General features: G+C 38.7%; 2 protein-coding genes across 11 annotated transcripts in view; both read left to right on the plus strand.

The window, feature by feature from the left end:
• st18 (ST18 C2H2C-type zinc finger transcription factor) overlaps positions 1-30,172 on the plus strand; it is a 248,617-nt gene extending 218,445 nt beyond the window's left edge. For 5 of the 7 annotated variants that reach the window (XM_062980374.1, XM_062980376.1, XM_062980373.1 and 2 more), the window contains 10 exons: positions 3,933-4,001; positions 8,650-8,712; positions 11,480-11,548; positions 11,992-12,054; positions 12,152-12,232; positions 14,050-14,271; positions 15,504-15,592; positions 16,679-16,782; positions 22,361-22,504; positions 26,354-30,172. In XM_062980374.1, the coding sequence (XP_062836444.1) occupies positions 3,933-4,001; positions 8,650-8,712; positions 11,480-11,548; positions 11,992-12,054; positions 12,152-12,232; positions 14,050-14,271; positions 15,504-15,592; positions 16,679-16,782; positions 22,361-22,504; positions 26,354-26,494 (1,045 nt within the window). In that variant the 3' untranslated portion in view covers positions 26,495-30,172. The remainder of the gene's footprint in view (positions 1-3,932; positions 4,002-8,649; positions 8,713-11,479; positions 11,549-11,991; positions 12,055-12,151; positions 12,233-14,049; positions 14,272-15,503; positions 15,593-16,678; positions 16,783-22,360; positions 22,505-26,353) is intronic. The other 2 variants (XM_062980375.1, XM_008116197.3) reach the window with 2 other exon arrangements.
• Positions 30,173-68,517: 38,345 nt separating this feature from the next.
• On the plus strand, positions 68,518-116,132 carry pcmtd1 (protein-L-isoaspartate (D-aspartate) O-methyltransferase domain containing 1). Of its 4 annotated transcripts, XM_008114858.2 has the most exons (9): positions 68,518-68,880; positions 73,606-73,722; positions 75,853-75,902; positions 87,698-87,780; positions 88,599-89,017; positions 91,022-91,124; positions 103,415-103,586; positions 111,125-111,248; positions 113,580-116,132. In XM_008114858.2, exons 5-9 carry the CDS (start codon positions 88,711-88,713, stop codon positions 113,948-113,950), a joined length of 1,077 nt encoding a protein of 358 aa, XP_008113065.1. In that variant the 5' UTR covers positions 68,518-68,880; positions 73,606-73,722; positions 75,853-75,902; positions 87,698-87,780; positions 88,599-88,710; the 3' UTR covers positions 113,951-116,132. The 4 variants fall into 4 exon arrangements, with proteins under 4 accessions (XP_008113065.1, XP_062836448.1, XP_008113064.1 ...); XM_062980378.1 differs by lacking the exon at positions 75,853-75,902; XM_008114857.2 differs by lacking the exons at positions 73,606-73,722; positions 75,853-75,902.
• The last annotated feature ends 28,047 nt before the right edge of the window (positions 116,133-144,179 follow it).

A 144,179-nucleotide genomic window follows, 5' to 3' on the forward strand; every position in this document is an offset into this window, starting at 1 on the left:
ACAGTATAAAGGGTCATAGAAGATTGCCCAGTTGCATGAAAAGTCATGGAATTGGGAGGCTTAAAGACTTATAGAGAGGCATGTATAGTTCATAAGCTGCATGGTCTCAGTTCCTGTAACAGATCTTGCTGTCAGTCCTTAGTCTGATTATTGTTTTATTGCTGCTTTTGAGAAGGTGTAGTGGATCTAGGGCTTGGGCAGTCAAAGTGTTAGTACTTTTTAATTAGCAGTGACAGTTGTATCATTTGGCATTTGCATTAGGTGACAGATAGTACCTGGGAAGCGGAGGGGGGTATTTCTTGAATGACCATAGTCCACCAGCTATATAAGAAACCTGGAAGTGGTAAAGATGAAAACGACTAAAACTCCTTTCTTGCCTCATGGAACATAGAATGGAAAATAGCTATACTTCAACTTCTATATGTTACAGCTTGGAGGACCAAATTTAATGCTGCATACCTCAACTTTATTTCAAAGGCTGCTCACTATATTGTACCCTCATTTGCCGTTTTAAGACCAACAAAACTTAATAAAATGAATGGAATGAAAAGTCCCTCATTTATTAAAACAGCTGTTTTCCAAGGATTTTAAAAAGATCTCTTACAACATTATTTTTGTTCCCATCATCCACACAATTTTATCATTTTAATAGCTGGAGTAAATGGTTCACCTCAATAGTAGGATCGAAAATATGGAGCTTTTAGGTCATTTGGGGGCTGCAGCTCCCCATTTGTTGCCATGGGCTATGCTGGCTAGGAGTGGTGGAAATTACTGTTCAGCAATGTAAGAAGGAAGTGTTCAACTGCTCTAGAGTTTTAATAACTGCAAATTATGGACCCAGTCACACTATACTGTCACAACATTATATGATTACACTTTAACTGCCATGGCTGCATCCTGTGGAATCCATGGATGTGCAATTTAGGGAAGGGTATTAAGAATTCTCTGCCAGAGAAGTCTAGCATATCACATAATTGCAAATTAGAGATGGAAAGAATATTCAACATATAAAAATGGTTGAAAGGCATGTTTCTTGAATGTCAGGATATCCTGATTAGAAGAATCTTGGACTGAAAGGAATCTTCACAGTTCAGGATTTATTTTGAGAAAAATGCACACATGTCTGTTTCTGACAGAAAACCATGTTTTCTCCACAATAAACAGCATTTCCCTTTTTTTTAAAAGCTGTGGACAATCTTTTTTCACATAATAAATCCCTAACTTCAAACAGTCTGAAAAACTGGTCCATCTTTAAAGACTTACTTGCAACAGAAGAAAACTACTAAAATTACATGTTTCTTCTTTCAGTAAAGAATTAAGTATCTACTAGAAACCCTGGGATTGCATAGGATGCAACCATACAGTCAAAGTGAAATCATAAGATATAACTATATGGGGTGAAAGTGCTCTTAGTACAATATTGAATCATTGATAATTTTTGCTTTGAACACAGCATACTGATGCGCACTCTAAACACATTTTATCCACACACTTTAATTCCAAAACACTTAAGTATTGCTATATAAAGAGTCTAAAGGTAATGCTGAGGGCAGAGGAAATTTGCTAAATATTCACCGGCAGAAGAGGTAGTTAGTGAACAATACAGATGGCTCCATCATGAGGAAGTACCGATAATGACAAGAGCAATTGTAAAGAAAAATTCTACTCTGAGGCTCAATTACAATGAACTTTCCTCATTATAAATATAGATTGCATATTTTGAAATATTAATAGCCTCTCCAGTGATTATATTATGCCAGTGCAGCTGTATGACTCAGAATGAAATAAGTTGTCCAAATGACGTATTACTGCTTAAAAGAATATTGTGCATTCTATGTCTATTTTTAAAATATTGCTTGGAGACCCACACTGCGAGGTTTAAAGAGCAAATAATTTTGCTTCACAGAGCATAACTGAAAATAGTACCTTGGGTTAAAAATACCTAACAGAGACTAAACATTTTCGGATTTTAATAAGCAATAAAAATAAATAAATAAACAGGCTTAAAGAAGCAAGGGACTTTTATTCTCCCTGGATTTTAAAAAAATGAAAAGAAAAGGCAATTTATTAGTAAAAATAGAAAATTGAAATATTTTAATACCTTTCTCAGAAAACTGCTTTTTTCATGATATGAGATCTTGAAGCTGACTGAAGTTCAGTTTTTACCTCCGTTACTTCCTTGGTTGCAGTCATGGTATGCAAAGTTATGGATTTCTGAACCAAGTATCAGTCCATGTATTCTGCCCTTTCTCCAGCCCCCATTTCTCCCCTTGATGCCTGTGTTCAATGTACATTGTTTATCAAGACACATTTTCCAATTGTACCTGATGTAGAAGATCCAGGTTTTCATCTCTATTTTAAAATGCGGACAGGAAGATGGGATCACATTCTGCTTTCTGTTCCTCTTTTGTAAATATAGATTAAATCACATTTTCCTGGTTTGTATGTGATGGGAAACTGCTTTAATCATAGTCTGTCAGTACTCATTTCAAAAACATTTGAAAGACAGAAGAGGAGAGGAAGGACCATAGTGTCTCTTCATTCTGAAAACCATGTTTTATTAGACAGAGGTCATTACATTTGAACTGGGGCAGAAGATTTTGGTGGCCACTCAAAACAGGAGATCACACTGGCCTTTAAAATAAATACATATAAATATATTGCAAAATCTTACTCTCGATTCATATTCCAAAATCTGTTCTGTTCAGAGTACTAGCCATTACCTTTAAGGCTTTTAATGGGTTAGAACCAAGTTGTTTGAAGTTCCCACTACAATAAAGACAAACAATCTTTGTGGGTCCAGGACTCAATCTTTGGGCCTCAGAAATCCACAATAGCTTCACTTCAAAAAACATAAGCAGACAAAAGTTTGTGGGGGAAAAGGGGCAGACAAGGGGCAGGAAGCTTTCAGGTGTAGCAGAAGCGGAACAAAGAGAGGCCAGAAGCAACAAAACGGGTCCAGGGGCTTCAAAAACAGCATGTGGCTGCATATGGTTCATAGGCAACACAATTCTTATTCCTGGCTTGTACCATACAATCCTGCCCAACCAATATGTTTCAGTGACTTATTGACTAAGCTAAAATTGCAGATTTACCAATAAGTTTACTCAAAATTTGTGGTACTGGCGCTACCACTATGCCATTCCCACCTATGGTTTATTGCCTTTTGTATGCTCTTAAAGACCTGGATCGTAATCCCCCCAATCAAGTTGTAGTTCATGTTCACTTTAAAGCAGAAATAATTTAACAATTCCTGATTTTTTATTCAGTTACTAGTGTGAGATAGTATTTCTAAACTGTGGAATATTTTATTTAATGATGGTTTATGTGTAAATTATCTTTTGTAAAGGTGTAAACCATTTATATTATCCATAAAAGCAGTAGACAGATGCCTAACACAAAATAAGGATGTGAGCACAATATATAAGCATCTGAATAAAAAAAAAATCCCCAAAGACATTTAAAAGAAAATCCCTGTTACTAAACAGTAGTCTGTTTGACTTTAGTGCTGAATTCCTAAATGTTCTTAGAAAGAAAACAAAAAGGTAGATAATCCAAGTAGTTACTTCATTTACCCATGTATCTAAACCTGGGGCCCTTTATCTATACAGTTATAGTGCTGTTTCCCCTTAGATTGCCATCTTTGGTATGGATTTCTGAAATTTAGGATTCTCAGCCAAAAAATCTAGTGCATCCCCAAACTACAAGCCCCAGGATTCCATAAAATGAAATCGTGGCAGTTAAAGTGCAATCATGGAACTACAACTATGTAGTGTGAAAGGGGACCTTTTAAAAGTTTGGCTTATCAATAGCCTCCCCAAAATGTCATGATGGCATCTAAATATCACCCATCAAAGAGTCCTGTGGCACCTTAAAGGATGTCACAAGGCTGACTTACTCCTTTTTCTTTCTCTTTCTTTGTGCTGCAAAAGACAAACATGGCTACATCTCTGGAATGGCTACCCTTCTGGACTAGCAAATGTATCATGGCATGAACTTTTGTAAGCGAGACCTAACTACATGAGATGTTGTCTATTAAAGTGACTCATATGAAAAATATCTGACTTATGTACAGCCAGTTTTAAGGTGTATTGAAAACAGAGGGTTCTGTTCCATAAAAACAAGTGTTGCATGGCATCTAAAAGATTAACAATTCTTGTTATGACATAAGCTTTTGTGAAAATAATCATCTCATATATGAAGTGTTGATCAATCATCTATTATGCACATGCTTATATATATGCTGGGGCACGTTATGATCAGATGATTTAGAGGAATTTGGAATGCAAAAACTAAAAATAGGAATATTGAACTGATCCACTACCAAGCTAATAGATGGGTGATAACTAGTGTTCCAGATCTCATAGCCTGGCCTGTCTCCTCTAAACATCAAGGTAAAGAGAAAATTTGCAGGGCAAGACCAATGTCTTGAAAAGTCTGAATTTATATACATATATTCCCATATTTGTAAACTTTCTATATTGTGTAGCTGTGCTTACTTAATGTATAATGCTTAATGACACTAATAGGGCTGTCTTTGTAACATCCCTTCCAACATCCATGAAATTACAAAGGGTTGTTCCTAAGTCTCAGGTAGTGGTACTGAAATGTCGGGATCTAGGATACCCCTGAACTGAAAATCAGTAACAGTAGCAGTGACAATTATTCTTGTACCAATGTCACATGCACCTTTAAAAAAAAAAACAAAAAAAACAAGACCCAACACTTTCCCTCTTGTTTAGAGCATGAAAAGTCCACTTCTGTGTATTTACTTGAATCTTACCGCCATAGGTTTTAATAGATACAAGTTTTTTTCACATTAAATGTTTTATCACTGCAAGAGCATCTGTGCTATATTTCATCTATTGTTTTGTTGATAGACATTGTTAAGTAATTTTCATTCTTTGTACGTTTTGCATTTGTAGTCATCCCTATCTTCACTTAATACTGTCCCATATAATGATCTGCCGCCACAGGTAATACTTTAAGCATCTGATAGCAGTATCTACGAAAGCATACCCCATAATAACATTTTAAAATCTTTAACATGCTACAAAACAGTGCGTGGCTTTTGCTGCAGCAGACTGAAACAACTACTTTACCACATCACTGCCACCCCCAAAATTATTTCTATAAACCTTTTAAAAACAGTCTTGCTACCAAGCCCATACGGGTTCAACCAGATTAAAGGTATTTTATGTAGTTTCTAAAAATCTAATAATATGTATGGGTCATAGATCTTGATTTTTAGATATTCCAAAGTGAAAATATATCTATATGAGATCTGAGACCTATAGCCCTATTAGTTGCTGTTAGTGTTTCCTTTCATACACCTGACTCCAGAAGATGCTTAAACATCTATCAAAGCAACTGAGTTCATGGCAAAAAAAGAAAAAAAGCCAAATATTGAAGACCAAGAAGGTAGCTGGCTGAGAATCATTGCAGCAACGGGTACTTGATGAAGACCCCAGAAAATGAACACTTGGATTGCAGGTGAAAACTGAGGAAACTGGAAACTGAGGTGTTGTTTACCATTGGTTCATTTAATCCAAGCCTTGCCAAAGAGCAAAGACAAGAAGCTGTGTCATTGTTAGATTTTGGATATTTATGAACAAGACTGTTTCTGATGACCAAGTGAAAACTCAATTAGTTTAAAATTCAAAGACTTCATTGCCAAGATATGTATTTTCTATAAATAAGAAGAGACATCTAAGTTTTCAATCCAACTGGTTCAACAGATTTTCCTGGTTAGCCTACTTGTTTCATGTACAAGGTGCACACTGTAAGTAAATACTGTGTGGTATTTTGAGGAGAAATTGGGGCTAAAGGTGGTCATCAGAAGCTTGGTACATTGGTTGCTAAACCAAGATGCAATATAAGTCTTCAGTGGACATGAAAAAACAGAGTACCATCAGAACAACTTGTACTTGACTGAACATTTCTTTCTAATTCACGTTGGAAAACATCTTAACATAGCCAGTCATTATGATAAAAGATATAAGAAGAAGGCAGAAGAAAACAGAAATAAACTTCTGCCAACTGTGGAAACTATTGTCCTTTGTGGTTAACAATAACTTGCTTTAAGAGGGAGAAATTATTCAGTACCTATAACCTGTGAAGAACCATTGCACAATGATGGTAATTTTAAAACCTTGTTGGGATCTTATGCCAGATCAAGAGACACTGACCTTAAAGGTGATCTCAAAACTGCAGCTATGAATACCAAGTATACTAGTCCTCAAATACAGAATGAAGAGGTGTGTGAAATGGCAGAAATCCGTTCCATTTTTGTTTCCATTTTGGGAAGATTCTGGGAGATTAGGAAGAGGGATGTTCAGATTTGTAATTTGGAACCCTGAATTCTGTTTTCATTCTGGTAAGATTCAGTCCATTGGCACCAGTAGGAAAACTTCAGAGGTTCGTTTCTTCATCATATTTAGGGCTATCAGGATGAAACTTGCTACACTTATAGGATTGTAAGCTGAAGGGGTCCTTCCAGGTTCATTTCAAGCAGGTCAGTTGTCAAATCACTGAAATTATCTGAAATCTGAATCGACCAACGGAGTTTCACACAAACTTAGAATGAACTAATAGACATTTGTAGTGACAAGATAGTCAAAAAAAATTGTTGAAAGATGTGATGCATCAGTTTTTCTGTATTTTGGCAGATGAAACTTTGGATGTGAGTACCTCAGAACAGTTATCACTCTCAGCAATGTGCATCAATATTAAAGCTGCAGGAATAAAAGAAGACGTTTTTTCAAGTGTTTTCAAGATAATACCTGCATATCCTCCACTCGTCATATCACTTATCTTTACAAAGCTTATAATCTTGAAAACACTTGAAAAAATTGGGCTGAACTTCCAATACTTGTATGGACAGGGCTATGATGGAACTGCTAATATGAGTGGTCATATTAGTAATGCACAGACAATTATATCACAGAAGTATCCAATGGCTGTCTACATCCACTGAGGTGCTCTGGCCTTAGCAAAGACTTGCAGCATTCCACCTGTCTGAAACTGTGAAGCAACAATATAACCTCTATGCAATTTCATCAGAGCATCATCCATCAGATTGGGACTGTTGAAGAAAAATATAAAAGACTATTTCTCTGAATCAAGAGCAAAAAAAACTGTTGCTACTTTGTGAATCCTGTTGGATTGAGTGACATGATGCAGTTTATGTTTTGTGGTGAGAACACTTGAAGAACTAAAAGAAAGTCTTCTATACAACAGTGAGACTTCTTCCCAAGCTTCCCTAGCTATTCTGAATGCTGAATTTTTAGTAATCATATACATCCTTAGAAAGCTTCTGTCATCATCCCTTCAGTGTAGCAAAACATTACAAAGGTCATTTTTAACTCTTAAATGTTTGAAAACATACATAAGAAGCACAATGAGGAAAGAAGACTGACTGGACTTGAACTCTTGAGTGTTCACTAAATTTTATCGATGGACCCTAATTTCAGTCAAAGCGTATTGACACAGTTTTCAAGTGTTTCCAACAGGCTTTGTGGTATTCTTTTGTAACTACTAAACTACAAATTAAGAAAGGAGCAGTGGTGGCACAATGGGTTAAACTCTTGTGCCAACTGAACTGCTGACCTGGAAGTTGGTGGTTTGAATCCATGAGACAGGGTGAGCTCCCTCCTGTCAGCCCTAGCTTCCCATGTGGGGACATGAGACCCCCCCCCCGCAAGATGATAACACATCCAGATGTCCCCTGGGCAACATCTTTGAAGATAGCCGATTCTCTCACACCAGAAGCAACTTGCCTCAATTTGCTTCTGACATGATAAAAAAAACAATTGAGAGTCATTTTCAAATTTTTAAAAATTTGAAGCTTTGTAGCTAAAATAGAAATGTAATTTAATTAAATCTATATAAAATATAGAATGTGTCATAAAATTTAAATTATTTTGTATGATGGACCAACTATTCATGAGGGGAAGTCATAGGGAGGAGGGAGCAAGCTTGTTTTCTGCTGCCCTGTAGACTAGGACGCGAAACAATGGCTTCAAACTACAGGAAAGGAGATTCCACCTGAACATCAGGAAGAACTTCCTCACTGTGAGGGCTGTTCGGCAGTGGAACTCTCTCCCCCAGGCTGTGGTGGAGGCTCCTTCTTTGGAAGTTTTTAAGCAGAGGCTGGATGGCCATCTGTCGGGGATGCTTTGAATGCGATTTCCTGCTTCTTGGCAGGGGGTTGGACTGGATGGCCCATGAGGTCTCTTCCAACTCTACTATTCTATGATTCTATGATTCGGTAAAAAAATAAAAAAAGTTTCAATCCTGTCTTCCAATTGTTTTTCCTGGCTATGGACCTGCTTGCGATCATTCATATCCATTTTTATTGTCATGATGATATAATTTGTATGATCATTGAAAAATATACTATTGTGGGGAGATCCATTCCAGAAAACGATCACAAGGCCAATTCCTACCTGAACAAATAAACATTTCTTCACATAGGAGTGGACTTCAATAGACAACTACGGTAGAGAGACCACTAATATATAGTTATTGGTATATTTATTTTACAATGTGCTAGAAATTGTAATTAGTATATTGATTTTGTAATTAAATAAGAACCCTTTAATGGAAGTGACCATACAAATGTAATTTCTCTGCATTTTCTTTTGATAGGTGTCCAACACCAGGTTGTGATGGCAGTGGTCATGTGACAGGAAACTATGCATCACACCGCAGGTAAAAGGAAAATGTGGGAGTCATTAATAAGGAAATATAAAAAAGTCAATGTATTGTCGAATGCTTTCACAGCCGGAATCACTGGAGTGTTGTGTGGTTCCAGGCTGTATGGCCGTGTTCTAGCAGCATTTTCTCCTGATCTGTGGCTGGCAACTGAATCTGGTAAAGCAAGTGTATATACCTGTGGAATGTCTAAGGTGAGATAAAGAACTAATGTCTATTAACCAAGTGTGAAGGGTGCAATTAGCAAGCTTGATTTACAAGTGTTGAAGTGGGATCCATCCATTAGCATGTGAGTAACTGAGAAGATAGCATAGTTAATGGCGAGGGCATCTACCTAGAAGTAGAAACAAGTCCTGGAAACCACAACAAAAAGCCCACTGTATGGTTCCTTTATGTGGGTGATACGTTCACCATTTGGAGCCACGGAGAAGAAGAACTAAATAAGTTTTTGGACCATATCAACAACATCCACCCAAACATCCAATTTACTAAGGAAAAAAAATGAAGGAAAACAACAATTTCTAGATTTCTAGAATTCCAATCATCATCCAGGGCAAAAAAGAGCACAATTAAAGCTCAGGTGGACCGTGCAAACAGAATCTGTGAACCCCACCTCCTTCAAGACGAACTGGAGCACTTAAACTGGGCTCTACAGGTTAATTTTTACTCTTCTGTGGACATCAGAAGAGCTGCAAGACCAAAAGAAGCCACAGGAATAAAGATGAAGAGCCATCTAGGTGTTCTTACCATACATCAAGGGAACCAATGACTGCATAGGGAAGCTGATGAAGAAACATAACCTATAAACAATCTACAAACCCACTAAGAAAATTCAATAAATGCTATAGTTGGCAAAGAATAAGAGGGATCCTCCAACCACTGCATGTATCTACCATATATAATGCAGCTGTAGACAAGTCAATGTAGGGACAACCAAACACAGAACCCAGATATGAATCAAAGAACATGAAAGGCACTGCAGACTAATTTAATAAGAGAAATCCGCTACAGCAGAGCACTTGATGAACCAAGCTGGGTACAGAACATTATTTGAAAAGACAGAAATGCTGGACCACTCTCACAACCACTTTGTCAGACTATACAGAGAAGCCATTGAAATCCATATGATAATGGATGGATCCCACTCAAACACTTGCAAATCTCTTCACACTTGGTTAATAGGCATTGGTTCTTTCTCCCATCTTGGACATTCCACAGGAATATATACTCCACTTGCTTTACCACCATCAGATTCTCTGAAGATGCCAGCCACAGATGGAGGCAAAATGTCAGGAGAAATTGTTGCTAGAACATGGACATACAGTCACATAACACACCACTATAAAAAGTTATTTTTAAGTTTTGAACAGTAGGAGTTATAAGAGTTGGATTGAGACATGCGGAGACCCTCAGCTAGTAAAGGTTTAGAATGCCTATAGCATTATCAATAATGCATCATTATAAAAAATGTAATTTGAAATTTGGAGTATTGTTTTGTTATTTTGGTATTGTAATCCCACTTAATAGTGATCTAATGGGAGCAAGTCCTGTTTAGCTTAGATTCAAAAGGTACAGTGAAGTTATTGAGAGTACAAGTTCAAAGGTACACTAAGTTCAGAGAACAAATAGCTTTATAGATGCCAAATAGATAACAGAAAACCAAAGTAGTCTTAATATTTCTTAAACCCACACTCTGATACAGCCTCAGATTCAGATGAACCCTGGGCCTGCAATGCCAGGCATTATGTTACTTTCTTAGCACCAAGTTACCAACATTTCCCTTATCTAAGAATAAAGAAAATATCAGGTGAGGCTTAAGAGGATAATTCTTCCAAAAACTACAAGGCACTTAAGTTCAGAGGGGTTCTACTCTATCTCCCCTTATGAGAGAGGAGGATTTTTTTTTCTACTGTCAGAGAAAGACCTTTATCAGCCCTTTATCTCATACAAGCCAGGCTGTCTATTTGCAGTTGCATGTAAGGCCATAGCTCCGTTCTCCCCTCTCTCATATGTAAAAATCTCTAAAAATGAGTGTATCTTAGAATCATGGGTGATACACACACACACACACACACACACACACACACATATACATACATACACACGAACCTCTCCCACCCTTTTTATTGGTGGTACTCATATTACTGTGTGTTTTACAATGGTGTCTTAGGATAGGAGAAAATATTCTCCAAAGAGTTTTTAAGTCTTCCTGGGCATATTTTTAGTGTGGTGTAGTGGCTTACATGTTCGACTAAGAGCCAGGAAAACAATGATCTAAATGCCCACTCAGTTATAAAAACTTTTTGGATGGCCTTTGACAACTCATATTCTCTCAGCCTTAGAGAAAGGACATGGCAAACCTCCTCTGCAAAATTCTTGTCAAGAAAACCCCCTTTTAGGGTCATCTTAGAGTTGCTATAAGTCAGAAATGACTTGACGGTACAGGAGGAGGAGGAGGAGGAGGAGGAGGAGGAGGAGGAGGAGGAGGAGGAGGAGGAGGAGGAGGAGGAGGAGGAGGAGGAGGAGGAGGAGGGAGAGGATGAGAAGGAGAGAGGAGCGGAGAGGCAGATTTTGGTGGAAAATGTAGAGTCCAGAGAAAGAACATATTGGGTCCTAACCTGGTCATTAACACTACTACTAGTAGAGATGGTGATAGCAGCAGCAGCAGCAACAACAACAGTGTGATTGAGGTGGATGTAATGATAATGATAAAAAAATTAAATAGCATAATCAAGAAAAACTATTAAATATTTGTTTTTCTTAGTGTTTCTGGCTGCCCACTGGCTGACAAAACATTGAAATCCTTGATGGCTGCCAACTCTCAAGAGCTTAAGTGAGTAGAATTTTTAAAGAAGTAGAAGGACTGATTACTACTTTTATTCAATTAACAAGTCAACCCTCAGTCTTACTTGTTTAGGAACAAGTAAGATGTTTTGTATTCTACAGCACAGAGTTTTGTTCCAAAGGGGAGGTTCTTTTGTAATTGTGATGGTCTTTCCATGCATGTAGTGTTCAACACAGGAGGAGGGCAACAAAAGTTTAAAAAGGTGGAGTTGGGGCTTATGCAACTCCTCTTGTCATAATTACAGGGCTTTATGAATGTCTGAATAAGACTATATTTCTTACATAAATGTGTGTGCACACTCTTGTAGATGCACGTGTGCATGTGCCTCAACATTTTTGCATACTTCTGTCCAATTAGCTAAGTTGTTTAGGTCTCATTGGCTTGAAAGGGTCATTTTTTTCTCCACCTTTTCCACTTTTCCACTTGCATAGGTGTCCTACTCCTGGATGTGATGGCTCTGGTCATGTGACTGGAAACTATGCCTCACACAGAAGGTAAGTATTCTTTATTTTATTGGGAAGCAAAGGCCATTGGAAATTACATTACAAACCAAAGGGAATTAATTGATTCACTTTGTGTACTTGTTTTCAGCTTATCTGGTTGTCCTCGGGCCAGGAAAGGCAGTCTCAAACTGAGTCCTACCAAAGAGGAAAAAGAAGACCCTGAACTAAAGTAAGTGAAGTAGAAAAAACTTGACATTGCTCCTCACAATTTGATTGATATATCCCAAAGAACGTTCAACTTAGGGCCCTTCTACACAGGCCCAAAACTTGTGACCCATCATGGGTTAACCCGAGGTGTCCAAACAATGCCTCAGGTTAACCCAGATTAATCAAAAGTTAATTGCGATTTCCCAGTTTACTTCAAATTAATAAAACATCTCAACAGATCCAGATCTTACTGAAAGGTTCAGTTCTGTTGAGGTGCTGGGCCTGTGGGGATTGACTCCTGGGACTCCTTTCCATGATCCCAGGGATCAATCCCTATTGTCATCTGAGTTCTTTGGGCCCTAAGAGCCCAAAGAAGCGGGATGGGACCCCCACCCTTCCATCCTAGCCTCGTTTGCCCCCTAAAGTTATCAGAGGGACCTGGCTGCATACTCAGGCCCCTCCAATAAGTTTGGTGGGCAAACAGAAGGGGGGGCTGAGGGCTGGTTAAATGCCATCCCAATTCAGCCTTTGGTTGAGCCGAGAGGGCATGTAGCCTCCCCCCCCAAAGGCATGGGGTTTGGGTCAGCTGTGTGGCCTCGATCCCAAGAGGAAACAGAACATAAAATCCCAATTCCTCTCGGGATTTGGGCCTGTGTAGAAGGGCCCTTAGTGTCAGCTTCACTAACATATATTATCCCTTCTCCCCAACTGTAAATCTAAATAAAATGTGAAAAGTTAAGTTTTATGCCTTAAGGGACTGTGCTAGCCCAGAGGGTACTACATAATGGAGCTCCTCAGCCTTGGGAGCAAAGGAATAGATTTTTTTGAAAAGTTAGATTTTTGACTCAAACTTCTGGAATCCACTCAGCCAAGTGGCATCATCTTTAATGTAGCTTGTTTATAACAGCCATAATATGTATACATTTGACCTAAAGCCAAGTACCTTGATTCCTCATGCTGAAACCCTTGATCATCAAACTGGAATCTTTTTATGAAGTTAAATCTTTTTAATAGTCTGTGGAAATTAGAATTAGGCAGTTCTGATTCATCCATATCCAGTAGAGAACTTGTGTTACATAGCAGAGCAAACAAAATACCTGTTGCACAATGACTTCTTAATGTCTCTGCTACATAGCTAAGGATATATAAAGGTAGTAGCGTAGATAGTTATATAAGATTTTGACAAAACAAATTGGTGTGATAGAAATATTGTAGTGGGGTTCTTCTTGTCCCTCTCAAAACACCCATACACATAATGCCTAGTTTTATGTTTTGTTCTGTTGTGTTTCATTCTCCATTATTCTAATTGCAAGAAACATTATCAACATGAATGTCATTTGCATTCCATTTTTTCATTGTGGAGGTTTGAAAAATATTTAAAAATTTCTTGCAACATTCATTAACATAAAATAATCATATCATTGGAAGCATCCAAAAAGGTCATAAAGTAAGAATAATTAATAATACCCCCAAAAAATTCAAGACACTAGCATGAGAAAAATCAATGGTGTTAAATCTTTTTAACGAGGATAGTATTCATCATTCCATTGTAAATTGAAAGGTAAGTGGGCTTAGTAATTTTTTTGTGATAGAACCATGGAGCAACTCCCAAAAAAAGCCCTGTTTTTGGTGTCCATTGTATCTTCACTAACAGAGCCCATTAATGTAATGGTAAGACTGATGCCTTAATAACAGTATATTACAGTTTTCCTCAAAGTAGGTATTATTACATTTAGTTGAAATATAGTTTTATAAAGCAGTCTAGTTGTTACAAGGACATTTTCCCCCTGCAATTGTTGTCAAGTTGAAAATAACATGGGTCTTGCTGTGCTTCTGCAGATGTCCAGTGCTAGGCTGTGATGGCCAAGGTCACATATCAGGTAAATACACTTCCCATCGTACTGCTTCAGGTTGTCCTGTGGCTGCCAAGAGACAGAAAGAGAATCCGCTGAATGGGTCTTCACTGCCTTGGAAACTGAACAAGCAAGAGCTGCCGCACTGTCCTTTGCCAGGCTGCAATGGGCTGGGTCATGTTAATAACGTTTTTGTCACCCACCGAAGGTATCGTATTGTGTCATTTGTTATGCCTTTCAAAAAATGTGAATAGCTCATTGCAATGTAAAGCACTTGAGTGGAATTAACCATTGATGATATTAAAATACTGTTGCTTGTTATAATTTCATGACTCCTACATTAAACACACTCTTTTTTTGCAATTCTGCAAGTCCCTTAGTTCACCCAATCCTCTAACCTCCTCAAAAAAAGATTTTTTAAAAATTGGTCCTACAGGAAGTGAAAATGTTCACATCCAGGTTGCAAAAAAAGGAATTATGTAACTCTCTTGAGAGGAAACACAAGAATAAAGGTTTTCTCTATTTCATAGAAACAACTTCAATCTTGATGTTTTAAAATATGTTACTTTTACTGCAGTTGTAGAAATCCATATACAATATGATCCTGCCCCCAACCATGGATATCTAGTTTCACTTACCCACACTCAAAAGTGTTTGTGGGCCTCTCTAGGTTCCACCCAAATATAATTAAAATATAGTATTTGCTATTACTTACAGTCTCAACTGCCCATGGGGGGGGGGGGGGGGGTTGACATGTATCCTCAGCAGATATGGGGGTAATATTATATGTGCTGACCTGTGAATTCTTTAGAAGGGGCAGCATACCTATATTTCCAACTTTTTAATTTTCATGGACTTTCTAAAGTTGACTCTATGTTGTTCTGTTAATGGTTCAGGTTCAAATTCAAAGACTTTACTAGTTCTTTGACCAGGATCCAGTAGATTTGTTCCATTAATGGAGCTGGTTCTGTCAAAAGAACAGTAGCTGGCAACCCTCCTTTCCCATAATTCTCTTGCTTCAACCTCAAAGCCTTCTCTGGAGTGTTGGGACTTATCTCTCCAGAGATGGTATGGGCAATGAGGATAGTTGCTACAGTGACAGAAGGGAAATCAAATTTGTTGTCATACTAACAGTCAGTCACAAGTTTAATGTTAGAAATGAGTCATGATTTCTAGGGGGTTTGCATTACTACCTTAACCATAGCTAAAACTTGACTAGAAGCAATTTATCATCTTAAGAAGCCCTTGAGTTACTACCCTCAGCCAGTTATGTCACTGGCAATCTTGTGCACCTGATAACAATAATATAACTATATTATCATGGGATTACATTTTTCAGAAAACCCAATAAATTTGACACAATTTGAACAGATGATTTGGGGAGCAGGAATCAAATTGTGTTTCAACTTTCATATAGGTCCCCTTTCCTACTCTTTTCAGTTTGTCTGGATGTCCTCTGAATGCACAAGCCTTAAAAAAGGGCAAGATATCTGAAGAATTAATGACCATTAAGTTGAAAGCAAGTGGAGGTAAGAAGATGTGATTGCAGGAGTGACTGAATCAAAGTGAAGGTCACGAGCCTCTCTTTTCATAGTATCATCTATTCTGACTGGCAGCAGAGGCTGGAAAAGTTACTTTTTATTACAATTCACACTCTCCTTAAGTCAGCATGGCTTCTGATGATGGAAGCTGTAGTTTCAAAATGTAATATTTCCCAATTGAGCAGTACAGCTCTGATACAAATGGCAGCAGTAAAATTACTTCATCACTGCTTTTCTTTATCTTTATATAAATCTTTAATCTGCATTGTTTGCTAGCAAAAAACCTCAGGTCCTCATTTCTTTACAGCTACAATTTATGTGTTAAAAATAGGATTGTAAGAATAATTTAATCCATTACATTGGATGTGTGCCAATGGGTCTTAATAATAATATTCATATACATATTAATAACAATAGTTATTCTGGGACCCTAAGCTGAGTCTGAGAAAGGAGTACTTCCCCATGACAGCTTATGTGTTCCAATGGTGTTATAATAATATAATAATAATAATAATAATAATAATAATAATAATAATAATAATAAAACTTTATTTATACCCCGCCACCATCTCCCCGTGGGGACTCGGGGCGGCTCACAACGTTACAAAAGTAACAGCACAAATACATTAAACAATATACACAGTTTAAAACACAAGAAGATGATAATAATATTATTAATAACAATAGTACTCTGGGGAAGACCCAAATGTTTTAAAAGTTGGTGGGCTAAAAAGGGTCAAAATGCCTTCTGTGTGTGGCAATTTTTATCCCTGTAATCCAAAAACCAACAGGGGGAGGGGTGAGCCTCAGAAGCCCTCCCATTGCAGCCAATGGTCTGAAAATTTTCTGCTTTTTCGTAAGCCAGATGAAAATTCTGTTCATATAGGTGCCCCATTTTCGTTTGTGGGAACAAATATGAAAATGAGACAAAACGAATGAAACTACACAAAACAGCAATTCCACACAAAAGCACAACACTAGTGTATACATTGTACTATTAGATGAAGATTATTATTTGTTCATCTTTTCAGCCATGTGTTGTTTTAATCTTGATTTGGTTACACTTCCATGTAGGTTTAGAAAACGAGGAGGAAATGAGACATTTGGATGAAGAAATAAAAGAACTGAATGAATCTAACCTTAAAATTGAAGCTGATATGATGAAACTTCAGACACAGGTGAGAGAAAAAAAAATCCTTGAATGAGTAATAATTTTGACATGGATCGAGTCACAGAACTGGTGAACTCAACTTCTTGTTGCCCATCAGGAAATTGGCTCGGTATCCATGCCATAATTGTATGCATAAATCTGGCATTGGAAGCAAGTGGAAGTATGCAGACTGGATAGTGTTATAATAAAATTATAGCAAACCATGTAGATTATTGTCACAGTTAGTGAGGTTTAAACAAAATGAGTTGATCTCTCAAAGAGAGACACATATAATCAAAATTAAAATATAAACATATGAAGCCTCTATTCTCACCAATGAACTAAAAATTTATTCTGATAAGCACCCAGTCCTGCAACTTGAAGTCATTTTACCAAGAGACAGAAGGAAATGAATCTATGCTCAGCTCTCTGTACTTTACTTTTAAGGCCTCCAATGTACCCCCTGTGCATCTTTTCTTTCATTTGATATTGCTGTTGAATGGCCTTATTCACATGTAAATGTACACCCAACAAGTCTTAAAAACTTCAAACTTTCACAAATGCACAACATGCATTTAGTAAATAATGAAATACTAAGCAAAAGCAGAGAAATTAGCTCACTATCAATGTTTAAGAATGAACCATACAAATTATATTTCCTCACATGCATTTCCAGAAATCAACAATAGGACTGATTAGCATAATAAGTCCAAACACTTCACTGACAGATTGTTTCCATTAGTCATGATAAAGCATTAGAAGATGGATACAGGTTGTTATGGTCCATTAACTAACAAACCAAAGGGGGTATTGAGGAAATGGTGAGATAGCCGTTAGAGACCTAAGCACAAAATGAGTCCCCTAATGTATAATTGAAAAGTATCAGAGAAATAATAATAAAGTTGGAGCAAGTATCTTGCTACAGAGTAAGAGGAGCAGTATTAAGAGAATCCTACCCCCAACCAGTGTAGACACACAAAATCACTTGTCAAATGGCAAGTCAGCTCTGACATATATCCCATTGACTGAATAAGTATACTTTAATCAGGACTAGTTTGATAGTCCTGGTTGGATGTAGGTCAAGCTACTCTTCATCTGCCTTTGGACACAATTATGAGCAACCAACAAATGTTTCAGTCAATGGTTGAAACCTTGAAATCACATGTAAATGGAGAATGCAGTCAAAAAAAATAAAATGTTAAATAATGATCACTGAAACACATTCTCCTTGAATCTTGTCTCACATAAAGAAAACGGACAACAAACACACTTAGAAAGACACTTAGAAGACTAAGAAGAGAAGCCAGTTATGTTTTGAAGCTACTTGGTGCAAGTTGCCAAGGAAATAATGCATAAAATCTTGCCTGCAGCAAGGATAATAAACACTCAGACCACAGTTATTAGCCAGTAACTAATAACTGTCCCATTTAGGTATATAAATTCTGCTCACTAGCAATAATGAAGAATTTTACAATTTTTTCATCTCAATGTGAGAAAATAATTGAAAACTGTACACATTTCAAATATCATTAACAGTTCAGGACTAATTCTGCTCAAGAAAATCTTTTTTGCATTGTTCTCTATGCAGGAAAACTTGTTTTTCTTTGTGTATGTAACTTCTTTTATATGCAAAATATTTGTTTTGTGCAGGGAAATGTTTTCTGTGGAGAAATAATTTCCCCCAGAAAATGTTTTTTCTGAGTAGAAATTTTCTGCCCCAAAAAATCTATATACATTTTCATATAGAATACATCAAGAACTGATATCCTCCCTATCAATTACCTGAAACTTTCCTAACAGTTCTCTCTTTTTCTTTCTGTTACTATTTTTGCAATATTTTAAAATATTCTTCCCATTTCTAGTTTCTAGTTTAACTCTGAGATATGGTTCCTTGAAATTCCATAGACCCACAGAAGAAAGCAACCCCAATAATATAGTCGTTAATGCAAAAATAATTGGGACCTTGTGTATCTCTCTGAAATGGATATACCTTAAGAGCAGTAAGGGCTGATTCACAGGAAAAAGGCTCTGTGTTTGGGAACACAAGGTTGCATGGTCTTTTGCTCAATGTGAAATGCAAGGTGGCACAGTCAAAAGAGAAAACCTGTAACATTAGAAATTAAAGAACACAGGAGCTGCCTACTTCATATTTGCATTAAAAGCTGTACATAAGTCAGGCATAACTTGAATTACTGAACAAGTCCATCCATGCTGACTTCCATGAGCAAGAAATTGACTCATGCAATTATAAGCTTATCCCCTGACAATAACTCTGAACCTGCTCATAGTGAAGAGGAGACTTTCATACATTTCTAGCCACTTCCTTGAATTAGTACTAGGATAACAAAAACCATGTTTCAAGAGATAATTTCAAGAGATTTGCTTAATTAATTGTTATGTTTCCATTGATATTTACCAGAAGTTTTTATAAAATTTCCACTACTTTATTTTTTCCATGGAAAATGTACCACTTTTAGAAATGCATTGTTCCATAGAATTAATTGCTACACAATGAATAAAAACAATACAGGACAAAGTGGAGAACTGGAATTAATATAATACTATTTTAGTCTAAAATCTGAAGTAATATTTAACATCACTCAGTCTGAGGGGAGCATATGTAAATGTGCACAGCTCTCGAAGCATACCAACATTTATATGTTAAAAGATTTCAGTCTTCCTTTCCCTACCTAAAAAAAAGTAATATGATGTAATTACGTCTGATTGAGAGGGAATATATTGACAACAATTCTGATAAATGTTTCTATTTGTCTGAAATTAAGTTTAGATCACCTTCATTCACATTTCTGATTTCTCCTTTAATAAAATATTCTAGTTCAACTACTTTTTTGACTATTATTATTATTTTTTATTATTAAACTTTATTTGTACCCCGCTAGCATCTCCCGAAGGACTCGATGCGGCTTACAAAGGCCAAGGCCTCAACACACAATATAACAATACAAAACAAAAGGCAAATTAAAACAATTAAAACAGTATAAACTTCTCCCTAGGGTGTTGGTGACCCGCAAGTCTCCTCCCCCACACGACCTGAATGGTGCCCCCCTCCTCTGGTACCCCCTCCCCCCTACATGGTTGGGATCTGTGGCTAGTCAACTTTCAGAAGAAGTAAGGCTGGAGTATAGTCTCCCTTGGGCTTCAGGTAGGGATGCTTCCGATGTTAAACTGGAAGGAGAGCCATCGAGGGAACTAAGTGGACTAAACAGGGGAAGTGTTCTTGGGCGGGAAAGTGTGGCTGATTGTGTAGGGACAACTGGGACAGATGGAGTTTCAAATTGGTACAGACCAGGAGGGGGGGCCCTAACCGGGGAGCTATCTGTGGATTTATTACAGGGACCTGATGGAAAAAGGCGAGCAGGTACCACTGTGTCCATAAGGGGGCGAATATGAGGGTCCACAACTACCCTTCTGATGGTGATGCCCCATTTCTTTAGGCAAGATCGCATTGCCAGTAGCTCACCAAGCCATAAATTGTCTTCCGGTGTAATTAAAAGACACGTGGAGTGGTCAAGTGACTGGTAGTCCCTCCGCAGCCAAGTTATGGCTTTCAATCTTATTTCCCAAGGTCTTTTCGATAGGATTTGGGCCAGAGAGTCACAAACCGCCCTCCTAGAGGTCCATCTGCCTCTATTGATCCTTAGGTCAGCAATGTCCACCGCAAAATTGTCTGCCATTAGGAGATGTTGATCCTGAGTAGAAATTGCGGTTGGCTGAGCAATAGGATCTGATGTTAAATTAGCAGTTGTCCTCTGAATGTCCATAGGTGTCGTCCGCCAATCCAAGATGTTTTCGTTTCCATCCATACCCAACAACCCTCCCCTTCCCTCAGTCATCTCATCTCACTATTCCAAAAACCTTTTCATACATTGATGCAAAACAAACAAAAACATAACAAGACCAAATTTATGTTTTGTTTGCTAAATAGAAGTCAAAGAAATATTGCCTAAATCAGATTTCTATTTATTTTGAGTGGAATTTTAAAATCTGGGGTCTTTTCATCTTCATCCATCCCCCCCCCCAGGAAATGCAATTTATAGATATGTAGAATTGTCCCAACAAACTAACTTTTATATTCTTAATTTTTAATATAATTTGACCTTCTAGAATTGAAAGGTTTAATGTTGCAAGACCATCTCTAAGCTCTTCAAATACTATTTAACCCACATGAGTGAACAAACACATATGACTGTGGTTGCACCCAGCAATCCCATCACTTCAGTTTTCTCCCAGTGACAGCTGTGTTGTCAAAGTCCTTGTTAAAAATGGTGCAGGGCATCAGTAGAGGTAGCAACAAATATGGTAATCCATGAATAATTACATTTGCAAATTCTTAACCCACAAATGTAGCAGGCCAATTGTGTAGAGAACATGCCTCGCCTCGCACCCCATAGATCAGGGTTCCTTAACCTTTTTGCTCCATTGACCCCTTTACCAGTTAGGCAAAAACCACAGAGTTGTTCTCAGAATGTAGTAGCAGATAATTTTATGACACTCAACATTGACATGTCTTTAAATTAAATTTTAGAATTATTCAAAATTACATTTGCAGTACCAATTTGACATGGCGAAAATCTGTTCACATGATTTTTCAGGCTATGCAGCAGCTGTCATTTATGGAATGGATTCATACATGAAGGAAATGTTAGATTTCAGTTAGAAGTCAGAGAAAATAAAAATAATAAATTGATTATTTATTCAGTTCAAACTCATGGACCCCCTGAAATCTTTCTACTGACCCCAAGGAGTCTGTGGACCCCTGGTTAAAATCCCCTGCCATAGATGCCAAACATCTATCTTTCTAAGTCTGTCCCTTAGTTTTTCAACAAAGCAATCACCACATGGAATACATGAACTATATAGACATAACATTCCTTATTCCCATCCCTTGATTTCAACATATTTCAAACAACTGGGGAAAACCAATTTATATCAGATGTAGATTAAAGTGACTAGCTGCAACACAAATTCTTTTATTTTGTATGTTTTTCTTTTATTTATGTTTTCAACTCAATTCCACCCTGTTTCTAATTTCAGCCACTCTACAACAAAACTTTCCCCAGGAAACTAGCTCTAGAACTCATATCAGGGTTGCTGCTATTGTATTGAATCAGCAGGGATGCTGTAAGAAAAAGACAGCAATGTAAACAGCAATGCACTTGTTTTTCAATCTTTCTATGCCTAAAGGCAAAATTCTTCATTTTTAACCAGACACTGACCTCCTCCCACATTGTCAGCTTGAGGTTTTGTGGCCTTTCATGCATTTTATCAATTTGTGAACTCACTTCCCACAAATAATGCTCTTTTCACCCAGCAGGTCACTGTCTGAGCTTCATTTCAACATGATTCCCTTGTGGAGCAAAAACAGAAACCATTCATTGGTTTGGAAATAGCATAACTTGCCCCAATTAGGTGTGCCTTATGACAATAATGTGAAGATAACTGAAAATACTTTGTGATTTACTTTGCACAGACATCTTCTTAAGTGTGCTCTTTCCTCTGAGTGGCACGTTGCTGATAGATGTGTTTCAGGTCAAGAGTCATACCGTTCACATTTTGCTATGAATCATTTTGCTTCGTCATTCCAGATAACATCTATGGAAAGCAATCTGAAAACAATAGAAGAAGAGAACAAACTTATAGAGCAGAACAACGAGAGCCTGTTAAAGGAGTTGGCTGGCCTAAGCCAAGCCCTCATTTCCAGTCTTGCCGACATTCAGCTTCCACAAATGGTATGTCTGGGGCTGAGCATGTAGGCATTACTCTGAAAGACCAAAGGCAACATGGTAGCATATCGCAGGTCTGCCAAAGATGTACAGAGGTTGTGTACAGTCAATCTTGCCACAGTGAGCGCAAGTCAGCACCAAAGATTCTTTTGTGTGTTTGTGTGTGCCCCAGGTCTTTCTTAGGCAAGTAATACTTGGATGTGGTTTTTCCAGGTGCCTTCATCTGAAATACAGTCCACAGCACCAGACATTCACTGGCAGTCCCCTATTTGAATATAAACCATGGCTGAACCTACTTAGCTTCCAAGATCAGACAGGACCTGATGTCTTCAGCGTATAGCCCAAATAGCTATCATAGATTTAAGCATGGAAGAAAAATATTTCCAGAAAAAGGAAAACATATTTGAAAACTAGGAATCACTTCATATTAATCTGTAGGATTAGACATTGCTAGCTAATGCAGTATATTCCACAAACCACTTTGGAAAGTCTTTTTTCTTTCGAAGGTGGTTTGCGGTACATCATTTCATCTAACATTAAAAATAATTCAAGAAACACAAAGCCAACTGTGTGCATAATTCATTACATAATTTTTGAATCTCAGTCTCATTTTTTAAGGAAGGTTGCAAAAGAGCTTTGGTAAGGCTCCAGAAATTTATGATCCTTGTGGAAACATCATACTCTTGATTTAGATTCTTAAAAATCTGTGGAATTTTTTGCTCTAGGGGCTAAAGTGACTTTGAACTTTGATCTTCAAATGAGTAGCCCAAATTTTTATTTTGGAAAGAGAATCTTCATTTCAAAAGTACTTTGTGATAGGACATAGTAACAGATTATATTTTTCAAAGAAAGAACATTTCTTTAAACAAAAAACAAAAAAAAAATCCCAAAGCATCAACTGGGTATTGATAGGCAATTGCTGTACCTGAAAATAGCTTTTAGATTTCTAATAAATGTCTAGAGCTTGGTGTGTTTCCTGATTGCTCAAGGCCCTGTATATAAGATTGAATTTATGTTAATGTCATATATTCAGGTAACACTGAATATATTTCACCTCTGCCTTTTTGGAGCTCAAGCCTGTGGTTTCTTTAAATAATACAAAAACACTAGATACTTTATTATAATAAAACACTAGCTGTATCAAGAATAGTAAGGTTCCCCCCCCCCCCCCCCCATACACACACAGTTTGGCAGAGCTTTGACATTATTGCTTTGTTGTGGCCTTGTTTACTCAGTGAAGCTGGAGCAGGGGATTCTATGATCAGATAAAATTTGTCAATTCACAAAATATGCTCAAACAGCATTACATACCTGGGTGATGAATGAGTTTGACCGCAGTTTCTTGACACTTGTTTCTAATGAAGAAAGCACTTAAATGACTAGCTTATTAAATGGACATGGTGAACCAAATAGGCCATAGTGAAACAGAATTCTTAAGCACAAGTGGTCCATCTGAGTCCTTCATCTTAATTTTATGAAATCCTTGGTATAATTTTTAAAAATAACTTCAGAGCTATGATTAGAGCTTTGGGTAGACTGCAAATCTCAGAAAACTTAGCTACTGTAGCCTGTAGCCACATGGCCTGGGACATTCTAGAACAGTGGTTCTCAACCTATGGGTCCCCAGATGTTTTGGCCTTCAACTCCCAGAAATCCTAACAGCTAGCAAACTGCCTGGGATTTCTGGAAGTTGTAGGTCAAAACACCTGGGGACCCATAGGTTGAGAACCATTGTTTCAGAAGTTATAGTCTGAAGAGCTAACTTTGCAAAATTCTCCAAATTGAACAAATAATTTGAAATATCTTCCTGAAAGTTTTTAGATCTTTGCTGGAAGGCTTTCTCTTGGTTTTACCACAATCACTAGCACATTCAGTGAGGACACAAAAGAGAGTCTTCTTGGTGGCTGCTAACAGTAGAAGGTTTGGTTGAAAGCCTATCTACTTTACTTCCATTAACAGGCACATTTTTTTTATTTTAGACAGATCTTTGGCCTATAACATATGAGATAGAAAGGAGTTTAAATAATATTGTGTTTATAAGTGAATTGTCATTATTTTTTATGGGAATAACATTTTAACTGGATTTTGCTAATGTTTTAAGCAACATTATATAAATGAAACAATGTTTTCTTCCCTAACAGTATTCTAGGCAAAAAGAAAAATAAAGCAAAAGGGATGAGAAAAATAAAAGGGAATATGAGAAAGGCCTAAATGTGTCAAAATGATAGAATGGGGATGAACAGTAAAGGGGAAGGGGAGTGCTCACGCATTTTTGGTTTTATCTCCATTCATCAGAGATTTTAACTCCACACACTTCCTGGTATGCAACAAAAAGAGGTTCCCAATCCTTTGGTACAGCCAGTAACTTCCATGTCATGAGTGCTGTAGTTCATCTCTAGGTTTTATTCCAGACGAAACGAACTATTCAGAATATTGAATCTGTTTTGGGAATTGAATTTAGCACCTTGAATAGTTCCTTTAACATTATAAATAAGACCCAGAATGGAGCCACTGCACCACTGCCATGGAAACCTGTTCTCACTCTTACTTCCTTTATTAATTACTTACTTATATTTATATCCCGCTTTTTCTCACCCAAAAGAAGACTCAAAATGGCAAAACTCAATGCCGCATATATAAACAGATAAAAATACAATACATCATATATAAAACTCAATGGCAAAACTCTATGCCGCATATATAAACAGATAAAAATACAATACATCATATATAAAACCGGCTAAAACATATAAATACTATAAAACTGTTTAAAGCCATAAAACCAAGTCAGAGTCGTCGTTTGGGCTGCTACTATTATGCCGGTTCTCTATTCCACTTGTCCAAACTCCTGCTTTACAGATATAAGACATTATTACACAAAAGGGGCAAATCTGCCTTAAAGTGAAACCATCATTTTTGACATGCATATCATGTAGATCCTACTGCCAATCTGCCACCTCCCCTTGATAATTTTGATAGGAAAAGCTATCAATAGCCCCATGTTCCATTACTGATAGGAAACCCCATTAATATCTACAAAGGGTGCCATGTACCTGTTACTTACCTAGTCTAATGAACCTGTTTTGCTTCTGTGCTGACTTGCTAGTACTAAAGCAATGTTGGGGATGCAATTCTCCTCTTCTCCCACTTTTCCCGTTTATCCTTGCTATTCCACAAGCAATAAGGCAAAGATATAAAATTTAACCTTTTTTTTTTACTAAACTTAGCTGGAATTGCAAAATTGTTGTTTAAAAACATTATTAAAACATTTATAGAGTGCAAAGTTACCAAGCTATGTGAAAGTGTGGCTGCAGGACCATGGAGCAGTGAATTGGCACAATTGCAAGAATCTGGAGAGGTGTGATAGCAAGGGTGATCATTCCAGAATATTGCTGCTATGCTGGGATAACAGCTTCATGCAATAAAGTCAATACTCTCCTGTTAAATAATAATAATAAACTTTATTTTTATATCCCGCCCTATCTCCCCAAAGGAACTTGGGGCGGCTCACAACAGGGACAAGCCCGAATAACGACACAACATAGTTGACAAAACTTAAAACATTTCAACGATACACAAAATAATATAATGAACAATACATTAAAATCCAAGCAAATAAAATCAGAGTGATTAAAAGCGAACCAGCGGGGATAGGTTTCATAAAGTGCTATATCATGGAAATGAGTAACAGTGATAATAGTGTTGACAGTTTCATCTATAAGGTGAAAGCATGCTTCTTCCAACATACTTCCACCCGATCCATGCCAGCTGAAAACACAAACTGCTGCTTCTTTTTGTCTCCAGTGTTGTTGTTATCATACTGAAATTTGACTTCCACTTTTTGTCTTCATTTAGGGCCCAATCAGTGAGCAGAATTTTGAAGCATATGTAAATACGCTCACAGACATGTACAGCAATCTGGAACGGGACTATTCCCCAGACTGCAAAGCCCTGCTGGAAAGTATCAAACAGGCAGTGAAGGGTATCCATGTGTAGGATCCAGAAGCTGCTGTGAAATAGGAGTTACGTAGCAGCAACGGACTCCAAATGGATCTGTGAAGAGTCCCTGGACTGCTTAGGAGTATTGATTGCTGTGCTGCTTTTCTAGTTACAACATTGCACTATTTTTTTTTCCAGCTGACATAAAAAGGACAGAAAACATAAGACTATTGTATTAACAGCAATGACTCAGATCACAGAATTTGTTTATTTCTGTACAAATCCTTTTTGTTGTCATCACTGTTGTTTTGCACTCTTTTCATTTTGTATAGTGAATGTAAAAAAGTGTGTGTAACTATTTTTTTACATTTCTAAGTTTATTTTTGATCCGAGTTTTGTGTGTGCGTATGTGTGCTTTTAAAAAAATCTTTTAACTGCATTTCTTGCAGCCTGCCATATTTTTACAATATGTTTGTTAATTTATTTTCCAGTGGGATTTTAAATAGTTCAAAAGTTATAGTGTAAATTAAATAATTTGATGGGTTTGTACAGAAGGAAAAGGGGGAGAACTATGAAAGAAACAAAATAACAGAACTGTGATACAAGTTTTATTTTCGCCATATCCTGCTTTTTTATAACAGCTTCTTTTTTTTTTAATGAAATAAGAAATGGATTTGCAATAGCATGAGAAAGGTGCAAAGAACCAGGGATATAAAGGTGAATGGTGCCCTCTTCTGGAGGAACTTCATCTCATTGAGCACAGCATGTTGTAAGCGTTCAAGAATTTTTAAGCAATAAATGAAATATAGCAATCAGCAAAGCATAGGACTTGGCTTTGTGTGTCTTAGCCAGCACAAAATGATTCTTTGCAACTATTCAAGGGAAGGGCATATTTATTTAAGGAATTCCTCCCATTTCGCATCCATTGAGGTAGGAAAAAAATCATTTCTCTCCCTCTCAAAGTGGTAAGATTTGAAATGTCCTGTAGTTTTTGGGTAGAGAACTGTGTAAGCACATTGGTCAGCTGACCAATATTGAGATGATTTCATATTGGAAAAAACACATCCCAAGGTGATGATTTTATACCTATAATTAAGTCAATATCTTCTTCTCTGAATTGACAACAATTGTATTTAGCTTGGAAAAAGGAACAGAATTCTGTAATTCTGTTTTAAATGGAAGGGAACAGTTCTCACTGCAGTGAAACGAGGCTGCCTATGTGCAATGCATGATGATGGGACTGAAGAGCTATAGCAATGCAGTCACTGCTATAAAATGTTTAACTAAGGGTCCCACAATCCACTAGCCATGTGGGCTGGAAGTCTCCAAAATTATTTTTGCCCTGGATATGTTTTTGAATACATTATACATCAATGTTTCACAGTAAGTTGTATTAAGATAGATAGGACTAAACATCCAAAAAAACAGTCTCACACTAGTAAATCTATTTGAGATATGAGGTGGCCTGATACTAAGCCAGATGGTATATCAGTCCACCTAGATCTGTATTGTCTATAGTGACCAGCAGTGGTGTCTCAGAAGTCTTTCCAAGCCCTACTAAAAGAAACTAGGGGTTGGAGCTCTGACTTTCTTCATATGAAAAACATATCTCACCAATGAGTTCAAATTCACTGTTTTTAGAAGCTTTCACCAAACAGTCCACCCTCCAGATATGTGGATTACCACTCCAATCATCATGCCAGTTGTTATCCAGCCCATTAGGAGGGTAGCAAAGTGAGAAAGTCTTGTGTATATAGAACTGCATATGTTTTAGTACTGAGGACAACCCCTCTCCTCATCAGTGTATACCTAGTAGGTGCACAAAGCTTTCTCATATGCTGAAGTCAAAAGTGAAGCTTTGAAAGGCAGAAGGAAACTTGTGTTCCTATCAGAGACTTTTGCAGCAATGGATCCGATTGCAATTTCATTCTTATATGCAGTTGAAGATGGTCTTGGTTTTTACAGATTATCATTTGTTCAGACAACAACAAGGAAGGCATGGCCTTCCAGATGTTGCTTGACATCAACTGCTGTTGGCCAACATGGCCAATAGTGATAGAATATATGAACATTGAAAATTGCCCAATATAGGGATGTCTGATTGGAAGAAGATCTTTCTCAGCCCTATTAAGAGAATACTGGCATTCCCTGGACTATATGTGTCAATTCTGGCAGTTTGATCCTACTTCAACTACTATGCCACATCCTATGGAATCCTGACATTTCTAGCTTGGTGAAGTACTTTAACATTTCTGCTCAAAATATGCTCTACTGAACTATAACATTACAGTTCTTTCTAGTGAAGAATTTCCAGTACCTCAACCACAAATCTCAAGATTCCATTGGAGAGAGCCATGATAATTTAAGTGGGATCCAAATGCTATAACACTGTACCATGATCTCCCATCCAAGTACAAAACAGGCATTACTCTATTTAGCTTCTGAAATCCAGATCAAGTCTTTTCAAGGTGTTATGATGAGAACTTCTTTCTGTCAGACACATTCTGGAGTGGCATGCATGTCCCAACTCTGTCTTGAGGGGAGATCTTCTATGTGCTGCATTCCTTAGACAACCACTCAGAAATACAGAGACACATGTCCCAAGTAGACCATTTTCAACAGTATTTAGTCTCAGTTCGGTAGCAGTTATAAAAAGATGTCCAATATCTATTTCAGGGAGTATAAGTAATACAATCTTTCCCTACTCCACCAAATTTTTAGCATTGTTTTAAAAGAAGGTATAAACTGTCAGCTCAACTGCCTGGCTTTGATGGTGTTCTTTGATTTTTTTCCCCCTCCTCTTTTGATTGTTTTTGGTATGCACACATGTCTCTTGTGCATAGGTGCCTCAGTGTAAAATGTTACATGGATCTAGCGTGCATTTTAATTTTTCTGTGCTACAATTAAAGTGTTTATTTTTCTTTGCCTACTTGAGATCTCGGTTTGGATGTGACGGCATTCACAGTCATCACTCATACAATGATATTATAGGGTTCTTATCCAAGAGTGCTTCTCCAAGATCATTCAACTTTCATACACTGTGGTTGCTGTTCTGCATTAGGTGAGGCTTGCTGTTCATGTGGGGATTTGATTTGCCCCCCAGACTTTAGTTTAGACAGGAGAGGTGTATGTTCTTAGAAGCTGTGTTTATTTTTAAAAGAAAACAATTTGCAGAAACTGCAGTATATGCTAATATAAAATAGGAACACCAAATTGCTATTAAATTATTGTACTTGGTTTTTTAAAAAGACATTTGCTATACCTGTTGAATGCATACAAAATGAATTCACTTGTGACAGAGATTAAAGTTTTAGTTTACTAAATATTTTAAGAAATATGTTATATATTTAATTTAATTTAAATAGTCTCTTACAGACCTATTTATCACTATGATTTACCTATGGCTTAAGTTAATTTATATATGTTTGGATTGTTTTCTCAGGATGAACCTTCATATTTATTTGCCTTCTTTGTACTTGACGTTTTGTAATGTGCACTGTGATTTCTCCCCATTTCCTTTTTGTTCCTGTATTAATTTACATTGATGAGCTATCCTGTAAATTAGACCTTTTGTAAAGAGCAATGATGTATGCATTTTTCTTTCATTTTTTAATTTCGGAATAGTTTGTATACTGTTTCTTCATACAATTAATATTTCTTACATCAATGCAACAAAACTGTGTTCTGTGCTGTACATTTGGTGTATGGTAGGAAATAAAATTGATACTGAAGCAACTTTCACAGTTTCTTTAGTGTCGTCACTTGTCATGTTGCTAATTGCTAACACTTATGAATTCTGGCTGAGCCATATATGTTTGCTTTGTATAGTTCATGTGTCACTTCCCTAAAGGTTAAACTCAAACTCAAACACAGCCTTCCAGATGTACTTTATAATAACTCGCATAATACCCAGCAAGGATAATCATGGTTGCTGTCTGACATATGCAAACAATATTGGGCTGGAGAAATCTCACCTAGCAAAATATCTAGCTTTGGCTTCTGATTGGATACTTATGGAAGTTAAGCATGAGCTAAACTGTACTTTAGTCTGATTTAGCACATGATTTTTATGAATGGAGATATATGCAATTTTCCTGCTTCTTGGCAGGGGGTTGGACTGGATAGTCCACAAGGTCTCTTCTAACTCTCTGATTCTATGATATATTGATCAGATTAACAGAGCCCTTTACCCCAAATGCTCTTTCCCAGGGATACTGTATTATTGCCATATTTAGAACAGTAAATTTACTCATCCATACATCTCATCTGTGTCATAGCCAGATGTTGGCTTGATTTTTTGTCACTGTTCTTTCTACAAAGAACTTTCAAGAAATAGTTTTAAATTCAAAACATGGTATGCTGAGCACATGTGAAATCTGCATATATCATTGGGGAACAAATAGACTCTTGTGGCTGCCCCTCCTCCCCTAGCCGCCTTTTTGGCATTTCGTGAAAGAAAGCTTCTAAATACTTTCAAAAGAAATTGTTCTAAGTTGGAGAGAAATACTGTGGTGAAGAACTATGTGAAAGCCTAAAACAAACCAAATGAATATAGCAAGTCCATAGAATTTAAAAAAAAGTTTAGATTTTTTGCTATATTTCACCAAAATATAGCAGAGTACCAGGAGTAAGTTCCATAACCAGCAGAAACTTATGTGTGGTGAGCAGGAATAGCCTTTTAACCTTTAGGATCAAGATGGATTCCTGACAGCTTTTGAAGAGTTCTCCATTTTAGGGAGTTCTCCAGATGATTTTGTCAAATCACTAACTGATCTCTGGAATAAGGAAATGGTTGGGACTTTGCTTTCAAATATCCCCTCAAATGGAATGGAACCAAACAAGCCCTCTCATTTACTAGGACATGGAGATTAGACTAGAGTTTCATTGGTAGAGTACTTTTGACTCAGTCTGACCAAACACAGGCTAATAAAGCTCATTGAAAGGCCTATGCCATTGCAATGGTGGTAATGAAAGAAACTGCATCTGCACAGTGTCATCTAGTGGAGCTTTCTGGAGTGTTCAGGTCCTTTTATACTATTACAAGAAGAAGAAAACAAAGTCCATTTGACAGCCTACTGTGAAGAATTGGCAAGACACTATGCAGACAAAATCACTTGGATCTTATCCAAGTTGGTGCTGTAATTAAGACAGGTGCAATGGACACAATCTTGGCACCAGCTTGTCCTGTAATATTGGATATGTTTCAATATGTGCAAGCTGAGTATCTGGCCAGGATTCTTGGAGAGACAAGATTCATCACAAGTGCACTGGATCCTTACTTGTCCTGGCTCTTTGCCCTTCATAGCAAGAGGGGAAATAGCTTAGGAGGTAAAGTGAATAATGAATGCTTCATTATAACAAGTGGAGTTTCCATCTTCTCTAAAAGAGGCTGTGGTGAAACCATTATGTTAAAAACAGACCCTGTACTCCTACTACACTTGGAATTATAGGTGATTTGCAAATGTTCCTTTCTTGAGCTCCTAGAACATATGATGGTTTTTACTTTCTGAGATTCCTAGATGAAATGGATTATCTAGATACATTTCAATTTGGCTTCAAACTGGTTTAAAGGATGGAGATAGCTTTGGCTTTCTTTGTAAATAATCTACAAAAGGAAATGGATGGCTTTCAGTGGTATCAATCATGATATCCCTCTAGAGGGACAAATTCATAAGATGGTCCTGGAGACTCTTGTTTGATGACTCGGCCATTGGACTGTAGGGTCATGCAGGACTCTGGTTTGTCTCCTGTACTGCTTAACATTTACAGGAAACCACTATGAGAAGTCAGCTAGAGTTTTGGGGTTCAGTCACTAATACGCTGATGATACAGACCCTACAGTTCCTGGACTTCAAGGAAATTGTTTTGGGACTAAATTAATGTCTGTTGTCAGTAATGAACTGGATAAGTTCAGTAATGAACTAATCAGGAAAAGACTTTTTTTAAAGGAGATGGAGAAAAATTTAATCTCAGTGAGGCCTGCCTGAATATCATATAATTTAGGACATGAGACATCATAAATAAGATTTTCTGAATTCTCTTCACTATCTACCTTAGCAAGTCAAACATTTCTCCTTTTTTGATAACTTGACTTTCTGAAGTTAGAAGCACCCTATAGATCATGTCTGATCATCTCACGTGACTTCTTCTTTCAATTATAACCTAAGAGAATGGAGGACCCTGCTATAGGGAAGGATGATACACATCACTTTGATATGCTTGCAAGTTGCTTTTCACATGATGAGAATAGCACAAATGATGTTCTTAAGTCATTTCAAACCCTAGGTCCATGTGTCCTTCACATTACACATTTACTGTGCAATACTTCCATTTTAACTGCTATGGTTCTATCATGATATTCTAGGATTTTCAGTTTAAGGAGGGGTATATAACATTATACTCTAGGGACTTATGAAGGGGCTACCCATGTACATATGGCTATTTCTGCAAACAAATTGCCCTTAGTTGGGTCAAAGTAATGAAAACTAAAGGCAGGTGAGCCATCTGTAGACTTGCCTAAATCATTCAGATGTAGTTAAGGAGAGAAATATTTCATCATCCCTATAACAGTTTCTGTTTCACTCATAACCAGCTGTGTGTAGTGGAGAACAGAGGCAAAAATTGTCTTCGTAATGATGATCACAGCATACGTTTATAGAGAAAGCAGAACTGCAGAGGCATGCAAGCAGCATATGTTTTCTCCTTGATTACTGCCAGAATCATTATGCATCAAATGGGGTCCTTGACATAATAGCCAAGCATTTTAATTATATCTGAGCAAAGAAAAACATTTATGTCCACATAAAAAGTAAAGTAACATAAAGAACTCCCAAGTTTACCAGCTTCATACATGCAATAAGATATTATGGGGCAAGAGAGTTATGAAGCAGAAAGTCAACTTTGATTAAAAAATCTATTCATAAATCTATCTCTGTGTTTTCTTTGGCCTTTCCCCATGCAGCCAACTGTTGATTTTGTAATATTCTGCAAATATGTTTCAGGAAAACAGTGGTCATGTGTCACAGACAAAATTGTTGTTGTTGTTATGGCTTTTATGCCTCTCCTCATGGGTCAAAATGGGGAATAAAACATATTAAAATACTGCTCAATCAATCAGTTAAACACATGTAACTCAATTAAAATATAAGTTAAAAATATAGACCCAATACATATTAAAATAAACAGTACACAATTTAAAAATAATAATTTCAAAATCATCTGGATCAATTTACCAGAAGAGAAAGGTCTTTATTGTAGCTTTAAATTCAGACGGTGTATTCTGCTGTCAAAGCTCTCCCAGTGGATCATTCCATAATCTAGGGGTGGATGAAGAAAAAGTCCCCAGGATACAGTTGATAACCTAGTCCTCTAGATCCAAACCATGTAGAGCTTTAAATGTAATAACCATCAGTTTGTACTTTGCCTGGTCCTTTCACATAGACAATTACAGCATTATGATTCCACTTTAATTGCCATGACTGTATCCTATAGAATCCAGGGATTTGCAGTCCACCAAAAATAGCTAGCTATAATTATAATAGAGTATTTTGAAAAGCAATCCTTTACAAAAAAACAAAAAACAAACAAACATATTTGAATAATTCTACAAGCCCTTAGCCTGTGGCCCAGAAAATATCTCATTATTGCCCTGCTCTTAACAATGGAGCACAAGTCAGCACTTGAATCCTGTTATTATTCATCCATCTTTTAGTAAGACCACACTTGCATAACAATAACAGTAAATTTATTATTTATATTTGTACCCCGCCCTTCTCAATCCCAAGGGGGATTCAGAGCAGCCTCACATATCGGCAACAATTCAATGCATTAAAAACATACAATTGATAAAACACCTACATTAAAAACAGAGAATTAAAACATATTAAACAATTACATCAATTATTATAATCACATAATCCAAAATCGTAATCCAGGGCCATTCCAAATTGTCATTGCACGGATTCTATGTTCATTTATTGCACTGCAGTTATTCACCAAAAGCTTGGTCCCATAGTCATGTTTTAACTTTCTTTCTGAAGGCTACAAGGGGAGGAGCTGATCACTCTTACTGCAAAAAGGGACCAAAGTATTCATCAAATGACAAATGACAATTGCAACAAAATTTAGTAATAGCTGAGATGTATTTCTATGCACTAGTGCCATCTCCTGGAATTCAAACAGCATAGTCCTATGAAATTGTTGACAATGCAGTCATGAGAATTAAGAAACTAGGTAGCCATGTTGTCCTTAAGAAAAATATCTTCATTTTTCATAATATTAATATGACTTAGTTTTCACTCATCAAGAAGCAGCATTTACTGCTGTTTTTTAAAGAAGAAGAAGAAGAAGAAGAAGAAGAAGAAGAAGAATCTAGCTGCTGAACTGAAATTTTCATTAGCACTGTGAATGTCGAACAACTATGGGAATTGCTGTTTGTCATCTAAAGGCCCTCACCATTCCCACTCCTGTCTGAGGCACTGATTTGAAGTACCATTTGCAAGTTCTGCATGTAGCATATAACAGATTTCTGTGCGCTACCTATCAAAGCTATTATCCACCATAAATGGCAAGATTTCTTGCTGTATTAGACTTTATTGCACAAGCTGCCATTTCATAGCAGTCATGTAAACACCAATAGTGAATACATATTGGCATAAGTACTATCATTATTGCAGTTTTATTCTTTGTGCAATCATGCCGATCTGGCTATCCACGGTCCCACAATAATATTTTTTGCATAATCCCATAACTGCACATCCTGCACCTCCACTGCTACTATTACTAGGCTTGTCCGATCGATGGAAAAAATGTTTCAATTCTCGTTTCTAAAGTAGGGGGTGCCGGCTCTTCGATATAGAAATTATTTCTTAATTTTTCACCCAAAATTTTCGGATATTTCCGAAAATGCATAATGTTTCTAAAATGTTTCTAAAATGGCGGACGCGCATGCACAATCTCCAAAAAAACAGGAAACGGGAGGGACTTTTCTGGGGGTCTCCCGCCCTCATTTCTTGAGCTATTCTCATCAAATTTGGTACAGTGGGAGAACACATTCCACACTCTTTGATCAACAAATTGCAGAATGTTTCCTGTCTCCTATGATTTTTGGTGAATTTTCATAACTTTTTATAATACACTATTTTTCAATATTTGAAGAAACCTGTTCCTGGTTTGAAAGTCTTATTTCCTGTTCAATTGGGTTTTTATCACTGTAAAAGTCCCTCTTCTACTTGTGTAGACTTTGGATTAGAAATGCAGCACACGCCAAGCAATGCCTTGACAGGATTGGCAACGTCCTTTGGAAACTATAAATTGCTGTGGACCCTCTATTGAATCAAATCAATGTCTGACTTTGTGATTGCAGAAATAAAACTCAGCCCAAGGCTTGGGAATAGAAATGGAGCGTGAGGGAAGCAATGCCTTGGCGGGTGCCCCACGTCCTTTGGAAACTATTTCTTCCAATGTACCCTTTAGGTTTGAAAACAATGTGTGTCTTTGTGATTGCTGCAATAACACTCAGCCCGGGGGCTTGGGATTACAAATGGAGCGGGAGGGAAGCAATGCACTTGCAGGAATGCAGACGTCCTTTGGAAACTATTTCTTCCAATGTACCCTTTAGGTTTGAAAACAATGTGTGTCTTTGGGATTGCTGCAATAACACTCAGCCCGGAGGCTTGGGATTACAAACGGAGCGGGAGGGAAGCAATGCACTTGCAGGAACGCAGACGTCCTTTGGAAACTATTATTTTCAAGTGTCCCCCCCCTTTCAGGATTGCAAAGAAGGGCTGATGTGGTGATTGCTAAATTCCAAAAAAGAAAACAGAAAGGCAAAAGGTCTCCCTCAGGAGTAGATGGAAAGCACCCCAAGCTCAGCACTAGCAGGGACGCAGACGTCCTTTGGGAAAAAAAAGTTCCCTAAAGCCAGCCACAGCAAGGACTCTGCCCCAAGCCCCCAGCCAATTTCCCCCCCAAAAAACACAATATCGAACCAGCAACAACAGAAACACTCTACCCCCAGTTAGCCCTCTCTCCCCCAAACAAGCAAGCAGCAGCTTCCCAGCATGCGCCAAACACCCTCTCTCCTCGGTATCCCAACCCAGAATGGCTTGGGTCGGCTGCGGTTGGGGATTTTTATAGAGATCCTCCACGTGGACACGGAGGACGATAGCCCCCACCTTTGGCAGCCATCGTGGAAGACTCTGATTGGCCAGGGAGCGGCCATGTTAGGCTGCGCTAGGCTCCCATTCATGTTAGGTTGCAGAAACAAAATAAAAAATAAAAAATAATTTTTAAAAAATATAAAAAAAATTTGGAAGGAAAAAAATTAACGAACATTTTAAGAAACAATTAGAGAATGGGCCAACGATGGTTCGAATTACATTGCCAGTTGCGCCCAGGGAAAACGTTTCAATACTTGTTTCAAAAAATTACGAAACGAGAAACATAACGAATATTTGGACAACCCTAACTATTACTACTACTTCTGCAGTTCTAGCAATGGTTCTTTTTTAAAATAAGTTCTGGAAGTAAGTGATGGGAATATGGCAAGACTGGCAGTTATTCATGGATTTACCCATCAGTAGTGGGTAGGGTACAGGTTAATCATGGCAAGGAGGCAGACTGGCAACAGGAAGCATATCACATTATGCAATAGGGGCTGAAACCTTCAATGCTAGTTTGCTTCCCTCATTTGATAAAGTCCATAGGCATTAAAATTAAAACAACTCTGAGATAGCCTCACCGAATGTGGTCTACCAGAGAATGGAAGGACTCCCTCTAGGTTTCCCAGAATGTCCCTGTGAATTGTGGGGAATCAAATTTGCTTGTTTATTCTTGGCCTTGGCATTGGGAGAGAGCCTGGACTGCATGAAAGATGGCCTGAGGGCGAAGACCAACCCTTTCAGTACTCAAATGCTGAGCACTCTGAAAAAGACATTCGGACCTGTATTCAGTTTCACTTCAGTCCTCTTAACTGTCTCAATTCACATATAGCCTTAATATGAATAATAGAGAAGGATGGTTTGTTCTACTATACTAACTCTTCAAAACTGAAATGAGGTGGAACTCAAACTTTAAAGCCTTCCCAGTTGCACTTTTCTGCTGCTTTGTGTACAATTAACATGACAATACCTTTTCTCAGGCATAGCAAAGACGATCAGGAAGCATGGACCATAAACTGTCTTGTGTGACATCTTTAATCATTCATGGATTCGTACTCTCTTCCATAGCTAATGAGCCTGTCTGCATTTGCCCTCGTTCCTGCTCCTTCTCTTGTTCCATCAGTTTGTTGAGGTTTTGTGTATCTAATCCATCTGTCACTCAATTACTGCTGTAGAACACCTGTTATGGATTTCTAGAGTTTCATTCAGGCTATTGGAAACTTATTCACAAATTCACAACTTTGTCAGTCTTTTATTATATTGAATACATTTTGCCAAATTCTTTTGGGAACACACAATAATGAACAGAAGACAAGACCACTTTCCAATTAAGCAGCTCAATTTCCTAGCCTTTTCTTAAACAACTATTAGGAGATTAGCAGGTCTTCTTGACGGCTGATAGGTTGTCAAACTTCTATTGCTCATCAAAGGTCTTTTTCATTTTGGAGAAAAGTGATTTCTCCAACTCTGATGCGAGTACCTTAGAGTTCTGTCCTGGCCCCAGCGGCATTTAACACCTTGGAATAGAAGTCAAACTTACCAAATTTGAAGATGACTCTGGATTAGGAGAGATAGTGAATACCCCAGAAAACAACATCAGAATTCAAGATGACCTTGAGAGATTAAACAGTTGAGCCAAAACAAAACAAAAGTTTTTAAATAGGAATAAAAAAGGTACTACATCTGGACAGGAAAAACTAAATGCACATATGTAGGACACACTTGCCGGGAAAGCAGTCAGTGTCAAAAAGATGTAGGGGTTATAATAACCACAAACTAAAATTGAGATAACATTGTGATCAGCAACCAAAAAAAAAAAAAGCAATGCAATTATCATCAATAGGGGCATAGTGTCCAGGTCAAGAGAAGTAGTGCCACTCTATTCTGCTTTGGTCATGTATTCCATGTAATATTGCAACCAACTAGGGCGCCATAGTTCAAAAATGATATTGACAAGTCAGAATGTGTCCATAGAAGGTTAAGCAAGATGATCAAAGGTGTGGAAAACAAACCATGAGAAACAAGTAGCAGAACAAGGTATGTTTAGAAAAATGAGAGGTGAAATAGTAGTCATCTTTAAATGAATGTCTCACAATGCAGTAATTGATGCACTGTAATAATGTCATGCTGTAATAGTATTGTTACAGTTTAATGAGCACGAATAAAGCAGTTTTGAACAAGACAGCCTAAACAACTGACTATTGTGGTAAGTACTTTTCTTTTTCACAAGAAAAAAAACATATAAATGGAGACAATCTGTTTCTCTTCCTCTGTTTCCTATACAAATAACAAATTTGGGTAAAGATGGGTTTACCATAATAACAGCATGCTATAACAACATCCTTTTAGCTATATAATAGGGCTGTGCAATCCATTAAAAATGGTTCAAAGGTCATTAAAAACTGGGTGGCACTGGTGCTTCATTTATAAGGTGTTTCTATAGTATACTTAGTGAAAATTTCATTACTATAATGAGTAGGCTTGCTCAAATAATTCGTTTTCCCCGTTAACCGTTATTAATTCGTTATTTTCGTTTGTTTTGAAGCAATATACGGCATTGGTTGTCCACACGTCTGGATATCGCGGTTTCGAATCGCGAGAGGCCGTTTTTCGTTATGTCGTCGTTTTTTTCGTTAGGAAAAAAAAGCTTTTGCAAATCACCCAAACTCCCACCATTCAGGCCCTTTCCTTTTGCCCCTCAGCAAAAGGGGCGTCACGGGCTCAGCCAATGGGAGGGGGCGAGGGGGAAGGAGGCCGAGGAGGAGGAGGAAGACGGAGGGGGGAAATGGCCGCCGCCGCCTCGCCTCAGCTCAGGCCTAATACTCAGAGGTTTTGACGTCTGTGCGAAGCTAGGCAAGTGGGGTTTATATATCTGTGGAAGGTCCAGGGTGGGAGAAAGAACTCTTGTCTGTGGGAGGCAAGTGTGAATGTTGCAATTGGTCACCTTGATTAGCATTGAATAGCCTTGCAGCTTCAAAGCCTGGCTGCTTCCTACCTGGGGGAATCCTTTGTTGGGAGGTATTAGCTGGCCCTCATTGTTTCCTGTCTGGAATTCCCATTTTCTGGGTGTTGTTCTTTTACTGTCCTGATTTTAGCTTTTCTGTAGCTAAAAATGCATATAAAATTGATTCTATAGGGAGGATAAATGATTGGATTTCAACTCCTACAGCTTAGCTTTCTCTGCCAATAATGGTACCATATCAAACTAAACCTCCCAAGATTCTGTAGCAGTGAGCCATCTTGGATATTGTAAGGGATTTATTATTATTATTATTATTATTATTATTATTATTATTATTATTATTAGACCTTGCTCCCAGGAAGGTGCCTTCGCTGTGGGTCCCAACTTATCTATCTACCTTTCCACATATTCTCCACATTGTGTGTATGTGTATGTATATTATATATACATGAGCCCCGATGGCGAAGTGTGTTAAAGCACTGAGCTGCTGAACTTGCAGACCGAAAGGTCCCAGGTTCAAATCCCGGGAGCAGAGTGAGTGCCCGCTGTTAGCTCCAGCTTCTGCCAACCTAGCAGCTTGAAAACATGCCAATGTGAGTAGATCAATAGGTACCGCTCTGGCGGGAAGGTAATGGCACTCCATGTAGTCATGCCGGCCACATGACCTTGGAGGTGTCTATGGACAACACTGGCTCTTGGGCTTAGAAATGGAGATGAGCACCAACCCCCAGAGTCAGACATGACTGAACTTAACGTCAAGGGATACCTTTACCTTTACCTATACACACACACACACACACACACACACACACACACACACATTATGCAGGGACTATATATATATATTATATACACAGTATATATCACACACACACCAATTTAACAAAGTTTCAGCCACAAAAACAAAGTTTCTGAAGTAGAACAATGACTTTCACAGTAAAGACAACCCAATTTAACAGGAAATAAGACTTTCAAACCAGGAACAGATTTCTGCAATTATTAAAAAATGGTTTATTATAAAAGCTATGAAAATTCGCCAAAAATCAGAGGATAAGGGAAACGTTCCAAATTTTGGTGAGCTATCAGTGTTAAATGTGTTCTACCACTGTACCAAGTTGGAAGAAGATCACTCAAAAAATGAGGGTGGGAGAGTCCTGTAAAGTCCTCTCCCTCTGTGCTGTTTTTGGGAATTGTGCATGCGCGTCCGCCATTAACGAATTAATTTAGAAAATAACGAATTTTTGTTAATTTCGAATTTTTTGAGGGGCCAAATTCGGAAATACCATCAGAAACGAAAAGCTGCCCCCTCTAGTTTTGAAACGAGTTTAGAATCAAAATTTTCGTGGATCGATCAAGCCTAATAATGAGACTAATGAAATGTCATGAAAATGCTTAGTAATATCCCCTTAATGTAGATGAGGTCTTTGTTTTATGGATACATTCAGGTACTTTGACTTTTATCCAGTTTATTTAATCTATTGGAACCACTACCCTGTTTCCCCTAAAATAAGACATCCCCAGAAAATAAGACCTAGTACAGGTTTTGCTGAATTGCTAAATATAAGGCCTCCCCTGAAAGTGAGACCTAGCAAAGTTTTTGTTTGGAAGCATGTCCACCGAACAGAACACCAGAGCATGCAGGATCGATAAATATACATACCATAGAGTGTTATACATGGAAATAATGGTAGTAACAAGAAATTCTTGATAGGATTCACAGTTTGTCTGGTTATGCTGGTTTGTGATGACAACTACTGTACAGTATACAATAAATGTTCATTTTTTTGTTCAACAATAAATGTGAATTCTTCTTCATGGAAAAATAAGACATCCCCTGAAAATAAGACTTAGAGCATCTTTGGGAACAAAAATTAATATAAGACACTGTCTTATTTTCGGGGAAACACGGTATATTAAATGTGGTTTTAGCTAATGTTTTTACTGTTTACTGTTTAACCAGTTTATTTTATTTTATTTTGTTTTCCTTTATTAACTTGTTATCTATTTTGTATATATTGTTTATTGTGTTTACTTATGTTGTGAGCCACCCTGAGTCCTTTTGGAGAGATGGGGCAGAATAGAAAGAAAGATGATCACGATGATGATGATGATGATGATTATTATTATTATTATTATTATTATTCATTACAGAAATTGTGCATGTGCATAATTAAATTATTATAATTGGGGAAACTTCAGGGGCTCCTATCTCCCTCATTTTTAAAGCTATTGGGGTGAAATTTGCTACAATGGTATAAGACATTTACCACTGTTAGCCCACAAATTTCTGAACATTTCACTCCTCCATAGATCTTTGGTGAAATTCCAAAAAAAAATATAAACATCAGTTTTTCATAATAAGGAAAATCTGTTCCTAGTTTCTAAGTTTTATTTCCTATTTAATTGTGTAGTCTTTACATTGAAAGTAGTTGTTTTACTCCATAAACTTTGCTTTTGTGGCAGAAACTTTGCTAAATTGTTGGAGACTCAACAGAGCAAAATGAGCTATATGTAGGACAATGTCCCTTGCCCAAAGACATTTTTGCAGTGTAATAAACGTTCACCATATTTTTATGACAGACCCAATTAGGAACTGCCATGTATAACCCAGGAACAAAAATCATATTATAGACACCATCAGGGGTCATCTAGACTGACCCCCTTCTTCTGGGCAGAAAGGCACTATCCAAACTCTTCCGACATCCAATTAATATGCTTCCCCGATTGAGTTGGAGGGGACCCCCAAGGTCCATCTATTTAGGTCATTACTTTTTCCATCCCAGCACAGAGATTGGCTTACTTATTAGAGAGAGATATATCAGTTAGTCCTCCTCTTTACAGATTCTGGCTGTTATTGGGAGAGGGGGGATAGGACAGAACTCTCTCTCATCTATCCTGATTGGTCCTTTCTGATACTGATGTAGTCTGGAAAATGTAGTTTAGGGCAGGGCCTTTTTAATTCTTTGGCATAGGGCTCCTTCCTTCCCAAACTACATTTCCCAGAGTTCCATGCTCTTCCCAAAATGCACTCCTCCCTCTTTTGCCCACTGCTAATGCTGAGACTGCATATTAATTTTATAGAGGAATGGCAAGGCACTAAGGCAGCCTTTGGCTTTGCTTCCTTGCCTTGCATTAAATATGAAACTGACTTTGGGAGCCTTCCAAGATTTACAAAACTAAAATGAAAAAGTATGGGGTAAGTTTTGATTCTAAAATATTTGGTGTTGGCAACACAAATGCTTTGAATAAGGCTTTTGACTTACAAAACTTCTGATGTTCTAATGATTTCCAAAATTTCCAACTTTTTGCAGAAGCCTACTATATAATACTTTGTAGCTATAAAATGTAAAAGTACAAGGTGAGACAAATGGGGTGGTGATGATGGCATTAATGCAGATGAAAAACTGAACAAACTACCTGTATGCTGTTACAGCAGAAACATGGCCAGAATGTAGCACACCGTATCAACAATCAACTATCTGTGCATGTACAGTTGAAGTCATTTTCTGATGCTATAAGCTGGCATGACATTGCAGTGTGATGAGAATCTTAGTTGGCAGAGGGAAATGAAAATTGTCTTTCTGATTGTTCATGAGGCAAGAAAAAAGGTATCTTTGTTGAAGGCAGATAGACAGAAATTCAAAGAAGAAATGGAGAAAAGGCTGAATCCTAGAGAAGAAGAAGAGCTTCCAAAGTCATATTAATATTTAACCAAAGTTAGAAATAAAAATAACACCTTTATCCAGCCTACCGTGTTTCCCCAAAAATAAGACAGTGTCTTATATTAATTTTTGCTCCCAAAGATGTGCTAGGTCTTATTTTCAGGGGATGTCTTATTTTTCCATGAAGAAGAATTCACATTTATTGTTGAACCAAAAAAAATGAACATTTATTATATACTGTATAGTAGTTGTCATCACAAACCAGCATAACCAGACATAACCATAACTGTGAATCCTATCAAGAATTTCCTGTTACTACCATTATTTCCATGTCCATCATATGGCCAAGGCAAGTGAGATCAGTGCTTCTTGGCCTTGACTGTCAGTCCAGCATTTCTGATGTTCTGAAAGATGATCTCAAGGTGGTTCAAATGTTCTTCACAGGAGTCTGAAAAGATTGTAATGTTGTGAAAATAGGCCTATAGGAATCAGGTTCAGGAACTTGAGCCTGAACTTAACAAGGATCATTAGTTGTCATGGAGCCTGCCAGTCTTCAGATAAGGTATCTCAGTATAATAGGCCCAAATTTATAAAGAAACAAACAGCTTTCTGGTGAGCTGAAGGGAGTACTAAGGGGAAAAAAAATATAATCACAGAAACTAAATAAGAGAAAGTATACAGTGTTCCCTCACTTATTGTGGGGGTTACATTCCAGGACCACCCGCAATAAGTGAAAATCCGTGAAGTAGGAACACTGTATTTATTTCAATATTTATACTTTATTTAACAGTTACAATATTCAGTACACCAGCAGAGAAGAAGAATGGAAGCTAAATAATCCTCTTTTATTTCCAACCCTCCACCTCTCCTTTTATTTCTCCCTTCCCCGCCCCCTTCCAAAACCGTTTCTTATAAGTCCGCACACCACAAAAACCCGCGAAACAGAGAAAACACTGCCAAAAATGTGTACATTAATATTCATTGAAAATTCGCAAAACAGCAAGGGAGCGAAAAGTGAACCGCAAAGTAGCGAGAGAACACTGTACAGCAAAAGTTTGGCTTTTCACATTTGGAAGAAAAAAGCTTGGCTCTGCTCTTAATATACAACATGGTGTCACCATTGCTATATACGCATATCAACGAGTGTAAATCAAAATACTCAAGCCCAACATTTTAGATGGTATTCGGTTTGCTAAACCTTACAAGATGTAGGCAGTTGAACACACATTTCACCAGATGCAATTACCAAGCAGTAATGAAGCTTAACACAGACCCGAAACAAACACAGTCTAGCCTCATTAAATTCTGTTAAAGGAAGTGAAGCTGAAATATTGAAGAAACCTGTAAGAATTCTAACAAGCCTAATGAGGATGTCACTTAACAAGCAGGGCAGTGGATAGATAGCTGGATGGATGAAGAGAAATACTCAGGAAAGTGTCCAAGCTTTACAAAGAAAGTCTGATGTTGTGTCTGACATTAGTGATTTAGTAGAAGGAAAAATCCTCTCCTGCCACAAATCCTACTTTTAAAATATCTATTTGCTGACATTCCCCCACCTCCAACCAGTATTACTTCTTTGATAGTCATTTTTTGTTTCATTTCTCTTTGAAATGAAACAGTAAGCATCACATACTGATACTATCACAAGAGCATGTACAGAAATAACTTTAGTTGAGATCATTAAAGCCCATAGAAAATACTTCCTATGGTGGTCAAACAGAATAATCTTTGATATGAGATGATGGTTGTATCATTAGTCTCTTTCCAAAGGAAATAAAGTATTTCAATACTGTTTGTTGATGTGGGATATTCATGCATATCACATTGCATTGCATTACAAGTTTTGAATGCATCTATATAGCCTGTTATGGCCTTCTGCTAAAAACAACATAATGATTCTATTCTTTTTAATGCCTTCCTATCAAATTTTCCTTAAGAAAATTTACCAAGAACATGATCCAAGGCAGAAAAAGTTCTCCCATCCTTTGACTATATCTCTTGAATATAATGCCCACTTTTAGGAAGTGAAATGTTGGCAGATCATTTCTCTAGGCTGTGTTCGTGATTTGACATTTCTCTCATCTCTTATCACGTATGCAATCTGGATGATGGGGGCCTTTTTATTTCTCCCTCCCACACTCCAATTGAAGAGCCTCTGAAGTCTGAACAAAATCCCACCTGTCAGATTTAGTGTGACTGGACAGAGCTTTCTGTCATACAAAAGTAGCTCCGATATAAAAATCAGTGCAAATTTCTGTGGCAAAATAGAGATGTAATTTTTTGACTTCATCAAATGCTTGATCTGAAAATGGAGCTTGGGGTAAAGGCTTGCACAGGTTGCAAGGCAACAGCTAAGATAAGTAATGCACAACGTGAACATTTCCTTAGACATGAAACGAGGGGAGAACATATACACCTGCTTATTTATTTTTCTTCCTGTTAAAATTACATAACATATTACTGCTATTTCAAAGAAGAGGTTTGAACTGCTTCTGAGTGAAATTAGACTTCCCGTTAGCCATGGAAACCACCAAAGATCCTGGTCTATTTCAAGACTTTTCATCCATCTATAATACATATTATCAATGATGGTTGTCTCTAGCATTAAGCAAAGTGTCTCAGATACCAGGTATTGGGTGCCTAGGAATCCTGGAGCTCTGACTCTAACAATACAATTGCTAGCATTTGCTAACAGACAGCATCCTCCTTTGTACTTTCTTGGACTGGCCATGGCCAGAAGTGTTAGTTTTCAAATTCCACATATATGTGGGTAGTATTCCTGTGGTACTTGTTTTTCTGTCTGTGCCCGTTTCCAGAAGATTTCACCTCACTTTCCTTTCATGTGATAATTGGATTTTGAAAAATGTGGCTTGTTGTGAAAACAAGGATTGGTGATAAAGCTTCAGTGAATACACCTTTTCCCAATAATAACTCTTTCAGGAATGAATTTCCTTTCTTTGGAGTACATTTCTCTCACTTCCTGTTGCCTCATCTCTGTTGTTTGCAAGTCAGGGATTTCCTCTGCTTCTTGCCCATTGGCCCAGCCAAAAAGAAACAAGAGTGCTCATGTTCTTCCTCCCCTTCCCTTGCTTCATCATCACTGGTTCCTAGGAAAGTGAGGTGAAATCTTCTGGAAATGGGCACAGACAGAAAAACAAGTACCACAGGAGTACTACCCACGTATATGTGGAATTTGAAAACTAACACTTCCGGCCATGGCCAGGATAGTTCCATCATTAGGAGCCAGTGATGATGGAATGATCCTGGCCTTCATCTTTATTGATGTGAAGGTTTCAGCAGCTTCCTCCTTGCAATCCAACCTGTGAAACAAGGAATAAATGATACAACCTCCCTTTGCCCAATATTGGATTCATCCTTCCTTCCTTGCTCTTGAAGAGGCTGCTGCTGCTGCTAGAGCCCTGTTTACAATCTTCTCCTGGCAACCCAGCCCCCTGCCAACTGGGCTTGTAAAGGAAGGAAGGATGCAACATCAGCCAAAGGGAGAGAATAAGAATAGCAGTGTTTACTTTGCCTGGGCTTGAAACTACTGCTGCCACAGACCAATTTTCAGACCCAGGCAGTGGAAAGCTGGGTTGCAAGGATGAGATTGCAAATGGGATTCTGGGGGCAGTCTTCCCAAGAGCAAGTAAGAAAGAAAGGGTCCAACACTGGGCAAGGGAGGGAGCAGGAATAGTGATCCTTCCTTCTTTACCTGCTTTTGAGGTGAGGAAAGATGTCCCGTTCACAGGCTGGATTGCAATGAAGAAGAGGCAGATAATCTGGATTTTATATGGCAATGTAGAAGGGGACTTAGATATTGAGGACAATGCCCAGAATTCCCAACCAGGCCTTCTGGGAAATGTCACCCAACAGCATTTGGGGACTCAGGGTTGGAAACATGTGCTGCACAGGAAGTAACAGATACTAATGTTACCAGTTATATCAGGAAAACAGATTTAGCCCCCTTCTACACTGCCCTATAATCCAGATTATCAAAGAAGTTAATCCACATTTTCTGCTTTGAACTGTATTATATCAGTCTACACTGCCATATAATCCAGTTCAAAGCATATAATCTGGATTTTATATGGCCTCAGGCCCCTTCTACACTGCCATATAATCCAGATTATCAAAGCAGATAATCTATATTATCTGCTTTGAACTGGATTATAGGAGTCTACACTGTCATATAATCTGGATTTTATATGGCTTCATTGAAGAGGCTTTGAATTCTAACCACTGTGAGTTTGTTTCTTTGCAAGTGAATGTTTCATAGGCACATTTTGCCTCCTGTGCTGACTTTAAAAATTATTAGAAGAGATTCTGATGATTAACACACCAATCTTCTTCAGCTGAATACCCAAGGGAACAAAGCCATCTTCTCATACAGAAAGTGAGAATGCTATATCTCTTCAGGATAATTTTCTTAGATTCTTCTTCATTCACACAGTCATCTCTGACTCTTTGTGACCTCATGGACCAGTCCACGCCAGAGCTCCCTGTCGCCCGTCGCTGCCCCCAGTTCCTTCAAGGTCAAGGCAGCCACTTCAAGGATACCATCCATCCATCTTGCCCTTGGTCGGCCTCTCTTCCTTTTTCCTTCCGTTTTCCCCAGCATCGTGATGTTTTCCAAGCTTTGCTGTCTTCTCATGATGTGGCCAAAATACTTCATCTTTGCCTCTAATATCCTTCCCTCCAGTGAGCAGCCGGGCATTATTTCCTGGAGGATGGACTGGTTGGATCTTCTTGCGGTCCAAGGCACTCTCAGGATTTTCCTCCAGCACCAAAGTTCAAAGGCATCTATCTTCTTTCACTCAGCCTTCCTTATGGTCTAGCTATCACATCCATAGCTTACTATGGGGAATACCATTGCTTTCACTATGCGGACCTTCGTTGCCAGTGTGATGTCTCTGCTTTTCACTATTTTATCGAGGTTGGCCATTGTTCTCCTCCCAAGAAGTAGACGTCTTCTGATTTCCTGGCTGCAAACTGCATCTGCAGTGATCTTTGCACCTAGAAATATAAAGTCTGCCACTGCCTCCACGTTTTCTCCCTCTGTTTGCCAGTTATCAATCAATCTGGTTGCCATAATCTTGGTTTTCTTGATGTTTAACTGCAGCCTGGCTTTTGCACTTTCTTCTTTCACCTTGGTGATAAGGCTCCTCAGTTCCTCCTCGCTTTCGGCCATCAGAGTTGTATCATCTGCATACCTAAGGTTGTTGATGTTTCTTCCAGCAATTTTAACTCCAGCCTTGGATTCGTCAACCCCCACACGTTGCATGATGTGTTCTGCATAAAAGTTGAATAGGGAGGGTGAAAGTATGCAGCCCTGCCGTACTTCTTTCCCAATCTTGAACCAGTCTGTTGTTCCATGGTCTGTTCTTACTGTGGCTACTTGGTCTTTATACAGATTTATCAGGAGACAGACAAGGTGACTTGGTATCCCCATACTACCAAGAACACTCCACAGTTTATTATGATTCACACAGTCAAAGGCTTTAGAATAGAATAAACTAAATGGATCGGTACAACCAGAGAAATTTTCTCAGATAATCTGGATTATATGGCAGTGTGGAAAGCTAACATGAACACTATGCTGTTGTCCAGGTCATAAATCACAATAGCAATTTGAAGTGCCCTGTTTTCTTTCTTATAGGTTTTGTTTAGCATTGAATTGCCCCTTGGACCTTACAGCTCTTCAAAAGAGGATTCCTTAAGACTGAGGAATGTCTCCTGATGTCCCTTCAAAATGAGACTAATGTCCTTTGAAAACAGGAAATGTGGCAACTAAAGCCATATGTTGTGCGGGAAGCCTATGGCTGAGATGCCTGATACATTTATTTCCTCATAAAAGCAGCTGTGCCTGTCACCTGAAGTGGACTAAAAGTGTAGATAAGGAGCGGATGTATTTTAGTTTCTGCAATGAGGACAAACAACAGCTGGTGGGATTTAGCTAAGGAAATAGCAACATTTACACCGTTCCCCATCCATGACGTGACTCTGATACAACACAGCACTCTCAATGGCTAATTTCAAGTACCCCCCCCCCAAAAAAAAACACATCAAAAGATCCAGTCAAAGATCTCTTGTACCAAGTATAGTTTGCCCTTGTTGATTTTCGTTTGCAATGTTTGATACACCTATTTAAAGTATATGTTCAGATGACACCTTCTCAGGGTTGACATATGAGACATTTAACACATGGCCAAGTGCTGTCCTCTACGGAAACTTGGTGCAGTGTGAAGAGCTGTGCATCTTCTTTTAACTGGATCACCACTTGCAAATGGAAGATTAGGATCATCAAGAAGAGTAACAATAATCAAAATAACATGGATGAAAAAGCATCACTGTCTGAAGTTAGAGCAGAAGAAGGAAAAGGAGTGGAACCAAAATAAATTTGGATTCTTAATTATTATTATTTTTTTTAAAGGAAGAAAAGGCATGTGGGATTAAACTACTTTCTATTACATTCTACATGCGGGATGTGGGCGTGAAGCAAAACATAGACTGACAAATAGAAAAATAATACTAGAATAATAATATGATTAATGGGTTACACAAAGAAAGAACCACACTCAAATGAATCACTTGTTTTTCATAAGTGGGCAAAGGGAGAATTGATTCACTCTCTAATATCTGTAATGAACACACCAACACACTTCATAGACACGAAGATGGTAAAATAACACCAAAGATGCTTCACTTAAAAAATATCTCTTCAGAAAAATGCCTGACAAATATTGATTAAAATATTTGAGGAGGAGGTGAGAAAGTTTTTTGAAATAATAGCAGGGCACAACTTGATTGCTTAAACTTGTGAAAAAACATACTGCTTTAAGGGAGAACTGTGAAAATATTTTAAGGGAGAAGTGTAAAAAAATTATGTTTATGTACACATTTGTAATTATGGTTTGATTTCTATATGTTTAATGAGTTTATTATATGGACTGTAAAATCAATTCAAAACCATTTGACATAAAATTTGAAGCTATACCATAATGTGACTTCAGTAACTACAGAACAACTGAGCAATTTAGCTCTTTATCACTCTACTGTTATGCTATTATTCCACTTTATCATGGCAACATCATATGGTGGTCTTGGGCCTCACTAAACTACAAACTTCAGAATCTGAGCCAAGGAAGGTGAAAGGAACTGTAGATTATCTGAGAGTGCATCCACACTGTAGAATTAACACAGGTCAGTTCCACACAGGGGAAAAGTCCGCTCCAACCCAGGTTTAAAAAAACCTAGGTCAGGTGGACTTCTGTCCCCACACTAGCTAAAACCCACACTTTTGACGGGGGTGACTAGATGCACTCTCATAATCTTCCGGGAGGACAGGGAAACACCCACACCCCCTCCAGAAAACCCCTTAACCCCCCCCCCCCCAAAAAAAGAGAAAATAACTTACCAGTCCAGCATTATACTGCTGCTGGAGGTCTCCTGGTGCTTAGAAATGACACACCGGAAGAAGGGGGGGGGTGAGGAGCAAAATTGGCTACTCACCCCCCTCCCTCTACTGGCACACCATTTCTATGCACCAGGAGACCTCTGAAAGCAGTGTAATGCCGGCTTACTAAGTTATTTTCTCTTTTGGGTTAAGTGACTTCTGGGGAGAGGGTTGATGTCCTTGAGGTTTTCTGGGCTGATACAGCAAAGAAAACCCACGAGGGTTGTGTGGACTGCCCATATTGGTTTACACCCAGGTCGTTCAGGAAGACCCATATCTAATCCACTATCAAATTACTTCGAATTTGTTTTTACATGGGGTTTGGATGCCCCACGTAAAAATCCAGAAGGGCGTGCATTTTCTGCCCTGTCTGGATGCGCCCACTGTTTATCACCATGTTAACTGCCATGACTCAATTCTATGGAATCAAGGGAGATGTAATTTTACAAGGTCTTTGGCCTTTTCCAACAAAGGATTCTTGTGCCTCACCAAAGTACAATCCCCCTTCTTCTACTTGGTCATGAAGCTGTCTAGCTGGCTGCTGTGACAATAACAGGACAGGTAAGGTTGGGAATCCAAAAAGAGAGTCTGCTCTTCATTGGTTATGGATTTGTGTGTCCTAAAACCTATAAAAAATTAGAGCTGTAATACATAGCTATTAGGCTTGCTCAAATAATTCGATTTTCCCGTTACCCGTTATTAATTCGTTATTTTCGTTTGTTTTGAAGCAATATAGAACCTTGGTTGTCCACACGTCTGGATATCGCGGTTTCGAATCGCGAGAGGCCGTTTTTTCTTATTTCTTCGTTTTTTTCGTTAAGAAAAAAAAGCTTTTGCAAATCACCCAAACTCCTTTCCTTTTGCCCCTCAGCCAATGGGAGGCTCAGCCAATGGGAGGGGGCGAGGGGGAAGGAGGCCGAGGAGGAGGAGGAAGACGGAGGGGGGAAATGGCCGCCGCCGCCGCCTTGCCTCAGCTCAGGCCTGGAGAGACCGAGAGGGGCCCGGCGGTGAGGAGGAAGAGGCCCGGGATGCGAGGGGGTGTGGGCCAGGCCCGTCCTCGGCTGCTCCCAGGGGCCCAGATTCGCACCCTCCCTCCCCCCAATACAGGTCTCCAGTCCATACCATGCTACATGAACTTGAATGGATACTGTGGTTGTGTTGTCGAAAGCTTTCATGGCCGGGATCACACTGTTGTGGTATGTATTCCGGGCTCTATGGCCATGTGCCAGAAGCATTCTCTCCTGACGTTTCACCCACATCTGTGGCAGACATAGAGGTTTTGACGTCTGTGCGAAGCTAGGCAAGTGGGGTTTATATATCTGTGGAAGGTCCAGGGTGGGAGAAAGAACTCTTGTCTGTGGGAGGCAAGTGTGAATGTTGCAATTGGTCACCTTGATTAGCATTGAATAGCCTTGCAGCTTCAAAGCCTGGCTGCTTCCTACCTGGGGGAATCCTTTGTTGGGAGGTATTAGCTGGCCCTGATTGTTTCCTGTCTGGAATTCCCATTTTCTGGGTGTTTCTGGGAAGGTAATGGCACTCCATGTAGTCATGCCGGCCACATGACCTTGGAGGTGTCTATGGACAACACTGGCTCTTGGGCTTAGAAATGGAGATGAGCACCAACCCCCAGAGTCAGACATGACTGAACTTAATGTCAAGGGATACCTTTACCTTTACCTATATATATACACACACACACACACACACACACACACACATAAGCAGGGACTATACACAGTATATATCACACACACACCAATTTAACAAAGTTTCAGCCACAAAAACAAAGTTTCTGAAGTAGAACAATGACTTTCACAGTAAAGACAACCCAATTTAACAGGAAATAAGACTTTCAAACCAGGAACAGATTTCTGCAATTATTAAAAAATGGTTTATTATAAAAGCTATGAAAATTTGCCAAAAATCAGAGGATAAGGGAAACGTTCCACATTTTGGTGAGCTATCAGTGTTAAATGTGTTCTACCACTGTACCAAGTTTGAAGAAGATCACTCAAAAAATGAGGGCGGGAGAGCCCCCTAAGTCCCCCCCCTTGGGCTGTTTTTGGGCCACCGCGCATGCGCGTCCGCCATTAACGAATTAATTTAGAAAATAACGAATTTTCGTTAATTTCGAAAAATTTTGGGGGCCAAATTCGTTATTAGCAACAAAAACGAAAAACTGCCCCCTCTAGTTTTGAAACGAGTTTAGAATCAAATTTTTCATGGATCGATCAAGCCTAATAGCTATAGTATAGGGTGGCAATACAGTACTTAGGAGCATAGTAAGGAGGGGAATCTAGTCCAAATTGGCAATGCCCATTCCCATGATTTGATATCTTTACTTTGAGCAGCATTTTCTTGAAATGTCATTAAGAAAACCAATCCAATAAATTGTCAGTAACAACTTTCTTTCCTCCTCCTGCACCAAACCCTCTTAATATCAGTTTGTCTGTAGTATTTTCAACCCACCTCTTCCCAATTTGCTTTCATAGCCTTTTGTGGTAGAAGGCTAAAGACTGAGAGTCCATCTGCACTGTAGAATTAATACAGTTTGACAACACTTAAACCAGTGGTTCTCCACCTGGGGTACCCAGATGTTCTTGACATTCAACTCCCAGAAATCCTAACAGCTGGTAAACTGATTGGGTTATCAGTACCTCATGGAAAGACCATTTTTTGGTCAGGGCTAGTATCACAGCTACAACCGCAGGGGTAGAGGACCTATTAAAATGGTCTGCCCTTGAAGGTTAATGGATCCTTGAAGATTCCAGAAGGCTTTAGAGCAGTGGTTCTCAACCTGGGGGTCCCCAGATGTTTTTGGCCGTCAACTCCCAGAAATCCTAAAAGCTGGTAAACTGGCTGGGATTTCTGGGAGTTGTAGGCCAAAAACATATGGGGACCCCAAGTTGAGAACCACTGACTTAAACCAACCTTGCTCAATGCTATGTAGTCCTGAGATTTGTAGCTTAATGAGGCATCAGTACTCTTTGTAAAAGTACAACTCTCATGATTCCATAGCATTGAGCCATGGCAGTCAAAATGGAGTCAAACTGTATTAATTCTACAGTATAGATACACCCCAAGAACCTGCTAAAAGATTTAAGAACTTGTTCTTCTTGCCAAGTAGATTCCATGACTGCTGCCAGGCTCTTAAGATTATTATGTGCCTGTCTTGAGGAAGATTATTTTGTGCAGTGACTTTTACCACTCAAGTACCAGACTGGCTAATTTGATCTGATCTGGCTCTGGAATAAATAGGTCTGGTCTAATACACTTCAGAATCAAATGAATTGATTGCAGCGTCATAGAAGACAACCATCAGGTTGGAAAATGAATAACTTTCTGATGGGCTAACAACAACTAGCTGACCAGTGTGTAAACAAAATGGTGGCCTAGATAAGGTCTTTGGTGTGACAGATTATATCTGTTATTGCAATTGTATGTTCAGGTTGCCTTTGTGGAGAAAACTTCTGTATTAGCATATTCTTTAACAGTCCAATGGGATGAATAAATTCAAAGATAGAGAGAGGCATTCATATTAATTCATTATGTTGCTGAGATTAGAAGCAATCAAACATTGTCATTACAAAAAGATAATCAGAAAAATGGAAATACTGGAAAAATGCAAATTGGTTTAGAATAGCATTATTTAGCTAGTTCAAATTTACTGCAGTTCACTCCCAGGAAATCTTCCCGATACAAACACAAAATAGATTAAGTATAACTTATTACACAATTTAACCCCCACAGCAACATTTGTATACTTTGAATCAAAGGATGCTTCTGATTTGAAATTTTACTTTGCAAAAATAGCTTCTCCAGAGTAAGCAGATGTGCTTCCTGACTGATGTAGTGAAAAATCAAGGTCTCTCTGCCTTCCAGCTTTGCTCAAATACCATTCATCTATCAAGTTGTGCAACATCAACAGAATTACGGAATTTCAATTACAAAGCACTGGTGCAAGCTCAGATACTTTTCTAGCAATGACCTCGTTTTTGCTTTTCAAGCTAAACCAAAAGATATCAGGCAGTAGCTAATGGAAGGCATAAAGAAATGTTGTGCAAAGAAGTGGTGTGAACTACAACCATGTGGCAAGAAAATAAAGCCTTTGATGCAGTGAACGCTTCACAGTGCCCAACAGATGGTATAAATGAAAGTGATTGCTATGCAGGTGTGATATACTACTGGTCATTGTGAAGCAGCAAATGAGGTTGGCTCAGATGAACTAGTGCAGATGTTACCAAAACATGGAAAAGTTACTTACCTGGATTATAACGTCCATTCTTAAGTTGTAGTCCAAAAGAGTTATTTCTCTGAGCTCTGGGTACTATAAATCCTGTCTTACAAAGAAAACTACCCTGCATACTGCAAACATATTTGCAGGCAGGATTGCCAGGTGTCAAGGTCTGGCTTGGAGTATCCAGTTTCCATGGGCCATCATCAGGTGGGAGACAAAGGTTTTTATGGGCCCATCTCTAGCCAAAAATTAATTACTATGTGCAAATCTCCAGCTCAACTAGTACAGCAGAAGCTTGCTGCAATTTGCAAGGATGCATTGCAACCTCTGAGGATGCCTGCCATTGATGTGGGTGAAATGTCAGGAAAGAATGCTTCTGGAACATGGCCATACAGCCTGGAAAACTCACAGCAACCCATGCATTGTTTTGCTGATGCAAATTGAAAAGATCTTAAGGGTCTACTGTATATAGGCCTGATCTACACTGGCCTATCAATGCAGTTTGAAGCTAGCTTCAAATTGCAGTGGCCAAATAACAAATTCTCACAAAAACATGTAAAAGAAAGCCCTTAATGTGCACCCGTGTGCTGTGGTTTGTGGACTCACCATTTGGGCCTCAAGCTAATTCCAGGTTTTCCTATGTAATAATCTGCATAGTGAAGCCACTTTCTTCAATACTGGTTGGAAACTGCATTAAATGGTCAGTGTAGAGAGGGGTTAGTTGGCCTCTTGCTTTCCTCACAGTGATTGTAAGGCCAGGGCTCAACCTCTGCTCTTTATCCATTTTCTGGTTAGAAGCAAGTAGGCAGGATTAAATGTGCCTTATGTCAGCTGCCTAAATAGGTGAGAAAGAATAATTCCCTCATTTCACCATGATTTAGGAATAGTCAGTTAAGCTGAAAAATCTGACTTAATTTCCTAATAGAAAAATATGTTCTCTCTTTGTGTGTGTGTGTTCAAATGGCAAGCTGTGAGCCAACATGGTTGATACTTAATGACATCACCAGAGTCCATTCTTCGATCTCAAGCTTTGGCTTTTAGACTTGGAGGATCCTGAACTATTTTCAGGTGCTCAACATTACTTCTGCTTCATATTCCACCCTTCTTTGTTGTCTCTTCAGCATCTATAGGCAAATAAGGTCTCACATGGTCTATCACCATGGCTGCTACTGGTTTTCCCTTCTTGACATGATGGAAATGGAGCAATTACAGCTCTATTTATTAATTCTAAGAAGGATTTTGTGATGGCAATAGATGATAAAAAGTTTCGGGTACTGAACATTCTCAAATACTTTTATCTTCAGAGAAGTATTTTCAGGCTCTGAAAAAAAGCAACACTTGTAAGCATAAAAATCCAGGAATAGCACAATCAAAAGGAAAAACAGACCTTGAAGACATGCTCAGAATAATAATTAACTCAGAAAAAAACTATATAAAATATACTAAACTACATGCCACAATATATTTGTCTTTATGCGATATGAGAACTGCTGGTGATGTATCTGAAATGCTACATTTATTCATATATTGTTTTGAGTATTTTTAGTAATTACAAATAGCAAATATTTTAAGGTTTCATAGAATGTCTTCATTATATTTTAACTACCTCCTTCTTAAAGTAGTCTACATGGGTCTCCTCCTGCCCGATTTAACCTTTACAAAAAACAAAAACAAAACAAAAAACCTCAGAGAGGTGAACATATATGTAATAGAGTTAGTGACACTCCCAAATCATCCAGATTTCAAACTAGGACCCCCCCCCCAATTTGGTTCAATATCTTAACATTATTATTGCTGCCTGCAAGTTCCAGAATCTCTCACAACCATAAAAGGAGGAAGAAAAGAATAGAGAGAGATGACTATGGCCGGATCTACAGTGCCTTATATCTCAGAATCTGATCCCAGATTATCTACTTTGAACTAGATTATATGCATCTACACTGCCAGATAATCTGGAGTAAACAGATAATCTGGGATCAGATCCTGGGATATAAGGCACTGTAGATCCAGCCAGAGTCAAACAAATCTGGGTTAGTTCTGGAAGTTATAAGACTATGTGAAGCTTCTTCATCGTTATCCACTCTGAAATTATGTTTGTTCCTGCTTCTATACTTTATCCAGACATAATAATTGCTACCTCAAGAGAAGCAATTTCAGAGCCTGCTGTGTGATTCACCCTGTAAAACAATCTGAAGAAAGGGGGGTGGGGGTGAATGCCACGAAGAAAACATATAAATTTGCCAAATGAACAGCTTCTAAAGCAATTGAATACTATTATAGCATCAGCAATGTGATATACATATATTATATTCATTCTTTGCAGAACCTTTCAAACACAGATTGACAAATATCAAGCATGGTGATTATTATCCGAAACCAGTTAGTCAAATGACTGGCAAGCAATCATACTACAAGGAGGGCATTCAATGGAGCAGTTATTTACACTTTAAATTAAATAAAAATAAGCAGCAGCATTCTGTTTTGGGTACTTAAAACGTTGCACCATTGATTTTAATATAACATTTACTGTTATTTATTTTTATTTACTTGAAACATTTATCTATTACCTTTTGGCCTTCCAGACCCCTGAAATGATATTCATCAGGGGAAAACATTAGAAACGAAGTGTGCAAAGAGGGGTTGCAACATGTAAGAGACTAACTGAAAGAACATATTTGGTAACATAAGCTTTCATATACTATAGACAAATATACACTGACTATTGAATACAACAAACATCAAAGGCTTTAAACCAGGATAACCAAATTGGGGGATACTTCAAAATAGAGCCCATACTGTGCATCAGCACACCTAAATGTAAACCAGATTGTATGGCAAAACGGATTAAGGGACAGGTGCTCTGTAAATCTGCGCATGTGCAGTGGTAACAAAAACAATATGTGAAGCTACAGATACTGTGGATCCTGGAACCGGTTCAAACACAGTATCTGTGATGTGTATAAGCACCATTCAGGCATCAAACTGATTTCAGGACTTCGCATGTAATCACATGAAATCACTTCCTTCTATACTGGTTTCACATTTACCTAGGTGGTTAGGATAGATATCCCCTAAGTCCACTTCCTCAGCCTATGAATGCTTATGCTACAAACTCTGTTCTCGTTAGTCTCTAAGATGCTGCAGGATCTTTTTACATACTGATATTCCAAGATGCTATATCTTTGAATTCTGTCTCCACTGAAAGCAAACTAGTTTAAGGAGATTGTCAGAAAATATTTTGTTGCATGTCCCACCATTTTGTAGATAAGGGTGGCAAGGCTCTGGAGCAATAAACCCACAGTGGAATTCCTTCTCAATGGACGTCAGGCCATCTCACTCCTTAACAAGGGCCAGAGCAATCTCCTCTTATGTGACAGAATACTTCCCCAGACTGGTCCTGCAATTCCAGTTCCTTCCTCGCAACTTACCTGAGGGGCCTTCCAGCAGTGCAGTCCCATCCAGAAAGCTCTCCTGATGTGTGGAAATGATGTGTGAAAATGACATGGGTAAAATCCTTCCTCCCCCCCCCCCCCCACCTCCTGACATGTCATTTTCAACATCAGGAGAGCTCTCTGGAGGGGTCTGCAGACATCCGCCCTCAGGTACGTTTGGTGAGGATGGGGGGCTGGGGGTGGCTAGATGCTCTCCCAGGTTAACCAGAGCCACACACACAGGAGGTTTGGGTTGGAGATGGGGATTTAATATCCCAGTTCCTTTCAGGATTTAGCTATGTCTGGAAGGGCCCATAGAGCAGTGTAGATCCAGCCTCACTTTAGTGAAGAGACCCACAGCTAGGTTGCTGGTATGAAGAAAGCCCTGTCATGTGTATCCAACAATTTAGCCTGGCAGGGTGCTGGGACACAGAGCAAAGCCTCTGATGAGAATATCAAATTTCAGTCAGGCTCATTACAAAATACCTGAAATTCAGGATGTTCAACCAGCCTCCAATCAGGCAACTCAACGACAACAATAAAACCTGCATTTAAATGCAGCATAATCGTTAACTGTGGGTGCATTATACACAGAGTTTAAGAATGCATCTGCAGTTAATTATGGTGAGGCAGTTGCTATTCTGCTAACTGCCATGGCACCATGCTATGGAATTATGATAAAATTATTTATCATTCTTTGCCAAAGAGAGCTGGTGCTTCAACAAAATACCAGTTCCAGGACACCATAGCATTAAGCCAAGGAGTTAAAGTGGTGTCAAACTGAATTCAATCTACAGTGTACTGTAGATCAGGCATGGGCAAACTTGGGCCCTCCAGGTGATTTGAACTGCTGTTAGGAATTGTGGAAGTTGAAGTCCAAAACATCTGGAGGGCCCAAGTTTGCCCATGCCTAGTGTATATGCACCCTAATGGATACTTTAAAAAAAATAACTGGTTAGGTTACTAGCTAATATTATACCAAATGCAGTCGGCAAGTCTCCTGAAGTGATAGCTGCTTTTTTGTAAAGTAACTCTTTCTCATTTAATAAAGTAACCTATTTTACTTTATTTTAAGAAATCTGAATGGTTCCAGCTCCTAGCTTATAGTAAAAAAAGATTGTTCTCCCGTGTACTTTGTCGTTACTCCAGCATGTCAAACAAATCATAAGATTGAATGGCTTTAAAAATGTCATTTTCTTCCTCCATCATTCAGTGTGGCCAGACTCTTAAATTATAAAAATTAAAACTTATTCTGCAAAAGGAATGGAGTTATCCCTCTTCAAGTTAGCAGGGAAAAAGTAATGCAAATACACCATTATTATCAGGAGAAGAATTAATTACAACAACCTCCTTACTTATATGCACTCTCCCCAAAATTTGGTGATATATTCTACATTAGATTTGCTATTTGACTGTTATTCTAAAGATCCATGGAGAAATACCTTTCCAAAAATATTTTTATTTAAAATATTTGTATCTCAACCTGTACCAAAGTATCTCAAGACAGTTTACAACTAAAATTAAAAGTTTAAATTAATAAAATTAAACAAATGAAAACATTGAACATAATTAACAAGTTAAAACAGATTTAAAAGATTAAAACAGATTAAAAATTAAAATTATGTTTATCTATATATTATCTATCTATCTCCATTTCTCCTAGGCCTAAATATCTGCTGGCTAAAACTGTTCAAGTCAGCTGAGGTTTGCTGATTTGTTTTCTTCAGCTAAGCAAAACCTTTGAAATATTCAATGTTTTTTTAAAAAAAGTTTCTGGTCCCCACCTAGGATTTCATGACCCAGATTTGATTGGAAAGCTACTACTAGAGCAATGATTCACTTCTGAAATATCTCCCAAGTGCAGTTCAGTATAATATTCTAAATAGTACTAAAGAAGAATGTCATGTAGAATTATAGCTGCTTCAAGTAGATTGGAAATTGAGGGATATGAGGTCTGTTCTAGTAAGTAAAGAGTCTTGATGCCTATTTTGTAGTATTATCTAAGGCATAAAAATTCTATTTCATTTTGGCTTCTTAATTATCTTGCCTTCAGACTGCTTTATATATTGGAATTTCAGTCTACAAACAGCATAGATTTAGGTTACACCCACATATACATTACATTTTATGAAAGAGATTTATTGATGTTCACATTGCATATGCACTGCCAACAAACACTGAAGAGAACTGTTATAGAATAAGTATAGGATATGCATATAAAACAATTCTCTTCTCCAACACACACACACACACACACACACGTAACAACCAATACTGCAATAAAACAAGCAACAAATATATTTTAATTCTAAACTGTGTGAAACACACTTTAAGCTTGTCTATACTGATGAAAATAAATGTTGTTTGGGTGGTGGTTCACAGGTGGGGGAAGGGGTAATTGTAGACAGCATTTGTCTTATGTGTATTTGATGTATTTCCTTTATTTTCTTTTACATTCTGTATATCATTGTTCCACAATAAAAATTTATTTTTAAAAAAGATGTTTGGCACAGTATATTTTCCCAGTCTGCATTGTCCCTAGAGTGACCACAATAATGCTACACAGTTTACACACATCATGGTGAGCTCACTATAACTGGCCAAACGTTTACCCGGTTAAGCTCATCTTGCTGTTAAGGGGTAGTCCACATTTCCAACCCTTCACCTTTGTTTCAACCACACTGCTATGGATACTCTACTTTCCCCCTCTCAGGGCACTTCTACACAACCTCAAACTCATGCCGAAGCAGGCACGGGTTCTTGTTCATACTCACCCACGCAAAGTCCAGGCTTTCTCGGGGTTGAGTGTGTGGCTACATGCCATCCTGATTAAAATTACACCTGATGAGAAGGAAGGGGTAAGAAGGAAAATCCCTCATGTTCTCATGCCAGGAGGATGCGAGAAGAGAATTGATGGTGACCAGAGACCTTTTAAGTAAGTTTTAGGGGAAATGGGGGGGGCTGGGGGGAGAGAGGCGGAGAGGGGGGAAAGGGTGGGTGACCAACAGTTTTGGGCTCCAGGAGCCCAAAAGGTACAGTATGGCAGTGGAGACAGACCCCCAGGGTCGTGGAACATGACCCTGGAAGTCAGTACCCACAGGCCTAATACCTTATTAGACCCAGGCCTTTCAGGAGGGCCCGGATCTAATGAGGTATTTAATTAATTCATTTTTACCGGAAGTGTCCTTTGGTAAACACTGAGACAGGTCCCACATTTTGGAACTGTCTGGATGCGCCCTCACTATGCATGAGAATATATTTTCTGTTAACTAGGGTGCACTAATAGTAATCTACTGATATGCAAGTATCTATACAAACCTTTTTTATATAAAATGAAATTCAATACAGGAAAGAACTACTTTATGGAGGGAATGCTCTTTTCTCACCAACTAGATCTGCCTACCAATAAACCCTCCCCTCAATGAAAGGGACCAGCCACACATCTAAAAGTCCGGATTTTCTATAAAACTTCATGGTAAAAGCCACACATACATATAAAGCCCAATTGACCTTGCTGCTGGGGAATCCTGGGAGTTCTAATCTAATAAGTGACCTTTCCAAGCTCTGCGAGAAGGGTTGTATGAGTGTCCTTGCTACTCACTCCAAAAGGAGTCCATCCTTTACAAGTATTTCAGATGAATGCGTGTAAGGGTTCACACTTGTTACTGTAAAACAAGAATGAGTCTTATGGTACCTTAAAAACAACAAGTTTTATTTGGCGTAAGTTTCTGTAGACTACATCCTACTTCACTAGCTGCATGAAAAGTTGTATCTGTGAAATATCACCCACCTAAGCTGAAACACTATACATTTGAGAAAACCTCATTTTTCTAAATAAATAATGCTAAATAACTACCCCCCCCCCCCCGGGTAACTGACTTTTTGGGCTAAGCCACTGAATTTTTTCTAAGAGCTTAGTCTGGGAGCTTCCAAAAAAAGATCAGAATATTCTCAAAAAGAATCCAGTCCCCACTTTTTCTTCTTCTCTGTCCCAGGACCCAAAGATTGGAAAAATACTACATCTTTTGTTTTACTTCTGCTGCTGGAGTAACCAGCCACACTGGTGAGAATTGCTGGGACATGCAGTCCAAAAAAAAAGAAAGAAAAAAAGGGGGGGGGGACTTTCTCAAGCTCTGCCAAGGTGCAGAAATCACTAATGGCAAGCCCTCACTTGCCAGGCCACACAGGAATGCTAATGATTCTAGGGATTCAGTGAAGTATTAGTTCTAGATTAGTTCAGTGACATTCTGAGTAATATCATAAGGGGTTCAATGAACAGCAATAATGCATGAAAAATATTTAGACTAATGTTGACTCAGTTGGAGCCAAAAACTATTTCAGATAATCATACACTCCAACATTTCACAGATGAAAACTGGGACATATGTGGGCGAGCAACATCAATGTGTGATCAAGATGGCAAATTAGTGAAGAAAATGGCACACAAGAAAGGCTGCAGCAGTTTAATTTCACCTGAATTTACAGGGAAGAGCAAGATTATTCTCCTCTCTTCTTTTCTCATGACTCCACCACCCAGTTAAATGAATGCTAATTACTTTTGCACTTTGAACTTTTTTCAACAATTGAAGTAAAGGGAAATGTTGGGGCGGGGGGGGGGGGGAGGGACAGAGAGACAGACACTGGGACATTTTAAAAGGAGTCGCAAAGGGGAAATGAGAAAACATTCCTCGGGGGTGTGCCTGACAAATCAGGAAAGTTAGAGGGTGTGGCATGTATGTATTATGAATATATCTATCCTGCCAGGTAGTTAATAATGAATGATCATCCCTTTACCCACATCACTGGAAATTAAGAAGCAGCAGCAGGTCTTTTCTCACCTGTTGTGCATCAGTACACATGGCCCAAGTCAGGTTACTTGGCTCTTTCTCAGCACAAGGAAAGGTTACAAATAGCCTTAGGCTACTAATGAGATCACAACATTTGCGCTCTGTCAAGACTTGCTCTTGCCTGTCAGAATTTTCTTCTTAGCTGTTGTATAAGCATCTTACCTGAAACAGAGAAGACTCCTAGAATTGCATAATTTCATATTCTTTATTTGAAGCCAGTATATTATTAAATCAAGACAAACCCTCTGGGATTGTATTAGACTCTGCTACCAGAGAGTGACATTAAATCAAGGAGAGAGAAAAAAAATGAAAGAAAGCAACAGTTTGGTTTAGTGTACTGACCACAACTAAATTGTCTACACAGATACAATGGGAAGCAGTAGTACCATAGTAATAAAAGACAAGACATGGAAAAGAGAAAGGTTTTGCGACATGCTGGAAAATGTAAAAGACGGATACAACTGAAATAAGGAATTTGACTGCAATACCACAGCCACCTAATGAACAGGACCTGTTGGCGAATTCTACATGAGCAGTCCTTTGGATGCTGTCTCAGTAAGGGAATAATCCATGAGACAGGATAAGCATAATGCATGTTTGTTTATTTTATTTTATTTATATCCTGTCTTTATCCCAATCCTGAGAATCAAGGCTATGAGTCTCATTATTAGGATAATAATGAGACTCATACCCTCCTCTAAACTATTCTCATACATAGCAAGGTGATTGTGGAGCCCCTGTCCCACAGGATCCATCTACACTGACAATATGCAGGCAGTCCCCGAGTTATAAGTCTTATAAACAACTCATAGTTAAGAACAGAGGTGAGACAACAAATTGTGTGAAATCTACCCCTAGGAAGGAGAATTCATTCCTGAAAGAGTTAACATGGGGGAAAGGTGTCTCCACTGAAGCTTTATCACAAAATCCTTGTTTCTGCAATAAGCCATTATTTTACTTCACAATCCAATTAGTACAGGGACATAACGTGAAGTGAAATCTTCTGAACAGGGGCACAGACAACAACACAAACACCACAGCGCTGTTAACCCTTCTCTATATGATCCTAAGTTAAAGAATTTGTTTTTGGCTGGAGTTACACTTAAAAATGTACCTGTTCCAACTTAAATACAAATGCAACTTAAGAACTAACCTACACAACCTATCTTGACCATAACTTGCGGACTGCCTGTAATGCAGTTTAGAACTCCATAATATGGCCAGTATAAATGCATTTTCACCACACGAACTGCATTAAATGAGTCTAAACTGCTCATATAATGCAGTTTCAAACAGCATATGGCAGTGTAGATGAAGCCTGAGGAACAGCTTGATTTTAATGCACTAACTGGAGAAATAGAAATACGTTGCGGGAAAGGTAATCCCATTTCTGTTGGCTTATTTGTTAGCAAATAGAAAGGATAAACACTTATTGAACAAAACCAAGGAATTAAAGCATTAATTTAGCTCCCGTGGCTCAATACTGTGAGAGTTTGATGAGGCACCAGCACTCTTTGGCAGAGAAGGCTGAAGATCTTGTGAAACTGCAACTCCCATGAGTCCACAGTGTTGCACCATGGCAATGACAGTGATATGAAACTGCATTAATTCTGGGTTGCTGTGAGTTTTCCGGGCTGTATAGCCATGTTCCAAAAGTATTCTTTCCTGGTGTTTCGCCCACATCTATGGCAGGCATTCTCAGAGGTTGTGAGGTATATAGTGGAAAAAATTTAAGCAAGGAAGGTTTATATATCTGTGGAAGGTCCAGGGTGGGAGAAAGAACTCTTGTCTGTCTGATGCAAGTGTGAATGTTGCAGTTGGCCAGTTTGATTATTTTGTTATTTATTTTATTTACAGTATTTATATTTATATCACAATGTACATATATATGGCAAACATCTGGAGAGGTCATCTGGAGAGGCCCTGCTCGTGATCCCGCCTGCGTCGCAAGCGCGGTTGATGGGGACACGAGACAGGGCCTTCTCCGTGGTGGCCCCCCAACTCTGGAACATCCTCCCCAAGGATCTCAGACAGGCCCCTACATTGGCAGTCTTCAGAAAGAACTTGAAGACCTGGCTGTTCCAATGTGCCTTCCCAGATTAATAGGAAATCTCCAATACCAAATCCCATAAGTACTTTATCAGAACTAAGATCGCATATCGCACTCTGCACTTGCCTATAAGCCTTATATATCACCTATCACATCAGCACTTTTAATCTTGTACCCACTACTCTGGCCCGGCCCAGTTTGTGTTTTAGCGTATTGTTATTGCTTGTGGTTTATACTGTTTTAATCTTTTAATTTGCCTTTGTTTTGTATTGTTATATTGTGTGTTGAGGCCTTGGCCTTTGTAAGCCATATCGAGTCCTTCGGGAGATGCTAGCGGGGTACAAATAAAGTTTAATAATAATAATAATAATAATAATAATAATAAACATTCAATGCCATTAGATAAACAACACACAGACAGACAGACACATATGCTATTTAAGTTCCCAGGTTCTGGCTTTGTGAGGGTATGCTCAATTAGCACTGAATAGCCTTGCAGCTTCAAAGCCTGGGTGCTTCCTGCCTGGAGGGATTCTTTGTTGAGTTAGCTGGCCCTGATTGTTTCCTGTCTGGAATTCCCATGTTTTCTGAATATTGCTCTTTATTTACTGTCCTGATTTTAGAGCTTTTTTTTTAAAAAAAAAACTGGTAGCCAGATTTAGTTCATTTTTATAGTTTCCTCCTTTCTGTTGAAATTGTCCACATGCTTGTGGATTTCAGTGGCTTCTCTGTGTAGCCTGACATGGTGGTTGTTAGAGTGGCCCAGCATTTCAGTGTTCTCAAATGATATGCTGTGTTCATGTTGGTTCATCAAGTGCTCTGTTATGGCTGACTTCTCTGGTTGGGTTAGTCTGCAGTGTCTTTCATGTTCCTTGATTCGTATTCGGGCAACACTGTGTTTGGTGGTCCCTATGTAGACTTTTCCACAGCTGCATGGTATACAGTAGCCTCCTGCAGAGGTGAGAGGATCCCTCTTGTCCTTTGCTGAACGTAGTAGCATTTGTTGGATTTTCTTAGTGGGTCTGTAGATAGTTTGTGGGCTGTGTTTCTTCATCAGCTTCCCTATACAGTCAGAACCGTACACTTTCCCTCTGGGTGGATCTTTGTCTTTACACTTCTGGCTTGTTCTTGACCTTGTAGCTCTTCTGATGTCTCTGGTGGTATGTTAATTCTACCATGTAGAACAGCGTTTCTCAACCTGGGGATTGGGACCCCCGGGGGGGGGGTCGTGAGGGGGGTATCAGAGGGGTCATCAAAGACCAGTATTTTCTGTTGGTCGTGGGGGTTCTGTGTGGAAAGTTTGGCCCAATTCTATTGTTGGTGGGCTTCAAGGGGCTCTTTGATTGTAGCTGAACTATAATCCCAGCAACTACAACTCCCAAATGTCAGGGTCTATTTTTCCCAAACTCCACCAGTGTCCAAATTTGGGCATATTGAGTATTCGTGGCAAGTTTGGTCCAGATCCATCATTGTTTGAGTCCACAGTGCTCTCTGGATATAGCTGAACTACATCACCAAAACTCAAGCTCTCAATGGCCAACAAACCCTTCCCGTATTTTCTGTTGGTCATGGGAGTTCTGTGTGGAAAGTTTGGTTGAGTTCCATCGTTGGTAGAGTTCGGAACTCTTTGATTGTAGGTGAACTATAAATTCCAGCAACTCCAACTCCCAAGTGACAAAATCATTCCCCTCCAACCCCACTAGTATTCAAATTTGGTTATATCAGGTATTTGGTCCAATGAATGAAAATACTTCCTGCATATCAGATATGTACATTATGATTCATAACAGTAGCAAAATTACAGTTATGAAGTAGCAATGAAAATAATTTTATGGTTGGGGGTCATGACAACATGAGGAACTGTATCAAGGGGTCGCAGCTTTAGGAAGGTTGAGAACCACTGATGTAGAACTGGGCTGTGGTGCAGCTGGTTAGTAGCCAGCTGCAATAAATCACTACTGACGAGAGGTCACGAGTTCGAACCAGCCCAGATCGGAGTAAGCTCCCTGACCATTTAATAGTCTAGCTTGCTGTAGACCTATGCAGCCGAAAGACAACTGCATCTGTCAAGTAGGAATTTAGGTACTGCTTATGCGGGGAGACTAATTTAACTAATTTACACTGCCACAAAATCTTCAGCAGCGTGCAGAAGAATGAGGAAGCATTCCATCAAGTACTCGGTGTCACAAGTGGACGGTGAAGCAGTAGCTCCCTCTGTGGCCGGAATCAACCATGCCCTTATGAAGCCAGAAGCTGGAATGTTAAATTGCCTCTGTGTCTGTCTATATATGGTTTATATATGTCGTGGAGCCTCCGGTGGCTCAGTGTGTTAAAGCGCTGAACTGTTGAACTTGCAGACCGAAAGGTTCCAGGTTCAAATCCCAGGAGCGGAATGAGCGCCCGCTGTTGCTCCAGCTTCTGCCAACCTAGCAGTTTGAAAACATGCAAATGTGAGTAGATCAATAGGTACCGCTCTGGCGGGAAAGTAACGGCGTTCCATGCAATCATGCCAGCCACATGACCTTGTAGGTGTCTACAGACAACGCTGGCTCTTTGGCTTAGATATGGAGATGAGCACCAACCCCGAGAGTCTGACACGACTGGACTTAACGTCAGGGGAAACGTTTACCTTTACCTATATATGTCGTATGTCTAATGGCTTTGAATGTTTGCCATGTATATGTGCATTGTGATCCGCCCTGAGTCCTCTCCGGGGTGAGAAGGGCAGAATACAAATACTGAAAATAAATAATAGAACGATGCAACCCTTTTTGACAAGGTCACAAAGAGCATCCCTCCCTCAAAAAAGAAAAGGAAACTGACTGTCTAATGCAGGCATTCTCAAACCCCGACCTTCCAGCTGTTTGGGCCTCCAACTCTCAGAATTCCTGACCATTGAACAAGCTGGCTAGGGCTTCTGGGAGTTGGAGGCCCAAACCGCTGGAGGGCTGGAGTTTGAGGATGCCTGGTCTAATGCATCCAACTTTTATTTATACTATACTCCCTTTCCTCTTAAAGAGGACCAAAAAACCCCCAATAAAATCCCCTTTTGTATCTGACAATCCAGAAAAGCCGCAGGGCTTGAAGAAAAGCGACTCAAACAAAACAGAACAAAAACTGCCTAGGAACAAGGGGGTTGCCATTGGCCACGCACTTTGACGGCAACAGCCAATGACGTGGCACAGCCGCGCCGCCATTGGCTGCTGCCGAGTTGCGGGGCGGGGCTTCCGAGGCTCTGAAGTTGCCTCGACACCCGGGCGTCCCATTCCGAAAGCGGCGGCGAGAGGGAGAGGAGGGGAAAGAGGAGGGGGCGTGGCTTCTCCCCTGCGGTCACGTGACGGCAGTGTTTACATCCTCTCAGCTGTTGAGCTTTTATCCCCTCCCCTTCGCTCCCCTCCTCCTCGCCTTCCTTCAACGTCTCTCGAATAGACAGACACAAACAGTCGGAACCAACCATTGCGTGGGAAGGTGGGGGCCTGAGGAGGAGGAGGAGGAAGAGAGAGGGGGAAAAACCTATTTCCCCCCTCCCTCCCAGCCAGTCAGTCTGAAAAGACCCCCGCCACACACCTTTTGCCTTTTTCTTGTTTTTGTCCCGGTTCACTTTCCCTCAGTTCGCCTTCGGAAGGCGCCTTGGGAGGACGGTAAGTTGAGGGCCTCGTGTGCTTGCCTCTCTTGCGTGTTTTATGTGGAAAGGGGTAAGAAGAGCCGTTGATACAGAAGGAATGAGGGCAACTCTTGCGCGTGAGGAAGGGGAGGGGGCAACAGTCGGGGGGTTTTTTTTCGGAAGGGAGATACTCATGACGTCACCACCGCGGCCCTGCTCCAGCTCAACGCCTGAATGGTCGCCATCGGTGACGTTGTTGTTATTGTTGTCGTTTATTTATATGGCACCATCGTTGCCCAAGTCAAAGGATATCAGGGGTCTTCTATTATCCCTTCAGGGTTATAATCTGAGAGGATGGTGGGCGATCAAGTCCACTATGGCCCCTTCACGGGCCTTTGAGAAGCCCGATGTGTTCGTTTGTTCGTGGCGTTTCCTTGGGAGGCTTTTCTCCCCTCTCTGCTTCGAAATCTCGTGATGTTTACACACGTCTCAACCCGGGGCCTCTGAAAGGGGAGCGGGGAGCAGAGAGTGGAGATGGGGCGCATCCTCGAAGGACACGAGTTCCCTTCCAGGTCCCTTCCTGTGCCACCGAGAGCTCTAGAGTGCATCTACACTGCAGAATTAATGCACTTTTAACTGCCCTGGCTCCATGCTATGGACTCTTGGGATTTGTAGTTTGCTGAGCCACCAGTACTCTTTGCCAGAGGAGGCTAAAGGCCTTGTGAAACGACAACTCCCAGGATTCCATAACATTTAATGGAATAGTGTCAAATTGCACTGATAATATAATAATACTAATAACTTTGGGACCCCGGTGGTGCAGTGGGTTAAACCGCTTAGCTGCTGAATTTGCTGACCGAAAGGTAGGCGGTTTGAATCCGGGGAGCGGAGTGAGCTCCTACTGTTAGCCCCAGCTTCTGCCAACCTAGCAGTTTGAAAACATGCAAATGTGAGTAGATCAATAGGTACCGCTCTGGCAGGAAGGTAACGGTGTTCCATGTAGTCATGCTGGCCACATGACCTTCAAGGTGTCTATAGACAACACCGGCTCTTCGGCTTAGTTCTTGAAGTCCCAGAGTCGGACATGACTAGACTTAATGGCAGGGGAAAACCTTTATTTTTACTAATAATAACTTTACCTTTACTAATAAAAAAATTCTAATATTTTTGTACCCTGCCTCCGTCTTCCCGAAGCGACTCGGGGTGGCTTACATATGACACAAAGTGCCTAAAACAATGCATAAGATAAACACACAGTACAATACAAAAAGTAAAACCAGTAGCAAATAAAACAATTTAAACTCAGAACAACACCAAATAACCTATGGTGACAACTGCCATGAAACATGGCCAAACTGTAAACAACAAGGGAATGATGCAAATTCTACCTAAGGAACAAGAGCATAGGATGAAAGTGTAGTGCTGTATCATTAATTGCAGACCATTGGGACTAGACATTCTCAAAGGCTTGTTTAAACATCCAAGTCTTCAATTCTCTGATTCAATGACCCTCTAAGCTTCCAAAGCAGGCATGGGCAAACTTCAGCTCTCCAGGTGTTTTTGACTTTATCTCCCACAGGCTGTTAGGAATTGTAGGAGTTGAAGTCCAAAACATCTGGACAGCCAAAGTTTGCCCATGTCTGCTCCAAAGGTTTTGGTGCTAGGGAAAGCTGAAAGTGCTGTGTTGTGTGGGGTCTTTGAGGGAGGGGGGAAAGCAGAGAAAGGGCTATGTTTTTTTGGTAGGGGGAGTGGGAAGTACATGTCTCCTGCTTTCAGCTTCCTCCCCCTTAGTCCTCCGATTTGCTATAAAAGGATAAACAAGTTGGCGGAGTTGACGCCAACGCTGCGCTGCCCGTCTGTTTTGCTCTGTTTTTTTAGCCGCCCCTTGAGGAGGTGCCAAAGAGGAAGATCAACAAAGAGAAGGGAGAGCAAATGATTCTCGCCTGTCAAAAGGGATACATTTGAACCGTAGAATTAAAGCAGCTAGACACCACTTTAATTGCTATGGTAATCGAAGTGGTGTAAAACTCCATTAATTCTACAGTGTTGTTTATACCCAAGTTTATGCAGAGAAGAAAAGAGGAGTGTGAGGGAGAGAGAGAGACAGACATCAATTCATTTTGATCTCCCTGTACAAACCTCACTTTCACAGCCTGTTGTCTGTTTTTTTCCCTTGCCCCGTCCCCACAACCCCAATCCAGGTCACTTTGGGCCTTAGTGCCTTTGGCAAATGGAGCCGTGACGAAATGTATGCTCTCTCTCTCTCTCTTTTGCTTGCTTTCTTCTCTCTTGTAGGCTTTGACGCTGACCTGCTAGTTGTGAGACCAGCATGGCTCCTCCTCCTCCTCCTTTCAAGAGAGTGTCTGTTTACACTGAAAGCTGTCTGCATTGATCACTGACTACAGAAGAGCCACTTGCTGTTTGGTTGTTCCTATTGCTATTTTGGTTAGGTGTGCACAAAGACATTTGGCCTCCCCTTTTTGTGTAGGCAGCTGAACACTATGGGACTTAGTGGCTCACATCACATTGGGCCAGGAAATCTTGTATTTTTATACAAATTCAACAAGCAGTGGTGCTTGGGCCTGGGGTTATATGGGCTCTTCATTGCAGATGACAAAGAATAGGGCACCTAGTGATGTTTATTGAGTTTAAGGGACAGTAAACAAGTAAGAGTGAAGAGAATAATGAAAGCCTGCCCCCTTTCACCTCTCCTTTTTATTTTGCTTTCTGCTGACTCTGGCCTCTTTTTTGTTTTTGAAACATTTGCCTGGGTCCACTTTGGGGGGGGGGGGGAATAGATTGGTGCACAATCATTTGACAGAATTAAATGGAAACTTCCATCACTATTAAGGGCAAAAATAACTTCACATGTATTTCAGTGCCATCTAAGGTAAACTAAACATAGATACAAGCACATTTTTTTCCAGCCTCAAGCTTGATATACCCTTTTTTTTTTACTTACCCATGCTCTCAAAATTATTTTCCCTGAAAGTGCTTGTGGGACTTTCTATGTCCTCTTCTGAGATTCTAGGTGTGCTTTGCATCCAACTATAGTTAAAATATGGGTTTCACTTTTATCTGTTGTTTTAGGTAGAGCTAGTTTAAAGGTCTCCTAAACAGGTTTATGAGCCTATTAACAAAAACATTCCTGCCAATTGTTGTGAAGTGCAACCCATCATCATCATGAAGCTGTAGATCAAGATCCAAGAAGCCAAATCTTTCCCAGCACCATTCTTTAATCTGTAGTACTTGTAACATTAGTGCTGTCTGGGAGTACAAGGCATTGCTTCAATGTAATATCATGGCCTTTGTACAACAGAGCAAGACTTTTAAGACTCTTTTGCACCTCAACCTTTAGTCTCTATTTTTTTGTAGTACTAAATATATCAGTTTTCTCAACTACTGAATTTCTTTCTCAGGGACCAGACTAACGTCTGAAAAAGTACAAAAGACTTGTTTCAATTTGTGCATTTTATGATGTTTCTAAAGTTAATTTTTGAAGGGTAGTGATAACCTTGATAATTGTTTTTAATTATACAGATGGGTTTTGACATTATGTTCAAGGATAATAGTGTATAAATCTATTAAATATTCAGAAGTAGTTATAATACTTTCTCTTACCAACACATATACTGGTACAGTAGAGTATCACTAATCCAAGCTAAACGGGCCGGCAGAAGCTTGGATAAGCGAATATCTTGGATTATAAGGACTGATCAAGGAAAAGCCTATTAAACATCAAATTAGGTTATGATTTTACAAATTAAGCACCAAAACTTCATGTTATACAACAAATTTGACAGAAAAAGTAGTTCAATATGCAGTAATGTTATGTTGTAATTACTGTATTTACAAATTTAGCACCAAAATATCACGATATATTGGAAACATTGACTACAAAAATGGCTTGGATTATCCAGAGGCTTGGATAAGCGAGGCTTGGATTAGTGAGACTCTACTGTACTTGGAAATGAGCCTCCCAAAACTCAGTAAGATAAGTATTCCTGGTATTGGACTGGATCTGATTTAGTACTGTTGAACTTTTCATTGCTACAGTGCATTGATACATTTTTGAAATGCTTTGTTACACTTCAATTTCAGGAGGAGATCTTTCCCTCTAAACATAACAATGCCTTCCAGATACAGTAATAGTGATGATTTTGTTACCTCTCTCTCTCTCTCTCCCCCCCCCCCCTCTATTTTTGGTTTCATTTATTTTCTCATTTAGTTAAAAATGAGGTTTATTTAAACCTTTTGGTTTCAATCATATGGTTGTTGTCCTTGGACTACCTTAAGTCTCACTTAACTCCATGGCAGTGTATTGGTAATTGCTATTTGAACAATATTAATTTTTAAATAGTTATTTTTACGTATTAAATATTTTATCAATTTGTACATATATTTTAAAACACTGTAAAAATATGAAACTATGGTTGCTTTCTGCAGGGTCACAGTTTGTTAGACATTGTGGCTGGGTTTAGACGACTAAGCCACAATTCACATCAACATCCGTGGCCAACACAAACCCAAAAACCCACAAAAACCATGTGCGCTTGCGTGGGACAGGCCCAGCATGTGATGCTCACCCACCCCACCCCCTCCTCCTCTCTCCCTCGCGCCCTCGCTCGCCGGCTACCGCGACCACTACCATCTTGGCCACCAGCCCCTGCACACCGCTGCTTGCCATCTCACAATTTCCCCGCACGCTCCTAAGTGGCAGGGAAAAAGAATGGCAAAATCGGTGACTTTCACTATCCTACAGATCCGGCAAACAGGCGTGAGTGAGGTGCCTTCCCCGCCTGTGAAGCTACCGACAAGGAGGGAAGGAGGAAGACAAAAGCGGCGGTTTCTTCTCTTCACACAAACAGCCAAGAGCTAGGTGGGTTTCCTGTCTGAGGAGGTATCAGGAAGGAGAGAAGGAGGACGGCAAAACCACCGCTTTTTCCCCTCCTTGACTTCGGACACCTATCGACCCGGGAGGGGGGAGGGAGGAATAACGGCCTAACGGCAGCGGCGGAGCTCACCCCTAAAGGGAAATGCCAGAGATTTTAAAACACCACGCCGCCACTGCCAGAACACCCACCCGCTTCCTTTCCCACTCAAGTTCTTCCTACCATAAAACAGGACACAATTGAAACAGTCCAGACAGATGGCCATCCAACCGCTCTAATATTATAAAATCCAAGGGTCCACAGAGACCCCTCAGCAACAACCACTTCAACTTCCTTCTACCATAAAACAGGACACAATCCAAATACTCCTGACCAGGCCTGTAGCGAGGGGGGGGGGGGTTAGGGGTTCAACCCCCCCCCCCCCCGAAATTTTTCAAGTTATAAAAAAAATCTTGTTTACTCATGAATTTTAACTGGTTAACCAAATCCCCATGCTAAGTCTATGAGATGCAAAACATTAAGAGTCCCTCCAGGCACTATCTCAAGCAGATATTGACAGGTTTGTAGCGGGGAGGGGTATGTGCTAGGGGTTCAACCCTCCCCGAAATTTTCAAAACCCCTCCCGAAATTTTTTTCTGGCTACGGCCCTGCTCCTGACAGATGTCCATCCAGCCTCTCCATAATAATAATGATAATAATAATAATCAACATCGCATCACAGAATCAAACAGTTATGACAGACCCCTAAAGACCATCCAGTCCAACCCATTTCTCCCGTGGAGGACACAATCCAAACATTCTTCATAGATGCCCATCCAATGCCTCCACAATAATAACAATAATTCCATCAGACAATCATACAGTTAGGACAGACCCCTAAACCCCATCCAGCCCAAACCATTTCTGTAATAGAGGACACAATCCAAGCACACCCAACAGATGGCCATCCAGCCTGTAAATAATAACAATAGTAATAACAATATCATGGAATCCTAAGGTTAGGAGAGACTCCTAAGGATCATCCAGTTCAACTTCCTTCTACCAATCCAAACACTCCTAAGACATGGCCATCCAACCTCTACATAATAATGATAATAATCATAAAGATAATAAAAACAATAATAATCATAATACAACCATACAATCCAAGAGTTTGGAGAGACCCCAAAGGGCCATCCAGTCCAACCCTTCTACCATGCAGGACACAATCCAAGCACTCTTGACAGATGGCCATCTACCCTCTACATAAGCCACAGCAACGCGTGGCCAGGCACAGCTAGTTTGTTGTAAAACATAATGTTTTGGTGCTTAATTTGTAAAATCATAATGTAATGGGATGTTTAATAGGCTTTTCCTTAATCCCTCCTTATTATCCAACATTTTTGCTTATCCAGTGCTTTTTTTGTTCAGTGATTGGTTGGGGGGGGGGGGCAACAAAATTCTGTTCGCTTACACTTGAAAATGACCAAGGGCCGGCCCTGGATGCTAGTTTTATAGTAGAGAAGTCCAACTGGGTGGGTAGACCTTGATCCAAATTGAAGATCACTTCAAAATAGAGGAGCTATCAATTAAATGAATAAAATCCACTCTGGGTCCCCTTCAGGGTGAGAAGGGCGGGATCTAAATGAAGTAAATAAATAAATAAAACCCAGCCTTCTATCACACTTGTTTTTCATCTCTAGTACTATTTATATAGTAATATTTCTATACTACTGTATAGTAGAAGAAAGGTTTTGTTTTGAACCAACTGCAGTTTTCAAACTTGGTACAAAGACATACCAATGTAAAGCGCATTGTTGAAGTCTGATCTTGAGTTTACCAGTGCATACACTGTCATCTTTAGGCCCTCCAAATCTAAGAAGGAGTGCAGCTGGCATATCAGCCGAAGTTGGTAGTAAGCACTTCTGACCATCATCTACCTGGGCTGACATTTGGAGAGACAGATCCAGGAGCATTCCCAAGCTCCAAACACAGTCTTTCAGGGGGAGTGTAACTTCATCCAGAACTGAATGACACACCTTCTCCCCCAGATTAGGACCTTTGATGGCAAGCACCTTTGTTTTGTCTGGATTCAGTTTCAGTTTGTTTTTTCTCATCCAGTCCCTTATCTCCTCCAGGCATTCTTTCAGAGGAGGTACCCTATCCTTATGTGAAGCTGTTTTTGAAGGTATGGAGAAATATATTTGGGTGTCATCAGCATAATGCTAATTCCCCACTACATGCCTACAGAGAATTTATCCCAGTGGTTTCCTGTAAAATATCAAAAGCATTGGGGATAGAGTGGCATCTTGTGGGATGCCACATAACAGCTCCTTTTTTTGAGGAGCAGCTATGCCTAAGCATCACAATCTGGAACCAGCCTGAGTGGTATGACCGGAACAACTGCAACACAGTGCCTCTGTTTCCCACCCCCTCCAGGCATTCCAGAAAGATACCACCGCCGATGGTATCTAAAGCCTCTGAGAGGTCTAGAAGCACTAACAGGCACAGTCTCTTCTTGGTGTTGAGACAGAAATCATCCACTAAGGTGACCATTGCAGTCTCAACTCCATATCCTGCTCTAGAGCTGGTTTGAAATGGATCAATGAAGTGTGTATCACCAAGACTGCAAGAAGTTGGGGGTGGGGGGGGGGGGCAACAGGCTTCTCAATCATCTTGTCCAAAATAGGAAGGTTAGATACTGGTCTGTTATTATTAAGGTCTAGGGGATCCAGGGAGAGCTTTTTCAGCAGTTACTGTTTCTTTTAAACAGGATGGAAAGTTCTCCTCCCTGAGAGATGCATTAATAATTTGTTGTATTTGAGACTGGCATTTTCTCCCTGGACAACCAGTCGAGGGACAGGGATCAAGAAAACAGGTTTTCCTCCTTACTAGCCCCAGCAGCATGTCCACATCAACAGTACTCATCAATTAAAGCTTGATCTAGTGTAATCCCACTCAGAGTTGCTGAACACCTCATTGTTGGCCTCTGCTCCAATGACAGTATCTAAGCCATGTCTTATGCAAGAGATTGAGCAGGCACAGTGCCTGTCTCGGCTGTGGGCAGCCTTAAAAAGGCTCCTCCAGCCAATGAGCACTGGGTCCCGGCCCAGCAGGAGGTGGGGAAGACTCACCACTGATAGGACGGTTAGCCAAGTATTATTATTATTTCCGATATTTCTACCCCGCCCTTCTCCCTGAGGGGACTCAGGACTCAGGGCGGCTTACACAACTATATACGATATACTACCAGTATATCACAGTACAATAAAATAAGTAGCAGGAAACTTTCCCGCCAAGCTTCTTCTATGAGGAAGAAGCCCTCTGCAGGTGCTGTGGCTGGCAAGAGGGCACCCACCGCTGCAACTGTCTCACCTGGTAAACCGGATGATGCATTTATCTGCAAATTGTTGTTAAAGGCATCACAGTGAACTACTGAAGGTTCTAGCAATAGGGTTGGGGGGGGGGGGAAGGCACCAGGGTTAAGTCTCTCACCACTCTGAACAGTTCAGCTGGACATGAATCAGCAGACGCAACATGTGCAGAAAAGAAAGTTTTCTTCGTTGCACATTGTAACGAGGTGTCTGACAGGAATGGAATCCTTTTGATCTTACCAAACACACAGATACCACCAATTAATATGATGTCTTATGGAGGATGATGTTAATCAATTATTTATTTGATTATCTTCGCTGCCACCAATGGAGGAGACGTCAGGCAGATGGCACTGGTTCTTTTTTAGCCTTCTCTATTTATTTTACTTCAGATGTTGATGTTGCTTAACTTAATATAAGAGTATGACAGAGGCTTAGTTGGAATAAAATCAAAACAAGTTTATTGCGTGTACAGAGCTTGATGGTTTCTTATAACTTGTTAAAGGCACTTAGCTTAATGGTTACAAACAGATATGAGGTGGTCAAACTTTCAAAATATTTCTTCTTCCAAATTACACTAAAAGTTGATCCTCCTGGATCCACTGGGATTAACTTCCCTAATCCACAGACTCTATAAATGACCCTAAACAAGTCCCCTAACTTGCTTAGTCTGGCCTAATAGAGGTCTGTTCTTCCTGGTTCCCTTCACCTGAAACCAGACTGTTCCCTGTGATTTAAAATCACAGTCTGTCTAAAATAATTCTCTTTATTTTAGATCTAACTCAAATTCTTCTATTTGAGCCACGCTGATCCTCTACACAAGAATCAGTTCCTTCACTGTGACTGGAAATCACAGACTGCCCGCTGGGTTTTAAAACCTTCCCCCTTTTCCTTTCCAAGCGGCGGTTGGCTCCGCCCCTGTTGCTATGGTAACCCGCCTTAAGATGGCTACCTTCCCCCATACATCATCCACTCTAATACTCACCATTTTAAACTTAGCCAAACCTGACTGTTTAAACAAAATCAAATAAACATGTCATCTATAAACAAAATATAATTATACACTTCTTCACACACATATTGCTACCTTCTGTACTGTGCCTTGTCGCATAAAAGTTGAGTTTTCTGCCACCTACGGTCTAGTCATTGTCCTTCAAGCTTCATTTCCCTGAGGGTGTCTGCATACCAAGGAGCCTGATTTGAAATGGATCAGAGAGAACGTTTGGGAGTGATCGTATCAATAGCCCTGGCTAGATTTTGATATCATTTGTTGACCAGGGATTCAACACGATTGTTGGAAAAGCCAGCCATAGAACCCTCTAAGGCAGTGGTTCTCAACCTGGGATCCCTAGATGTTTTTGGCCTACAACTCCCAGAAATCCCAGTTAGTTTACCAGCTGTTAGGATTTCTGGGAGTTGAAGGCCAAAAACATCTGGGGACCCCCAGGTTGAGAACCACTGCTCTAAGACCTGGAATCTCCAAGGATCCATTAACCTTTGAGGGCAGACCATTTTAATAGGTCCACCACTGCGGGGGTAGGTTGTAGCTATGATACTAGCCCTGACCAAAAAATGGTCTGTCCATGACAACTCAGAGGTATTGATAATCTCCTCTTGATAGATCGGTATGTTTGGAGCTGAAAATAACATCAAGGGTATGATATGCAGAGTACATCGGTCGAGAAACCAATTGGGTTAGCTCCATGTTTGTAATAGATACCATGAATTCCAAAGATACATCTGACAAACTGGTCTCCAATAGTATGTTGAAGTAACCCAGAAACAAAAGTCTGGGTGACTCCTACAACACCTCCAAGACCAGTTGTTCCCCTTACCAGAACAACTAAAAACAGGAAAAAAGTTATTAAATGAGAATGAGAAGCAAACTGACTACTCATCTAACAAAGTGGTTAATGAGCTTCTGCTTACACTATCTGCATTTTGAAAAGATATTTACTGATTAGTGCAAAGTTAGCTCCTATGCACTGGTGTACTTTTAATAGTGAACCAGACAATCCTCATCTATATTTTGTGCTTTGTATCAATTGTGTTTTTTGCATCGGACCTTTCCTGTTTAGTGTGTGTATTTTTCTTTACTTTTGATGTTAAATGTGACATTCTGAGCTGAAAGCGGCATTTGAACTTGAGGGACTCTTGAGAATTTGGCTTCCATTTTTTCCTGTTGTAATGTTTATATATGCTGGTTCTTAATGTGCTTTTCAGGACAAGCTTCATCTTAAACAGGAGTCATTTCCACCATTTCTCATCAGATAAAATATGTCATCTATTCAAATAAAACTATAGTCTCTTCTTATACCTCTGTGGTTGAGCATTTTGTGGAACCTTTATGGTTCTGTTGAAAATGTATGTCTCAGATTGCATAGTGGTTGAATTGTCTGGAATCATCTTCAGTATATTCATAAGTGATAATAAATTCACTTTCATGACTGATATTGCTGTTGCTGCACTGAGCTCACACTGGTTCAACTACAGTAGAGTCTCACTTATCCAAGCTAAACAGGCCGGCAGAAGCTTGGATAAACGAATATCTTGGATAATAAGGAGGGATTAAGGAAAAATCTATTAAACATCAAATTAGGTTATGATTTGACAAATTAAGCACCAAAACATCATGTTATATAACAAATTTGACAGAAATAGTAGTTCAATACGCAGAAATGTTATGTTGTAATTACTGTATTTACGAATTTAGCACCAAAATATCATGATATATTGAAAACATTGATGACAAAAATGGCTTGGATTATCCAGAGGCTTGGATAAGTGAGGCTTGGATAAGTGAGACTCTACTGTACTTGGAATTTTAGGCTCTTCAGTTTTTTAAATAAAAAATAGGCAATGTAGCATTTCTGGAGAATTTTGCAGCTCTGTTGTTATTCACAATCGTTACTGTGTTTCTGCTTATCCCACACAAAACAGGTTCAAATACTAAAAAATGATAGATTAGAAACAACATAATTTAAAACACATCAGTAAAGAAAATGAATCATTTCACTTTTATTAACATTTTTTCTTCAGCAATTGGTCAGTTTCTAAAAACCGAATAAAAAGGTTTTTGCCTGTTAGTTGAAGCGAGAACAAGGAAAGTGACCAGCCTAGCTTCTCTTCTTAGGAGTTCTCATGTCTGAGAGAAGTCCCTGGGAAAAAAATACACAAAAAGGGTTCTTCATAAGTTACATTCAGTTTTGATGCAATTTATATAATTATGTATGCTGACTATAGATTTGTATTATAAGATTGTTCACACAGAATATTTAGCATGAATGAACAATATGCAGGGAGCCGATCCATGTACAAGTATTCATGTTCAATAACGCTCATGTGTCATTGACATTGGAATGTATGTAAGGAATATATTCATATAGGATGGAATGTGTTTTTACGGGGGTTTCTGGGATTAAGTTATTCAAGCTTCTTGACACTAGCTTACTGACTCTGGGTAAAACTTTGCTTTTAAACAAAATCTTTGTGGGGGTCAGAATATAAAAATATTAATATTAAAATTTGTTTTAATATGATGTTTTTAAATGTTTTACATAGTTGGAATTATCTTGCATTGTTTAACATTTAAATCATCCCATATTATTTTAAATTAATTTAATTTGTGTGCTGCTCTCCAGTTTATAATTCAAGGTGGACACAAGTGTTTTATAAAAGCAAATAACATTTGCATAATTAGAAGTGTAGGATTTACTGTCAGTGGATTTTTCAAAAGTTCAGAGTATTATTTTAAGTGCAGCCTTAGTCTTTGTTTTGCCCATCACTAGGACTGTAAGGTGCTGTTTGATTATTATATTATTATTGAGAGTATTATCAACAGCTCTATTTTCCACTGCTAACTGTACACTGTTGTCTTTTATTCCTATGCTCTCCTCAAACTTTTTTTTACATATATCGCATTGTCCCATAGAACTGCCACATGCAAAATCTTTCCAAGAATTTGTGATGACAGCTCCTTCAGGGTTTTTTTCTTATGTTAGGTTCAGAAAGGTATGGTTTACATGAATGATGGGTAACTGTGGAAAGTCCAGTTCTATACCACCTGAAAATGAGCTCTTCTGTTACTGAAAACAAGACTAGAATGATTTCATGCTTGTTTGTGGGTGATATTTATAAGAGAATTTGAAGAGGTTTTTCTAACTTTGTAGCACTCTTGTTTTAGGGGAAAATGTAGAGGGTTTGGAGGATCTTTCAGAAATTCCCTGGATTTACTTAGGGGTTTGTGTGTGTGTGTGTGGAGGGGTGGTGGTTATACAGAGGCCTTAGGCAGAGCTATATTTTACATGGTTATATAAAGTGATTTTTTTAGTTCAAACAAATATACATGTGCCCCATTTTATCCAGGTGAAATTTACACTGAATCTGTAACTTTTTGAAAAAAAGAAAATCTGATACCTGTGTACAAATCAGAATAAACATTACAGGGTGCAACTGTGAAGGAGGTAGGTGACATATTTGGCATCTGCACCTAACTCCCAGTAAGCCTCACCAGCACAATCAGCCACACCATTCCTTAGAATTACTTACTTTACCTTCTGTGCTTAGATTTTTGGTACAGCCGAGGTTATAAAAAGGAAAGATTTTTTGTGATATATTAGAGGAAGACTGGATTATGTTGACAGGACCTATGTAGTAAACTATAGGGACAAGATCTTTTGAAAAACCTCAACATCGCATGTGCATATTAAATTACTGCTTTAATAATTTAAAATGTTATTTAATTTAAAATGTTGTGCAACTTACTGGACCACTTGTGCAGCCAAGTTGTGATTGGAGTTCTTTCTTATGTACCATATATTGGAAATAAATAAATATATACATGACTATGAGTTTTCAGCCCATTTTGGAGGCTGAAAAAGCCCCCCACAGTTTATATTCGAGTAAAGGTCTTCTGCTCCGGTGAGGCAGCAGAGTCCCTGGCCCTGCCTTTGCCTCCACAGCCTCCTCCTCTGCTGCAAGGCCTCAGCATGTGGTGAGGCCAGGTGTCCAATCGCAGAAAGGCCAGGCGTCCGATCACGGCAAGGCGGGGGCTTGGCCTCATTACTTGCGGAGGCCTGGTCTCATTGCCCGTGGAGGCCTGGTCTCACCGCCCGCGGAGGCCTGGCCTCGTTGTGCTTTGCTGTGAGTAGAGGATACAGCAGATGCAGCGGAGGATGAGGCTGTGGAGGCAAAGGTAAGGCCAGGGCCAGGAGGTACTTTGATTTTGCTTTTGGTGCACGAATGTTGCATGAAGGCAGAAGGGGGTTGGACTAGATGGCCCGAGGGGTCTCTTCCAACTCTTCTCCTCCTCCTCCTCCTCCTCCTCCTCCTTCTTTTTCTTCTTCTTCTTGAGGCTGGATGGTCATCTGTCCACATCTGATTGTGTTTTTGTTGCATGAAGGTGGGAGTTAGACTAGAGGGCCCAAGGGGTCTTTTCCAACATTGTTGTTGTTGTTGTTGTTGTTGAGGCTGGATGACCATCTCTCAGGAGTGCTTTGATTGTGCTTTTGCTGCATGAAGGCTGCATTAAGGCAGAAGGGGATTGGATAAGATGGCCCATGCAGCCCTCACCAACTCTATTATTATTGTTGTTGTTGTAGAGGCTGGATGGCCATCTCTCAGGAGTGTTTGATTGTGCTTTTGCTGCATGGAGGCAGAAGGTCCTTGGGCCAGATGGTCTTTAGAGGTCCCTTCCAACTTTATTATTATTATTATTATTATTATTATTATTATTATTATTATTATTATTAACATTATTACAGCTGCATGGCCATCTGTTGGGGGTGCTTTGATTGTGCTTTCCCTGAATGAACGCAGAATGAAGGAGGTTGAACTAGATGGCCTTTAGAGGTCCCTTCCAACTCTAGGATTCTATGAAAGGAGTCTTATTCAATCATGAGCCAAATATGAGCCAACAGTGTGCTGCTGCAGCTGAAAAAGTCAGTGCCGTTCTAGGTGTTGTCAATAGGAGAAGCCTGAGAAACGGTGAAAGGTAACTGATATGACACTTTACCTCAGCTGTTTTTTCAATTGCTTTTAATGATAATTATTTAATGCAACTGTTTATTTCAACTTATTGTACAATGTTTAGTATTGTCTTTTGTTTAAAATTTTTATGGTTTTTCGTTTATATAGGCATTGAATATTTTTCTGTAACTATGGTGGAAGCCACCCTGACTCCCCATGGGGAGATAGGGCGGGATACAAATATTTATTATTATTATTATTATTATTATTATTATTATTATTATTATTATTATGTTATTGTTGATACCGTATTGTTTTTGTTGACCCTCCTTTTCTACTTACAGAGCTAGTTTACTGTTTTTCTCTGAAATATGATAAATATTCAAAAACATTTAACCTACTGATGCTTCAAATTGTTAATGTGGGATTTGTGTATAGATAGTGTTTAAATGAAATTTGTGTCTTGCCTGTATTGCATACTGATTGCATCATCCAGAGTGTACTATAGTCTGGAAAGAGTTAATTGCTGAGAAGCTGTGTTGACCTTGATGTGTGGCTGGAGCTGAGGAGTATCCAGACACAAGTGTTGGTATATTACTGATTGCATCTGTTCTGTTCTGAGTTGAATGAGAGTCTTGTGTTCGTCTTTAGTCTGCAAGCCTGTTTGTCTTTATTATTACTGAAGTCAGTAAAACTTTGTATATAGTTTTACCATTCGTTTCACTGGATTTATTGATATTACCATATTTATGTGATTCTAATGTGTGTGCGGGGGCGGGCAAGGTAGCCAGCAAGGGGGTGGGCCAGCAAAGCAGCGAGCCAGGAGCCAAGGAGGAAGAGGTGAACAACTGATGAAGGCACCACTGATGAAGCTCTTCCTGGGCTTGCCAGTGGTGCTGCCATGCCAGCCACAAGCCCTTTTGAAGCTGAAGAGGAGGAGGAGGAGGAGATGGTGGTGGTGGTGGTGGTGGTGGTGGTGAAGGCAGCTTCCTTCACCCTGGCTCGCTGGGGCCTCCCTATCAGTGGAATCGACCTCGGCTCCACTGATGTAGAGCTTCTTTCCTCCCTTTTCCTTCCACCCTTTCTTCTCTCTGCCTTTAATTCCTTGTACCTTCTTTCTGTTCTCTTTCTGTTCTCTTTCCCTCTTTTTGCCTGTTCTTTCAAGGCTCCTTTCTCCCATCCTTTCTTGTACCTTCTTTCCATTCTCTTTCCGTTGTGCATTACATTTGGCAGCGAATCCTTTTTTTGGTTTCAGGGTCTTGAAAACTAAGGTGTGCATTAGATTCGATGGTGCACTAGATTCGAATAAATATGGTATATTAAGTTGTACCACCTGTATTGCTGGTGTAGTGTTATGTTTTATTTGGCCAAAATCTGTATAATTTCCAAACTCTGTTTATATGGTTATTTGTTTTGCAAAGACTAGTGTACGGTTATTGAAAATACTAATTTGGAGCAACACAACATAACATGAAACAAGTTTGTGAGCAAGCTTTTACTAATGGCAAAAGTAGTTTCTACTAATGATGCAGTATTTTGAAAAGAATACCCCAGCCCACGAAACATGTATCACTAGGACTTCTCAGGATCATGATTTTAATGCCAGTCTTTCTAAGTACTAAAATCACTTTAAAAAGTGATAGTGTTGTTGTGTTTTCTACAAATCTTTGGACTGAACAATATTTATGATAATGCTGTGTAATTGCATATTGGAAAAGTACTTATAAAATGCTAATTTATTTTTTACTATCCCTGATAGTAAAAGGATTTAATAATGCCTCACTAATGATTGTGTACACACACATACTTATACATATACCAAATCACCACACTATTGTGTAGTGCAGATTCACTAACTTCTGACATCAAGCTTTGGAAATGATCTGCATAGTATTGGTGTGGTTTGTAATTTGTTATCCAAAAGACCTTTGGATGAGACGAGCTCATTCTAGAATTCTGATTGGCCACTGTATTGATGTAATTCTGGTGCCAAGTAAGCTTGTTAGTATAGAGTCCTTTTGGCCTAACTGATTTCATCAAAACCTATATGCATGTATGGTCTTAAACTGTTTTTAAAATAATTTTAGATTGTCTTCCTTTACATCTTACCATTAAAAAATGAAACTGTTTATATTTTAGTATGATTTTGTATGGTTTAAAGTGAGAGAGTATGCAGTTCAAGATTATTTTAAAGAGTAGTGGTTTCATCCTGGCAGCCTTCCCATGAACCCTGTTTTGTTTAATCTTTTCATCATTGTTGTATCACGAATACTTAACATTGACCAGGATAAATCTTCAGGGTTCATTGTGTCCTCATGAATTTTATTTATTTATTTACTAGTGGAATTCATATCCTGCCTTTCAGTAAAGGCCTAAATGTGATTTGCAACAAAATTGAAACAAAATACAGGCAGTTCCCAAGTTACAAATGACTTGTGGTAGTTAGTAGTCGTAATAGTACTAGAAGAAGTAGTGTATCTGGATTTTTGTAAGGTCTTCGATATGACCTTCTGGCAAACAAACTGGTTCAGTGTGGGCTAAGCAAAACTACGTTTAAGGGGGATCTGTAATTGGTTAAGCGAGCAAACCCAACAGGTACTCACCAAAGCTTCCTGGAAAGAAGTGACACGTGGAGTGCCGCAGGCTTCCTTCCTGGACCCGGTTCTGTTCAACATCTTTATTACTTAGATGAAGGGTTAGAAGGAAATTATCATCAAATTTACAGATAACACTAAATTGGGATGGGTAACTAATACTCCAGAAGACAGGATCTGAATTCATGATTTTAACAGATTAAAACTAACAAAATGAAGTTCAACAGGGATAAATCCAAGATACTCCACTTAGGTAGAAAAATGAAATGTGAAGATACAGAATGGGGGACATATGGCTCCACAGTTAAACATGAGCCAATAATGTGATGCGGCAGCTAAAAATGCATATGGGATTTTGGCTTGCATAAATAGGAGTATAGTGTCTAAATCCAAGGAAGTCATTCTACCCCTCCATTCTGCCTTGATGAGACCACACTTGGAATACTGTGTCTAATTCTGGACAGAGCAATTTAAGGGAGATGTTGACAAGCTGGAATGTGTTGTCGAAGGTTTTCATGGCCGGGATCACAGGGTTGTTGTATGTCTTTCGGGCTGTGTGGCCATGTTCCAGAAGTATTCTCTCCTGAAGTTTCGCCCACATCTATGGCAGGCATCCTCAGAGGCTGTGTGGCATGTGTCGAGCTGGAATGTGTCCAGAGGAGGGCTACTAAAATGATCAAGGGTCTGGAGAACAAGCCCCAGAGAGAGACTTGAGAGAAGGTGAAAAGCAGAGTGGGGGAGCAGAGAGAGACCCACGCATGAGAGAGAAGAAAAAGCAGAGAGAGGCAAGAGAGAGAAAGGAAGGAGACCCCAATATACAGTTATGGCGACCCATTTTGGGTCCCAAACCATACTTTAAAAAGCTCTTGCTTAAAGCATCAGACAACAAATTGTGAGAGAATCAACACTCAGAGGCTCCTAATCTTTGGTTTAAGTAAAAATATACAGAGCAATCTATTTTGTTTTATTAAAAAAATGACTAGCATTAGAAGAGAGGATTCTTAAAGCAGTTACAATCTTTTTCTGCTTCTGGTTGTATAATATTAAATATTTTTGCTTAGCAATCTGATAGTAGTAACCTAGCAGCAAGAAAGTCTATATAAGGTATATGAGTTGCACACTGATCTGTATTCATTATTAAAAGGTAATGGTAAAGGTTTCCCCTGACGTTAAGTCCAGTCATGTCTGACTCTGTGGGTTGGTGCTCATCTCCATTTCTAAGCCGAAGAGCCGGCGTTGTCCATAGACACCTCCAAGGTCATGTGGTCAGCATGACTGCATGAAGCACCGTTACCTTCCCGCCGGAGCGGTACCTATTGATCTACTCACATTTGCATACTTTTGAACTGCTAGGTTGGCAGGAGCTGGGGGAAACAGCGGGCGCTCATTCCGCTCCCAGGATTTGAACCTGGGACCTTTTGGTCCACAAGTTCAGCAGCTCAGTGCTTTAACACACTTCGCCAACAGGGCTCCTGTATTCATTGTTAGAGAAACTGATTTGCATCCACAGGAGGTTGGTTCAAAGATCCTGGACAGATTCTGGAGTCCTTGATAATAAAATGGCAAAGTGCAGCAGCAGAAGAGACAATAACCCTGACCACCAGGCCACATTTTTCTGACCCCCCCCCCAAAAAAAAACACACACACACACATACACACACCTCTGGAGAGCACCCCAACAACCTGATTCTGCCATTAGGTGTTGTGATTGTGTCATTCTGTTAATTCAGTTCTAAGGCAGAAATGGGTGGGTGCTGGGTTCCCTGAAGGCAGAGAAGTGTGAAAAATGCATGGTGACTGGAGGCTGCTTCCACTTTTGCTTTGAATATGTAGTTGTTTAAATCTGTGGATACTGAGCTTGTTAATATGGCAGGTGCACTATACTTAGAAATATATGAATTACTAGTAGTTGGTGGAAGTTAGTAAAGTGTGACTTTCTTATTGGTTTAAATCAGTTTTGTCTGATATGTGGAGCTATGTTATTGGAAATCTCCTATGAGTATATTAGGTGGATTCATAGACTAATAATTTCTTTTCTTACTTTACAGTAGTTCTATGAAGAAGGAACTTGTAGAAGTGATACAGCAAAAAAGACATATCAGACCATTTCCTAGAATTGTCTTTGGAACAGGTAAGTGACTTATTTAGTGTTAATGTTTTGTATAATTGTGGGCCTTTGTTGATTACCGTTTAATGTATGAAGAGTTAAGAAAATACATAAACATCTAGAATTTAATTATAACACTTCAGATTTTAAAGAAGTGTTTATTTTATAAGCTTTGACCCCAGTTGGTATTTGCGGGACATAAAAATGTTCCATATTTAGAGGAGTGTTATATGTGTGCAGAATCAAGTGTGTTCCATCCAAATAACTAGAGCCAGAAGACACAAGGTGAAACAAAATGAAATATTATCTTCTATCATGAGATATTTACAGGCCCCAATACATTCCAGTATGAGGTGGGAAATGCAGCAGTTATTGGCTTAAGCTATATATGGCTTAAGTTATACTTTAAAAAGTACCTGTTTCAACTTACATACAAATTCAACTTTAGAACAAACCTACAGAAAGTATCTTGTTCGTAACTTGGAGACTGCCTGTACTTGAGTAAATCTATCTGTTTTCCTGTCTCTGTAGGCACCTTCCTAATTTGATACATGGATCTGTTCTTTTCTTTTATTAGGCCTATTTGTTTCTGAGAAACAAATGCATGTTTCCAAACATTGTTTTCACATAGTTCCATTCAAGGAAGTTGATAATGGATTGGTTTTGTAAAAATCAGTTTCAAATTCTGAAAACTTGTTGTGTAATACTAAACCACTGTGGGTTAATTCAAAACTTGTCCAGAATATTAAATACAAATGAATACTATTAACTGTTCACATGTTTACATAATTACATGTTGACATCCTATGAGAATAAAAACATATCCTCTTAAAATCTTTTAGGATTCTCTTGCAAAGCAGCCGGACAGGCTTTCATTCTCTTCTACGCCAAAACACCAGGGAAGGACCTGCCAATGTATTGCTGAAGTTAATTGAATTGTTAAAGACAGTCATCATGGGAGGAGCTGTCAGTGCAGGAGAAGACAATGATGACTTAATTGATAACTTGAAGGAAGCACAGTACATACGCACTGAGAGAGTGGAACAAGCCTTCAGAGCTATTGACCGTGGTGACTATTATCTGGAAGGATATAGGGACAATGCATATAAAGACTTGGCTTGGAAGCATGGAAATATACATTTATCAGCACCTTGCATTTATTCTGAAGTTATGGAAGCACTGAAACTTCAGCCAGGATTGTCTTTTCTTAATCTTGGTAGTGGAACCGGATATTTAAGCACAATGGTGGGATTAATATTAGGTAATGTCTTTTATGAAACCTAAATGTTTGATGGTAGATGCACTTTATTGGTTATGTCAGTTTTAAAGATGTGTACTTATAGAACTCTAGTGCAGTTTCACCTGGATACGTGCCTGATTAATTGTCCCTGGATGTATATGACTGATTACAACTTCCTGAATGATTATTTACAAATTTTACAAAAGACCAAACAAATGTCCTCCTGTTCTAGAAATTTTATGTTGTGCACTATGACTACCTTCATTACTTCAAAAGTAAGTACAGCGTGTGCTTATTATCTGCTGGGGGTTGGTTTTAGGACCCTATGAATACCAAAAATATATATGATCAAATCCTTATTAATGAAATTATATAGGGAATCAGCGGAGGCAGTAGCAAGCCCCACCCAGCAGGAGTGCCATAAAATGTACATGACCTGCACTTCTCCAGCCCTAGGGAGCCTGCTAGTAGACCACTTCTATTTCTGACTCATGTTGAATTGAAAATAGTTGAAACCAATATTCTGTATAGTACCTGAGATCTAGTACAACTAGAAGTAGTCCTAGGGCATCAGTTCATGTTTGATTAAATCTGGATCTGGAGCCTGCAGATACCAAAGGGCTCCTTGTATGCCACTTGAGGAACTATCACCTGGTCTGACACTATACAAGAAATGAAAGATCTGTAGTCAGTTCTTCTGATGTTTCTACTTTAAACCAGTACAACAACTGCACTTGAACAGCAGTGAACCCTGATCTATCTTTACAAACAGCGCAGCTCAGTTTAGGAAACTGCAGTTGTTTTTACTCAGAAGTAGAAATGTAAAGGATTTAAGCATTCTGCACAAATTTGTGAAATAATGATTGATATTAATATATAATATAAAAAAGAATCATTTTTTTTCAAATTGCAGTATATATCACAGTTCATATTTTTTAAAAATATTGTTTTACTGGAGAGCCCAAAACATGAAGCAAAGCATTGTTATTTTCCAGTTTGAATAAAGAATTAGACTACTGACTGCTACTCCCTCTAGTGGGGAATAAAATGTTTTCTTGCTCAAATTCAGTAGAGCCAATACATTTGTACATATAACTTATTCTTTGTTAATGTTTATGTACAGCTTGTTTAAATTGTCCATTGAATGAGATTTTTGGAGTAATAATATCATTAGATTAAAAAATCTAAGTAGATAAAAACAACCCATGGGACCTAATCATTTATTGTGTCCTTTGAGTATCACTGGAGTGAGGGACTAGCAATGAAAGGATAATGTAGTGACTGGAAATCTGAATAGCAGCATTCCAAGATTTTCTTATAAGTCTCCCTGTGCAATGTTCTAATAATTATTTAAGCACGTTTACCATTTGAATATTTTCATCATTTTTAGTAGAATTGTGGAGTTCTCTTTTGCATATATGTTTGCATTAGAATAAATTACATGTAGATACATATTAGATAGCATAAAACTTCTACAATGAACACAAAGTTTCTTCCCTGCTATTTTATGTGCTCTAGCAGTAAAGAACTGTTCCTTCCTGCCAAAGCAGTAAGTTGAAGTTATAGTTCTTGGATCTAAGTAGGGAACTCTTTCTAAATATCTGGGCCTGATGGATAAGTGCAGGTGCAGCCTGGTGAGCAGCCAGCTGCAACAAATCACTCTGACCAAGAGGTCATGAGTTCGAGGCCAGCTCAGAGCCTGTGTTTGTCTCTGTCTTTGTTCTATGTTAAGGCATTGAATGTTTGCCTTATATGTGTAATGTGATCCGCCCTGAGTCCCCTTCGGGGTGAGAAGGGCGGAATATAAATACTGTAAATAAATAAATAACTGTCATCTCACTCATATCACAAAGCTCCCCCTGTGGCTTCTATTCAGCTATGAGAAGTTGAAACAGAGGTACAAAGTATTGCCTATTTTTCAGTTTCTCAAATAATAATATTGTTTAGCATTCACATTCAGCTTCATATGGAAGGTGCTCGTTGATTCAGTGAGATTTATTGCTGCTGATGATTTTTAATTCACAGGGCCTTTTGGAATAAATCATGGAATTGAACTTCATCCAGATGTGGTAGAATATGCCAAGGAAAGACTGGAGACCTTCATAAAATGTAGTGATAGTTTTGATAAGTAAGTATATTTATTTGTTTAATCTTGTCATAAAATGATGTGGTTTTTCAGTGGTAACATTTGTTACAAGAGTTGGGGTTATGTATTTAAAGAAAACATATGATGTCAGTTATTCCAGCACAACAGCCAGTGTACAGTATTAATTTTAAAAGTTTTCAAATCACATAGGTGGGTTACAATGGTGAGGTTTGGCTATTAATAGCTTGTGCTAAAATTATAAGTATGGAAATAGTGTTCCAGAGAAATATAGATAGGTTTAGGAGAGAGTGTGGATTTGCACATGAAAGTGAGTTGACAGATTGATGAAAGGAGATAGTCAAGAAAATAACAATTCCTGTGATGTATGGCATTTAGGATAAAGGGGCTGTTAAAGGGAGTAGGAGAGTTAGAGAGCACAGACAAGATGAATTCTGAGGTAGTGAGATTTTTTGTCATGGCTAGAAACAGTAGTAGATTATAATTTAGATCTGTATATTACATTGTGTATGGAAGTTATATACTGTTATGTCATTCTACGCTGAAGGATGTTGGAGGATGAGGAGAATCATATCTATATTAATATCTTAACTTTGTATTATAATGAACTGTTTTTGGATTTTGTCAATCATATCTACTTCTCATTGAGAAGTAAACTGTCTGAAAGCGAAATGTGTGTCTGTGTATGTGTGAATAGAGAGGGACATTAACCTAATTCAGTATTCCATGAAGATATGGGTAAGGTACTGATGGTTAGAATGCTACTCAAGAGAAAAAGTTGGATGGTGGTGTCTCAGAGTTGTAAAAAGAACTGTTCATTATTCCTGAAGTGGAGAAGAGATAAAGTACAATAAGAAATGGTAAGGATGATGACAGTCACAATAGGTATCTTAATTTACATTGAATACAACCCGTTGAAATGAGTATCTTATCTCATGATCAGCAATCCTGGCATATCTTGCAGTATATTCCTTCACTATCATAAATAAATAAATTACCAATGGATGTATTAATTGAGATGATTCAGTTCTGTACATATCTTCTCCCATCCCAGGTCTGCATAAGTCCTCTATGTATAGACCTTACTCTGTGAAGTGAGACTGCTGGGTTTACATTTCTGTCACTGAGTTTCAGAATGGACTACACAAATTATTTTTCCCATTAGTTAAGGAATAAACACATATTTTGAATACTGGTGTGTATGTCTCTGCTGTTTGTCTGGTTTTTTATTCTTTTTTACTGGCTTTATTAAATGATTGTCTGTATTATCGAACATTTACATCCCAGATATTTCTGAGTGTTATCATGACACATGTTTCAGGTATGTGGTAATTCCTAATACCTAGTTTGAACTAACCACTTTTGACTACAATTTTTGTCATTTTTTGAAAGTTAGGAATGCAATGTTTATATTAAACAATACTCAAGATGTATCTAAAATTATGAAGATGCATTGTTTTGTAGTATACCAGTTGAATGTTGATATATGCTGGCAAGCTATAAGATCGGCAGTGCAAAGCAGTGTTGTGCTGTGCCCCAAAGGTGCTAGAATGGAAAATATGATCAAAATACCTTTGAGAATGCAGTAATCCTGTACTTTGAAATCATGTTTTCCCTTATGGTGGAATTACAGAAATAGCATTGCTGGTGTTTCCATTCACTTCAACACCCATTTTTAGAAGTAATTTCTGAGAGTGATTGCATGTGAGGCACATACAACTCTTTCCTCTTATTTGGGGAATTTTATGACAGATCCTGGTAACATCTTAACTTGAACCCTTCCATATTTTACTAATGCTACTCCCATGCATTTATAATGCTGCTGGGAGGATGGGTGCCCCATAAGAAAAACCTGAAAAATCTCCTCTCATTCTAAGGATCATGAGGGTAATTTTTTCCAAGTTTACAGAAGCCATGCTTCTGAGGCAGTAGAATTCGTCTACAAAAAGCTTATGCTACAAACTTTGTTCTCTCAGTTAATCTCTAAGGTGCTACAAGATTCCTTTGCATAGATAAGCTAAGCAGTGATGAAGTTGCCAAAACCACAGTTGAATTTATCTTTAATTTCTCCTTTGTTTATGGATGAGTTGGTAACTAAAGAGGACATTCTTTAATTTGCAGCTTTTATTGCTATTACATTACAAGACATTTTTGTCCCCTTAAGGGTGAACCCTTTTTATTACTGCTCAAGACTGCTAGCTTCAGATGCATAAATGTTATCTCTTTTGCTTTTTGATCTTTTATTAGCTATCTGTCAGATAGAAATTTAATCCAAATCAGATCAATCATCTGTCCTTTTAACACTAATACTGATTTATGCAGTGTTTTCATAGGACAAACAGGGCCACTTCATGAATCTGATGAAATGGACAGTGTACACAAAAGTTTATGCTACAATGATTATTTAAGTCTTTAAGGTGCCATAAGATTACACATTAGACCAAAAAGTTATTAAATTTTAATTCTTAGTGATACATTCAACATGTAAAGCACAAAAGCTAATATGTACAAATGTAGTCTTGGGGGGAAATGAAACATCCAGTAAAACTTTGGAAAAACAGGTTACGACTTTCTAGAAGTTGATTTTACAGAACTTTTATCACTTATCTGGGAAAATAGAAGTTAGTGCCTGATGAATTAAAAGCAGTACAAAGAAAAAACTCTCTAAAATCATAGCAACATGATAACATTTAGCCATAACAGATCAAGTAATAGAATAGGTGGACAGTTAAAAAATTGAAGTGTTTATATCTGATGGGAAAGGTTTGTTTATAAGTGAAGCACTGGAAATCAAATCTCTGGATGCATTTACTGAAAACCTGTTACTCTTATTCATACCAACTACATTTTCTAGTTTTGGAGGGTAGATAGCACAGCCGCAGAATAGGCTGTTGAACAAATTACAGAGGATGGGCAGGATCATTTTAGATATGTTGGTCAATTATGGTTTTGAAAGGGAAAACTAAAGTTGTCAGTGATAAATTGACATCTGTTGGATTTTTTTTAGTGATAAAGTGTTGTGTATATGATCCTTATCTTCCTCTTTCAGCACATACCCTAACCTTTGTTTGCTAGATCTAGTTAGCTACTCTGGATCAAATGAAAACTAGTGTGGTATCTAGATTATATCCAGTCCTCAAGATTATCTTTGTCATTGATTTCATATACATTTAAACAACAAAGCAAGATTGATTATTGTGGGACTGAAGAGGTATTTCAACAGTGGCACATTAACCTCATGCCATTTAAAAGTAGTAGTAGTAGTAGTAGTAGTAGTAGTGAATTGGAGTTGAACAATTTACAAGGCAATGCCCCCAGAGAATGTAGCTTTGTTTAGTTTACAGGAACAATCTGGAGGACTATGAAGTGTCAAAAGATGATACAAGACAAGAAGTATTAACGTGGGAACTATATACTCGCTTTTCTCTCAATAGGGATATATGCAGAGCAGTCATTGTTCTAAAACCAGATCTTACCAGATGAAATGAGAAATTTTCTAGCTGCTTGGAAATTCATCTGTATGATTGCATAACCATAGTTTCCCTTTTTTTCAAAATAAAATCGAGAATTATTTTTAAACTTTAGTTTTGTTAACATTCCTGAAAAATAATAATTTTGCAGCATAAAATAACATTCCCATCTGCTTTAAAACACACAAATCTAATAAAATATATAGCTATAGCTTTTTATTTCTGTAGATATTCATATCAAACTGGTATAATTTCTTCAGCCTCTGCAGAGAGGCAGGTAGCAAAAAGGGGTTTTTTAAAAAATTTTTTTTATTTATTTTGCAATGCTGCACTGTTTAGCAAGATCGGTACATATGTATATTCTTACTTAGATTTTTTGACATACATAACATTCCATGGTTCATTTTGAACATTTGTTGTAGACTATTCTAATATTTTCAGCAAAATACTCAGGTGGTTTTTTTTAACAAATTAGCCTTTATATCGCTTAACATGTCTTTGTGATTTAGAAGAGGGCTGTGTTTGTTTGTTTTTGTGTTTTTACTTGCATTGGTAATATGGATCATTTTAAATATTTCAAGAGAAATCTCCAGAGTGTCCTTAAGGATTGTATTTCAAATTGCCATCTTAATCCAGAAAAGAAGTAACAAACTGCTACTCAAAATGCTACTCAGAATGTACAATGATTCTTGCACAACTGATTATGGATATGATTAGAATATAGGTGCTGTACAACCGTTTGAGAACCAGTATGATGTAGTGATTTTAGTTGTAACTAGGATTCTGGGGGATCAGGGCATGAACCCACACTCTGCCATGGAAACCTAGTGAATGAATTTGAGCAAGTCACACTCAACCTCAGAAGAAGGCAATAGTAAACCCCTGTGAACAAATCTTACCAAGGAAACCTGTGTCAGCATTGCCTTACAGTTGTCATAAATTGGAAAGGATTTGAAGGCACATTATAACAGCAGTAATAAACAATACATCCTTACTAGTATTGGTTACAACACCATGATTATTGTTTTTTTTTCATGTAAGAAGCATTCTTTTTTAAAGTGTTGCCTAAATACAAACAAAAGGTGTGTTAATACTCATACTTCTCTTGAGGAATAACTTGGCCTCTGATACAGTATATGAAAGATACTCTATCAAAAAATTTTGTGTCTACAAATAAGTGCCTTTATTGACTTTCTGTGACAAGTAGGTCAAAGTTTTCTTGCTGTAAAAATAAAGTTGTTTGCATCTGTACTTTCTCAGAAAAACATTTCAGCATAATAGTTGTGTTTATTGGAAAAAATATTGTGGTAGTCATTTTTGCTCCATATTTAACAAACTATTTGTTCAAAGACTTAGTTGTCCTTTTAAATGGAGATGTCATTCAAAAGAGCATGAAAGCCAAAGGTCTCACCTTCCTCATTTTCTTTTTTGACAAAGCCTTGCAGTTGAAATGTTGCTATATGGAGCAATGAAACGGTGTTCAAGGAGCAAAATGAAGGTGTTGTTAATCTGGTCTGAACTGCAAGCAATATTTTATAGTGATTGCTTTGCCCTCAATAAGAAATGTAATACATTTTTGTGTTTAACTGACTTGGTCTATATAAGATTTTTAAGAACTGAAGGATTCTTAAAAGCTGTGCCTAATGCACAGATGTAGCAATATCGGGGCCCCTCTTCGCCTGTTTATTGAAGGGGAACATGTTGTCTTTTCTGCTCCCAGTCAGCTTCTAGATGTAGAATATTCGTCTTGGAGGGAGAGAACCGGGGCAATGCTAGGTTGCCCACCTGCTAGCAGCCTACCAAACCTCCAGCACACAAGCTGGTTTGATTTCTACTGGGCCAGAAAATCAACCATTCATCTTGCGGCTATATGAAACAGTCATCACTCTTCTAAAGACATTTCAACAATGGTAAGTGAAATGAATTGTAGTAATACTACTAGAATAAATCTTGTGAGTAAGATAGCCTTTTTAGTCTCTTACATCTCCAATAAGGAAGGAAATCGGCACAAACCCAGCACTCTCCCAGCAGTGGTTTTGTTGTTGTTTTAGCAATGTAGTAAAGGCTACGAAAAAAGGTTCTTGTGTTCCACAAAAACAAAACAAAACAATCACCACCCAAAAAATGCTTTTGTCTAATTTTGGTCAAAAGAGACTATAGTATTCTACAACCAAGAATAAATTATTACATAAAGAAACGAAACCTGACATATGCAAATTCCAAAAATGTTTAACACTGTTAGAGAGCAAACTATTACATAGTTCTTTGTTAACCAATTTCAACAAAAAGAATATATCTTCTGGAATATTTTTTCACTGAATGACAACATTATTTTAAAATGTACACAAAGATCCCACTTTGGAAGACTATTTACATGGAAAACTGTTTATATCAAAATTGTTTCCAAGATCATACTGAAGTACTGAATTTGTTTTTCTCAAAAATGAAGATATGTGCATCCAGACTCAATGAGGTGCCCCAGAATTAAAATGTGGAAACTGCTAAGAAGATATTGCTTTCCATTGCATTAGCTTCTTCAGATTTACAGAACTGAAATGTTATATAAAAGAATGCCAACTATGCCTTAACAAGAATTTTTTGTCCAAACATTGAATCTTTTAGTTAATAGAATTACAATGTGTGGGAAAATACGGTTTTCAAACTGGATAAAAGATAGTTTTTACAAGTTTTTGAAGAAAAACAATCTGTATAAATATTGATGTGACAATTTAAAAAAATATATAATGGGTAATAGAAGTGATAGAAGCTGAAAGTATTGTAAAAAATGCCAAAGCAATAAAGAAGACAACAGAGTTTTCGAGACATTACTTACACTGTGAAATCAGAATATATAAATCTTGGATGCTAAAATCTCTGCGTACACTAAGCTAAAAGTCAAATGTAGCCAACATAGATCTCTCTTTTCAGGAACAATTTTTAACAGAAGCCAATAGACTATATTTAAGCTGTCTTAAAGTCCAGTTTTGTAGAAAAAAGGTATAAAGTTAATAATAATAAATTGAATATTAAAATCAAGGAAAAAAGAATTTTATTAAATGAGAAATTATTGCTAGATAGCTGTAAGATCTAAACTCACTTTGTATATAGTAAGTATGACAAACTTACAAAACTATTTAATATATAGTTCTTTTGTATATTTTTTGTTGCAAAGTTCATTTTCTGTTACAAAGAAGGTTCTATGATAGATATAACATTGAATGAGAAGATACACATATTCAAACAAAGACAAAAGATGTATCTATCTGGCATATTACTATTCAGATTTTAGGCATTCTGATATCATTATGACTCATAACATTTTGGACTGTACTTTGCTGAGTCAAAATAAAGGTTAATGTAGCTGAGGCAACAGTAATTGGAAACAGTAAGTTTTGATGATAAATTCTTCCCTAATTCTATCCCCATCAAGTATAATAAGGCTCATTCCTGGGTTTGGAATGGTATGATGGCCCTCATAATATGCTATTACTGTATTCTTGATTTAAGGAAGTAAAAATTATTTTTCCCACTCCAACATGGGTTCTGTGCTTAAAATCTATAAATCTAACACCCATGGTATGAATATATTTTCAGCTGATGGAAACACATTAGTTCTAAATGCAAGTAAATTACATGCCTGTGCAATCCTTTATATCACGGTCTTCAAAATATAAAGTTTGAAACACTAGGAGTTTTTTGAACAAATGAAATTACTTGGTTGTTTATTATTTTAAATACAGAGATGTTATAGAGGGAACTCGTTAAATACTCCAAGAACTCAACAGCAAGAGGGAAAACATTTAAACAAATAAGCAACTAAGGGCATGGTCTTAGATGTTTCTACATTAATTCACAAAGCATGGGAAATAAATAAGATGAACTTGAACTCTTACTACAGCAAAACAGACATTATATAATAGGCACATAATATAATATGTGGTGGGATGAGTTTGAGGATTGGAAGGTAGGAATAGAGGGGTATAAGCTATTTTACAGAAATAGAGCAAACAGGAAAATAAGAGGAGGAGTGTTATATCTCAAGGATGTTTACACCTCTGCAGAGATCCATGACTTAAATTCTGGAAGCCAGGTTGAGAGCATTTGGGTGAAAATTAAAGAGGAAGAAAACAACAAGGGAATGTACTGCAGATCCATAAACCAGACTTGGATTATGCCTTCCTGGAACAAATGACTACACATTCAGAAAGGAGAGGTTTAATATGAATGGAGATTTCAGATATCCCAGTATTTGTTGGAAGTTAAACTTTGCAAGAATATAAAGTCTAACAAATCCCTCACTTGCTAGCAGACAATTTCATTGTCCAGAAGGTGGAAAAATACGCAAGAAAGGAAGTAGATGTTTTAGATCTGATTGTAACCAACAGTAGTGTTCTGTATAATAGGGCAGAAGTTGTCAGGATCTTTAGCTGAATATGTTACACAATGGAAACAGGAAGGCAAGCAAAGTCAGACATATAATTTCAGCTGAAAGCTGATTTCAGTTGATTCAAGGAAACACTGGATGTGATCCTGTGGTCAAGAATATCAAAAGAGAAGGAAGCTCATAATAGAAGGAAATTTCTTATATGTGAGATACTGAGGGCAGAATTTCAAACAATTCCAGTGAGAAAGAAAAGGGGGTCCAAAAGAACACAAGTAGACATCTAAAGATCTTTCAATTCAGCTAAGATTTTAAAAGGGCATTTATAAGGAATTGAAATAAAGAGAAATCACCAAAGAGGAATTTAAGCAAATACCTAGCGCACGTAGAGAAGTTAGAAAAGTTAAAGCACATAATGAACTTGGGCTTTCTAAAGTGGTACAAAAAACAATAAAGGGTTTAAAAAATGTTTATAGCAAAAGGAGAACTGAGAAATGGTAAGCTCACTTCACAGAGAAGGCGGTGAAATGTGAATGTTTCCAAGAAAAGGCTGAACTCTATCAGCACCTTCATTTCCTTCTCCCAAAAGGAAAACAATGTTCAGTCTGGGGAAAATTGAAAAGGTGGTGCTCTAAATTAAATACAGCACAGAATAGATAAAGAGGTAGTACAGGAATACCTGGCTACCCTGAATAAGTCTCCAGACAAGAGTATTAAAAGAATTGGCAGAAGTAACCTCAGAACCACTGGCAAACATCTCTAAGAATTCCAGGAGAACAGGAGATATTCCAGCAGACTGGAAGAAGGCAAATGTTGTACTCATCTTCAGAAAGAGGAAAAAAGAGGATCTGAACAATTGCTACCGAGTTGGCCTGATATCAATACCAGAAAGAGTCTAAAGCAGATTATAAACTAGGCATTGAGAAAGGAACATCATGATCACAAAAAGTCAACATGTGTTCCTCAAAAATATGTCATGCCAACCTGTGTGTGTGTGTTTTTGAAATTACTGCTTAGGAGTGGAATAAAAAGATATTGTTGGGTTCACATTTCCCAATAAAAACATCCATTTTGCAACTACTGCAATCAATAGTGGGACAAAGCTCATCTTTACATGGGAATCCACACATTTCCAAAGCTTATTTTGTGTTTCGCCGAAGAAAAAATGTGTACAGAACTATTTGAAGAATATGTATGATGCATATATTTGAAAAACAAACATGTATTTACTTTTCTAAAATGGAATAATAAACATTCATATTTCATAGGAAATTGCAAAAAAAAAATCACTCACTTTTGGGAGAAAATATCTTAAATGTTCACATTTCCATGCAAGAAGAGGAAAAAAAATGTGGAACTAGGTTGAACATGAATGCCAGTGGGATTGGGGCAAACAGTGAAAAAAATTTTATGCTCACACAGCAGCTGCTATGTTCTTATCAAGATACAAAAGCTTTTTGATCTAACAGAATTTCTTTGCATTGTCACATTATACATGATTTGCGAATTGTTGTGACATTTGAACTGAAAAACAATCAAAAGCAATATATTAAAATACAAGTAAAAACTTACTTTTATGTTTTTGAATACACTCAAGTACACAATTCAAATGTAAAAAAAAATAGTGGAGAGATTGTCCAAAGAAGAGCTCTTGCTTTGTGTGCAGAAACCCCCAGGCTTAATTCCTGACATTTCTAGGAAGCATTGAAGACATTTTTTGTCTCCACCCCTGATAATTGCTTTACAGTTCAGTGTCAAAAATACTTTGCTGGATGGACCAATGGTTTGATGCAGAATAAAGCATCCCTTAAATAGCTTCTTTATATATGCACATATTAAATAGAAATTCTATGATTCTGTTTGAAGAGTCCAAGATAATGATGATAATAATGAACTATTAAGTCACATTATGTTTTTGTGGCCAAAAATCAAGCTATTGTTTGTTGTGTGCCTTTACATTCTTTTTGACTTATGGTATCCTAAAATTAGTCTATCATGGGGGTTTTCTGGGGCTGAAAGTGTGTGACTTGTCCAAGGTTATGAAACGGGTTTCCATGGCTGAGTGGGGAACTGAAATCCTTCCAGAGTTATCATCCAGTTCTTGGACCAGTACACCATGGTGGCTCTATCAACAAATGTGCAACATAGTTATTTGTGGCATGATCATAGTCAAATATATTATGAACATTTAAAGATTTCTTGGTAGTAAGTAACAGGAAGTGGATTGTGTCTGTGGCAGGGTTGAGAGTGCATACTGAATAATCCACAATGTAAGGTATTGTATTATATTTATTTATACCCCACTTTATCTCGCAGGAGACGCAAAGTGGTAGGGAATGTTTGCAGCTAACAGTCCATCTGCCGATAGTGTAATCCTATATTAGCTGCTAAGTGAATGTGAAGGAAATGGAAGCAGACGTTGTGAGCTCTTGTGACTGTGTGCCACTTCGTTTGGCATGTTCTGTCCCCTGTTATATGAAGAAATAATTATTCATTTCTCCATCCAATATTTCAAAGCCACTTGTGATATGGATCAGACTGAAGATGCAAAAGTACATATACAAAAAGAATGGTTTGCTCTCAGGAAAATGAAATATATCTTGGCTATATTACATTCACAACCAAGTGAAGCCAATAGCAAAGGAACAAACAAATCCAAACTAGCCATGGTTGCTCAATGGTAAGTGGTTAGGGAGATTAAATAAAATGGCGCATCACCCAAACTGAATACTAATTTTATATTGAAGGAATATACCTGAGAAGAATCTATACTTTCAGTGAGGAGGAAGGTGGGTGCTCATGCGGTATAAGTCAACAGTTGTTGATAGGAAAATCAGTTTTTAGATACTGTGATAGGCATTTGAAGTTCATAGTGAAAGTATCTGATGTTTCTGAAAAAAATGCTTTGATTAAGCTGTTTGTTAATACAACATAATAAAAAATAATACTGTATAACAACAATGTACTACTTTGTTGATGTCTTTGGCATTTTTTATAAACTGTTCCAAAGATACTTCATTTTAACCTCCTTACATGACTTAAGTTCATAGAAGAGAAAATATGTCTACAGTTTAAGAGTGTCTTTGGAGTCAGTGATATGTTTATGTATATTAATGTCTTTAAAATGTTTGTCAAGACCAATATTCAGTATTTCCTGTTGTCCATACATAATGAATACAATTGAATATCCCTTATCCATTTTACTTGGAATCAAGTGTTTGGATTTTGGATTTTTTTCTGATTTTGGAATATTTGTATTTGTATATACATACATAATATGATATCTTTCAGACAAGTTATCTAAAGATAAAATTCATTTATGTTTCATATACACGGCTTGAAGATAATTTTATACAATGGTTTTGATAATTTTGTGCATGAAGCAGCTTGCGTACATTGAACCATCAGAGAATAACGATATCACTATCTCAATCATCCATGTGGAGAATTTTGGAGTATTTCCAATTCCAGAGTTCTCGATAAGGTGCACAGTCTGTATATTGTTAACTAATGAATCCTGAAATTTTGTAAGTAGGAATTATTTTCAGTGGAGAGCATGGTTGTTGTTTTTTTTTAGATAGGAAACTTTAATCAAGGGCTGTGTCACAGTGGTTGCTCGTACAATAAAATACTTTAGAAAAAAATCTGTGTGTGTGTGTGTGTGAGAGAGAGAGAGAGTGACTGACTGACTGTGGGATGTTGATGTATGTGGATGTGTGAGTTTCTTATTGAAATGGATGAATTCATGTAAGTCATAAGTATAAAATTAGGCACACCATCAACAGTTTGTACAAAAGAACAAAAGTACTTCTACCCATTTAGGCATTTTTCCCTGCCAACTGTCTCTTTTGCTTTGGTGCAACCACTGTAAATAGTATGTAAGAACATGTTGAAAATTGCTGTTCTATTTGCTTGGGTTAGCTTCATGGCTCTTTGTTTTAGTAGATGTGAGACACTAATGTGGTGCATAAAAAAACATGTTTGACTTTCAACATGAACAATGTGAACATTATATTTTCTGACATACAGTATTTGACTGTACTACATCTGGTAGACTTGCCAGTGTGTTTGCCAGTATGGTAAATTTGAATACTTTTGTGTTATGGAAGTGCTACAAACTTGTAGAAATAATGTTAAATTCCTGTTTTAATACGATGATCATCACTGTTGAAGACAGTTTTCAAAATTGGGAAAGGGAGAATTTTGTGTTTGCATTTCTACCTGAGGCAAAATTTATTGTAGTCTTACCCAAATCATTACATTTTTCTTCATTAAATACAAATTTTAAATGGAGTAATAATGCTTTATTGTCCTTTGGAATGGTCTGCAGTTTTCTCAGCTTGTTTAGCAGCATTCAAGCATATTTTAATTTTATAAGGCATTTATTGTCAAACGTTAAACCAGTAAAATCTGTTCCTTTTTCATGTCATGCTTTTTAAAAGCTGAATTTTGTTCATCCTCAGATTTGAATTTTGTGAACCTGCCTTTGCAGTTGGAAACTGCTTACAAATAGCATCAGACAGCCATCAGTATGATCGGATTTACTGCGGAGCTGGTGTACAAAAAGACCATGAGAACTATATGAAAATCTTACTGAAAATTGGAGGCATTCTTGTTATGCCTATAGAAGATCAGGTGATTTGTCTCCTTGTTATATGTTTAATTAATACTGAAAATATAGTATTTCATATAGAACATTACTCTTGTTGTCAATTGCCTCTATAAAATGAATATTGTGGTATATAACAGAAGTGCATGAGGAAATAATAACTGTAGGCAGAATACTCTTTCCTTTCCTGTAACCTCCAGAGATGTGCTCCGCCTTGTACAATATGGCTTGTGTGAAAGATTCCTTTGGCCCTTCCTCTGTGAATCTTATGTTGTTTTTCAATTCTACTCTAGGAAAATTGTCTCATCTGGTTACGTAATATTGTTTTGACATATCAACCAAGTTTCAAGGGTGGTAGGGGTTCTTATGCAGTACTACTGACCTGCTCTAAAATAAGCTGTCCCTCCCTATTACTAAGTATCATCACTGTTAACACATATCATACTTAACTCGCTTTTATTTAGTAGCTGCTATCCTTTCAGAATGCTTTGTGATTGTGTGTCCTGTTTTATACAGAAAATGTTTAAACTCCAGGGTGTATTCCCTGGTGGGATTCTCAACATGGCCTACAGATAGATGGGAAGTATACAGAACAGGTGTCTGTGCTGAAATGGTGCAGCTCAAGCCATTTGGTACTCTCTCAGCCCAGTGCTATAATGAGAAGCATGGGCAAGGTTTGGCTTTGTGCAATGCTGCTCTTACCATCAAAGCTGTTTCCAGTGTACTTAGACTGTGCGGTCAAGTGTAGGTCCTGGTATCATTCGAAGACATTAAGTGTAAAGAAACGAGCAACCTACTGGTCTGTTTCTTTGTAACACTTTTTTTTAACAAAAAGGAAGTAAATTACATTAAAAAGGGGGACCTGCATTTCTTATATCAAGTCATTTTAATTTATAAACTAGGCAATGCTTAGATATAATTACGAGGCAGAAAACCTTAAGGTTCTCTGTAATTGTATCCACAATACTCTGCTAACATTTAAATAATAAACTTCTATGGGACAAGAAGGATACTTCAGTATACTTCATGTTGAATGTTAGAATGTCAAAGGAACTAATTCAAAAAGTAATCAGTGTCTTGGGAACTGCCCTAATAATATAAACAGAGCAACCAGGATAAAACTCTCCCATATTATACATGCATACACATATATAAAATAGCTGAATCTAATGCTCAGTATAAAGATAAAATAAAACATTTTCTTTATCCTTTTGAGTCAGGAATACCTTGTTTAAAAACATAAAACAGTGCATTTTAAGGTACAATAATGCTTAGTACTTATTTTTCATTTATAGATATGAAACTGCTTTTCTACAGTAAGAATAATTATCTCCATTTTACATATGGGGAGATTTAAACACAGGGAAACATGACTTACTCAGAGTAACAGTATCCCTAAGAAACCAGTCTTTTTCAGTAATAAACCCTTTCATAAGCTGCTTTGCATTTCTTTCTCAATAAAACCAAACAGTTTGTTTTATTACTATATGTTATTGTCATATAAATGCTCTTTAGTTTGAAAAGCTGACATTATATCATTTTTGTTCAGTTTTGAATGAACTATCAATTTCAGGAAAATGAATATTGGACAAGAAATATGGACCAGCAAAGTGAATAATTGGCCTACCAATAAATTATAAGTCAATACGTTTGCAAGGAAAATTGCAAGTTTACTGTTAACATATATCTAATTAGAAATTCAAAACATAAAACTAGCATCTAAATCTAATCCTTGTTTCTATTGCAATTACCAAACAAATTTATGCACACCCAATTAGCAATGTGAATGTTTATCATTTAATTAAACCAGATGTATGCAACTATGTTTATATATCTTCTGTTTCAAAATTTTAACATGAGTATTAATTAGTGATGTGCAATTTTTTGTTAGTTGTAAGTTGTATCAAGTTCGTTAAGTTTGTACTCATGATGGGCATGGTTCGTGCCAAAAAATGTAAGAATCAAAACTTACCCAATACTTTTTTTAAAATTTTGTAAATCTCGGAAGCCTCCTAAAGTCAGTTTCATTTTCAAAGCAAGGAAGCAAAGCAAAGCCAAAAAAGGCTGCCTTTCCTCTTTAAATTAGGAGAGGGAAGCAGCAGGGAGAAAGCAGAGCTGGGAAAGCGACTGAGAAAGCACAGAATTCTGGAAAATGTGGTTTGGGAAGGCAAGGAGCCCTATGACAGGGAATTCAAAAGGCCCTGCCCTAAACTACATTTGCCAGAATTCTGTTCAGCATCAGAAAGCCCCAATTAGGATAGAGGAGAGATTTGTCCCTCCATAGCAGCAGCCAGCCAGAGTTCCAATAAATTGTTGAATCTGCAAAGAAGAGGACTGACTGATATTTCTAGTATGTAAATCTCTGTGCTGGGCTGGGAAGAAATCCCTAAGTGCAAGTTCTATTAATATGAGAGACATTCAGTGAGATAGCTGTTTTTGTAAAAAAAAAAAATTAAAATCCCTAAAATTAGTAGATTTATGAATATTTCTGAAAGATGGGGGAATGATCCCAATTGTGTAGAAAATTCAAGGAGATAGTTCTTGTAGTTTTTTTTTAAAAAAAATAAACATTGTTTATAAAAACTTTGAATATTCCCCGAGTATCCATGGATAAGTGAAATGATCTGAAAGTTGATGGGCTAACAGTGGTAAATGTGTTCTGCCATTGTAGCAAGTTTCACCCCAATAGCTGTAAAAATGAGAGAGAAAGGCGCCCCTGAAGTTTCCCCACTCGCGCAATTACTACTACACACAAAAAGTAATGAAATTTTGTTACTCTCATTATAGTAATGAAGTTTTCATTAATGACACTTTAAAAACACTTAGTAAACGAAACACTAGTTTTGAAACATTTTTTTTCATCCATCGCACAGGCCTAGTATTAATTACCCATTGCTTGGGCAATTCATTCAATTATACAAAATTTATCATATCAAGGATTAATAATATAAATGTATTAAGATTGTAATGGATGCTGTATGTCTTTGTTATTATTATATTAGACCCACTTATGGAGGTAGATATTCAAACCTTTTCAAGGTTAACAGGGTACATTGTTACTTTTTAGAATGCAGAAAGTGTTTCTAAGTTTCATGGTTAAATGACATTACATTGATAAATACAGTATAAAAGTTACAGGATTTCTGTTCTCTCAGTTTAAGTTTGGGTGTTTGCTTCTGAGCAGAGGGACAGGTTTTATCCTCACAACCTGTTCCCCCATCTTCTGGATAATGTCAGGACATATCACAGCAGTTTTTAATATTATCAACTCCCTGAGTAAAGTGCTTGTTGTTGCTTATCTACTTTGTGTTTCACTTTAAGACACACTTTTCCTTTTCCTTCTTTGCTATTGGCTATCAACAAAAATGGGCTATATCTTATATCCCAGTCTCTTAAAAAAGATCAGTGTTTGAATTTGGCTTTATTTTAGTAAACCATATGCAAGACTAAGATGTAAAGAACATTTTCTAAAGTTTTTTGCTTATCTTTGTGGTCTCTGTGAATCACACAATTGGGTAATCTGTGCAGGCACAGAGCACTTTACGGAAACCTTCTAGAATCATTAGGCAGAAAAGTTCAAGAGTATAAAAGGCCTGGTTACCACTGAAACTCCTCAGTTCCTAGGCCGCAGCTTCAGCCCATTTTGAAATCTGAGATGGCATGGCTGTTGTTTGGAGAGAATGGATGGGATTGTGTGAATTCACAGATGACCATTCGAAGAAATACAATTACAGGTAAGCAAGCAACTTGTCCTTCATCTTCGTGGTCTCTGTGAATCACACATTTGTGTGACTAGCAAGTAAAGGTTATTGGAGTCTGGACACACAGCAGACCATTGCCTCTGGTACAAATTCAACAAAGGTTTATTAACCATGAATGATGTAGCCGTAAACAGTACATTAAAAAATTGTGGAATGTACCACATAACACATGTACAACCACCAAGGTTTGATTCCAGTGTAATATCAATAAAGTATAAATGAAGAATAGTAAAAAAAAAAAAAAACTTTTGAAAAGTGTCATTGGCTCTTTACAGTCATTGGTGTATGTAACCACAGATAAAATGCTCAATGAGCATCATACATTCGGATATTATAAACTTGTACAGTCAGGATAACTATTCAGTACAGTCCACTAAAATGTTGCATAGCAAATAAACACAAAATTTTATTCTTGAAACTGCCCCAAAGGGGCAAGGGGAGTCATGAAACACATGACAATAGTACAGAATGAGACAAGATTGGATGCTTGGATTCGAGGAATCATGACTTCTGTCCAAGTAAAACAATAAGAAACGCCTCACATGAAGCTTTCTCTCCAGTGAAGAGGTCAGGTTTGGAAACAAAGTAGGTAAAACAATGTCTTGATTCAAATGAAAGTAGGATGTTACTTTCAGTAAAAAAAAAGTATCAGGCCTGAGAATGACCCTGTCGGATCAAACAGACAGTTATGTATGGTCCTGGTGCAGGGCACAGAGTTCTCCAACTCAGCATGCTGAAGTAATCACCACCAAGAAGGCAGTTTAAATGACAACAGGTGTAAAGTTCATGTGGCCAAGGTTCAAAAAGTTTGTCCATAAGCTTCGAAAGCACCCGTTCAAGGCTCCAGACCATGATTGGATGTAACACAGGTGGGTGCAGATTTCTGTAAGTCTTCAGAAAGCTCTGGATCCAAGGATCAGAAAAACAAGAGGGCCTGCCCAATCTCTGCAAATGCCAAGAAATAGCAGACAAATAAACTTTAACAGAAGATAAGGAGAGAGACTCTTCAGCCAGGGTCCCCAAGAAATCAAGGACATCAGCATAGGTGGCATGGTGGGGAGACAACCCATTACTCTCGTTAAAAAGCAACAAAACAACCCCATTTCAACCCATATGACTTTTGGGTGTTCGGCAGACGGTCAGGTTCAAAGGTTCTAAAGCCCGATCCTCCATGCTGTTAGATTAAAGTTTTCTACATCGAGATGATGGATCTGGCAGCCTGAAATTGAGAGATCTGCACGTTGAGCAAAACAGTGATATCTGCATTGAGACATCATAAATAGCTCGCCGAACCAATGTCGCATTGGTCACCATGAGGTGATCAGAATCGCAGAGAGGCATTGGTCTGAAGGTTTTCCAGGACCCTTGGAATCAATGGGATCAGAGGAAACACCACAAAGACATGGTGTTTTCACTCCAAGAGAAAAGCATCCCCTAAGCACCTGTCAGGACCCAGGCTGCAGAGCACCAATAACCATGCACAGAGACCAGAATCTATCTAATATCTTTATTAAAGGAATATATAAAGTCAATAAAAACAAGTGAAGAATATAGTTCAGAAGTAGACCTTTCAGGAAAGGTCAAATATAGTCCAGGAAAACAATGTTCAATATGTGATATTAGAGTCCAAAGTTATAATCCAATAACCGAAACACACACTTTGCCAGGCAAAGTGTGGGGAAATGACAGGGTCCTTTAGTCCAATGAAGCTTGACAACAAGGCTGGAAACAAACTAGATTCTTGGCAACAAGGCTTGATACGTGGCTACAAAAGACTATAAGCAAGAACAGGGTCCGTGGCGAGGTCCGTGGAACGAGGAAAGCTTGATGCTAGAACAAGGTCCGTGAAACAAGGCTTGGAACTTGGTCCTGGAGGCAAGGGTCTGGAGTAGCGTAGTCCACACACGATCTCACTCCACAAGGTGACGAATTGACTCCGCAAGGATTTCTTTGCGGCCAAACACCTATATAGGATCTTGTTTTCCCGCCAAGGAACACTTTCCCTGGGGAACAAGAAACGAAACCCATACTGTGTCCAGATGCATGACTCCTTAAAGTTTCCCAAGGGAAACAGACTTAATCAGCTAATTGTCTGGCAGCTATCCTGGCGCTCCTGCGAGTCACCTCCCGAGCACCTCTATCTCGATTATAATAATCCCGGCGAGAAAATGGGGGAGATTTCTGCTCAAGGCTTGTTTGGCTGACTTCTGGTGGGCAAACATCTTGCAGGTGCAAGGGCTCCAATTCTGGCTGAAACGGTGGGAAACCCAAGTTTTCCTCTTCGTCTGCCACAATAGTACTAGGAACGGGACTACATGGCCCATGAGTCATCACAGCACCTCACCAAAGGGTTCAGAGGGGCTCTGACACAGAACCAAGACATGACAGTGGTGTTGTCTATCAATATTTGTATTGTGGAACCTCTTATGTGTTCCTCATGGCCTTGAGGATTGCCTGTAGTTTGAGGTAATTGATGTGATGCGCCACTTCTGGAGTTGACCAAGTCTGGTTGATAGATCTTCACAGTGGGGCCCCCAGTCAATGTCAAGAAGCTTGCCCGCATACTGTTCACACCACTTAAAGTGGGTCATGGAGGCTATATTTGACTAAACCTCAAGCACCATACTCATGGAGCGAGACCAAAGCAGGAACCTCTACAACACAAGCTGGAATGGAAGAAGCTCCTGTGAGAGAAAATAGTAGTCCAAAGTCACTGAAGGAGCAAGCAAAGTCCGAAGAACTAACAAGCTTGCCGAGTGAAGGTTTCTGAACCGACTGCAGCAAGAAGCAAAGGAACCAGGCCTTATATACTCTTGGGATGGTGGGCAGGGTTACCACCAAAACTTTTGTGGCTAGTGATTCTAGAAGGTTCTGAACAGTGCTCGGTGCCTGCTCAGATTACCCAATTGTGTGAATTCACAGATGACCACTCAAATAAATAGTTACAGGTAAGCAACCTGTCCTCTTTGGTGCCGAAGAAAATTATTTTGCTGGGGGGGGGGGGTGCCTTTAAGGACATTTTATACAAAGTATATTGTGTTTTGTGTGAAAATCCCATAATAACATTTTCAAAAAGACCCCAAACATGCAAAATTATCGGATTTTGAAAAAGGTCTCGTGGTATTGTGGTGATTCAATTCTTTTCATTCATCTGGACAAGCTAAAATAAGTGAAAAATACATCCATAGTTAAGGTCAACCATGCTGTCTCCAGTTTTGAACTAGACAATAAAGTGAAGTTAGTAAACTGAAGAAAAAGAAAAGTGAAAATATCTAGAAACAGCCACACTAGATGAAGAATAAATTCATAGAATCATACACTTGGAAGAGATATGGGCTATCCAGTCCAACCCCATGCCATGCAGGAAAAGCACAAAGTACCCCCAACAGATGCCTATCCAGTCTCTGTTTAAAAGCCTTCAAGAAAAGAGCTTGAACCACACTCCGAAGCAGAAAGTTTCACTGTTGATCAGCTCTTATGGTCAGAAAGTTCTTCCTAATGTTCACGTGGAATTTGAAACCATTGGTCTGAGTCCTAGTCTCCCGGGCAGCAGAAAACAAGCTTGCACTTTTCCTTATGATATCCTTTTACATATTTATACATGGTTATCATGTCTTCTCTCAACCTTTTCTTTTGCATGCTGAACATGCCAAGCTCTTATGGAAGGGAAAAGCTCATGGGTCCAAGGCTTGTTGTTGGCTTGTCGTTAGGTCTGAATTGGGACAGAGTATGGATAGTAAATATGTAGATGAAACCATGTGTTTAATCTCTTTGTGTCATTAATCTCTAATGATTTTATGCAGCTCACCCAAATCCTGAGAACTGGACAGAATACTTGGGAAAGCAAAAATATCCTTGCTGTTTCATTTGCTCCACTTGTGCAGCCAAGCAAGAGTGATACTAGCAAAAATGATACTGTGGGTCTACGTAAGTACCATTTGTTGTGGTTTACCTTGTGACACAGTTTCTGTTTGGTAGAGATGGTATTTATGACTTAAAGTTGTAAAAACAAATTGTATATGGGAAGGAGAAGGGGGTCACTTTTGATGGCTCCTTTGTAGGGTCTTCTGTCATTCCTGGCATATTGGGTTGGAATTTAAGAATCAGAAATTGCATTCTGCTCGTAGAGTTATCAGGAAATGCAGGAATGATGTGAGATACAGCAGAATGCTGAAATTATGGTAATTAGAGACATGAGTGGAAATGTGCAAACAATCCTTTGGATCTAAATGATGATCCCTCTAACACAGGCATAGGCAAACGTCAGTCCTCCAGGTGTTTTGGACCAACTCCCAGAAATCCCAATCAGCTTACAGGCTGTTAGAAATTGTGTGAAGTCCAAACCACCTGGAGGGCCAAAGTTTGCTCATGCCTGCTCTAACACATACCCATTACATAAACATAGCATTTTCATTATGATTATTTTTGACACTCACTTTAACTCTGAAATGTTGAAATTTTGCTAAGAGCTGTAGGAAAAATAGAATAATCATAATAATGTGTTGATCTAAAACCAGTAATGACCAAATCCAACTTTCATGTATCATAGGCAGATTGGGAGATGGGGTTAATACTCAGGTAAGAGTGACTGAGAGAGGAAAGAGGTCAGTTATGTATTTGGGTGACATCATTGCTTATGTATTCATGTTTTTGAAAGTAATTTAACTCTGGTCGGGCTTTTCTTGTGACACTGATGATAGAATTTGATAGATAAAAGAAGATTTTATGCCTGAGCTGAATAAAAACAGCTATATTATTATTCATAAAACCTAATTTTATAAATGAAATACTATAAACTCTGTTGAGTGTAGCACAAAATAGCTTAGATGATGCTGTTATAAAATTTCTGTTCTGCCTACCTGCCTTTATCTCTCATCCTACAATTGGTGTAGCAGCAACCATTTTTGATTACAGCAATGTGATACTAATTAATGTGAAGTGTATGTTGGTAAAATTAAACTTAAAGAAAACGTTTGTCTATAGTGTGCGATCCATAGAGATTCTGGGAACTCTGCACCATTTTTTCTAAACCCACAGAGTGAGCAACTGTTGAAGGTTCAAGGAGCATTTAATCCCACTAGGAGACACACACCTGTTCCTGATTTTTTGTTAACCATGCCTGTATGATGGCATTTTCACCATGTTTTGAGATTCAAAAAAACCTTCCGTAACCCTAAATGGACCCAGAGGACCCACAAAATGTGTGTGTGGTACATCCCACATGCTACCCTACTGTACATTTTGGAGCATTTCAGGGCAAATTTTGTTTGAACCTTAGGTGGCAGAGGTTCCATGCTCCATAAGTGTATTTGAGGACATTCTGAAACAAAAAAAGTTGTGTTGTTTTTTTTAAAAAAATGCATAATTTGAGCTACAATTTGCCAGTGTAAGTAAGTAAAACTTTATTTATATCCTGCCCATCTCCCCGTGTGGACTCAGTGGACTGCAATTTACTCACCCTGTCCTGTATAAATAAATCTGAGTGCCAGGTGCTCTTTTTACCTCTGTCATTTATCTTTGTATCTTTCTCATTTATGTTGTTTCTGAGTATCAGTTTGTATTGTATATCAACCTGATTTGGATTAGGGTTTTTAGGAGGAAGAATACATTTTGATTGCCTCAAATGAATAATAAAAGAAATAAGAATAAACAAAATGACTATAAATGAGAAGTGTTCAGAAATATCTCAGAAGAGAATTCAAGATCAATATCTTTTTTGTTTTTATAAATTATGTTTTAAAATGTATGTCCCATGACTGTTTGAATACTGGACATTTAAAGTCTCAAACTCATTTCAACCCCCCCCCCCCCTTAACTTCTTCTTCCCAGTCTTAATGATCAGAAAAAGCCGTATGCCACTATATAACATACTGAATATAATTCAAAACTGATTTAGCATAAAATAGAACTGCTGATAAAGTCCTATCAGACCTGTTGAACTAGGCTAATCATTTAGATCCCAGCCACTATAATAGTTTTTACAACATTAAATGAAGATATATTTTATACTGAGTTTGTTGGGGGGGGGGGGGGTACTTTACACAGTATTATTTGATTGGTTTCACATTTATTCTTACGTATTCATGATTATTCCCCATTGATTTTGGTGAGCCTGTTCTTGAATATGACTAAGTCTGGAAACACCCCCTTAAAATCGGTTCAAAATGTGCACCTTTTAGAAGTTTTTCACATCATTGTTTGGCATGTTAATTTAGTGTTTTATTATGAGAGCAATACTATTTTTTTCTTTCTTTTCAGCACCCTGTTCTGTTAGGAATCTACAAGATTTGGCACGGATCTACATTAGACGCACTCTTAGGAATTATATAAATGAAGAAATGCAAGCCAAGGGTATTGCTCAAAAGCCTCCACCAAAACGTAAACGCAGAAGGTGCCGTAGGCGCAGAATTAATACCTATGTGTTTGTAGGCAATCAACTCATTCCCCAGCCTCTAGATAGTGAAGAAGATGAAAAGATGGAAGAAGACAACAAAGAAGAGGATGAGAAAGAACATACTGAAGCCTTGAAGCCAGAAGAACCCCCACGAAATCTATTGAGAGAAAAAATTATGAGTCTCCCTCTTCCTGAATCACTGAAAGCCTACTTGACATATTACAGAGAAAAGTAACTTTAAGTGGAGGTGATAGTTCCATAATCCTTGAAATGTAGCATTTACTAAGAAATACATGGACAAATATTGGTAGTCTTTCAGGAAGACTAAAGTATGGCGATGAAGTGAAACATAACTTTGCTACCAGCACTCCAATTCAATGGTAGACTTCTATTTTAAATCCACTTTTCATTACCTTTTTTTTTTGAGAAAAATTCTCTTTTAACTCTGATAGAAATATATTCCAAAGCAGTATACAGCACTAATTACGAATTTGCATGATGAATCTTTTTGCTCCCTGACACATTTGTATTGATGAGGGTTAGTGAATTTTTATGTGCAAATAACTGAACAACTATATGGAGACATCAGTGAGGACTGTCTGCATATATTCTCTAAAGAACATTGAATGTGCAGATATTTTTCATCTCATATTAAATTAGAACACTTTATTTTTACCATGGCTATATTGCAATCATTGTTACTGTGTTGACGTGAATGTATTCCAAGGAATACATGAGTGCAATAACTGCAGACACTGAATGAGCTGGCTATAATAAAAGGTGAACATTCAGATTCAGAAATGTCAAATAGCCTTGCTATATTCTAATATTTCTTGCCAAAAGATCTAAGAAAAGTGACTGCTTATCTCAGAGCCTTAAGAAAACATGTTGTTGAGTGTTCTTTAAGAAGAAAAAAATACAGAGTAATATAACCCATTTTTTTAACACCAGCCTACAATAGTCATAAAGTATTTCTCAACTTTACAGCATTTATGAAGATGTATTTAGTTTCTTTTTAAAGTAAATGGCACAGAAAGCCTAATTCAAATATAAAAGATTGTAATTTAGATTTCATCTACTATATTTACTACTTAATAGGGTAGAATGAGTAAAAAGATTAGCTTGTATTGCTTATTGGTATAGCTGTAAAGAATTCGTTCACCAGGTGCACTTTACATGGATTCTGTACCTTATTTATCTCAGAAACAGGCAAAGCAAATAGTTCTTACATTTATTATTGATACGCATCCTTCTGGCAACTATTAATATTGTAAGTTTGGGGGCTGACATTGTTTGACTGTATCGTTCTTTCTGCAGGAGGATTTTTTCATTATTTAATTGCATTGATTGAAGAGGGTTGTTTTTCTTTCCTTTTTTGCATGATGAAGTATCTAATTTTCACTAGCTTTATAATTTTTAAATTTTAATGTAAAATATCAGTGGGATATTTTGAGTTCACGGCATGCTGTAGAAAGTGCATTAAAGCTACCTGATCTGTTAGGGCCCAATCAAAAGCATTCCTTATATAGAGAGTTCCTGCACAATTCACTGTTGTGATTATATCATAATACAATGAAAATGCATAAAACAAAAATAAGATCTGAACAGACAGTGAACATTTTATATGTTCTCACATCTTGATATTTTAGTCATAGATGGCAAGCAGTTACATTATACCTGTTCTAAATCTCATGTTCTGTAATACCTACAATATTATAAACCTCTTGTTGAACTCAGTCTATGAAATAAGTGGTTTTAATTTAAGATTTGATTTATGCATTGCTTACTTACTAGTCAAAGCTTTTTGGCATGGTAATTATAAAAAATCAATCTTCACAAAAACAAATTCTTCTGGTTTGTTAACCAGCATATTAGGATGGTTTCCGCTGATTTATTTTTAGTTAGTAAACGTTGCTGGAAATAAGTGTGCCATCCTTGTTTCACAGCAATAAAAACTTAGAAAAAGCTTTCTGTATAACTACTGCAGTAATTCTGAAGGTTCATCTGTGGGAAGCATTTACTATAGCACATCTGTTTTACTTGATAAGATTGAATGAGGTTTTAGGCATTTTGAAATTCAAGTTGTATTTTCTCGTCTTGCAATTTCATCATCTTTTCTCAGTAATCCGAATGCAAAATGTTAAGTAATTGTCTTTCAAAATAGAACTTTACCGTTTGAATGACTCCAGTGTTCTCCCCATTCTGTTGTACTCTTTCTCAGATAGATAGTAGATGTTATGAATATCCAGTATGTAATTTTTTTGAGTCACACAAACAATTTTTCTTTTGTGTTTGTGAGTTTATTTCACATTCTTGGATTTATATGTACTTTTAAAATAAAAGCATAAAATGGAAAACGAATCAAAATTAAATCTTTTGTCATAATTCCAATAAACTGTCTTGTGAGTTTATGCTGACTATTGTTTCTGCTTGTTTTGCCTGGTTAGGTTTTGAGTTAGCGTATTAAAATAGCTTGCATATGATTAAAATTTCTGGCATTTTTTTCTGAAACCTTGAACATCAAAATTAATACTGAGGCTTCTAATGCAATAAAAGGTTCTGCAACCTGTTCCTACACAACAAAAGAAATTACAATACATTAAGAAAACCACGCAGAGCCTATTCTTAAATGAGCTTTGTTGATGTTCTCACGTGAGAGCCAACATGGCAGTTAGGCTTGAATGGGACTGGGAAGACCTACATTAAAATCTACATAGCCATTAAAAACCAGTGAATAGTGGGGTTAGTCAATTATGTTAATGGATGAGCTTGAGTTAACCTAAGCTACCTAACCTGTTGCCCCAAGAATAATAATAATAATAATAAGAAGAAGAAGAAGAAGAAGAAGAAGAAGAAGAAGAAGAAGAAGAATTCAGTTTCTTACCTGCCTCTCCTCATGACTTGAGGCAGGTTACAGAATAATTAAAAACATTGTAAAATACCACAGATAAATATATTCAAATGTACTTCTATAAAATAAATATTAAAATACACAAAAACAAAGCTTAAACAATGAACATAATAATACTGAAGAGAGAGACACTTCCCTTCCCTTCCAGAATGATGACTTGAGCTCCTTGGAACAGAGATAAAAGTGTAAAAAAATCAATTCACTCTCAGATCAGTTTAAAACTTTGTCTTATTTGTAAATGGAAGTTCACATTGGCAACTGAAAAGGAATATCGATGTCAAACTACCTTGAAAGTTAAAAATTCAGTTTCCACAGTAAATGATAAGGATCAGCTCTACCTACATATTCTTTTTCAGAAAGATACTAGTACAGGCAGTACCCAATTTACGAACAGATGGGTTCTATAGACTTGTTCTTAAGTTGAATTTGTATGTAAGTTGGGACAGGTACATTTTAAGTGTAACTCCAGCCAAATATGTGTGTGTGTGTGTAAGCTTTGGATAGTATAGGGAAGGGTTAACCCTGTGATGTTTGTTTTACTGGCCCTGTGATAATTGGATTTTGAAAAAAAGGATTTGTTGAAACAAGGACTGGTGATAAAAGCTTCAGTGGAGACACCTTTTCCCCATGATAACTCTTTCAAGGAGTGAATTTCCCTTCTGAGAGGTAGTTTTCTCTCACTTCCTGCTGTCTCACCCCTGTTCTTAACTATGAGTCATTTGTAAGTCAGATGTTTGTAACTCTGGGCCTGTACTATGGTAGGGGTTTCTTTTCCCTGAATTTTGTAGAACCTGATGTGCAGCTTATTAAAATGCCCTGTCTTGATGGAGATGTCTTGGTATGATGGTAGTAGTAAGGCACCCTGAGGAAGATGGGAAAGTCTCTCTTTTATTTAATTCTTGAATTTTAGCTAAGTGATAAAAAGGCATATGAATAAAATTCTACAGTCACAGTAATCATTTTATGTGTGAAATTAGCAGTGTTTCAAAACAGGAAGTCTAGGAAGAATACAGTTCACTTTGTATTTATTTCTCTCTTCACTGATTTCATAGTCATGCTTCTCAAACTATACACCATTGATATTACACTTCTATTGTGCTCTTACCCCTACCCACCACCACCCTGGAATAATGTTTTTAATTGAATTCCCTTTTTATCATGCATATGGCCCTCGTATCCATGAGTTCAATATCCATAAAATGCTCCCTAGGAGTGATTGTGGGCTCCTCTAGGCCCTCTAATACAATTCCATATTATACCTCTAATCCATGTGGGCTGGGACCAAACAGCACAGGATTATCCCCATGATCAACTGAACATACTGGAGGGGTTGGGGGTAGGGTTGTCCTTGCATTCTGGGAGTTGTAGTTCAACCACATTCGGAGAGCACTGAACCCAGGCGAAGATAGATCTGGACCAAACTTGGCACACACACACCACATGGCCAGCTTTGAATACAGATGGGGTTTGGGGAGGATTGACCCATGATTTTGGGAACTATAGTTCACCCACATCCTTATGCATTTTCTAATGGGAACATTAATAAAAACCAAAAACAAAGACTGACTTTTTTCTAATAGAATTACAAATTATCAAACTGATATTGCCTAGCATCCAAAAACAATCAATGCCTTTTTCAAATAACCCAGGCTTTGCTGGGTACCCAAATAGTACAGTAATAAAAATTAGTAAGAGTAGAAAAAGTAGTAAAGATAAAAGCAGATGTAACCAAATAGAAGCCCAATGAAACCCTGTGAGGATGAACCATTAAAGCTAAGACAGATACTTCTGAATTTCCCACTTTCCCAGATTTTTTCCTAATTCTTCAGGAGCTCTAAATGATTAATCTAGTTTCACATCTGCTGGCCAGGTCCTGAGGATGTGTCATGCAAGTGGATGTGGCTGCTAATTTAAATTGTACATTACTACCTTAAATCTGGCTTTCCATCTGTTTCAGGACCAGTTCTAAGTTTGGATTTTGATCTTCAATGTTTAATTAGGATCATGCTACTTGAAAGAAACTTGTCTCTATAAGTATGTACCTCATTTTCAATAAAGAGTCTTTTTGGAGGCTCTGCCTAAAGTGAAGCAGGTCATGAATGCATAAAGGGCCTTCTCAGTGGTTACAGTAGATGTCATTTCAGAGTGGCTGGGTGCTTTAAGCTGATTTTTATAACTAGCCTTTAATTATATTGTTTTAATATTTTTGTAATTGCTTTACGATTTGAATGGTGCTATAAATATGGACTGAATAGAATTTCATTGCCCTAATGCCAGAAGGGAATAAAGCCTTCAGAAGGGACAGGAGGGAACTAGTTCAGGTCTCGGGCTGTACTCAAAAAGTACTCTCAGATATTTTTCTCTGCTCTTTAAAAAAAGACCTTCCATTGACTTTGTGGGGCTGCAGTTGAGAGAAAGGGGTTGGGTGGGAATTTTGGTTGTATGGTTTACAGAGAATTCAGACCTCAACAACAATAAAAAAAGGGATTTACTATTGTGCAGGCTTATTAAATCAAAATGCACCAACAGAATACCAGTTGATGTACCTTAAAAAAAATGTCTCCAGCTCATGGAACCAAGAGAGGACTCCATGTATCATATAGTGTTTTAAATTATTCCTGTCTTTCCAGTAAGAGCATTTCAAGTTGATTTCGTGATCTTCTCCAGAATCAAGTAGCAGTGGAAGTCAGTGCCCCCTGAAACCAGCTAAAGGGAAGGCACCTAAAAAAATATACAAATAAAGACTGAACTACAACTCTAGAAACCAAAGTCTGGATTTTGTTTGGTCACAGAAATCCATCAGGTGACCTTGGGCAATTCATATCCTCTTAGATTCAAAGAAAAGAAAACACTTGAAGGCACTCCACAACTTCAACTTTCTTAAGCGTGGATGGATTTGTCCATAGAGCTCTTCCCAGCTCCTAAATGCCTTCTTTTGTATGTATGCAGATAACTGTGTACTGATGTACTCATACGTTATACTTTGTGTGCATGATCCATTTTATAGTATTTAATCCCAATAATTGGTTAATCAGTTGCATCAAAATCAAAGCAACTCCTTTTAAAATTATCTATATCCACAAGAGGGCACTCTTGCCATACAGGAGAACCAAGAAACCAGTAACAAGATGTCTGTACAACTACTTGCATAATTAATAAAGCCAACTGCAGATTTCTGAAGCTGTATAGAGAAATCATTTCTGTAAATACAGATCCAGGTATATAACTAAAACCTCTACTCCGCTACAATCAATAAATAACACAGAGAGACAGCACACTTATTGCCCAGCTTTTTCATTTTTAATAATGTTAGGATTCTCTGGTTAAAGGAGAATTGCAACCTTCTTCATTTTATAAGACTAGTATCTCTTTTACTCTCCAGTGTAAATTATAAATTATGTTCGGAAATGACTGTTGTTTTTATTTGTTAGCTTTTCCTGACACAAAAGAAAGTGGGCTCCCCTGTCCTTGCATACATATTCAGTCCCAAGTCATATTTATGCATTTTTTTATGGGCGCATGTATTCTCTACTGTTTGATATTGGTCCCTCATCCCAGTAGGTGATCATCTCTTGCGTTTCTCAGAAAGATAACTGGCTTGTGCAAACTTCTGGAAATTTATACTTTTGGTGTGTTTTGGTTTTACCCTTCTGCTCTCCATAAATAGTAAACCTACATAGAGGCATCATGCTGATAAGTTTAAAAATTTCCCCACTCTCCACTTCCTCTCTCTATGGCATTTGAAATTTGTGAATTAAAAAAGGCCCAGTATTTAAGGCAAATAAAAACCACTAGTAATAGCTTATTTTTTATTACACAAACGTTGACTGTTGAGATAATAATTTGAAACTTGGCATTCATTATCTGCCTCAAGCAATTTACAATGTTGCCTTATTTCAAACTATTCTGATCAAAATAATCTCATATATAAAGCATGTTGAAAATAGTTGGATATAGAGGACGGATACTTCTCCCGGTAAAAGAAAATCCTGCTAGTCAACAATACAAGCAACAAACAATTATGGGTCATGTCACAAGATGAATCTTCTAGCAAACAGAATAAAGTTCAAGTGTTTCATATACCTATCAAGATAAGGTGGGGATCTTTGGTTGTATCAGGTGCTCTATTCCTTCCATCTGGACTTGGGCTGTGAAACGCCAAAGGGAAGTTGGGTGCATGATTAGGTGAAAGTGAAGATAATTTGCATATCGGCATAGAATCATATAATTGGAAGGATCCTCAAGAACGATCTAGTCCAGGGGTCCCCAAACTTTTTATGCAGAGGGCCAGTCCACAATCCTTCAAACTGTTGAGGGGCCAAATTATCATTAAAAAAAAATACAAACAAATTCCGATGTACACTACACATGTCTTATTTGTAGTGCAAAAACAACAACAACAACAACAACAACAACAACAACAACAACAACAATGAAATAACAATGAAAAAGCAATACAATATTTAAAAATAAAAACAATTTTAACCAACATACATTTATCAGGATTTCAATGGGAAGTGTGGGCCTGCTTATGGCCAATGAGATAGTCAAATTAATTAGGATTGTTGTTGTTGTGTGCCTTCAAGTCATTTCAGACTTTGGGTGAGCCTAAGTCTAAAATTTATTTATTTATTTACTATATTTATTTACTACATTTGTATCACACCCTTCTCACCCCAAAGGGGACTCAGAGTGGCTTACAAATTATATGTACATACAATATGTTATATTATTAGCATAGCACACTATTAGCATTATATATTGCTATATTGAACTATACCACTATGCTGTAATATTATTAGTAATATATAATATATAATTAATACTATTGTATGGTATTATTATTATTAGTGTTATATTGTATTACATTATAATATTATTATCAATATTATATGTATATACAATATATTATATTATAAAACTGAGGACAAGGGCCAGGTAAATGACCTTGGAGGGCCGCATCCGGCCCCCGGGCCTTAGTTTGGGGACCCCTGATCTAGTCCAACCATCTATCATGAAGGAATACACAGATCCAGATCCAGCTGCTCTTTAGAGACTTCCAAACTAGGAGAATCTGTCACCCTCCAAGATAGTTTATTCCACTGCCAAACAACTCTAACTGTCATAAAGTTTCCTTAAATATTTAGGAAAAATCATTTTCCTTGTCATTTGAATGCTTTTGTTCATGTTCCAGTCTCTGGAAAATTAGGAAACAAAGTCACTCAATTTTTGACATGATATCTCTGCAGATATTGATAGATGGCTACCACCTCTCAATTTTCTGTAGGCTAAATAAACCAAGCCCCTTAAACTATAGGGTTATAGAAAGAACTGAATTTTTCCATTTGAGCGGACACAAATTCTAAGATTTTCAGAGGAGGCACATCTTTTTATCCTGCATCCTTCACAGGCATGTTTGATGGAAATGTGGGAAGGAAAAAGAGCAGAGAACATTTGCTGGACTAAATCCCTTCCCACACTGCCATCCTGTTTCCTTGTGTGTACTATCTTTTAGGTTGTAAGCCTGAGAGTAGAGACCTGATGCTATAGATAGATGACAATAGAGAGATGATGATGAGAATGATGTAGGAGATGGGCATCTCTGTGGCTTCCTCCCAAATTTTGGGACTGTTTTCCTAGGAAAGTTAGAATAGTCCCTTCCTTGCTATGTTTTTAGAAGCAGATTGAGATCTTTAAACTCCAGCAAGCCTTTGGAAATTGATCTCTAACACGCTTTTTATTAGACATGTGTGTGAAATTCATTCTTACCATTTCTTCAGTGTTTTTTGTGTCTTCTGTTTGTTCTGAAGCACGAAACAGGAAGTCCCCTCCCCACACGAAACTCAGCTCGACACAAAAGCCTGCTTTCATGTGGAGCTGAAATTTCATGTGTACACGCTTCTTCTCTTTCTCCTCTTCCCTCCCTTGCACCCACAATGCCCTGCATTCACTCACGGGAGTCACGGCCGGGTAGCCCCACACTGGACCTCAGCATCAGGGCAGAAGGAACCACTTTCCCTCCCTCCTTTCCAGGTGCGTGTATGTGTTGTGGCATGGGGCATGCAGGCAGGCCTGGAAAGCTTGTGCACACCTCTCAGTGCCTGCCTGTAGCCGAGTACTTGCACAGTGACACATCCCACCACCCACCACACTCTCCAAGTTGAAAGGAGGGAGGGGCAGTGGTTCCTTCCTGCTTGCTTGCTGAGGTGCGGATGGGAGGGATGGGGGCTGCCCAGCCATTACTCCCATGAATAAATGCAGGGCATTGTGGGTGCGAGGGAGGGAGAAGGAGGAAAAGAAGCACAGTGCCTACCAGGCAACCAAGCATCTCAGGAAGGGGAGCAAGTGTATGGGAACCCCCCCCCCACCCATAATGGGCCGATTTTTGGGCCCCCCAAAAAAAACAACCCCCTTCCCCCAATTTTGGGAGGCTTTCCGAAAATAGATCAGAACCTGCAATAAAGCCGGAAACGAAACGGGACAAACTTTTACCTGAATGCACACCACTGCTGTTTGTGCTCCTGCACTACTTTTTAATCATTGTTTCAAAGCAATATTTTAAATGGTTTTAATCAGAGCCAGCATGGCACAGTAGTTTGACACAGAGTGACCAAGATTGGTATCTCTGCTCAGCTGTGGAAATCCACTGGGTGACCCTGAGCAAGCCACAGTCTCTCAGCCTCTGAGAAGGACAAAGGTAGACTCCCTCTGAACAAATCATGTCAGGAAAAACCCATGATAAAAGCCTTAGGATCATCATAAGTCAAAAATGACTTAGAGACACATAATAGCAACTTTTGCCAATGTTTATGTCTGTTTAACTATATGTCTTTATTGTATTTTATACCTTTTTGCAAGCTGCTTTGAGTCCCAGTCTAAGAAAAAATCAGGATATGAATAAAGATGGAGTTTTCTTTCCAAACCTTCCATCATCCTCTGGTAGCTTCCAGTTTCCAAGCTTTACAGTACTCAAGCCAATATGAGATTGCATTAGTTCTGATCATGAGACAACAGGGTTTTTTAAAAAACAAAATCGTTAAATAGTATACAGCAGTAGAATCATAGAATCATAGAATAGTAGAGTTGGAAGAGACCTCATGGGCCATCTAGTCCAACCCCCGCTAAGAAGCAGGAAATCGCATTCAAAGCACCCCCAATATATGGCGATCCAGCCTCTCCTTAAAAGCCTCCAAAGAAGGAGCCTCCACCACACTCCGGGGCAGAGAGTTCCACTGCCGAACAGCTCTCACAGTCAGGAAGTTCTTCCTGATGTTCAAGTGGAATCTCCTTTCCCGTAGTTTGAAGCCGTTGTTCCGTGTCCTAGTCTGCAGGGCAGCAGAAAACAAGCTTGCTCCGTCCTCCCTATGACTTCCCCTCACATATTTATACATGGCTATCATGTCTCCTCTCAGACTTCTCTTTTGCAGGCTAAACATGCCCAGCTCTTTAAGCCGCTCCTCATAGGGCTTGTTCTCCAGACCCTTGATCATTTTAGTCGCCCTCCTCTGGACGCTTTCCAGCTTGTCAACATCTCCCTTCAACTGCGGTGCCCAAAATTGGACACAGTATTCCAGGTGTGGTCTGACCAAGGCAGAATAGAGGGGTGGGTAGCATGACTTCCCTGGATCTAGATGCTATACCCCTATTGATGCAGGCCACAATCCCGTTGACCTTTTTAGCTGCCACATCACATTGCTGCCTCATGTTTTAACTTGTTGTCCACAAGGACTCCAAGGTCTTTTTCACTCGTACTGCTGTCAAGCCAGGCATCCCCCATTCTGTATCTTTGCATTCCATTTTTTCTGCCGAAGTGAAGTATCTTGCATTTGTCCCTGTTGAACTTCATTTTGTTAGTTTCGGCCCATCTCTCTAGTCTGTCAAGATCGTTTTGGATTCTGCTCCTTTCTTCTGGAGTGTTAGCTATCCCTCCCAGTTTGGTGTCATCTGCAAACTTGATGATCGTGCCTTCTAACCCTTCGTCTAAGTCGTTAATAAAGATGTTGAACAGAACCGGGTCCAGGATGGAGCCCTGCGGCACTCCACTTGTCACTTCTTTCCATGATGAAGACAACGCATTGGTGAGCACCCTTTGGGTTCGTTCGCTTAGCCAATTACAGATCCACCTAACCGTAGTTTTGTCTAGCCCACATTTTACTAGTTTGTTTGCCAGAAGGTTGTGGGGGACTTTGTCGAAGGCCTTACTGAAATCCAGGTACGCTACATCCACAGCATTCCCTGTATCGACCCAACTCGTAACTCTATCGAAAAAAGAGATCAGATTAGTCTGGCATGACTTGTTTTTGGTAAATCCATGTTGACTATTAGCAATGACCGCATTTGTTTCTAAGTGTTCGCAGACCACTTCCTTCATGATCTTTTCCAGAATCTTGCCTGGTATCGATGTGAGGCTGACCAGACGGTAATTGTTTGGGTCGTTCTTTTTTCCCTTCTTGAAGATAGGGACCACATTCGCCCTCCTCCAATCTGCTGGGACTTCTTCCATTCTCCAAGAACTCTTGAAAATAATTGCCAGTGGTTCTGAAATAACTTCCGCAAGTACCTTTAATACTCTTGGATGTAGCTGATCTGGCCCTGGGGACTTGAATTTGTTTAGAGAGGCCAGGTGTTCCTGGACAACTTGTTTCCCTATTTGGGGTTGGATTTCCCCCAATCCTTTGTCCATTCCATGTTGCTGAGGTTGAAGATGGCTTTCTTTTTGTGAGAAGACCGAGGCAAAGAAGGCATTAAGTAGTTCTGCCTTTTCCCTGTCCCTTGTCACCATCACCCCATCTTCTCCTCGCAGTGGCCCTATTGCCTCCTTGTTCTTCCTTTTTCTACCAACGTAAGCAAAAAAGCCTTTTTTGTTGTTTTTTATGTCCCTGGCAAGCCTGAGCTCATTTTGTGCTTTAGCCTTGCAAACCTTTTCCCTACAGGAGTTGGCTATACGTTTGAATTCTTTGGCGATTTCTCCCCTTTTCCACTTCTTGTGCATGTCACTTGTTATGATTGAGCCTCATGGCTCTGCTTCTGGCAGACGTGGACGTAAGACTCCTCGAGAGTCAGATACTTTCATGTGCCTGAAGTGGAGTTCCTAGGTCATGTAGTGTCAGGTAGGGAACTTAAAATGGACCCACATAAGGTTGACGCAGTCAACTCATGGCAGGAGCTCAAGACCAAGAAGGATGTGCAAAGGTTCTTAGGGTTCGCCAATTACTACCGGGAGTTTATCCCGAATTTTGCCAAGCTCACGGTGCCTTTGACGCAGCTCCTGCGTAAGAAACAGCCATTTGTGTGGGGGCGGGAAGCTCACGACGCGTTTTTGCAACTAAAATCTAGCTTTCAATCAGACAACATACTAACACACCCTGATGTAGACAAACCGTTCGTGGTAGAAGCGGACGCTTCTAGCTACGCGTTGGGGGCTGTATTGTCTCAGAAAGATTCTTCAGGGACCTTGCGTCCCTGTGGATTTTATTCGCGGCAACTAACACCATTTGAGCAGAACTATACCATATGGGAGAAGGAGTTGTTGGCGATTAAGGTGGCGTTTGAGGTGTGGCGGCACTGGCTAGAAGGGGCGCGACACCAAATCGTGGTCAGGTCTGATCATAAGAATTTGGAGCACTTGCAAACAGCTAAAAAGTTAAACCAGCGTCAAATCCGATGGGCTTTGTTTTTCTCCAGGTTTAACTTCAAGGTGCAATTTGTGGAAGGGAAGGCAAACTTGCGGGCCGATGCCTTGTCCCGCAAGCCGGAGTTTAAGACCAATGAGCAGGTAGTATGTCAAACCATCTTGCCTACTGCCTCTCTATGTGTTGTAGATAATGAGCCCGGGTTACATGATCAGATCATTGAAGCTCAAAGAGAAGATGTGTGGACTCAGGAACAACTCATGCTGTTGTCAGCAGGTAACCGTACAATACTGCCTCACCTACAAGACCAAGACGGAGTATTGGTACGCAGGGGGCAGGTCTATGTACCAGTGGGGGCCCTCAGGTTAGAGGTAATTAGAGCCCACCATGATGAACCCATGGCTGGGCACTTTGGCAGATTCAAGACCGTGCAGCTCATTACCAGGAGCTACTGGTGGCCAAAGATGCGGCAAGACATTCTGCGCTTTTGTGACAGCTGCGCTGTTTGCCAGCAGAGTAAGACGCCTGTTGGGCGCCCTAGAGGGTTGTTGTCGTCTCTACCTGTTCCTGAGAGGCCATGGCAAATCATTTCCATGGATTTCATTTCAGATTTGCCTAAGTCTGGGGGTTATACTTGTATTTGGGTGGTGGTGGATTTATTTAGCAAGCTGGCTCATTTTATTCCTTGTTCGACCATTCCGGCGGCCCCTACGTTGGCCTTATTGTTTACTAAGCACATCTACCGTTTGCACGGAGCTCCTGAGGTGATTATTTCGGATAGGGCTCCACAATTTGTGTCACGCTTTTGGAAACACTTCCATGAGTGCTTAGGTACTAAGTTAAACGTCTCTTCAGCGTTTCATCCGCAAACGGATGGTCAGTCGGAACGGGTTAATGGGCTCTTAGAGCAATATTTACGTTGTTTTTGTTTAGATCAACCCACTGCTTGGGTGAAGTGGCTACCGGTGGCGGAGTTTGCTTACAACAATGCGGTGCACACGTCTAGTCAGCATACGCCATTTGAACTGACTTATGGTTTTCACCCACGGGGAGGTGTGGCGCCGTCGACCAATGTGGTCTCTTCTGACCCTGTGTACCGCTCCTCGGAAATGGCTGCGTTGCATGATGTTGCCCGTCGCTTACTGTTGGAAGCTAAGGCAACGCAAAAGACTCAGGCCGATCGCCGCAGACAGGCAGGGGAGGAGTTGGAAGAAGGGGATTTGGTGTGGTTGTCTTCCAAGCATATTAAACAGGCTGGGGGAAAGTTTGCGCCTCGGTATTTGGGTCCCTTTCCTATAGTTAAAAAGATCTCTTCCGTTGCGTTTCGTTTGCGTTTACCGTCTAGTTTAAAGGTCCATCCAGTGTTCCATCGTTCGCTGTTGAAATTGGATACCTCCAGTCGTCGTAATGCTATAGCGGAGGATATCACTGCCACCTCTCCGCCTTCGGGGGAGGAGGCCTTTGTGAGAGGGGATAGTGTTATGATTGAGCCTCATGGCTCTGCTTCTGGCAGACGTGGACGTAAGACTCCTCGAGAGTCAGATACTCTCGAGGAGCGAGAAAGAAAGAGGCTGCGAGATATCTTTGCAGAACCATCTGATGAAGAGTCTTTTAAGGGGTTCACGGAGAGAATGGAGGAAGAGCTGGTTAGCTCGGAAGAGGATGAGATGGATTGGACTCGGGTAAGGGAGGAGTTGGGTGCCACTGGCAATAATGGGATGGAAGATGAATGGGGACCTTCAGGATTAGACCCATGGACAAGCTGGAGGGATGGGACGGGATCCACAGCTGGGGATGCTGTGGGGCGTAGTCAGAGATGTTCCAGCTCTGATGAGGAAAGTGATGAGGAAACGCTCGGGTTAAGGAGGGCAGCTGATAGTGATGAGGATTTGTAACTGGCATAAAATGAGGCTTGGGAGCAATTGCAAATTGCGTTGGGCAAGGTAATCTGGACAAACGCTTGGGATCTGTGTGGGACGCTTTCCTGAAGACTGGTGTGTTTTCGTGTGCTGATACGTAAGTTGTTTTGGAATTTGGGTTCAGACGGCGGGAGGAATTGTGTGGGCTTTTGTTTGTGCAAAACCTCTGCTTAATCTCAATAGCTTTGACCTTCCGTCGTCTTCTTGACGGACGCCATCTGCTACTCTGGATTTACGGACTGAAAACTGACTACGGGCTCGCTTTCTCCTATTGAACTTGGAAAACTGCAAACGTCTGATTCTGCCTCTCGACCTACGGAACGAACTGGGACTACGCTACTGCTTCAATCCTTGGCTGCTGAGTTTGTATTGGAAATTTGCCTTGCTGTGTGAAGGAGTGACTCCTAGTTACTCAAAACATAGTGCTGGCAGCAGAGAGGCATCTGCTGCCAATTAGTTGCATTCTTTTGAACTCTTTGTTTCCCAGCTTCTGTTTGTTTTTCCCCAGGCTGAAGCAAGCTGTTTTGATTTTACCCGGATTAAACTCCGGTTTAATCCGGTTTATCTTTTGAACATTTTTCTTGCCCCTTTTGTTTTTAAAGGCTAAAGTTGCCTTGCCCTTGTCTTTTACGGGCATTTTGAGTTCTGTAAATCCAATAAACTCTGTTATCTTTGATCTTGTGGCGTTCTGTCCTTGACATCACTTTTGAGTCTTAGCTCGGTTAGAAGTTCCTTGGACATCCATTTTGGCTTCTTTGCACTTGTCTTATTTTTCTTCTTTGTTGGCACTGTTTGCATTTGCGCCTTGAGTATTTCCCTTTTTAAAAACTCCCATCCATCCTTAACTCCCTTATCTATTAATATTGGCGTCCATGGAATGCCGCTCAGTACTTCCTTCATTTTTTGGAAGTCAGCTCTTTTAAAGTCCAGAATGCGTGTTTGACTTGTCTTAGTTTCAGTCTTCCTTTGTATCACAAACTGCAGGAGCGCATGTTCACTTGCCCCTAAGGATCCGACCACTTCGACTGTGTTGATCAGGTCTTCCACATTTGTTAAGATTAGATCAAGAGTAGCCAATCCCCTTGTTGTCTCTTCTACCTTTTGGACCATAAAATTGTCTGCAAGGCAAGTGAGGAATTTGTTGGACTTTGTACTCTTGGCCGAGTTTGTTTTCCAGCAGATATCGAGATAGTTGAAATCGCCCATGACTACTATATCTCTTCTTTGTGCCTGTTTGGTCAGCTGTTGACAGAAGGCTTCATCAAGTTCTTCATCCTGACTTGGAGGTCTGTAGTAGACACCCACGACAAGATCTAGTTCTTAACCTTTGGACTTCAGCTCCAAGAATCCCCAATCATTGTCCTTATTGGGAGGGATGTCTGGGAGTTAGTTATTTAGAAGTTCTGTATATACTGATCTCTGAGAGAAGGTGTTCGTAAATGTGTACAAATGGAATAGCAACTGTCTGAAGTTCTAGGGCAGTAACCTGGCCCCATCTCAGTTGCTCACTCATGATTTACAACCTCAGTGCATTCCAGTGCTTGGCCATATGAAGACCTTTAATGGTGAATGAACTGCTTAATGTGAACAGCTGCAGTCATTTCGGAGATGGCCACTTTGTCAGAAGCCACTCTTCTTCAGGCTAGTCAGGTTTCCAAGTATGTATCACATGCAGAAAAATAAATGTTGTTTTCTTGTATGGTTTGGCCCAGTTTAACGCCTGTTCCTTGCAGGATGATCCACATTTTTCTAAGAGAAGTTAGAGGAGTTATATAAGCCACAATTATTTCCTAGATACCTCCCATCCAAGAGATGAATTGTTTATAATGCTCTGCCAGTCTGTTTCTGTTTCTGCCTGAAAAGGAGGCCGAATACATGAGTGAGTGCAGAGGTCAGCATAAGCACTTTTTCTCTGTTGGTATAGAAACCTTTTCGGTTGAACTGATTGTGGCATATAGTAAGCAGAGAGAACAGGATTTCTTATTCTTGTCAAAGAATAAGCACAGCAATAAATAAATAAATACACTGCCTGATTAATCTCTGTGTTGTTTGGAGGCAAGCATTATCCAGAGTAGATGCTCATTCATGGATACTGATGCAATTCCCTGAGCTGATATATCCTGATTATTGTGAGCCATGAAAGAATAACATAGAGATTAAACAAGGCTGGATTATAAACTGCAGATAGTGCAAAATTCAACAGCTGCTAGATAGCGGGGTTGTCTTTCTATGTACAGACATAATATTGCTTCTACTTTGTCAACAAAGGCTGGTTCTACAATGCCAAATAAAGCCGTTTGAACTGCATTATATGGTCAGTGCAGACACATACAATGCAGTTCAAATTGCATTATATGGGCCTATACTATCCATATAATGCAGTTCAAACTGCATTATTTGCCAATGTAAAACCAGAATGAGGCACACTTTTAATTTATTTACTGTAATAAATTTCTCTGAGTAAAGTGGTGAAAGTCAAGAGCTTGGTCCCAAAAGGAGAACTCTCAGAAGGAGAGTAGAGAGAGGTCAATGCAACCTCTATCTACTCTCTCTGCCATGGTACTACTTCTGGCCTTTTTGAAAGCTAAGGTGGGGAAATGGCAGTGGTGACCAGAGGTGGCACTGGTTCTTTTTCCTTCCTATGAAATGATCTTCAGCTTATCTACAGGTCATATTAAAAATAATTTTGGCCTCAAAACCTTCCTTCAACTTATACATGAAGTCAACTTGTGCAAATACATCAGAATTTCTGCAAATGAGAATATATATACTAAAATAAAAAATATAAACAAGGAGGAATCAAGTGCAAATAAGTAGATTTGGAAAATCCTAAGTGCTGAAGTGGAAGATGTCCATAGTCTTCCTTATTTAAACCTTCAGAACAGCCTTCACTACATTGCTGCTTTCCAGTTTGGACTACTGGCTTTGCCCTGTCTGGTGATTATGGGCTTCTAGGCCAATACATGTGGAAGATGGTAGGTTGAGGAAGGATAGTGGTATGATGTATGCAAAGGACGAACCATTCAGTGTTCTCTCTTCATATACAAAAAGAATAATGTTCCAGTGTTATTCAGGAAATTATGTAGGCAATCTTATCCTCCCCTTCCAAAAACAATGGAATTTGAAATACCGCTGTCTCTTTAGAAATTTCAAGGTAGCCGATAATTTTTTTACGTAAAAATAGCATATGGGCAGAGAATGTCTTCAAAAGTGATCATTTAGTGAAATGTCCTTAAAGGAGATCTTCAATACTTTCTTATCACAGCTATCACAGCTGTATTTTAGCTTTGATGATAATCCTAATATACGGATTAATAATGCCACTGGCATTTTAATGGATTTGTTGCACCACAAGTTTTAATGAAAACAGTTTAAAAGAATGGTATCAAAACATTTTCCGTCAGTGACTGAAAACTTAAAAAAAAAGAAATTGTATTGTTTCAAGTAATGAATTAAATCGGAGAAATAATTTCCTTTGAGAAACATTGAAATTTACATCCTTTGGCCACATATGGTTCTTTCTACAGCATTTTAATAGAATGTTTAATTTGTTTTGACAGTTCAAATAAATTAAAGAAGATAGCCAAGCTGGTATACTTTCAATATACATGGGGTGCATGGAGCTTTGGGAGAATGCATATGTGCTGGATTTGGTATAAAATAGGCTGTGTTAGTTGGGTTTTATTTTAAAACATTATATAAATCAGTACATTCTGTTTAGCATATTCATTTATAAAGTGAAACTCAATAGAAGGATATGCTAGATCACTTAGTATATCAATCACTAATTCATCATAACACCAAGTGCTGATTTGCATCATGGATGAATTATCATGGATAGAATTCTTATATCTTCCTTGCATCAATGCTGACACCATGTTCCCATAGAAATAGATCATCATTGTATCCGATACACATCATGTATATGTGAATTAGCACATAGCTTGCTAATTCATTCATTGTGAATACAGGATTGGAGTCCTCACAGGGACTCCCTCAGTCATTGCAGAGGGTGTGGTGGGGGTGGAGGGGAGGAGTTTCTACTTTCCAGCCATGCTGGACATGGTTCAGTATCACTGCACATCCTGCCTAAATGACATACGGTAAAGCAATAGTAGAAAGGAAAGGGGAGAGGAGAAGTGCTCTCCTCTCTCTCCATCCCAGTGCCTCCCATTGTTCTGCCTGATCAGAGCAAGTGAAGGAGAAAAGGTAGATGCTGTGTCATGGTCAGCAGGGATCACTACAGTATAGAGGGCAGGGAGGACAGGGAACTGCTATCCCATATCCCCAGACCACCTGACCCAAGGGGAACATAGCATGGCAGTCAGGGCAGTCAGGGCAGTCATGTACATTTAACAATCAGAAAACAAAGGTGTCAATATCTCAGGCACCGATTTTGGAATATTTGGGAATTTCAGATAAGGAATGCTCAACCTTGGCTTCCTGTACCATCCAGAAACATGAATAGCTGTATCTACCAAAGTCAGAATACACAGCAATATAGGGGTGTGCTGAGAAATATTATGGCTTGATCTTGCTTCAAAATAAATCTGTAGAAACAAGTTCAAGTTCAAGAAGTTACGTAAGACAACCAAAAAAGATAATGTCACAAAAGAACACTGGAACAACTTACAAAAAGGTGTGTGAGCAGACTGAAAAAACTAATCTAAGTTTTCTGTTGTTCAACTATGGAAATGACAGCTAACATTTGAACCTAATCTTTATCAACTGTGCTTTAAGAATCTGTGAATCAAGGTGGGATTTCAAGGACACATGCACATTTGAGAAGGGATGTTATCAATATTGGTATGTCTATACTGACTTATTTTTAGTTTGCCAATTTGCAAATTTGCAACTTCTTCTTTGCTTTCTTTCACCACAATTGCTGCCTTCCTGCATTATCATAATCTGCAACTGTTTTGGTGTCTTCTGTCTTTCTTCTGGATTAGACAAGGAGCCTCTTCACATGGGATATTTGTGCTTCATTTTGCTACTTTTATGCACAGCTTGGATGGGGCCTGCCATGTATCATCACATGACACGTGGCAGGCTCCGCCCACATTACTCCAAAAGTGGAGGAAAGTGTTGTTTGGGTAGCTCTGATAGAGCTAACCGCACCTTGCTTCCCTTTTGGCCAAGTGACTGCAGAAAGGGCGGTGGGGCAATGTGTGTTGCCACCTTTCTGCCATCTGATGGGGGGAGGGTGCCAAGCCTGTCCCATCCCCACCATATGATGAAGGGAGGAGAGAGTGTGCATGGGGCCATGTGAAGAGGTGGTATGTGTTTGCTTTAGAGAAAATACATTGGGCAAAGAAGAGTGCTAGACCCTCAGGAGGGAGGGGTACAGCTACCTACTCTGACTTGCCAATTTTATTATTCTAATTTAGAGATTAAGTACTAACTAGAGATGACAGTTATTTTCTTGGACACAAGCTAGCAGCAATAGAAAACTAATAATACTTCCCAAAGAATGGAAAGTTTCTGCAGCCAGGCATGAATATGTAAGAATTGCAAGATACTTCACTTCAGCAGAAAAAATGGAAATCAAAGATACAGAATGGGGGACGCCTGGCTTGACAGCAGTGTGTGCGAAAAAGACCTTGGAGTCCTTGTGGACAACAAGTTAAACATGAGCCAACAATGTGATGCGGCTGCTAAAAAAGCCAATGGGATTCTGGCCTGCATCAATAGGGAAATAGTGTCTAGATCCAGGGAAGTTATGCTCCCCCTCTATTCTGCCTTGGTCAGACCACACCTGGAATACTGTGTCCAATTTTGGGCACCACAGTTGAAGGGAGATGTTGACAAGCTGGAAAGCGTCCAGAGGAGGGCGACTAAAATGATTAAGGGTCTGGAGAACAAGCCCGAGGAGCGGCTTAAAGAGCTGGGCATGTTTAGCCTGCAGAAGAGAAGGCTGAGAGGAGATATGATAGCCATGTACAAATACGTGAAGGGAAGTCATAGGGAAGAGGGAGCAAGCTTGTTTTCTGCTGCCCTGCAGACTAGGACACGGAACAATGGCTTCAAACTACAGGAAAGGAGATTCCACCTGAACATCAGGAAGAACTTCCTCACTGTGAGAGCTGTTCGACAGTGGAACTCTCTCCCCGGGGCCGTGGTGGAGGCTCCTTCCTTGGAGGCTTTTAAGCAGAGGCTGGATGGCCATCTGTCGGGGGTGCTTTGAATGCGATTTCCTGCTTCTTAGCAGGGGGTTGGACTAGATGGCCCATGTGGTCTCTTCCAACTCTACTATTCTATGATTCTATGATTCTATGAATTTCCTTTGTCTCATTTAATTTTAATTTTGCTCTCAACATCAATGCCTGAACATGAATCATACAAGGTTTATAACACCCAAGTAACTAGTTAGTTCAATGAAAAGATATTACTTTCTACCAGTTCTGTATTCCCTATTTTATGTTGCTACTGTTGTGAAAATAGCCCATGATTAATCACACTCTATGATAGATATCAGCTGCTTTTCTGTTTATCTTCACTTTCCCCACTCTTTTGTTGCCCTTGTGAAAAACTGAATCAAGGTCAATCTATTTTAATCTGTGGAATGAAGTTTGTATTGTATGTGAACAGTTTCCCTGATCTTCTGAGACAACACATTGTAGGTGGCCCTGATGTTTTATGCTCACGTTGCATAGATGAGACATCATCAACATCATCATTGTCAGCTTTCAAAATCATCATTGTCAGCTTTTACCTGAACTTTTCTTCTACCCAGAAGCTATCCTGTCACAAATACACTGGTATAGTCTTTGTGTTTGATGTATTTCTAACAACATAGGCAAAACTAATTTTGGAAGATACTCTCAAAATAACTGAAAAGCATACAGAGATTGCCATACTCATCTCATGGATTAGTTCTCAAACTACATTTAGTGGATTTTTGTTCCTGCTACAAGAAAGGGGCAGGGCAGCTGCCTTTTCAGTCTTTCTTCCATATATCCCATGGCTGACTATGATTTCTGAAAAGAAACTCTACATGATTGGAAGTATTCCTGAAGAGCCTGAAAGATCGACAGGTGAAGCCACAGAGAGAAAGAACTGGAAAAATTGCTTTTCTTTCTCGCTTCTGTTTCTAGGATTTCTGGTACTTTTCAGGAACAGAATGAGATTTTCTATTCACAGTATGGCCAAACTTTATATACGTTATATAATCATTGGTTATCTTTTTTTTTTTTACTTTACAATATAAGTATGCATTATATAGCCTCACAATCATCCTTCTTAATCCCCAGCTACTTCACTCCTCCATAGTAAATCTAAGGCAGATTGCAACCCTTTTGAACAGCCACAGCTTCCAAATTGTACTTAACATACTGTTGACAGAGAATAAATTTTTATCTTAGTTATTCTGTTCAGCTCTGCTGTCTAAAGACTTAAAATACAAATTCTGATAGCTTCAAAAATTTGCCTTTAATGCAAGGTGAGCTTTATTGTCCTGAGAATTCTTTCCCAATTTGGATAATAATACATACCAACTAATAACCTGCCTGTGGCCCACTAACTTGTATATTTCCCAACCTGAAAGAAAAATATCCATGATGGAAAAGTTTCTTTTGTACCCTGACTAACAATACAGGGTGTTTGAAAAAGAACTCCCTATTCACCATTTAAACTAAATGGTGAATAGGGAGTTCTTTTTCAAACACCCTGCATATCGCTATCCAGCCCACTGAATGTTTCAACAACAGAATCTCATTCACAAATAATCCATAGAAACCTAGTGTTGGGTCCACAATATGTTGACACAATTATTCTATGTGTGGGATATGTGGGAGGGTTTTATAAAAATAGAAAGATGTAAAAACTGATTTAAGCCAGCTTTCTGACTGTCTGGAACTACTATCTAATTGAAAGAAGACTCTGTAATACTGCTTTCACTGTTTTATGAAGCCTGGGTCGCCAGCCTATCCTTTTAATACTTTTCAAAACACATACGGTACCTGATTTTCCATATTTTTGACATATAATGAGAAGATATGATGAACTAAAAAAAGATAACAATGCTTGGTACAGTAGATGTCAGAAGGAAAAATGGAAGCTCACATTCCAGATGAATAGACTCAAGGAAGCCACAGACCTTGGGGCCCATCCAGACAGGCCCAAAACACAGGACCTGTTTGGGTTTTTACCGAGGCCATCCAAACAATGACCCAAGCAAAAACAAATGAATCTGCAATAACCTAAGTTATTTGAAATTAATTAAATACCCCATTAGATCTGGGCCTTCCCAAAAGGCTCAAGTCTAATGGGATAACAGGCCTCTGGGTAGCCCTGGGACTATGTTGGGGTGAGTCCACATTTGTTAGCCCTAACCTTTTGAGCTCTTGGAGCCCAAAGGTCTGGGATGGTGCCCAACCCCTCCCCTCAGCCCCAAAGTACCCTTAAAAACGAAAGAAAACTTACCTGCCCACTATTAAGTTCCTCCTGGAGGACTCCTGGCATAAGAAAATGATGCACCAAGAGACAGGGGAGGGTATGAGTCCTTCTTCTTCTGAAATGCCATTTCTTGTACCAGGAGGCTGCCAGGAGGAACTTAATGGTGGCCAGGTAAGTTTTCTTTAGTTTTTAAGGGTACTTTAGGGAGCTTTGGGGTGACTGCATGCCATTCCAATTTTTATTGGGATGGCATGTAGTCCCCCCCTCCCTGATAAGCCTGAGTTTTGAGGGTGCAGTGGAGACAGAAATGCACACCAAAGCGGGTTTTAAAAACCCGCTTTGGTGTGCATTTCTGGCCTGTCTAGGAGTGCCCTGAGTCTGTAAGACCTAAGATAATGGAGTCTCTTATTCAGAAGATCAACATACATCAACTTCATCTCAATGACAGTTGGCATCAATAAACAGCATGATCTTTGTCAATCCTAAGTGGTCAGTGTAGATAGGGCCAGTATCATGAAGTTTGATCCAGAATGACTGGAAAAATAAACCATTTGTGTTGTACATATATGAAAAAACTGTATTGGTTTCTGATGTGCTTTCTGTTTTGCTCCTGCATCAGGAGATGATAGCTTCTGACCAATGAGTTGTGTGTTTGCTTATCCTTGACTCTGAATTGGACAGTGGTGGTCAAATGAAAGTGAAGATCTATTAAACATGTATGTGCCCAGATGAACCCAAGAACTTGACCAGATGCTGTTGCTCTAGGAAATTGGAAAGCTAGAATTTTAACACAAGAGGCAGGCAAACTGACATTACAGATGAGAACATTTGGTGATTGTCACTATCACATAATGCCATGTGCATCCCAGTTTGCCTGACTCCTGCTTTGCCTCCCACCCTTGAATTCTCATTCGGTTTTACCCATCAATAGCTTCCCATCCTACTATGTTCCTATTACTTACAATGCAATGGGTTTCTTTTGCTTTTGTGCCAACAAGCCAGCAGTAACATAACTTCAGGTATTTAGGATTTCCCTCTTCTTCTCTCTCTCCCTTTCACTGTTTTTAATGCTGAAATTTGACAATTGTGATGATGATGATGATGATGATCATCATCATCATCATGTAAAGTAAGTGCAGTAGTGCAAGAAGACAGGATTATAATGGTATGTGGAAGTCTGATTATAGGACCACAGATTTGTGAACAAGTGAAATAGCATGATTGCAGAGAGGTGGGATACTGAAGGTAGTCAACACGGTATGAATCCACTATTTATGCTAATGAAAATGCCGCAGAATAGTGAGTTGCTGGGTACTAGCAGCAGTGTTTCAGCTCTCCAGCATGATCTGGCACATAAGTCTTTCCTAGCTACGAATACAATTAAATTAGAAGAGTATACTGGAAAAAGTCCATTGCAGACTGTCACTGGAGTCTGTTAGTGAATTAATTAACCTAGACAGGATTAGCTTTCTACAGCAATTTAGAAAGAGATTTTTAAATATTGGTACTTGACTCTCCCACTTCTCTAATCTGCAATAAAGAATGAATGCCTCAAACAAGCTCCCAGATTAATCAATGTTTGTAATTTGTATGTGCTCTTCATTTGCATGTAGATAAACAGTGCTCAGTGGATGCACTTTTCAAGATGAGGACAGGGTGAAGGAAGCTAATGGAAAGCATTATTTTTATGTCACTGTTGACAACTCCTGCAGTTCATGTTTGGCAGAAGAGTGAAAAACAACCGAGACTGGAGTTAGCATCAGTTACCTGAGCTGAATTTTGAGCAGAATAATAATCTAATCCTTTTATTTGAAGTGAAAATGCTCAGTTTGTGAAAAACCGAGGCTCTAAATACATATCTACCTCAGAGGTTATATAAAACAAAAATACCATTGGGTTTAACTTACCAGCTAAACTGGCTCCAGCAGCCTGAGGCAGGTGAAACTTTGTTTTTGTTCTGTTTTGACTGGCCTTTGGGAACTGTTTATTGGAAGGCGGGAAGCTTTAAATATTGTGTTGCTTTAGATGTGTGCTCTTTTATGGATATGTTTTTTAAATTGCTTTTAATTGTATTGATGGAGCTGAGCATTTTGTTTTGAATACTCGTGGAATGAATACTAATAATAAATGCAATTCTATAGAACTCTAATTAGCCTAGTAGTTCCTGAAACATTTATGAATATTTTCAAGAGGTAATATCAGAATTGGCCAATAGAGGGAAGCAGAAAGGTTTTTCTTCCCTGGTACTTTAAGATTATGAGTAGGAAGCAGTGAATGGAAGGAATCTATGTTGCCAGAATAGAAAGCAATATTGGCCTTATTAATAAAACATCATAACATGATCAGGAATATCACCGCAAAAGGAAACATTAAAGCTTGAACATTGTTGGTGTTTATTTAACTGACCAGTTATGTAATTAGTTGGACTTTTACAGGCGAGTGCAGGGAAATCTCTTAAAACTATGTATAAAAACATTCTTCCAGATTGTACAATAGTGTCCTAGAAAACCGTGAATTCATTCTTCCCCACTAGATGCCTTGTTTCCCTCACAATCTTGAGGAGTTACACTAGCATACCATTATGTTATGCCAGCTTTCAATACAATGTTCCCTCACTACTTCGCGGTTCACTTTTCGCGGATTTGCTGTTTCTCAGTTTTTCAATAACCTCTAAAAGACTATTATAAATCATAAAAATGTACAATTTACAGCCTAAGGAAGGGAGGAAGGAGAAGCTAAAGGGAAAGAAAAGGAGTCCAAGTGGCAACGGAAGGAGAAGGAGGTGATTTATGAACACACGATTGGTTGATAAAGACTTAAAATAGTCTATAACTACTAAAATAATGTATAAATATTAAAATAAATATAGTGTCCCTACTTCACGGATTTTCACTTATTGCGGGTGTTCCTGGAACCTAACCCCAGCAATAAGTGAGGGAACACTGTACATTCTTAGCTTCAGAGGTCATGCCTGCAAACAAGAGTATGAATGGAGATGGTCATAATTATCATGATGACAATTATTTTTGCAAGCAGTTGGTTTATTTCCAGCTCAAGAAAGGAAAATTGAATGTTGGTAGACAACAAAAGAGATTTAAAAATGGGCTTAAAGTTAATCTTAAAAAATGTGGAATTAACACTGTGAACTGGGAAGCCATGGCACTCGAGTGTTGTAACTAGAGGTCAGCTGTTACCAATGGTGCAATGGATTTTGAGGAGGCAGTTGTAATTTAGAAGACAACAACAATAATTTTATTTTTAACTGCTGTTCGCAGTTTGAGGTGGGACACAACATAGTTAAAACACTTAATAAAACATTATGTAAAGAACATATATTAAAATGTATTTCTATAAAATACATATGTTAAAATACATAGAACAAAGATTAAAATGCAGTTAACATAACACAGGACATGAGTTTTAAAATTCAAAGTTAAAAATAGACTAGGCCTGCTGAAGAGATAGATTTTCAGTTGTCTCTTACATTCTAATGGCTTATTTTGCTATTGGATTTCTACTGGTGGGTCATTCCAAAGTCTTCAAGTGACCGATTAAAAGGTCCTCTGAGTGACAGTCGCCAATTGGGTGGTGGCTGGTTGCAGTAGATGCCCCACAAAGGACCTAAGTGTGTGATGTGCATTCTACAGGAGAAAGAGATCCTTTAGGTAACCTGGACCCATGTAAGACTTTAAAGGTCAAAACCAACACTTTGTACTTTGCCCAGAAACTAATTAGCAGCCAATGGAGTGACTTTAATAAGGGTGTGATATTCTCACTCCTAGATGTTTCTGTAACTAGTCTGGCTGCCATGTTTTGAACCCACTGGTAAAGCACATTGCAGAAGTTCAACCTTGAGGCTACCAGTATGTGCTCTATCATCTTTATGTCATTTGATTCTAGGAAGGAGTGCAGCTGGTATATCAGCTGAAGCTGATAGTAAGCACTCCTGATTGTTGCATTTACTTGGGCTGATAATTGGAGAGATGGATTCAGGAACACTCCCAAGCTATGAACACAGTCTTTTAGAGGGAATGTAGCCCCATCCAGAACTGGTTGACACGCCTCCATCCCTTGATGTCAATCCCCCCTGTCTTGTCTGGATTCAGTTTCAATTCACTTTTTCATCCATGTTTTTCATCCTCCTCCAGGAATTCATTCAAAGGAGACACACTATAATAGTAAATATAATGTAGCTGTACAGCTGCATTGGAGATAACAGTGACCATGTTAGAAGAAAGGAAGAATACCTTTTCTGTATGGAGAGAAACTTGATTCTGAAGATAGAGGGGGGGAAATGAGATCAAGAGCCTAAGAATATCAATTTTGTCTAGGACTGGAAGGAAAAACAGGATAATTCAAAGACAGTATGTGGGACCTGAGAACTCTCTCAATCTCTCTTTGTACAGCTCATAAGCAAGGTGAGTTGTTTCTTATCACTTCCAACAACACGAGGCCTGTTGTTTAAGGAAAGAACTCTTCAAGAATTCATCCTGATTTCCTTAAACAACACTTTTACTTATTTTATAATATCATACTACTTTAATGTAAACATCCTGCAGGGGTGACTAATGGTTCTCAAATTCATGTGGCATTAAATACAAGATGTTAGGTCTCTTCCAGGAATAGATTTTATCATGTTGCTTTAAAATCTGAAATAAGTGTTGAAATAGACTTACTGCTCTTCTTACATGAAAGTGTCTGATACTGCCTGAATCGAAGACAGATTAGATTGTTCAGTTTTTGCCCTTTCTTTTAGACTCCTTAATGTACTTATTTTTGCACAATTCAACAGCATTTTCTTCTTTTAAACTATTTCAGCTACTTTCCCATAGACAATTCATGCTAATTTTTGGTATTTTATTAATGAAATTCATAGCTGCTCAGAAGGACATTACTTATCCCTAGCCTACCGAGATTGTTTCATCAAATCTGGTTTTTCCAAGTAGGCTTAACATTGTGAAGCTGAATGACATTTCCCCATTCATTCTGGGCTATCCATTAAAACCAAAATGACCAAAATGTTTGTTTTCAAATTTGAATTTTGTTTGTCTTAAGTGCTGATAGATGTAATAGTTATCCAGTGAGGGTATAAACCATTTTTAATGGAACAGGAACATTTCTGTAATCCCTTTCCCCCTCTCCTAATAATATTGCAAATGCAATGAGTCTATGAACCTTTTCCCCAAAACATAAGTGTTATACCCTCATATTATTCATGTGATGAAGCTTGATATCTCTTTTATTAATAGAAAATGACACATGCTTCAGTGTAGCACTAATTAAAATCATGATGTACTGACATTAATGTAACATGTGTTCTTTCTTTGTTAAAAAATAGTTAATTCAAGAAAACTGAATTTAATTTCAGCTCTATATATAATTTTTGACTGCTTCTTTTTCAGTGAAATCCTATGATGTCCACTACAAGAAATATGCTCCACTGCATCTAGTGGGTTTTGGTGTGTAGAAGTGCAGCATTAATAAGATATTTTGAGGAAACACAGTAAGATGGTAAAAATAAATAATGTAAACTGTTTCAAGGCTGAGACTCACTTAAAGGTTCAGGAGAACTCTAAATTAAAACATTTTGTATTGTGTGCAACTCAGTTCAATAACAGCTTTTTATAAGTAACAATTATATTGTAGTGTTTTATTTTTGCAGACATATGTAGCTTGCGTTAGACAAAATGATAATTTTAATACAAAGAGGCGTTTATGAAGTAATGGCGGTGTGGCTTTTCCCCAACTGGCTCTCCCGTCCTCCCTCCCTCCGCCCCCAGCGTTCGCGCTAAGGCCTTTTTGCAAAGTCCCTGGTTGCATTCTAAGAAAATAAGTATTTAAAAGCTGGAAAAGGGGAAAGCAACGCAGGCAGGAGAAGGGACGGAGGGCGAAACAGCCAGGAGGGAAAAAGCCATGCCGCTTTTGCTTACCAGACGCCATGCCTCAGTTTGCTTACCAGACGCCAACGGAAGGGCTGCGAGGCCGTTTCTTTAAGCACAATCAAGCAGTTCTCTTACAAAATGGGCTCCCATCTGGACATCAACTCCCACAATCCCAAACTGGCTATTTGGGAATATGGGAGTTGCAGTACAAAACACCAGGACAGTACAACGAGACTGTTCAAGCCCCCACCATCTTAAAAACAACAAGGGCAATAAATACTAAACAGGCAAACTACTTCCAACATTCTTAAAAGAGGGAAATTCAAAACCAGAGACACACAGGGCCAGCTAACACCTTCAAACACAAAAAACACCCACCCAGGAACCAGCCAGCCTATCACGCTAAAAGCCCATTAAATACTAATCAAGGTGACACATTGCAGCATGCATGTCTGGTTCCTACCAAGGGAAATCCTATGAAAAACAACAACACCTCGCTGCAAATATTGCAACAATCTACAACCAGGACAGTGAAAACAAACCAACACTATGAACACAGGGAAAACAGGGCCAGCTAACACCATCCAACAAACGATGGCAAATGAAATAAAAAAGGACCCAGTATTAAAACCAAAAAACCCCAAAGACATTAAATAAACAACAACACTTTGAACACAGGGAAATTCCACAGAAGAAACAATCAGGAAAAAACAAACAAAACAATAACATGTATACCATCAGGACAACAAATAAAAGGGGAACCATCTGAAAACAAGGGAATTCAAGAAAGGAAACAATCAGGGCCAGCTAACACCTCCAAACAAAGGATTCCCCTAGGGAGGAAGCAGCCAGGCTTTCAGGCTGCAAGACCATTACATGCTACTCAAGGAGACTAATAACAGCATGCATACCTGCCGCACCGAGACAATTCAGTGTATTCCAGTTCACCAAACTAGGATACCCTTATGAAGAAAACGGCCAGGCTTTGCAGCTGCAGGGCTATTCACTGCTATTCCACCTGGCGAACAAACAAATCCAAAAAGCCACAGCAATGCGTGGCCAGGCACAGCTAGTGTATATATGTGTGTGTGTGTGTGTGTGTATGTATGTGTGTGTGTGTGTGTGTGTGTATATATATATATATATATATATATATATGTATTGTATGTATTTATATATATAAATTGGCCCTCCACAACCATGGATTGAATCCTCCACAGGTTGAATTTAATATATATATATATATATATATATAGTCAAATAATCAATTTGCTCTTTCAGCTTCCACTGCCCCATTTCAGATGCAGTTTTGCAATGCTATAATACTGAAAAGAAGTTGCAACAGTTTTGGATTTTGTTATTATCATGCAAACTGTGGTATGTTGATGGCCCTCAGCTTTAGCAGATGACAGGCACCCTGGGGCTCTCTAACTGCACAGCTAGAGGTTGAGGAGAAGAGGCAGAGGAAGAAAAAAATTCTGATCAACTTACTAAGCCTATTGTAACAAATCTTATTGAAGTGGAGAAACAGCTAAAGCCCAAGAAAAGTATTGCTTCCATTTCCTTCATCTCTTGCTTTCCCAGCAGAGAACATCAACTCTCTTGTGCAGTGTCATCCACAACTGTCTGCAGAACAAGTGAGCTATCTGTGAAAAGGGAATTGACAAAGTTGCAGTTTCATAGAGAGGTGGAAATGCATGTTAAAAACCATCACAGTCTCCTAAAG

The sequence above is a fragment of the Anolis carolinensis genome, chromosome 4 (genome assembly GCF_035594765.1).
Source record: "Anolis carolinensis isolate JA03-04 chromosome 4, rAnoCar3.1.pri, whole genome shotgun sequence".
Taxonomy (NCBI): domain Eukaryota; kingdom Metazoa; phylum Chordata; class Lepidosauria; order Squamata; family Dactyloidae; genus Anolis; species Anolis carolinensis.

Bases quoted from the DNA above. Each gene is read 5' to 3' on its own strand.
- pcmtd1 (XM_008114858.2), top strand. From the start codon at position 88,711: ATGGGAGGAGCTGTCAGTGCAGGAGAAGACAATGATGACTTAATTGAT. The intron at 91,125-103,414 runs GTAAGTATATTT...GTTCATCCTCAG, and splicing joins TGTAGTGATAGTTTTGATAA to ATTTGAATTTTGTGAACCTG. The intron at 111,249-113,579 runs GTAAGTACCATT...CTTTCTTTTCAG, and splicing joins AAATGATACTGTGGGTCTAC to CACCCTGTTCTGTTAGGAAT.